Below are 111,419 nucleotides of genomic sequence, written 5' to 3' on the forward strand. Positions count from 1 at the left end.
CCCCAGAATTGCGCTCAAACACACAGAGGACCAGGCCAAGCTGGGGAAATTACCCTGCACTGTAGGTACAGCTTGGTGGGGAGAGGCAGGGAAGCCAGAGTCACCCAGGAAGACCCATTTGATTGTGTGGAGGGAAAGTTCTGGGTTCTGGGGACAAAGAGTGCTGGTTGCCATGAAAACCGACAGTATTAATTTCAGAAATGACTGGGTGGAGCCTCCGAAACACTTTATTCCTCTCCCTTCAACACTCTAGACCCTTCCCCCCACCTTTCAAAAGGGGAAGTGGCACATTGGGGCATGTGGGCAGCTGGTGGGATGGGCCTGACCCAGTGTGCCGAGCAGCTGTCCAGCTCCAGCTCAAACAGGACATGAAAAAAAAGAAGACAATCTAGGTCTTTCTTGGAAGAACTTTAAAGGCTTTCGACTTTTTAATAAGTGACTTGAGCAGAAGCGCCAACAAAGCTAAAATAAATAGCTGCTTATGACCAGTATCTACCAGTTACCAATGGGAACTACCTGAATACATACAGGCGTTCCCATTCACACTCTGGGGCTCCGGCAAGATTTCATCTGCAGCAAGGGCGGGGATAGTATCATGCTGAGCGAAATAAGCCAGTCAGAGACAGACACATAGCATACGATTTCACTCCTATGTGGCCTTTAAGAAACAAAACAAACGAGCAAACAGAGAAGAGCGATAAACCAAGGAACAGACTTCGCTACGGAGAACCAACGGATGGTCACCAGAGGAGTGGAGGGTGGGGGGTTGGGTTGACACGGGGTTTGGGGACCAAGGAGCGCCCTGGTCTGATGAGCACCCCGCGATGATGTATGGAAGTGGTGAATCACTATACTGTGCACCTGAAACGAATGGGACACTGTAGGTCAACGAGACTGGAATTCAAGTGAAAGAAAAGATTTCGTCTGCGGTCAACTGCACCCTTGAGCCCCGACGACCCCGCTCTAGTTTCTCCACCTCCCTTTAGGGATGCTCTAAGGTTTTGCCCAGTAGGTGGATAAAACAGCTTCCTCGGTCCATCTTACCCTAGTTCTCCAGGAACACGCCCCGTTCTCAGCCCCGACCCACTGGCAACACCCCCTTCCCTTTCCTGCCCGGGACCTCGGCCCCCGCCGGCAGGCGCCGCACGGTGGGCGCCGGGATGCCAGTTCTAGGTGGTGCGCGGGTGGCGCGGGCCTGCTGCCCCGCGTGTCAGGAAGAGGGCCCGGCAGAGACGTCCCCCCCTGGCGCGCAGGCGCTCACGGGGCCGCCTCGGGCGAGCCGGGCGGGGCCGGGAAGAGCGGAGGAGCCGGGCCGAGCTCCAGCCAGCGCGGGGCCCTGGCCTGGATCGGGGAGGGAGGGCGAGAGTCCCGAGCCCGGGGAGCCCGGGGCGGTGCGGTGACTCAGGCCTCCCCGGGGCAGGGCGGGACCCGACCAACTCCAGATGGACCTCCCCTCTTTCCCGCCCCACATCTGCCGCTAGAAACTCCTGCTGTTAACCTCTTTCTTGCCCACCCCGGCGGGAAGGGGCCCTTCAGTTTCATCCCGCTTTGGAGGCCAACAGCGAGAGCCACCCGAGGCCTCGACACCCTCCCTTCGAGCTGCCCACCCCACCTCCGCTTGTGGGTACTGGCCCTCCCCCAAGCGCAGGCCCGGCCTCATCCAACAACCTGGCCGCCCTTCTCTGCACCAAACCGCCAGAGTTTGGGGCACAGGAGGCAGGACGTGAGGATGAGTCACGCTTCCTGCAGTCGGAGAGAGGCTGGGTCCACCAGACCCACCCAGTCCACATGGGTGCCAGGCCTGCGGCAGCCCGCGCTCTAACCCACCCTGCAGAACCCCCCCCTTTTCCACAGCGAGGCCCCGCTCCTGGGCCTCTTCTAAGTATTCAGCTCCTGGGAAGACAGGATACCGAGGCCCCACTCTGGGGCCTCTTCTGAGTAAATCTTCAGCTCCCGGGAAGACTGGGGGTACCGGGAAGCAGGGGAAGATGACACAAGTGAAGGCCCAGGAAGGTGTGGCGCGGAGGGAGTCTGACAGGTTCGGCAAGGCCCCAGCACCCAGCGCAGGGCCCAGCCCCACCAGCAACTAGCACTTGTAGATCCTAACCAAGAGCAGCCCGGGAATGCTCGGAAGCAAGACAGGTGGCAAGTTTGGATCCGACTCAAGAGGATCTGCCAGGGAGCAAACTGGATCAAGAACCGACCCATCCTCACCCAGCTGGATTCCAGACCACAGCCCTGCTTGGCCCATTCTTCCCAGAACCCCCACTGGAGTCCAGGTCCCCAGCTAGATTACAGCGTTACCCTCTCCCAAGCTACCAGACCCTGTCTGTACCTGGAAAGATCACCTTCTTCCTCTCCCGACCTAAGCCCTTCCTTCTCCCACTAAGAAGGTGGCAGGAAAAAAACAACAAAAAAACATAAAACCATAAACTAGAAACCAAAGGTTGAGTGGCGACTGTTTCTTCGTATGCCTCAAAACACGAATCCAACTAGAGCTTTCCAGCTTCCCCTGAGCTGTTAACACACAGGGAGACCCTCAAAGCTCTTCAAAAAGAGAGTAGGAACAAGAACCTCTGAAAAGGGTGGAATAAAAATTAAGCTCAAAGGAGATAAAACAGTAACCACAGGTCTGAGCAGGGTTTTCAGATGGCAATCATGACTACTCTACATTCCAGGAAGCAGCAGGGCACATTAAGAGCACGGGCGTCAGTGACACCCACTGCGTTCAAAATCCTGTCTCCACGGGCAAGTCACTTAAATCTCCGAAGCCCACTTCCTTGTTAGAGAGTAGAAATACCCCAGGGGTGCCTGCGTGGCTCAGTCGGTTAAGCGTCCGACTTCCTTCGGCTCAGGTGGTATCTCACGGTTCATGGGTTCGAGCCCTGCGTCAGACTGTGCCGACAGCCCAGAGGCGGGGGCCTGCTTCAGATTCTGTGTCTCCTTCTCTCTCTGCCCCTCCCCGACTTGTGCGTGCACCTGCATGTGTGCAGCCTCTCGCTCTCAAAAATAAACCAAAACAAAAAAAACAAAAACAAAAACACCCCATAGATGAGCCACAGCCAGGTTAGGGCCAAGAGGGCCAGTGCCTGTTGTTGAGTACTCTGTGCCTGTATTCCCACTTGTCTGAAGAATTTAAACTATGACCCTTGGATGCCACCACCTACCTACCTTCCAGGGCATCTGTGAGAAATAACGCGAAGTTCCTTGACACTGTGCACTACTGTAGGTTAGTTCTTAGCACCATTTGCAGGCACTCTCTCCCTTCACTGGGGAAGGTCTGCAATCTGGTCCTCAAGAATTAGGTAGCTACTTGGGGCGCCTGGGTGGCTCAGTTACGAGTCCCACTTCGGCTCAGGTCATGATCCCCCAGTTTGGGAGTTCGAGCCCCAAGGTGAGGCTCTGTGATGATAGCATGGAGCCCAGAGACTGCGTCAGATTCTGTCTCCCCCTCTCTGCCCCTCCCCTGCTCACACTCTCTTAAAAATAATAATAATAATGATAATAATAATAATAATAATAATAATCAATAAGGTGGCTACAAAACTCCATGTCCCTACCCACCCTAACTATACCCAGTCTTTCCCAGCTAGGCTAGCAGTCGGTCATCATGGTAGAGGCAGGGTGAATAAAGTCAAAACTGAGCAGAGGCCTCTCTTTCTGCTCTTCCGAAGACTTCTCTCCTGCAAAGGGAGGTACCGCAGGCCCATAAAATACCCTGCTTTAACGTATACTAGTCCCCTTGGAAGAAGCCATCACTCACAAAGGAGGCAGGACAGGTAAGGGTTCAATGTTCAGTTTCCTTTAATGACCCCCATCTCCCTGAAGGGCAGGTGCAGGCAGCTAGGTGACGGCAAGAGATGTTCACTTGAAGATCTTGCCCTGATTGAAGGCTTTGCCCACGTGCTGGAAGGCCCCCTCCCAGGAAAAGTACTCTCGAACCAGCGTCTGGGCCTCCTCACTGCCAGGATCCAGTTTCCGCCACGTATAGGACTCGTAGTCCACCTGCCAATCTGGACTCAGCTGGGGAAAAAAAGGCCAGGTTGAGAAGCATGTGGTCAGGTTATCAGATACTGTCCCACACCTGTTCCAGCTCATGTGTTCCAGCTCAGACACATGTCATCAGCTCCTAAAACTCCTGTGACTGTGACGGCTCCTTCCTGTACATGTTCCTTGAACTCTCCTGAATGCCTACAAGGCACAGGAATAAAAGTGTGTCTCCCATACCCTTGCCCCACCCTCAAGAGACAGACTCCTCCCCTACAACTTTCCTCACCGGAAAGGCAAGCTCCTGGCCTCGGAAGACCCAGACTCCAGAAATGGAGCTGCTATTGTTGGTTCCAAAGAGGATGACACTGGCAAAGGCATTCTTCCTCAGCTTGTCCAACCGCTGGAACATTCCTGAAGGGGTGAGAGAGAACACGCTGCCTTTAGGATCACATCACCCACCACCTTGTCCTCCCTTCTTCCTAGACCCACCCTCTGCTCACCGGTGATGAGGTTGCAGCTCATGAAGGTCTGGGTGAGCTCTTCGGGGAAGCGGTACTCGGAGTACCACAGAGACCAGCCATCCTTATCAAAATGCTCCCAAAAGTACGGCAGCGCCACAGAGAGGGTGTCCTCGTTGGAGTATTTGCGCTTAAATTCGTCCAACACGAAGGTACTGAGTGGAGGGAAAAAGCAAGGTCGATGTGGAGGTCCTACTGAGGCAACCAAGGGCGGTCAGGCTAAAAAAGAAGCTAAGGGCAATTTTCACTTAAAATGTACTGGTTTAAAGAGGTCACTGGACTGGCAAACGGGTACAACCTTACGAGGGAAGAGAGCTAAAGGGCTCCGAACAAGGGGTCTAGGGCACTCCTTTGCTCCCTGCCTAAATCGGCTGGGCTTGAGGAGGGCGGGACCTGCTGGGGGGCGGGGCGCGCCGGAAGGAGGCAGCCCCAAGAAAGGCACAGGGAACTGCTGCCCCCTGGCGGAGACCTAGAACGAGCACTCCCTTTTCTTCCTGGCAGGCCCCTGGGGGAGGGGGGGTGCTTTCCCATTGAGTCACACTTAAAAACTGACTCACCCAACTTTCTTCCCCCACCGTTGGCCTCTTCAGGTGACACACACTACAGTGTGACAGCAATGTAAGCAGTGAACATCTTCAAAGGGACTCCACCCCAAACCTTACACCCGTGGCCTTAGTCACTGCCCAGGAACAAGTCCGGATGCTGAAACGCCCTTAGGTTCAGATTATTTTTGAAGCGATCTGGCTCAGATCCGGCACACTGAGCAGAGAAGGCTCTGCCGCTACAGAGAGGTCCCTCTTCTCACGGTAGCAGTTCCACTTCTTTTCTTTGCAGTTGTAAAACCCACGATGCCAGCAAACAAGACAACTAATATTTTTATACACTTGCCACTGGGGACTTTCCAAAGATGACGTATGTAGTTTTGTGCCTTCTACAATTTATTAATTTGATACTATATCACTCTATATCTGTATCTTTTTACAAATGTTTTAATGGCTGGAGCGCCTGGGTGGCTCAGATGGTTAAGCATCTGACTTGGTTTCGACTGAGGTCATGATCTCACAGTTCGTAGGTTCGAGCCCCGCGTTAGAGTCCCGCTATCAGCACAGAGCCTCCTTGGGCTTGTCTCCCTCTCTCTGCCCCTCTTCCCGCTCGTGCTCTATCACTATCTTTCAAAATAAATACACAAAAAAATTATTAAAAAAAAAAAGCCCTTACTAAATGTTTCATTGGTCCAATTATTCACTAACATAAATAACAGTAACAAACCCTGGAGTTAGAAACCATTAAGTGGTGCGGATCTGCCCACTGTTGCATTGCAGCAAAGTAGAGGCTGGACTTCAACCCTGGGTCCTATGTTCCTTCCCAAATACCCATCAGAGGCCTCCTCTGAGGAGCTTCCATCTCAACCACCCAAAAAAGGGACTGGGGATTTTTTTCTTCACACCTTCCCAAACTGTTGGAACTTTCTAATTTGTGACCACGTTGCATCCATTTCTCAACCAAATGACCACAGGCTCTCAACAGCTCCTGGAACAAGTTGAGCTGGAAGGCCTTAAAAGGACTAGAACTAACTCGAGACAAATAGTATTCATCTTTGAAGACATAACCTTGGTGATCTTAAAAATCCAGGGGAGGGGCACCTGGGCAGCTCAGTTAAGCGTCCAACTCTCGATTTCGGCTCAGGTCACCATCTCACTGTTTGGGAGATCGAACTCTGGGGCTCCATGGGGCTGCTTGGGATTCTCGCTCTCCCTGTCTCCACCCCTACCCCGCTCAAGCTCATGCTCACGTGTGTGTGCACACACACGCGGACATGTTCCCGTGCTCTCTCAACATTTTAAAAAAAAAAAAAAAAAAAAAAAAATCCAGGGGAAAAATCATCTAGGTAGGCAGCCCAGTAGAGCGTCATGGCAATACAACAAATTGGTATTAACCAACATTCCCCAAAAGAAGAAATGCAAAGTTTATTAAAGATTTTCAGTTTATTGATTTGTTTTCTGCCCAGAGTATACAGACCTAATATATGTGAAAATCTCTAAAAATTAACGGTGTCTATGTTACAACAGCATATGTAATTCGGGTTAGTTATCAGAGCATACTCACACACGCCCAGCCAAAAAGCCTATTCAACTCTTGACCTGCCCCTGTGCTAAGTTCAAAGTACGTCACTTCGGTTCAAAAAGAAATACATCTGTAAAGAACAGCTGCACCCGAAACCTTCCTTGGTCTTGTATGAGCTGCTAAGCCTAAGAGCTACACTCCAAGTTTCTCCCCAAACGGGGAAACAGCAGCTCCTAACGGTGACCACCCAGCACTAGGATGCTCATCATTTAGAAGTCTCCACGCTCCTATCGTACCCTCCAGCAGCGTGCACCTTCATGCTGGGTTAACCCATAAAAAACCATTACAGGGCGCCTGAGTGGCTCAGTCGCTTAAGTGTCCGACTCTTGATTTCGGCTCAGGTCATGATCTCACAATCTGTGGGTTCGAGCCCCACACTGGGCTCTGCGCTGCCAGCACGGGCTGCTTGGCATTGAGTCTCTCGCTCTCCCTCTGTCCCGTCCCTCCCCCGCTAACACTCCCTCTCTCAAAATAAGTACACATAAAAATAATAAAAGAAAGAAAAGAAAACCAGTACAAAATAAGGGAGGCTGAACCCTGTTAAACACTAACAGAACTATTGAAAGGCCAGACAGCTTCGGGAAAGGCAGAGTGAGCAGGTGAGAAAAGCAGGGAAAAACAAGAACTACATATGTGGCTACGGACAAGACCAGTATCATAACGCTTGCAATTTTTTTGAGAGTGAGAGAGAGAGAGAGAGAGAGAGAGAGAGAGAGGGAGAGAGAGAGAGAGGACGCACGAGCAGCATGCGTGCAAGGGGCAGGGAGCAGAGGGAGATAGAGAATCCCAAGCAGGCTCCGTGCTCAGCGAGGAGCCCAACATGGGGCTCGATCCCACGACCCTGGGATCATGACCTAAGATGAAATCAAGAGTCAGATGCTCAGCCAACTGAGCCACCCAGGCACCTCATAAGGCCTGCAATTCTAATGAATGACCTAGGGTAGTGACTGAGAACTTGAGTTTGGAGAAGCGGGCAAGTACTAGACGTCCCACCATTTTCACCCGAAAGTTTCCTCTGACCGCGCTTTCTTCCAAGAACCCCAACCTTTACTGAAACGGTTGGAAGTGGGTGGGGTGACGACCATCCCATCTATTTCTTTCTCCTTGAGGGGTTTAACTCCCCCCCCAAAAAATGAACCAGACAGGCACTATGGAGCCATGGTCACCCTCCTTTTTCTCAGTAAGAATTTTTACATTGTCTGTCCATCCAAACAGTAAAAATAACATCAAACGACACTGACCTGGTGTCAGGGCTTCAGAGCCAGCCCAGCAGGGCAGACGTGAGGCTCTCTGTATCCTCTCCCTGTTAGCTCTGGGGGCTCTCAAATCTGACTGAGCACGTTCAAGACCACTTTACCTCCACATCCAATGCTGTGCCCCGTCTATTTGCTAGAAAGGGAGTTCTTATCTTTTTCCCAAATGTAAGAAACGTACTTAGAATCTGCCTTCCACTTTTAAAATGGACCCAGTTCTTGGGGCACCTGGGTGGCTCAGTCAGTTAAGCGTCTGACTTTGGCTCAGGTCATGATCTCATGGTTCTTGAGTTCGGGCCCCGCGTCAGGCTCTGTGCTGACAGCTCAGTCTGGAACCTGCTTCGGATTCTGTGTCTCCCTCTCCCCTCCCCCGCTCCCTCTCTAAGATAAACGTTAAAAAAAATTTGTAAAATTCACCCAATTCTTGAGAATAAACTCAGAAGTTGCTTTACTTGCAAACAAACATCCTTCACTCCTGCACGGACACCCTAAAACTCTGGGCCCTTGCTGTGTAAGGGGAACACGCACAGGGACGCACTGGCCTTCCTGGGTCCCTAACTCTCCAGTATCCTTACCTCTTGGGCAAGTGAGCAAAGGGGTCCTTGGCCTTCGGCTCTGCAGCCAGCGCCTGCTCACATTCATCCATCTCCTCCTCGGGAGCAGGAGCAGCGGCCTTTTTCTCCTCTTTCCGCTCAGCCTGGGGCTTCTGCTTCTCTTCCCGAGAACCTTTCTCTTTCCTTGGGGTGTCCTTTTTAGGCTGGCTCTCTGCAAACTTTTTAGCTGGTACAGAGGAAGGGAGAGAATTCAATGTCCTGCCTCTTTCCATGTGCCTCTAAAGCCAGGCAGTGAGCAGGGTAACAGAGGAAAACTGCTGGGTGGGACTACGAAGGGGCCTAGGCCCTGCGCTGCCATCAGTTCCCCATACGTCCCCAAGCCAAGAACACGACCCTCGGCAACAAACGCGCACCACTGTTGCTAGACGTGAATACGAACAAGGGAGGGTACGTATGCTTATGAAACAAGTTTCCTGAAATATCGGTCACTATGTGGGATACCCTACATTCTGTGGGTCCACATAACCCAAAAGCCTGATGGAACATCAAAGGGTTGAGACTGAATGAACCAGCCCCTGCGTCAGGTCGCACGGCTCTTCCCCCTGCTCCGACCTACCGTCAAACTGGGCCATCTTCTCACAGAGTTTCACCTCCCCCAAGACAGCTCGGAACTGGGGCTGGTTGATGCAGGTGAGGAACCAGCGGTTGGTATTAGGGAAGGCCTGGCGGAAAGACGGCTCCAGGACCTGTCAGAACAGAAGGGTGGAAACCGAGTCAGTGGAGAGAAAGGTCCTGAAGAGTGTCAAGCCAGAGACCCTTGTTTCTTTCTAGATCAAAGCTCCACCTTCCTCTCAAGCCCCCAGATGGCAGCTCCCTAGAGTCCCCTCTTACCTGGGGGGCTACTTCCTGCTCACCTTCCTCTTTTTCACAGTACAGTCCAATTTAACGGGTGCTTGATCCCACCCCTCATTTACTACAAATCTACCTAGCACAAATGTTTACACGGCACATGACTCCTTTTTTTTTTTTTTTAATTAAAGCTTATTTATTTTGAGAGGGAGCAAGAGAGAGGAACTAGCAGGGGAGGGGCAGAGAAAGAGGGAGTGAGAGAAATCCCAAGCAGGCTCTGCACTCTCAGTGCAGAGCCTGATGGAGGGCTGGAACTCACAAACCAAACTCATGAACCAAGAGATCATGATCTGAGCAAAAACTAAGAGTCAAAATAATAATAATAGTAACAACAACAACAACAACAACAAAAGAAACCGAAGAGTCAGACACTTAACAAAAACTGAGCCACCCAGGCGCCCCTGGCACCTTACTTCTTTTACAAAGCCAATTCACACCAACATATTCCAATCTTCCAATTCAATAAATTTTTTTAAAAAAGGGAAAGGAAGGAAGGGAAAGAAGGGAAGGAAGGTAGGTAGGTGGAGGGGGGGAGGGGAAGATGCCTGGGTGGCTCAAATGGCTGAGCAACTGACTTTGGCTGAGGTCATGATCTTCTGGTTTGTGGGTTCAAGCCCCGCATAGTTCTTGCTGACAGCTCAGAGCCTGGAGCCTGCTTTGGATCCTGTGTCTCTGTCTCTCTGCTCCTCCCCCACTCAAGCCGTGTGTGTGTGTGTGTGTGTGTGTGTGTGTGTGTGTGTGTGTGTGTGTGTCTGTGTGTCTCTCTCTCTCTTTCTCTCTCAAAAATAAACAAACAAAAAAAAGGTGGGGCGCCTGGGTGGCTCAATCAGTTGGGAATTGAGCTTCCCAGCTTCGTCTCAGGTCATGATCTCACAGTGTGTGAGTTCGAGCCCCGCGTCGGACTCTGTGCTGACAGCTCAGAGCCTGGAGCCTGCTTCAGATCCTGTGTCTCCCTCCCTATCTCTAAGTAAAAAACATTTAAAAAATTAAAAAAAAAAAAAAAAAAAGTGCAGACACACAGAGCTATCAATTACTCATTTTGCCAAATAAATAAGATTAACAAATACCATCTATGTTAACCACACGATCCAAACTTCAGAAACTAAAGAATGTTCAATAACAAAAATAAGTAAATAAAAATTCAAAAGCAAAGAAGTATTTCAATACATCACACGGTCCCTTAAACTAAACTCAGCTTCATAAACCAACTCATTTACCATCTTGTAGCTTCCTAAGACCAGAGGGAAAGTGACCTTGGCACAGAGATAGAGCACAGCAGCCAGCAGTGTTGGTTCTGCAGTGCTGGGTTCAAATCCTTCACCATTTATCAGCTACGTGCCCTTGGACCAGGTGCGAATTTCTCCTCACCCGCACAGCAGAGCAAGACTAAGATGATGCCTGCGAGGCCCCTGGCACCGTGTCTGACACAAAGTAGGTGCTTTTTTTCTTTACAATTACCACACTACTGCTCTGGACCAGCGTCAGTCCGAGAGCTGCTGCTCGGGACCCAGCAACATGTCATTTTCTTTGACCTGATAACCTCAAGAGTAATTACTACCACCCTGGTTTTATAGCTTACAGAGAAAAAAGGACTAAATGAATTCTCAGTCGCTCTCACTCACCTCTACCTACAACTTGTAAGTAACGAAACCAAGAACTGAACCTAATTCTGCCTCCACAAGATCTTCTTGATGAAGCGACCAGCTCTGTCTTTACAACCAAGCACAGCTGGCTTTCCCAAGAAATATGAAAACAAAACGAAACATCTTAGCTGCCACAGAGAAATCAGGACAACAGAACATTACCAGACTTCTCAGAAAGGGGAAAAGCAGCATGGTACTCAAATCTGGAATTCCTAGAGTCGAGCTGTTACCTGAAATGACTCATCAGACTCATCCCTTAATTTCTAACCCCACCTACCCTCTGCCGACCCAGATTCTTTATAAACGTCACCTGTTTATAGAGCCACAACAGAGTGCAGACAACTGTGATGTCAGCCAGTGTCACACGTTCGCCCACCAGGAAAGTCCTCGTCTTCAGGTGAGCATCCAGCAGCCCCAGAATTCGCCTCACCTCCTCCTTTGCATTCTCTGTGGCCTATTGATTTCAAACGACCAAACTTAATAGTGGGTAACCCCCCTCCTTCCCTGCTCCCCTCCCCCAACGATCGAACTAAGATAACTATTTCACTTACTAAGTTCTGGCTCATCCCCAACCCTTTTGCAATGGAGTCAGACTCTAGGATCATTCCAAATGTTATCAGACATTGAAGCTCTCGATGTCAAATTTCTTCATGGTGCAGTCTGGCTTAATTTCCCACTACACTGACCACAGTCCTGTATTTTTGGATTTGAGAAGGAACCTCAGAGGTCACCCGGTTTAACCACCCTCCTGCCACTGGGTATAGCTTTTCTACAGCAGGAATCTCACTCATGACAGGCACCACCTCCACTGGGTCTATGTGACAAAACAACCCGGATACCATCAACAGCCCAGTGCTCCAAACTCACGCCCAAGAGATTAGGTCTTTTATCATCCGTATGTTCTTAGCGTCTCCTCTCCTCAATCTATTTAATTCCTTACTCCCGACACTCAGGAGCTGATGCCAGCCCTGCCCCCGGCTTCTCCCCAAGTTCCAAGGCTTACCTGCTTGTTGTGGTGCATGATGCCCAAGGTCGGGAACACCCAGGTGCTGGCTGGGGGCACTATGTCGCTATCAGCAAAGCTCACCCACTGCACCACCTGGGCTGCGGCCTCAGGAGTACTTCCCCGCAGCTCCTCATTGCTCACTGCAGAGGCAGAGCACAAAGGTCAGAACTTTGGGGTCATGCCAACACCAATCCAAGCCCATGAACGTGCCTCTCCTGTCACTCCAGCTCACCCTTATCCTCTCCTACCTCCTTCATTCCAGATCTTCCCATTCCCACTCCCACCGCAAATTACCATAGTAGGCAATGGCGTTGCTCTCGAACACACAGAATCCATCGTCACCCTCAAATGCTGGAACCTGGGATAAAACAGTCAAGGAGGAGTGGGATGAAAAAAAAAACAGTAAGTAAAGTACACAGTAATTTCTCACTAGCCAATCCCAGGCCCCAGAGTCGTTTGGGATGAAAGTTCTTTTCTAAGGCTGATGATCCTTACTAAGCAACTACTGACACGAACTACTGATATCATCGGAAACCCCGGCACCAAAAATATTTAAGTTACCTGGTATCCCTGGTATCTGAACTCACATGGAAAACCCAAAGATTTAGATATTATCAAACACTTCTGTAAAATCCCTCAATCAAATAGGCAAAAGACCAGAAACTAAATGTTGTCTCTTTTCTCCATATTCTTGAAAGCAGGGCGGTACTCCCCACACTACACGGATCTCTTCTGTTTAGTATGGTTAGTTACCCATCTCTAAAAGCCCCTCGGTCAGCTCATGGCAGATACCGGATACATTTGCACTAAAAACAGTCAAAACTCATTCTCTCTCCCACGAATAAAGAAACCTGTGAATTTTACAACAGGTCACTGAACAGGCTCTGCGTTATTCCCAACTATGTGCAAATACACACTTGTCTCAAAATGAAAAATTTTTTAAGTCAATGCAATGTGAAAAAAATAAATAAATTGTAATATGGAAAGCGCCCTTTTAAAGATGGAGGCCATCTTCAGGCCTCCTTGGGTTCTCAGGACCGGAGACCCCTCTCCACCGTCCTACTCACCTTGCCGGCAGGAAATTTACGGAGAAATTCAGGTGTGCGGTTGGTCTGGCCAAAGTGGAAGTGGGGTGGTGCGGAGAGCACGCGGACCTGAGCCCCGCTGTACTGAGCAGCAATGAGAGCCTTGAAGGCCCTCCAGTTTTCAGGATATGTGTACAGGGTCTGTGGGGGGAGGGGAAGATGGAGACTATTAACGACAGAAGGGTCTCAGTTCTAAATGTCACCTCCAGGGATAAATTCCCTGAGTTATTCCCAATCGGTTCAACTCCCTCTGGTAAACCAAATTCTCTTCTATGTGTCATGTGTAATCAGAGTCCTCTGAAATACCGGGGACAGAACTACACACCAACTGCTAAATAAAGCTTGTTGACAGGGTTGACCTTCCCTAAGGACAGCTCTAGAAGCACTCTCATCCCCTCAAATGTATCTTCAAGAAACCCAGAACCTCCAGCACCCGCAGACTCCACCTGCCGACAAACAGACACTCCTCCTTTCCCTGGTTTCATTCATTGATGGTTGGCGAGTACCTGCCTACTCCACCGCTGAGCCGCTCATCCCTTTAAAGCACCATCACTGTTTATCACACACACCGACCGTTTCCAAGTTCCCTTCAGAACAGCCAGGCGAAACCGAATGGCCTCCTCTCCTCCCAAATCAACTCGGTCTCCCCAAAAGCCCGTTCCTTCTTGTCACGCTAACGTCCCCCCCACCCCCGCCCGTCCCGTCCCGCAGTGAGTTCCCTGGCAGTAGCTTCTCCTTCTCTTAGTCCTTCTCTTAACGGTCCAGCTGGGCTGACTCCACCGTCCGGGGATTCCTCTCACTCTCCAGCCTCCCCGATGATGAACCCTTAACCGCAGACAGCCGTACCTGCCCACAAAGACCCTCGTCTTAACCCAGTCCCTGCTGGTGCCCCACAAAACGGTCACAAAAGTTGTCAACCTGCCCGGATACCATGTCTCGAAGCGGCAGTGAACCCGAACCCTTTTCTCAGGCCCCAAACGGCCAGGATCTGACATCTCTTTTCTCCACTACCCCAGACCCTTCCACCTCTTTGGCCTCCGAGAGCCCCAGCCTCAGTTCCCCTCCGGGGCCTGGAAGCCTTGCTCTCCCAACAGTACGATCTCTAGACCCCCCACCAGTTCCCCACTCGGCTCCAGAACTCCTCTGACCCCGGAGGGCCCCACTCGGGCAGAGGATGGCGTCGGATACCGTGACCTGGATCGCCAGAGCCGGCAAACTTACCCCAGCCGCCATGGTGATTCCGCAGAGAAAGGGGGTGGGGCTCTCGGCGCTGCCGCAAAGTAAGCCGTCCGGGAGAGAAGGGGGGGAAGGGGAGAGCCGTGGAGAAACAGCAGCCGCAAAGCGAGGACGGCATAGAAGGCATACGCACGACAGTTCGGTATCCCGCGGCGCCGAATTGGGAAAAGAGAGGGGTGGGGCCTGCCGGCCTGCGCGGAAAAGCCCGCGCCTGCGCAGTGGGACTCTCGACTGGCCCGCCCCTCAGGCACGGCCAATCCGAGTCCCGACGTGGAGGTAGAAGGCGCGGAGGGTAAGCTGTGAGAATGAGCCGCAATCCAGGGCCTCCTCTGGGCGGCGACGTGGCACCGCTGCCAGCTCCGCGCCGCGCGGGGTCCCAGAAGCGTTCCCCTCCAGCTCGGGAACCCGCGGTGACTTGACGGGGATCCTGCCAGCCCCCTAACATCGGGATTGTGGGACACTCACTGGAGCGGAAACAACTCCTGCGTGGATAATTCCATTTGTTCCCGCTCTGGTTTTCTAGAGGGGATGAATGTCTATCCGGAGCCCAGGTCAGAAACCCTCTGCCGAAGTGAGGTTTCCTCGCATGAAATCACCATGCGGCTCCGGGATGCAGTTACTGCAGGAACGGCTCTGGTACTGGTCCTGCAGCAGGGGAGGGCCAAGAGAGAACACAGCGGATCCCTTCCGCTCGTCACCCTTAGGGGCAGTTTACCCACGATGGGCTGCCCTTTACCCACGCTCAGGTCGGAGAATGTTTTACCCATTTTAATAAGAGCAGGATGAATTCTGTCAAGTGAGAGAACGGTTGGAGAACCCTGAACCCCAATTTCAGGCCGTCACCATATAAATCTGGGCAGCAGGTAAACGTGGAGCCAAACTCGGTTCTTCTCACAGCTACTGCCCCAGCCCCCCAGCCAGCACTCCAGCTGAGTGGGCCCCAGGTGCAGGAACACACCATCATCACGGGCACTCGCAAGTCGTGACAAATGGTATGATGGAACAGGCTGACACACGTTTTGGGGTGGCCAAAGGCACCTCTGAGAAGAGGCGGTAAGGTCTGGGGAGGGGAAGTACTGGGTGGAAATTAGAGGACACTGTAGTGCTTATTAACTAGCAGCTTTATTGCCCCTTAGGGTCCCGGTCTTCACTTGAGGAGGTTTCGAAGTGCTTGAGGGAGGAAAACCTGTAAGAAATGATGGAGGTCAGGGAACAGGCCTTGAGAATCCTGCAGTGGGGTCACAGTGAGAGTCTGGCCGGCCTGGGAGGCCGACGCCACGAAGGTCAGGAGCGGCTCAGCCGCCGGCTTCTGTGCAGCACTGCCGGGTCCTCTCAGCTCCCGGGTTACCTGAGCCTCCGTTGCCAGCCACTCTGCAGCGCCGGCACCGCCTCCGTCTCTGTCCTTGGTTTGCTGCTGCAAGCGTCGCCGGGCACGCCGCCGCCCCTGCCACACTCGGTGCCACAAGGCACAGCGCCAGCTCACTAAGGAGAGGGACATCCCCTTCCCTGCCTCACCCCGAGCCCCTTCTCCTGCTGCCTCAGGTCCTTTGGGCCCCTGCTCTGCCAGTGCCGCATGGCCTGACCGCCCCTCTTCTCCAGGGGCTAGATGCTGCCCGGTCACGTGGGGTGGCTCCCCTGGCCGCCCAGGGCTATGCACGGCCCAGTCCTGCACCGTCTCTCCAACCTCTATAACCATTTCCTCCACCCCATCTTCGCTGGGGTCTCCCGTGCATCCCTGCTGCTCCTCCCGTCCCTCCTCCCAGCTTTTTTCCTGTCCATCTCGTTTCAATCTTTTGCTGGTCCCTCCCTGGGGAGACTCCTCAGGCCCACCTCCCTCTGACCGCAGTCTCTTGGTTCCCTGTTCCATATGGCATCCCAGTGCTTCCCTGAACACCTGGGCCAGGGCAGCAGTGAGCTGGGTGAAGGGAGCAGGGGGTAAGGGGATGGGCGTTGCGGACAGCAAAGCACTGGGGGAGCTGGGCTGCAGAAGAGGGAGCAGCCCCCAGTCCCGACCCCGGGAGGAACGGCGCTGGTACTGCAGGCTTCGGCAGTAATTGGCTGCCGCTCGGGAACAGTTCTGTAGCCTCCCAGCCACCCGGCTGGTCACATTGGCTGCCACATTGTGACTCAGGTCAAAGGGGTCCTGGAGATTCATGGGGCCAAGGCGCAGACCCTCCCAGCGATTAGAGGGCAGGCCCCCTGCCACAGGCAGTGCCTGACCCTCCCGCAGGGACAGCAGTGAGCCACGAAGATCCCAACACGAGACGCAGGAGAAGAACTGGGCTAGCAGAGAACCTGGAAGAGGAGGAAGACCAGGCAGAAAGGGTTACTTAGAGGCCAGAACCGAGACAGGCCTGCACTAGAGGCATTCTCTCAGAAGGACTTTCTTTTCCCTTCCAAGTAGCTCAGAAGAGTGTCAGAAGCCGGGCTCCTCTAGTCTCCATAGACAAGAGGTCCAGCCTCTCTCCCCGTGCCCCCAGCAACATCCTTCCCCAGATGCTGCTCCCTCCCCTTGCTAGCAGTGTAACCTTGAGCAGGCCACTTCATTGCTCCAATGCATGGTTTCTTCATCTGTAAAATGGCAGTAATACTAGCTGTCCCACGAGGTGGTTGTGAGAACCGTGCCTGGCAAACAGCAACTGAGCTATGTCACATCTACGTTTGTGACTAACATCATTTATTAATCCTTTACCGGGCTCCCCAGACTCACTGAGGGGCTCCTTATTGGTGCTGGGCTCCAGTCTTGAGGCATCCCTGGGGAAACTACAGTCCCAGCCATCAACCTCCACCTGTTCGCCCTCACCTGTGAAAGTGAAAAAGGTGAGGGTCAGCCTGGAAGCAGGAAGATTTGGGGGTGGTAAGCAGAGATCTCATTCCTGGGGTAACTTTAGTGCATCTAAACGAGATAAGAGGAAAGCTGATGCTACCAACATAAAGAAGGTGGAGGCCAGGCTGCCGTACCTGCTTTCTGGGTGAGCTGGGATACAGTGGGCAACACAGGAGGGTCCCTGGTCTGAAGGAAATAGATCACGAGCAAGGTCAGGGCGTAGTTACTGAGAAGGGGGCCACTCCCTGGGTAAATAATAATTCCAGTTAGATTGGGGATGCCATCTGACACCCTCCCTGGTTTTCTCAACCCTGGTTCCTGTACCTGCCTCCCCTTCCCTCCCTTTGCCCCAACAGCAGCTTTACCCCAAGTCTGTCCTGATTCATCCTCACCTGACAGCCCTCGACCCTGAGCCCAGCAGCGGAGGGTGTACACGAGGGGCCGTACTCGCCCATCCAGCTCAGAGCAGAGACTCAGGAAACGAGAGTTATGCAGGGCCAGCCTGGAACAAAGACCAGGGTGTCAGTGCTGGGGAACCCTGCTCTCATTCCCGGCTTGCGGAACGGGGGCCAGCTGGAAGAAAGCCAAAAGAGGGTTTCCCAAGTGTCCGCTAACACACTGGTCATGCGAAAGGGTATACGAAAAGCCATCAATGTGTCTGGGGAAACACTACATCCTCTATGCCCCTCCTGGATAGGATATTCCAGAAGCGTGTAGTTACAAGACTGCTCAAAGCCTTTCATATGCAAAGAAACGAAGGGAGGGAGAAAGAGGGGCAAGGAGAAAGAGAAGGAAAGAGGAAGTGGAGGAGAGGGAGGAAAGGGAGACCTATTTGCATTTAACTTAGCATTTCCCAAACTTATTCAACCCTGGAACTCTTTTCTGAATCCCCTAAAAACAGTATTTCAAGGAACACCCTTTACATTCGTGAAAACGGATGCCAGACAGGTTACAAATGGCAGAAGGAGGGGATGGAACCCAACAAGGATAACCTCAATGCTCAGCAAGGCAGGAGCTTTCTGCACAGGGGTTCCCTCTCCACCACCCCAGAGTGCTCAGCTGCCCTTCCCCAACCACCCCACCCCCACGACAAAGGTACCGGTTACTGAGGGAGACGTCACCGTGGAGACCTGAAGGCCGATGGCAAAACTTGACCACAGGGCGTCGGGCAGAGGGCACAGTTTGGACTCGGTACACTCCAGGGACACAGCCCCGAAGAATGGATCCCACCAACTCCAGCATGGCCACCCCGTCTGTCTTCTCCCCCTCTTTCAGGGCCTCTGCTAGTTCCAGGGCCTTCCCCAGGTCCCCCTCTCCCCGGTCCTCCTGCAGTGGGGAGGCTGGAGGCAGGGACTGGGGAGAGGCAAGGGTCTCAGAGGCCAAAGCAGAGTCCGGAGTCTGGGGTGCCAGGGAAGAGGAAGGAGTTTCAAAGTCCAGGGCTTCCGAGTCTTGGGGAGAAGGAGGCTGTGAGTCTGGAGGGGAAGCTGGGGTACAGGCCAGGGCTTGAGGATCCAGTGGGGACGCAAGGGCTGAATCCAAAGATGGAGACTCTGGAGCCTTTGGGGCTGGCTGTAGATAGAAATGAGTTGAATGAATAGTCGCCTCTCTTGCTGTTCCCCATGTGGGCAACATTCCTCAAAATCTATTACTGCTTATGAGTTAGGCCCCACTCCAAGGGTTTTATATAAATTAACTCATTTAATCCTCACAATCCCTTTTCAAAATTAAAAATAACCCGGGGCGCCTGGGTGGCTCAGTCAGTTAAGCATCCGACTCTTGATTTCGGCTCAGGTCATGATCTCATGGTTCATGAGATCAAGCCCCGCATCGGGCTCGGTGCTGACAGTGCAGAGCCTGCTTGGGATTCTCTCTCTCCCTCTCTCTCTGCCCTCCTCTGCTTGTGCACTCTCTTTCTCAAAATGCATAAACTCAAAAATAAATCAATTTAATTACATTAAAAATGACTTTTAATGCCACATAATAAATGGTCTGTAGTCTACCAAAATGTCACGGTCATGAAAGACAAAAGAAGGCAGAGGAACGGTAAAGGAGACTGAGTAAACAACGCTAGCCTGCTGGTGGGCAACTGATGAAGGTAGAGGACAGGCTGTAGACTAAAGTCTCATAACATTTTACACCTGCACCAGGTTAACATGTCCCTACTTGCTAACTGTCCTGCCGCTACACACTAGGACGCCTTTGTGCTTCCCTGATACACACTGGACTATTACGGGATTCAATGTATGCAACTTGCTCTCAAGAGATTTTTATGGGGCGTCTGGGTGGCTTAGTCGTTAAACATCCGACTTTGGCTCAGGTCATAATCTCACAGTTTGTGAGTTCGAGCCCCACGTCAGGCTCTGTGCTCACAGCTCAGAGCTTGGAGCCTGCTTTGGATTCTGTCTCCTCCTCACTCTCTCTCTGCCACTCCACTGCCTATGCTCTCTCTCTAATAGACTTAAAAAAAAAAACAAACAACTAGTTTAAAATAACCCTTTTTGTAAAGTAGGAAGTATATGAAAACTCTGTACTTTCTGCTAAGTTTTCCTGTGAACCCAAAACTGCTCTAAAAAACAAAATCTTTTACAAAAATACTAACAACCTTTCCTATTCCAAACGCAGAAACTGTACATTAGAGATTAGAAAATATAGATAAGCAAAAACATAACCCCAAAATTACTTTATTGTATGTCCTTTTATATATTTTTTTCCCCAAATAGGGTATTATATACACTGTTTTGAAATCTGATTTTTTCATGTTACAAATGCCATGTATCCTATGTCAACTCCTATTCATTCTACCTAATACCCATCCACATTCACGTTTCTCCAATTACAATAACCCTTTCAGGTAGCTTCTATTATCCCCATTTCACAGATGAGGAACTAAACATGAGAGAGAGAGAACCGTCGCTGCTGACTCTTCCTAGCTACCTCCCTGGTCACTCACCTGGGAGTCTTCCAAGTCACCCAGATCCAGGAAGAGGTCAAGATCACAGCCATGGACATCAAAGCTGTTTATGGAAGACCCAAAAGGATGGACCACACAGCCTGGGTGCCGGGCAGAAAATAAAGGCGGGGCAACATTAGAGAGGAGTATGGGGTGGAAGGACACGGGGGCACAAAGAAGGAAGAGCAGCCGGATAAATGCCTCTAGCTGAGGGAGAACTGGGGGTGTGGACTTGAGGGAGGGAAGAACAGGGAGACACGGGAAGGGAGAGGACTCACCAGGGAAGAACTCTGTGAAGACCTCCTGCATCAGGGCCACGACGAGGCTCCGAAGCTGCCGCTCAGCCTCAGACAACTCCCTCAGCCCCACGAGCTTCACCATTTGTGCCCCGACGTCGGGGGCCTCGGCTAGTGCTTTGGCCAGCTGGTGACTGTCAGGGGCCGCTCCTTTGGGGGATTTGGAGGCAGGGCTCTGGAACTCTTTCTGCTCCCGTGGCCGGACCCGCAGGCGGTGTCCTCCCAGGCTGTGCTGGGGCTGTGACAAGACAGCTTCTCGGGTCCCTATGTCCCCCATCTCCACGATAGCAAAAACTCCCTGGCAAATCACAACAGGGGCAGTGATCATGGTTTTGGAACCAAGAATCCAAACGCGTGATTTGACAGTGGGTGACACTCTTTGAAACTGGGACCACCCTATAAATCAGGAATATCTGCTTAATGTTTCCGAACAGGGAATATACTCAGATAAACAATTCTCAGGGCACCTGCGTGGCCCAGTCGGTTAAGCATCCGACTTCAGCTCAGGTCATGATCTCATGGTTTCATGGGCTTGAGCCCCATGTAGGGCTCAGCACTGACAGTGCAGAGCCTGTTTGGGATTCTCTGTCTCCCTCTCTTTCTGCCCCTCCCCCACTCACGCGCGCGCGCGCGCTCTCTCTCTCTCTCTCTCTCTCTCTCAAAATAAATAAACTTCAAAAAGAAAAAAAAAGATGAAGGGAATGGAACGGACACTCCAGAAATTAAAACCATACCTCTATGGTCAACTGATTATTTTTTTAATTTTTTTTTTAACGTTTATTTATTTTTGAGAGAGACAGAGATAGAATGCGAGTGGGTTAGGGGCAGAGAGAGAGGGAGACACAGAATCAGAGCAGGCTCCAGACTCGGGGCTGTCAGCACAGAGCCCGACGCAGGGCTCAAACTCACGAGCTGTGAGATCATAACCTGAGCTGAAGTTGGATGTTCAACTGACTGAGTCACCCAGACGCCCCATAGGATCAACAGATTTTTCACAAAGTTGTCAACACCATTCAATGAGGAAAGATTAGTCTTCTCGACGTGGGGCTGGGACAACTGGATAGCCAAATGCAAAAGAATGATATTGGACCTCACACCACATACACAAATTAAAATTAATGAAGCAGCGGGACAGGGGGAGCAGCCTCACCAGCACACGGGCCTGAATCAGAGGCGAGGGGTGATGAAAACATTCTGGAAGGATGGGTGAAGAACCTTGTAAATATACTAGCAACCACTGAATTGTGTACTTCAAAAGTGTGAATTTTATCACTCATCTCACTTCTGCCCTCTGCCAAACACAGCAAAAATGTGAAACAAGGAAGAAACGCAGCCACTTGGACCGGGCCAGGCCAATCTTCCAACTCTGAGGAATCACACTACTCACCAGACTGCAGTTCAACACCAAGTTTGCGATCAAAGCCCCAGCTAGGAATTAGGTGTCTCTTTGCTTGGCCTTGTCTGCACACATATTTTTCTCAAGAACTCCACTGAAGGCATCAGGGAGGACAGGATTAGCAGATTCAGAAGGCTGTCTCCTGGCTATTTTTCTCTTCTCAATACCATCACCCCAAGCTAGTGCTACCACTTACTGAGCTTATTATACTGAGGGCTTATTACAAACCAAGCAGTTCACATGAACTATCCCTAAGTCTCACAAGGCTCCTACACAGTATACATTATTATGTCCATTTTAGAAATTAAGAAACTAAAAAGTAACTTGTGACTGCCTCCAAGTAAGGGGCTTAATCCCCCAAATCTCCAACTTCCCGGTGATGATCTCCCTCAAGGAACTGTTGTGGAAATTAAATGAGATATTGTTTGTAAACTACTTAGCACATGATTGGTGCATGATAATTATTCAATAAAAACTTTAGTCATTATTCTGGTAATAATTAAAAGCCTCAGAAACTTGAGGTTTAAGTTCAGAAAAAGGTCATTCTTTACAACTGAAGTAAATATGAACAAAAATGAAGGTACTGAGTTTTCTGAGGAAGTAGTCTGGGGCAGACACTGCCAAGTGCTCACCCAATAAATACACCTTCTCCCTTTTTTTTTTTTTTTTTTTTTGAGAGACAGAGGGTGCAAGTGAGCAAGGGGCAGAGAGAGCGCGAGAGAGAAGCAGGGCTCACCAGAAGCGGGGCTCCAGTTTCTACCCAAAGGAGGGCTGCTGTTCACCTGAAGCAGGGCTTGTGCTCACCCAATGCAGGACTCACCTGATGTGGGACTCGAACTCAGGAACTGTGAGATCATGACCTTAGCCGAAGTCAGATGCTTAACAACGGAGCCACCCAGATGCCCTCTCCATTTCTTTCTTACTAACAGAACCCTGATTCTTGTTCAAAAGGGCAAGGTGCCCAGCTAAAAAAACATTTCCCAGTCTTGCCTGTAGCTACGGGTAACCATGGGATAGAATTCAGGCCTATGAGATATACAAAGTCTAATGAAGAGGCGTGTGGAAAATTTTTCCTAGAAAATAAAGAAAATCAGAGGAGGGGAGCCTGGGTGGCTCAGTTGGTTAAGCTTCCAACTCTTGATTTCGGATCAGGTCATGATCTCACAATTTGTAAGATCATGTCAGCACGGAGCCCACTTGGGATTTTCTCTCTCCTCTCTCTCTCTCTCTCTCAAGGTAAATTTGCAAGCATTAAAAAAATAAAAGAAAAGCAGGGGAATAAAGTCAGGCTCATATGGCACTAGCCTTTTTAAACTGTCCTTCAGTCTTTCATTCATTCATTCATTCATTCATTTTGAGAGAGAGAGAGAGAGAGAGAGAGAGAGAGAGAGAGAGAATCCTAAGCAGGCCCCATGCTCAGCTCAGAGCCCAAAGCAGAATTCAATCCCCATGACCCTAGGATCATGATTTGAACCAAAACCAAGAGTCGGATGTTGAACCACCAACTGAGCCACCCAGGCACCCCAGCCTGCCCCTTTTCCTTACCTGAAGATGTGCAAGCAGCATTATCACAACTAAGAAGTGAGAGCCACTTGCCAATTAATGACAGAGCAGGAAAACAGTACAGTCCTAGACTGCCCAGGTCTGGACTTCTTGTTACAAAGAACAATTAGATGCACCTGGGTGGCTCAGTCGGTTGAGCATCTGACTTTGGCTCAGGTCATGATCTCACAGTTCAGGAGTTCGAGCCCAGCATCAGGCTGTCTGTTGTCTGCTGTTGGCACAGAGCCCGCCGTGGATCCTCTATCCCCCTCTCTCTCTGCCCCTCCCCTGCTTGCACTGTCTCTCTCAAATAAACTTGAAGAAGAAGAAGAAGAAGAAGAAGAAGAAGAAGAAGAAGAAGAAGAAGAAGAATTATTAAACCCCTTTTGTTTAAGCCACTGTGGGTCCATTGCTGAACGCAATCGCTAAGGAAAACACACCCCAGCCCGTCCTAAGAGAAGACATGGGCAGTCAAAGCCATGCCTGCATAACGAGAGCACAACCTCAGAACTATAATATGATGACACAACACAGCAGTACAATACTGAACTTTTTTCAAAGGACTAACGAGAAACTGACAAAAGGTCTGCCTGGAAGACAAAAAGGACCACAAAGAACAAGCCTGTTTGTCTAGCACTGTCCAGAGAACAGGGTACTTTGGCCAGCTAACATTAGTATCTCTCACTGGAAGTTAATAAAACTGCTAGCTGTTTTATCAACCAGTCTCTTGTGGGGTTAGGACAGATCTCCCAATGGTGTGGCCTCAAAGCACCTGCTTCGTTGTAATTACGTTATTCACAAAACTGTAAGCTCTGTGCCTGCAGAGATCAGATCTATCCTATTCATGACTGAAAATGCAGCTCTACGCATGGTGCCCAGTACAAAGTCAGCAGTTAATATTTGGCAAGTCAAATGAAGATTGACTGAATAAATAAATGACCAGTAAGTCCCCCGTGACTAACTCTGGTGAACTGATAAAACCCAAGCAGGGGCTGGGGCGGGGAAGCTCACAAAGCTAGACTGGCCCAAGTACTGTGGTATCCACGAAGGACAAGCCCACCAAGGATGAGGCACCAGCTGAAACAGGGCTGCTGGTTTCTCCCTCATTTCTTTTTGTATGTGGCACACCTGACTCGTTCTTTACACCAATAGCCATTCACTCTACCTTGTCCTTGTCCATGACGACACTAGCCACGGGTCCGAATGCCTGGAAGTACTCAGAAAGCTGCGCAGAATCCACATCCCGGGGAAAGCCACTGACAAACACACTCCGAAGACCCTGGGCCTTTCGGGCAGCTCGTAGTTCTACCAGGTGCCGGTGCTTCCGGCCTCCCAAATGGGCATCTAGGCTGGGTCCTGCAAAGATAAACATGAAACAAAAACATCCAAATCACTCTTCGGTGGACTTAAATGCATACCTAAATCCTACTAATCCTTCCAAGCCACAGGAAGTGTGATCTTTGAATAAACAAAGTCCTAGCTCTTTTCACCTTCCTGTCTTGTCCATTTGTCTATATAATGCATTCTAAGCGGTTCCCCAGAGAGCTAGCTACCACTTTTTCTTAAACCATCTCTAAGTGCTAGAGCAACACCTGCAAATTGTAAAGAAATTAACGGGAAGCTTATCCAGGTCATATACAGAGGAACTAAATAAAACAGGACCCTAGACTATTCCCTCATGAATCATCCCTAGGTATGATATAGAGATTGAAAGTGCAAGATCTGAAGTCACACTGCCCAAGTTTAATTCTCAGCTCCAGCAAGCTGTGTGAGATCTTGGGCAAGTTACTTAACCTCTCTGTGCATCTCTGTGCACACACAAAATTAAGATATTAACAGTACCACACAGGTATTATGCCTCTAAGAGTACTTGGCAGAGTCTGGTACATGTGGACCACGGGAAAAGTTTAGCTGCTATTATTATTATTATTATTATTATTATTATTTTATTAAATTTTGGGTCAGCTGCTTATTGTCACCAATGTATATGTGGGGCCAGGGAAGACTATCTTGGATTTCTGGCTTGCCCTAGGGGACAAAGAGTGGTAATGTCATTCACAAAGAAAAAGAATGGAAGATCTGTTTAAGGAAGATCATGATTCCAGTTTAGGAAAGATCGCGATTCCAGACTTCAAAAGTGGAATTTGAGGTTTCATGGAGTCCCCTGCGCTGTCATACAAGAGTCCTGTCGATTCTGCCAAATCCACTTTCTCATCACGCATGCCCTGCTACCCTGCTACCTCACCCATCTCTGCCTTTGCCTAGCTCCTCCGTAGGGCTACCCTGAGTTAAGTGCTACTTTCTCAGTGATCCTACAGCTGTCTAAACGTATCTCTAGAGCTCTGGAATTGTCTGCATCTCTAGATGGTGAGCTCCTTCACCTCTAAATCCCCTCACCCCACCCGAGAGCCCAGCCGAGTAACAGGCACAAAGGGGGCGTCCAACAGATGACGGTGATAGAGGGAATAAGATCATGACACTTTAGTTGTAGAGATTTCGGATACTAGGGATGAGGGGGCAAAGTGGTGGGGCTTTCCCCACTCTCCAATCCCTTCGTACAGGCGGAGTGAAAACCGAGGTGAGTGACCCTACCAACCGACTTGACAAAAACTAGGACCCGAAGACGAAAACTCACGACCACCCCCTCACAAGCCACCGCTTACGGTTGGCTGTAGTAACGTGGCAGAGGCAGCAGCGGAAACCCCCACGAGGCAGCGATTGGACATCCGAATCCACTGCCGCCATCGCGACTCTCCAGTACGGACAACACACAACCACTTCTGCCACCACCGGAACTCACGCCTACAAATCGCAGCGCGCTTGGAAGCAACTTCCGCCAGTCCAATAGGAAATGACGTAGCAAGGCCAATCGCGCAGGCACACTCCTCCGGAAACTGAGTCCCTAAGGCTCCGGGTTCCGTTTCCACCCGCCTTTAAGTCTTCACCCGCTTCTGGAAAAGCCGCCCATCTTTGATACTTATCTGCATGCGGTAAGCCGATTGGTGTGCTCTGAGCCACTTAGGCGTTGATTGGCCCAAGGCTTCATGAATATTCATAGAGTGGCCACAAAAACCGGCGCCGGCGGGGGTTTGAAGCCTGAGTGCTCTATCCTTGCTGGGAGCTCGGGAGTGTGCTGCTTGTACCTTCTTTCAAGAGGCGGTTAGAGACCCGCGGCGCTGCATCATCCTCTCTCCTTTTTCACCTGGCGAATAAAGGCGGAGGATGAGCCGACTTCACAAAACTCAAGGCTGCCCTGGACTCCCAAGTTCCTTAGGGCTGTTACTCTCTCCTTCTGCCCTCTGTCCTTCCCTAAAATGGGCGTTCAGGGACCACTTCCTAGCCCTGGTTGGGGAGCTCTGCCCCTGTGGGCACCCTCTAGACTCCACTCAGCCACAGCCAGATCGCTGCGGTCCCGGTGAGTCAGGCTTTCCTTCCGCAATAGTGGGCTGCGTGAAGTGTGCTCACGAGGCGCCAGAGCCACCGGCCCCCTTCAAGGCAGGCGATGGAACCTACCATGTGACAGCTGAGTGGAGACATTGGAGGGAAAAAATGCTTCTTTCCCCAGACTGGTAGAGTGGTCAGTTCCTCCCGATACTGCCGGGGTGTAAGCTCAGAATGGGGAGAGTAAAGGAGCTGGGGAGGCCCTGGGGACAGAGAACATGACATGGAGAAGACTCTCAGATGGGCTAAGCAGTTCCTGCTGCGGCTGTCAGCGCACAGCTTCGGACTGCGGAAAGCGCCCTGGACCTGAAGCAGACATCTCAAGATCCGAAACCTTAAGCAAAGTCTCAACTGCTGAGTCTGTTCCCCTATCTATCTCTAAAGTGTGGAAGGAACACGTACAACAGGCTTAACCTCTTATTCACTCTCCGAAGGTGCTCCTCCTGTTGGGCCCTGCTAAGGCTTGTTTCCCAAACCCAAAAAGGCAGGAGACAGCACTAGAGTGGAGCTCAGGCCAAGGCAGTTACTGAGGCTGGTCTTGGGAATCCTTGAAGTGGCAACTTGTGCAAATAAACCACAGAGCTGGGTGGTAAGACACTGCAGTACCCCCCCCCCCAAGGTAGGCTACATCTTGCCCTGGCTTCCAGCAACTCCCAGAATTTCCTGAGAGCTAAGGGTTGGGAAATAGAAGAAAAAGCACCTTCACGCCTCCCTTCCTGTGGAAGCCACCAACCAGAGTCAGCTGATTCTGTTTTGAGTGAATCTGTACCAAGATGGAGCTCGAGTTCCAGCACCACAGGGAGCTGGGGAGCAGTTTGGGTCCCCCAAGAAAGCTAGCAGGAACAGTCTGCCTGTCCATGCTGCCTATCTCAGAAAGCTGCCCCCAGGGCAAGCACCATCTGTATCTTCTTTCTTATCCCTTTGTCCTTTATTCCAACTGAAGACACCACCCTCCCCCCCCCCACCCCCCCCCCCCCCATGGCAGAGAACAGCTGAGCCGGGAGAAGCTGAAGAAAACAGCTTTTTATTTGTTACTATAAGAACCAATTACAGAATCCGAGGTTAAAAAAACGGACAAAAGATCTTTATTTCTGAGAATTGGCGTACAAAAGGCAGAGGGGACAAGGCGAGGGAAGGAAAAGAGAGAGCATGGGCTGGGGCTGATGCCAGCTTAGGGGCCTCAAACTCCAATTAGGAAAGTCCGGACACCGGACAGGAAGAGAAACCCCCATTAGAAAAAAAAAAAGATATAGTCATGGCAGTGCACGCCCCCCTCCCCCAACCAGGTACCACCACCTCCTATCAATTTACTCTTCCCCTCCCCCATCCCCTTTCAAAAAGGGAGGCAAAATTTTTAAAAAATTAAAAAACCCTCCCCCCCCAAAACTGTCCAAGACAACTGTGGGTCCTACCCCCCAAAACAGGCTAGGTTCCCACAATGGACCAAGTTCCTGCAGTGTGTCCTCCACCACCAGGCATGGAGAAGCATGGGAAGGGGACGAGCCTCGCAAGTGGTAACACCAGAGGGCGCCCGACCCCTCCAAGGACACACACTTGCTCCCTCCCTCCCTCACTCCTCATTCCCTTTGATACTAGAGGGAAGGGAGGGTGGGTGCCCTGGGCACCCACCCTCTAGCTTTCAGCCCACCTCCCTCCCTCCCCGCAGACGCTCAATCCTCCAGGACAATAGGCTCATTGGTGCTGGCAGGATGTGACGGTGCAGACAGTGGGACCGGGGGCCGCACTGCAATCAGTGGTGGCTTCACCTTCAGGGGCAAATTGGGCCGGCGAGCAGCTCGCCGCATTTCCAGATGGGTCAGAGCCTTCCGCAGGGCCCTGGCCAGGAAAAGAAGAGTGGAATGAAGGCCAGGACCCTCAAGGTAAACCCCCTTCCCCATTCCATGCCATAGTGTGCCTTCTGGCCCATTCTTTCCTGGCACCCCCACCCCGTACCCAGTCTTCTAGAGCTGGTCTTGTTCAGAATTCCTATTATCCTTACCCACCAACCTGGGTTATCAACCTCTCAGCCCCTCCTACGGTGGGTGGGCTCCCTACCTGGTATCCTTTGTGGCCACAAACACCACAGGATTGGGAGCATCAGCCGGGTTTAGTTTCTGACGCTTGGCTGCTGGCTGTGAGCTTGAACGAATCCCTGAGGCCAGAGGCCTTCCATTGGCAGAGAAGGGGACCCCGGCTCCTGACATCTGGAGAGGAGGGGTGGGTGCAGGCAGCACAATGAGAGAGGGCTCACAGATCCCCATCAGAAATAAAAGCCCGCCCAATCGGCCTGGCCCACTCCAGCTGTCAACTCACAGTCTCATAGGCCCGTTTCACCATAATGCCCCCCAGACCCCGGTTCTGGGTCAGCTGGTTTCTGTTGATCGGTGTCTTGGTACCCCGAGGTGTTTTTGGTTTCAGAGGTGCCTGGGCCACTGCCAAGAAAAAAACAGGAAAAAACTTGGAGAAATTTCATGTTTTCTCTTCTGTATGTAGTTTCCCTGGGCATCCCCAAAAGCAGTCTGGCAACTACCACAGGAATGTGGCCTTAGCTCACTATGGTAATATTGGACAGTCTATGAAAATCATTATTAACCTACAGGAGTACAGTTTGTTAAACTAAATCTCTTTGGACTATGGTAGTAAAAGGATGACGGAGACCCTGAAACCATCTAACTGGTTCCCCATCCCATACCCACAGTCTGGTTTCCCCATCCCATACCCAAATCTTTGACAATAGTTGCCAGGGGCAGCCGCACCAGAGGGTGAATCTTCAGTGGAGTTTTCGCAGCCTTAGGAAGTCGAATGGAGCCTGGAGAGCAAAGATGACAGCTTTTGAAGGGGCTTCGCTACTCAGGCCTCTCCTACGGCCAGGAGCCACATCTAACCTCCTATCAAACCGCTGTGGCCTGCTGTCCCTGTGGTCATTAAACCTCCAGAGAAACACTGGTCTCTGCTCTGCTTTCTGGCCAGAGCACCCAGGCCTGCCACTAGCCCCACCGCTCCTGCCCTTACACTCTGCCTTGATGGCATTGGCATTGATAGGGGCATAGGGTCGTCGGGCAGCCCTCCTCGGCTGTAACAGGTCCCTGCACATGCGTCTGGCAAGACGGGTCAGCTTTGTGGTCTGAAGCAGGAATGTTTGCCTGTTCTTAGCCAGTAGCTTGGCCCGGTTGGCGCTGGTCGTATAGGGGGAGAGACTCTGGGCTTCAGGTCGAGACAAATGACCCCTCGAGTGTGGCTCCTGGAAGAAAGACATAGGAAAAAGAGAGAACACGGATGGGCACTGAGGCTCCCTTGTTTCCTTCATTCTCTGCAAAAAGCAGTTTATTCCCACCTGATCTTTTTACTACCATCCCACCCACCCGTCTCCCCAACCACCACTAAGCACCACCTCCCCAACCCCACACACATCAAACCACCTTTTAAGGTTCTGGCCTTCACCTGAAGCTCACATCACTATGCTTACTGCTCTCCCCTGCCTATTCCCCATCAGTCCTTACTGTTGTGCCCCGGGCAGCCCCCTCAAGCTGGGTCGGGGTCTTCAGTCCCCCATACTTCTTCCAGTAGATCCAGCAGGAAGCACAGAGGCGGCACTGCATGTTGGGTGGGCCCCAGGCGTACCACTGGGCAGACTGTGTGGCTGTAGGAACACGGAGAAAAGGGGGAGTTTGGGACAAATATGCCACCTGAGCCCCTTAGGTCCTTGGCCCAGAGAAGACCTCACCCCCCTCAACATCCCTGCCCCTCCCTGAAACTCACTGTGGCAGCTCTCGCAAGTCAGGCCCTTCTGGAATCCAGCCCCATTCATGCCAGGTTTCGAGCCCACAGAGATGATCTGGTTAGGATTTGGCTTAGTACTGACAGGAACAGTGTGGGGAGAAACCAGGAACCGGTCAAGAAAGAGAATCCACGTCCACCTCCTCCCGATCATTTGACCCTCTGACCCTGACTCCTGCCGTGGTCACCACCAATCACTGAGAAAAGCATTGCTGGGGGGGGGGGGGGTGCGGGGGCAGGGAGGGTGGGGAGGGAGAAAAAGAAAACATGCCAGCCTCCCCCACCTACCACACTTACTAGGTGGGGATATAGACTTGTTTCAGTTTGCTGTCTGCTTCAGCAGCTTTCAATCTTTTCTGCAAGAAGGGGAAAAAAGGAAGAAAGAGAAAGATCAGAGCACCTCCACAGGACGATGTCATCAACTTCGAAGGCAGGGGTGAGCAGGAGGCCCCTGGTCCAGCCTTCCCAGCCCAGCCCATACCTGCTGAATATAGCGGTCTGTGGTTTTCCACATGTAATAAAACTGGACTATGCTGGCGAGTGACTTCCAAGGCAGCTAAGGAGGCAGAGGGAAGGAAGCTGAGCTGGCATCTGGCTCCGGGTCCCCGTTCCCTCACCTGTCGTCTCTTCCACCTCTCCTGCCAGCCCCGTCCACTTACAAAATCCTGGCGAATATCATTGAAATCCTTGCCGTACTTCTCCAGGGCCTCCTCAAACAGCATGGCCTCCGAGGCCGACCACTCCTCCATCTCGTCCCGACACAGCACTGGGCCTCCCTGGGGCACCAGGGTCGACATGGCCTTAGCCAAGTCGTAGCCGTTCCTCTGCAACGTATCCATGGCATGAAACTACCGGGAAGGTGGGAAACAATGCGGATGCCCTGAGACCCTCCACACCGGGCTTCTCAGAGACCCTTCCTCTGTCCCCAGGCTCTGCAGGTCCCCACAGAGCCCAGCCTGCCCGACTTCCCAGCAACCTCTGCTCACCAGCGTGATATCTCGGGAGGCAGCAGCTGCACTCATGTGCAGGCTTGGCTGCCGAATGGAGCTGCTGCAATCTAGGGCTCTTGCGAAGGTCCCCACGGCCCTAAGGGAGATATTAAGAAGTCAAGAGAGAGAGAAGAAAGCATGAGTGAGCTGAGGAATTAAGCCAGATAAGGAAAACCACGCAGGCCAAAACAACCAGTCTAGTCCAGCTCTGAGAATTCGATGCAGAGCGTCCACACCGCCCCCAGCCCGTCTTGCCCGTCCACCCACCCCTCACCGGGCCACCACGAGAAACTGATCAATCTGCCGGTCTGTGAGAGGGTTGTCCGGGTCCCAGACCTTCATCTCCATCTTCTGTTGGTTCCGATTATCAGATTCTCCTGGGGAACAGGGCAATGGCAACATCAGGGAGAGGGAAAGGAGAACAACAGGTGCCTTGACACAATAGCACCTCGCTCCCCCCGTGCCTCTGGCGTGGATTCTATCAGCCACCTCAACTCTCGGACTTTTCTTCCCGACTGTGCCCACTGGCGCCTTGCAGGTTCCCAAGGTCCCAGCTTGTCAGGGCGATGGCACAGAGCCGTGAAGGCCGTGGAGCCTATGACTCCGCAGCACGCCATTCACAGCGACTACGACGTTACATGACTCAGGGGCCGCACGCTCCGTCCTGTTGCTTACCCTCTGCCAGGCGATCTGGGATCTCAGCTTGGTATTTGCAACCAACTCGGATCTCCCCCTGATCGGCTAAAAGCGTCTTCTGCACGGGGTCGAACACCAGTGAGTAAAAAAAGCAGTCCTGGAGCCAGGAAGAAAAAGTAAGCGGGCGGTGGGGAGCATCCAGCGTTCCCATGACAGGCAGTCTGTGGACCTGAACCTTATTCCAGTCCTACTCTCCTCTTGCCTTCTGGGCACACCCATTCCCCTCCTTCTTTCCCCCCACACCTCTTTCTCACCTCCTTTTCCAAGTATTGGCTCAAGATGTCGGTCTCATTCAAGAGGGTCACGCTGCATTTCCCCCTACAGAAGAGAGGTCCGAAAACCCTAGGTGAGCTCCTCATTCCTTCTCCACAGCACTTCCATTATGCCACCACGCCCCTCCTCTCCATCTTCTAAAGAAGTGCACACCGGCCACAGCGCCCCCCCCCCCCCCCCACCGATTGTCCTATACCTTATGTGGGTGGCTGGTAACGATTCAAATTGCCGAGAAAGAAAAAGCTCCCGGTGCTTCAGTTGATGTCGCTGCTGCTCTGACACCCCTGGCTGCTTTGATTCCTCCTCAAACTCCCCTGGGAGATTAAGGAGGAAGAAGTCAAGTCAGAAACTAATTCAGAAAGAAGCCACCTTGGAAACTTTGACCCCGGGAAAACACTTCCTATCCCAGCTGGCTTTTTTTTCACATTCCCCAGGCATCTGCCGTTTATACGTACAGCCACCAGCTTTCCCACTGAGCCCTCTCCCCCTAGCCCTCTCCGCTGTTCCGGGCCTCCCAGCTCCCCATCACCAGTGCCTTGGGAACAGCTGCTGAGAGTACAAAGAATGCCACAGAAACCCATCCCAAACCCAGGTACCAACGCTCAGATGCCACTCATAAAGCACAAGTCTGCCCACACTAGGCCCAGCAGGAACATCACACTCGTCTCTCCTGCGAAACCAGCCTGAGGTTCAGAAACCCAATATGGTGAACAACTGTCACATAAGGTTGTGTTTACTAGTTTTTCTTTTCAGAGTTCAGGAGACTCTTTGCTCTTAAACATCAGGCAACCGTAACAATCCTTCGCTGTCCACTTGACTACTAAGTTTGTGGGGCTTCCAAGGACAGTATTTCCCAAGCCAGTGCCAACACCTTCCTTCCCAGGAGCTGCGACTTGCCCTGAAACCCTGGTGAGAAGGGTTAACTTGGCTGAGTGCCACCCAAAGTGGGAGGGGGCAGGAGAGCCACAGGCCCAGGCTCATTGGTGCATTGTTCCCAACCTCAGGGAGAAGGGGGGTGGGGGTGCAGCGGGCTCCACCCCTCGCCTGTGTGCTCCGGAAACCCTGTGTGAAACCCTGTGCTAAGGCAAGGGGGGACCACACCCCCCACCCCTTCTGATTGGACAAGGCCAAGGTCAGCCCCTGCCAGATGGGGCTGGAAACCCCAGAGGGCCAGGGAACTTGGTAGGCCTAGCTCCTTGTTAACCCCTTCGTGCTCAAAGCAGCCTGAAATAAGGCAAATAATTTAAGAAGGAGGAACAAGAGAAAGAGGAAAGAAAGCCAAAGCAGGAAAGGGAAAATCAACTAAGGAAAACAGGACGTAATTTTTTTTAAAAAAGATAAAATCATAAAGAGAAGGAAGAGAAGGCAAAAGGCAAAGATATAAAATGGATTGGAGAAGGACGGAAGAGGTGGGAAAGAGCAAAAAGGGCAAAGATAACTTTCCGAGCTTCCTATTCTGCCCTTTCAATGTATTCTCGCTACCTCAAAATTAGGCTGCTTCCCTGTCCTGCAAGCTTCTCAGTACAACCTCTTCCTCTTCACCTTGACCTTTACAATCACCACCCATTGTCCCAATGTACCCAAAACTGTCCCTCAAGGGTCCTGCTTCTCTACAGCTCTTCTTCCTCCCCTATTTAAATACTATCATCTCTTTTCCACCTATCGTTCAGATACACACACTCCCACACAAGTCATATTCTGGCTTTCCTTATCATCGTCTCTCCACCCTGCTTCCAACCCCAACGTGTAAAAACAGGCCTCCCTCTGGAGACCAGGCATTTCCCACCCCCAAACTCACACCCGGGCTTTGGGCATGCTACCAGGGGAAACACCTGCAGGGACATGCCCAGACCTCAGATCATGGGAAGGGGGAGGCAGGGAGGGTGCGGGTGGGGTGGGGGTACGAAGACACTCACTGGCATTGCTATCAGCCAGGCTGTTGAGGCTACTAGAAATGTCCCTTCGCCGGAAAAGGCACACAACCTTTGCCTCCACGTTTCCATTTGCTGTCTAAGGGGGAGGAGGAAAACTGCAGTTAAAATGGGTTGTTTTAAAGTGGAAACACATGAAGAAGAAACTAAGCATGAAGTAGTTTCCAAGGGGTGTAAATAGAAAAACCCAAGAAACTATGAGGGTTTTGTTGTTGTTGTTTTTTTATAATTTTCTTTTTTTAAGAGACAGAGAGCATGAGCTGGGGAGAGGGGAGGTGGGGAGAGAGAGAGAGAGAGAGAGAGAGAGAGAGAGAGAGAGAGAGAATGAGAATCTCAAGCAGACTCCACGCTCAGCATGGAGCCCAACTCAAGTCTCCATCCCACAACCCTGGAATCGTGACCTGAGCCAAAGCTGAGTCGGACCCTCAACCCACTGAGCCACCCAGACACCCAAAGAAATTACAAATAAAGAGACTCGCATTTAAGGACAACTTCCAAACTTTTTTCCCCTAGACTTTCCCTTTCCTTAGCCCCCAAGAGAAGGAATAGGAAAGCTCCCACCTCCCACCTAGCTCTCAAAAGCCTTTCCTGAATACACTGAATGAATAAATGAATGAATGAATGAATATGAATGGGCACTTAGGATTAGGGCTGGTTTTTCTCTGGATCTCTCTCTCTTCCACCTGAAGTTAGTGACCTCAGAAAAAAAAAGACCCCCTGGAGGGAGGGAGGTACCCGAAGGGGCAGGGGTGGGACTCTGCTCCACTCACCTTGTTGAGCTCCTCAATCCGTCTAACCAGGTAAGGATTGCTGGAAGAGTTCTCAAAATAGACGTAATCTGTAGGAGGGGGTGGGGAAGCACCGGGAAGATCAGAGGAGGAGATGGGAAAGCCAGAGCACCAGGGTCTGAGAGAAAAGAGGCCTGAGGGGACCAAAAGAATAAGGGTCCAGGTAGAGAGAACGCTGAAATGTGGAAGTAGAGAGACTACGAGAAAATGAGGGATTTCCCCCCCCGCCACCACCACCACCCCTGACCACCGAGTTCTAATATCAGATCTTTCTCTCAAAAGTGAGCCTCAACGAAGAGACAAGAAGCAGGGGGTCCCCCTGCAGTCCCCACAATTCAGCGATGGAGTTGCACCCCGGCGTCGGCAATTGTTCGCTCCAGTGCCCTCGCCTTTTCGAACCCAGGCGCACAATAACGCCCCGGGGGAGAGGAAACCTCCCGGCGGTCCCGCTCAGGCGGCAGAGCGGACGCCTCGGCCCTTGGTGCCCCCTGCCTGCCCTGTCAGCTCCTTCCGCACCACTTTCCCAGGCCCCACTCCCGACCCGGGGCCCCAGACGCAGCCCCGAGAGTGCCGTCGGGGCAGCCCGCAGGCTCTCCGGGGGGCCTCGGCGCCCGGCCGCGTCGCCGTCCCCGCACCCTCGCTCCCCGTGCTCCCGGTTCCGGTTCCGGTCCGCGCTCGGGACCACGCCGCCCCGGACGCGGCTCCCCGCGCTGCCGGGTGCCGAGCCTCTCCAGCCCCGGTCCCCGACTTCTCCCGCCCCGGGCCCCGCAGCCCCTTCCCCGGTACTCACCCCCCACCCGGTACATGTTGGCCGCCATGGCCGTTCCCGCCGCCGCCTCCGGCCGCACAAAGGGGTCCGGGAGGCTCGCGGGGGCAGGGCTCGGCTCGAGGCGAAGCCCCGAGCGCGGGGCTGGCGCTTCGCGGAAGTCTCGGTCGGGCCCGCGTAGCCGGCACCTCCGCTGCCTCAGCCGTCGCGGTTCATCCCGGCCCGCGCTGTCGCCGCCGCAGCTACCGCCTCACGCCCGGGACGCCGAGGCCAGCGCCGGTCCGCTCGGCCTCTTCCGGAACAAGCTCGGCTCCCGCCGGACCGGAGCCAGGTTCTGACTCTCCCCGCCCTCGCCGAGCCCCACCAGACGTTGGGATCTGCCGGCCGCCGGGAAGGCTTGCCCTGCCCGCCTCGGGTTTCGCCTCCTTCCGGAACACCTTCGGCCGATCCGGAGAACAAGGCCCGGCGCTCGGCTCAGGTCGGAGAGCGAGACCCCAGAGATCGGCTACTTCCGGAAAAGGTTCGGCTCCCTCCGGCCAACCGCGGCCCGGCGCTCGGTTATTTCCGTTGCAGCTCGGCCCCTCCTCCGAGGGCGGGAGAGGTGTTGGGCTTAACTCTCTCCTCGCCGGAGCCCCTCAACTCCGCCTGCGGCCGCGAAAAGACTCGCGCGCCTTTGCGCTCCGCCGGGTTATTTGCAAGCGGCTTTGCCTGTTATTTGCATGAGTGGCCTACGCTCCCCTACTCCTTCCAAACTCCTCTTTTCCTTCATCGCCACCCCCACAGGGCCCCGGAGGCGCCCAGCCGCGCCCCACAAAAGGACTGGGAGGCGACTTTGCTTTTGGTTTATTGCCCCTCAGCAGGCGGCAGGAGTCAGGGCCCAGGCTGGGGCTGCCCGGCTCAGCCAGCGGGTCTCTACAGTGTGTGCGGGGGTGCCGTTCGCCCCCTCCAGGGAAACGCGCGATCGGGAATGTCTCGAAGTCGAGGAAAAGTCGGCCCCTGGTCCTGGGGGTTTCGGGTGGGCGGGGCCGCGCCGCAGGGCCGGTGGTTCCCCTCCGGCAGCGGTCAGACATCGAGAGAGGAGGCGGGGGACAGGGAGGGGGTTCGAGAGGGCGTGGCGGGCGCCGGCCCCGCGCCCCCAGCGCCCAGCACTCGCCACTGGAAGATGCTGGCGTCCTTGCCGCCCAGCGAGATGAGGTGCGAGTCGTCGTGCGTGAACCGGACGCTGGTCACGTGGCTGCCGTGGCCGCCGTACACGAGGCTCGGAGCCTGGGCGGGAAAGAAGACCGAGCTGCGGCGGCCGGGGAGCCCTGGACCCGGCGGCCCCCGCCCGCCCGGCCCCAGAGGCCCCTGGAGGCCTCACCTTGGCGCGCGCGCACGGGTACTGGAACAGGTGCACTTTGCAGAAGTCGTCGGCCACGGCCACCACTCGCTCGTTGTGGGAGCGGCACAGGGAGTTGATGTCGGTGCCATCCGAGCCGTCTGGCCACACGCCTAGCACAGCAGCCGGCCTCAGTATGGCCTCCTCCCCGCGGCCACCCACGGCCCAGGCTCCGCACCGTTTCCGGCGGTCAGGCAGCCGAGGCCGCCCACCGGCCGCGTTCCAGGCAATCCTTCCCGGTCCCGGCAGCCACCGAGGGCCAGAGGGGCCTCCTGGGCTGGATCTGCCGGTTTCTTGACACCCACCCCTCTGACACATGCCCAGCATTCCGAGCGCAGTGCGGGCTCCACCTTACCCCGCACACCCCACCCCACCCCACCCCGCAAGGTTCGGAGGCCCTGCTCACCATAGACATGGAAGCCCAGCACGCAGGTGTAGGTGGCCCACTCCCGGTCTCGGCTCTCATAGCGATTCCTCAGCAGCTTGCAGCCTCCAGCCACGTCCCCTGGGGGGTAGGGAGCCCACCCAACTCAGCTCTCCCCCTGCCCTCGGTTGGCAAGACACCCACCCACCGACCCACCCACCGGGAAGGGTAGGTTGGAAAGACTAGCTTGAGGTAATGGCATGTGATCTGGTCACCTTGGTAGCCCTCAGCCCAGGGCAAAACCCAGCCCCATGCAATTCCTGATTCCTGAAGTTCTGAAGTTCCCCTAACAGCTTCTCATCAGTTCTTCCTCCCTGGCTAAGTCAATTCCTCCACACCTGCTGAGAAACTTGTCCTAAACAATCTTTTCCTAGTACGTTCCTCAACTCCCTCAAGTCCTCGTGGGGAAAGGCATGGTGTAAAACCGTGTAGGGCTTTTCAATTCACAATATTTCTCCTACCTGAACAATTCCAACTCCACTTCAGCCCCATCTCTACCTGGAGCTGCCTACATACTCTTCGTCCCCTCCCAACCAGGAGCCTCCCACCCCGAAACAAAACCCAGCCGATTACCCATTCCCCATGCTCTCCCCTACCGCCACTCACAGTAAAGGATCTCATAGTCCCCAGAATTGGACATGATGAAATTCCCATCTTTGGACCAGTCAAGGTGAGTGATGAAGCTGGAGTGACCCTGGGAGCAAGGGTCAAGAGACTAAAAATGTAGCTACCATTTCCCATCCCCAGGTCCCCCTTAGTGCATGAGAGCCCTTCCAGTTTACCTGCTATGGCAATGCCCCACCCTCCACCCCGGCTTCCTCACCACACAGCGGCCAAAGCGGCTGGACTTGGCACCCTCACTGGAAACGCTATAGATGTAGATCATGTTGTCATGGGAACCGATGGCCAGGTACAACCCATCTATAAAGACAGTCACTCAGAGAGGGAAGGGCCAGGGACAGGTCTGGGTCCAGGGTGGGGGTGGCTCCCACCTGGGCTGTACCGGACCACTGAGAGCTGCTCATTGCCATCAGTGACATCAGACACGATCTCTCTGGTCTCTGTGTCCAAAACCAGCCACCTGGAAGGGAGGGGGTGGAAAGCAGGTGTGAGGTTACCCATCCTGGGCAACGTAGGGGTTGGCAAGTTGGAGAGCGTCAGAGACGCCAACAGAAAGGCTGTGATGTAGACAGGTTGCCGCTGCATTCTTATGCCAGGAAATCGGAAGACGCTAAGGAGAGAGAAAGAGTGAGGGGCTTCTGATGCCTCTAAGAAAAGAATACAGGAACCTTATGGAGTCTGTAAGCCTGTCACTTCCCTGTGTCAGTCTCTCCCATGTCCCTCCTATCCCCCACAGCTTTTCTATCCTAAGCTGCCACTCCCAGGCTCAGAGGGGAGAGTGGTTGGGTGTGATGACAGTTGCCACAAGCAGAGCAGGGGAGGCCCGGGCTGCAGAGAAAAGCACTGAGGAACGAGAAGGTGCGGTTGGGGCTCCTGAGCCACACTCCTCCCCTGCCACCCCATTACCAGGGGCCCTTCCCAAAGCTCCTGCTTTCCCCTCCCAGGAATCCTGGCTCCTCTCACCTCCCTGTGTTCAGTCCTACGGCCACAACTGCCCCGCTGGGGTGGAAGTCAGCACAGAGACCAGTCTCCTGGGAGAGGGGAGAAGGTGAATTCAAGAAGATGCCTTTCTAGTGAAGGTTCCCGGACAGACACCTCGTCATGTTGGTAACACCAAAGCCTTCTCCTCCCAAGGATGAGACAGGGAGGAGAGGGACAGTAGACCTGGGGTGGAGGCAGGGTGTCACTGGAGCCTAAACTAGGCGATACTCAACATATTTAACAACCAGAACTGAGCTAGGAGGCTGTGCCAGAGATTAACCATTTGTTGCTGGATCAAAGGGAGGTCTGGGGGTTTGGGGGTAAGGGGGAGGGGACAGTGCCTAGGGGACACTGGAGGCATCTGCACAGAAGAATGCAGATTTTGGTAGCCAACACAGCCATACCAGTACAAAGTGGCTGCCCCTGGGAGAAGGAAGAGGGATGCTGGGGAAGGAGTGGTGTCCACAGAAGCCATGGTGGGTGTGGCACTGGGGATCCAGGGACACGGGGCTCTACCTTGAGGTCAATGCTCCAGGCCAGCGCATGGCCCTCCCCATCCCACAGGCAGAGTTGTCGGTCATGGCCACAGGTGAGAAAACGGTTCTGGAAGGGATGTGTGCAGAGCCCCCAGAGCTCATCCGTGTGACCCTGCAGCAGATCACGGGCTGTTACCTCTGCCCCTCCTCAGTAGCACTTCCCACCCTCCTCCCTGGAGCCCTTGGCCCTCCAACCTGGATTACAGGGGAGAAGCCCTGCGCCAGATCTCCCCTCAGCAATGCATTCTTCGTGGTTCCCACCAGCAGCTCGGAGCCCAGCCCCTCAGCAATGGCCCGCACAGCCCCAAAGTGTTCAGGAATCTGCAGAACGGTGGCATCAAGTCAGGGGCCCCCTGGCCATTCCTCTCCCCACTCCCTCCTTCGACCCCAGGCTAGCCCTCACCTCAGCCTCCTGGAGAGCCACCAATCCCGGCCCCCACTGGACCAGCCGGCGGTCCCGTCCGCCACCACTCAGTACAGTCCCATCCCGCCGGAGACACAGGGCAAAGATGGAACCTTCGTGAGCATGGGCCTGGGCCACAATCCCGTAGGTCTCTGTTGGCAAAGTCACGAGTGGGTCATGCTGTGGGGGTACAGGGAAGTGGGGAACAGAGGCAGCCTTGGCCGTCACAACACAGTAATAACTCCTAGCCGCTGAGCACCTACTGAATGTGATCTCTGATCCTCAGCTATTATTTTACCCACTTTACAGACTGAACAACCGAGGCTCAAAGAAGTGAGGTAACTTCCTAAAGGCCACGCAACTAGTGGCAAAACTGGAATCTGAACCCAGGATCTGGCAGACTCCAAAGCCCCAGCCGTGTCGCCCCTACCCTTCCAGCCGGCCTTTCTAGAGGGTCCACAGAGATCTATCAATTCTCATGGTTAAAAAAAAAAAAAAAAAAAAAAAAGGAAAATCCTCTGTTTCCCACAGACACCCTCTGGGGTACTAGACTTCCCAGGTGCCACCCCCAACCACATACCTTTGGCCCCACCCCTGCCTGGGGTCCTGGCATCTGAGAGGCTCCGTCCCCAGGTGAGAATGTTCCCCTCTGAGTCCCCAGTAAGAATGTCCCCATCCGGGAGGAACACAAAGCAAGGGACAAACTTGGGTTTCTTGTATTTCTAGGGGAGAGAGCAGAGATCAAAGGGAAGGCCAAAGACTGAAAGTCACAGACCCTTGCCAGCTGGGTGGTATCAGGGTCTAAGGTATTCAGACCAATGCTTCCATCCCCACTCTGTCCTCCCCCCACCCCACCCCACACCCATCCACGCCTCACCCCAAAGACACCCTGTTTCCGGGTGAGAGTCCCGTTCCCAGGAACCCCTGCTCCTCCACTCCAGTTCCAGAAGTGGACATGCGATTTCCCACTGGTGACAATGCAGCTGCTGTCGCGAGGGCTGAAGCCAACGGCCAAGACTGAGTCATTTGTACTCTGAGGGGAAGATACCAGATTCAGCCACCCCAAGCCCTGAGCACCTTCACTTGACTTGACTCTTCAGTTTGCAGCCTGACAGCCGGTCTGCTGATATCCTGAAACCCGAGGACAAGCCTTCCTTCTGGACCCAGACCCTGGTCCCCTCAGGGCACCCCTCCCTGTCACTCACGATGCCAGAACCACCCTAATGCCTAAGACATTATCCCTCGGGAAGCCAGAACTTCTGAAATCCCCATTTACAGCCTCAGAGAGGCTAGGGGGCTTCCTCCAGGTGACCCAGCCAGAAAGGAAGTCAACGTATGGGTAAGTCTGCAGCTCTCTATACTTCACTGCCCCCAGGCCCCTAACCACGGTGCCCCGCCAGGCCGCCTGGACTCCTCACCTTGATCTCAGCCAGCTTTGTGCCCCGGCTGCAGTCCCACACGGACAGCATGTGCTCATTGGAATCATCCACCACACAAAGAAAAGCACCCTGATCCTGAGAATGGGGGACACATCGGAGGGGCCGAGTGAGGGCTAGAAGTCTGTGGGTTCATGGTCATTAGGCAAGGGCTGCCATCACAAGTTGAGCGGGCAGGAGAAGGGGACACCTGCTCCTTTCTCAGGAGAACCGGCGGAGTCAGGTTCAGGAAGGCCAGAACTTCTGAGGCTTCCCGGTGAAGTGCAAGAATGAGGTTCCTGGGCAAGGAAGATGGGGGTCTAGAGGCTTTGGGGTCAGCTCACCGCAACTGAAAAGGCCAGGGCTCCCACGCCCCGCTCGAAGGCCCCCAGTCCAATCTCCTGCAGCTTCAGCAGTGTCTCTGAGTCCCAGACGTGAACCACAGGCTGCAGGGGCTGGGAGAGGAGAAGGGGTCAGGGGTATGAAGGAAAGCCAGGCTGGAATTTCATCCTGTCTGCCTGGTGTTGGGCTTTGGTCTTACCTTTCCATCTTTATCCACTCCAGCTGTCTGTCCTGAGGCTACACGAACACCATCGGGGTGGACGGCCAGACTAAGTGGGGGGAGGAGACACTCTAGGGAAGGGGGTCGGTCTCTCAAGACCCTTCAGGACACCTTCTCCATGCTTGCAGAGCAGCAAGGCGACTCTACTCTCCTGCTCCTCCACACCGACCCAGACCCTGCTCCTGCCAAGCCCACCATCCCCACGCCTAGAGCCGCCCACCCACTCCCAGGTCCCAGGCCCCTCACCATCGAACACAGTCCGTGTGGCCCCGGTAATGTCGCTGGCCGCCACCTCCAGGACCCCCTGGGCCTCCCTCGGGCCGGTACAGCACCACCACACAGGCGATAAAGTAGACCACCTCCCCAGAGCGCAGCACAAACAGATTAGAGCGGGAGTCACGACCCCTGTACCCGTAACTGGAGTGGGGATCACAGTCAAGGAAAGGGTCAGATCAAGGGCAGAGTGAGGAAGAGGGGGCAACGGAAGCCCTTCTGGCTGGCAGCACCATCGGCAGAGGGTGGTAGGGGAGGATTCAGAGGGCTCCCTGATCCCGCAGGTCCAGGGGGAAACCATAAAGAAGGGGGGGTTCCCAAGATGGTTAAGGTGGCTCCTGGGGGATTGGAGGGGGCAGGATACACCCAGTCAAGGCTGAGGGTCTCCGGGGGTGGGCCGCTGGGCAGCTCCTCAAGGCTGCGGATGCCAGACGGGATGTACATGGTAATGGGGCGGCCGCGAAGGAACATCTTCACTGAGATGCCTTCTACAGAGAAAAGGGGGGTGTCAACCACCACCCTGCAGCCTCCCTTCCAGGAAAGCCAGAGCAGAACTCTACCCACCACACCTCACAGGTCCCCCAAAATAGCTCTCAGGGCTGTCGCCCAAACCCTAACACTGTCATCCAAGTTATTCACTCCTCTGTACGTACCCAAATTGTAGTTGCTTCTCCGAGACCCAGGACCCCCGGGGCTGGAGAGGGGGTCTTTCCCCCCACGGCTGTTGGGAAGAGAGAAAAGCATAGGGATGGGGTCAGGGCCCAAGACCTAAGTGGGGAAGGGCAGGACACAAGAAAGGAGGTTACTCCAGAGACCTACAGAGTCATCTCTGCAGGCTTTTAGTTTGCATTCGGAGCCCCAGAGTAGATGGGGACTCTCAGCTCCATGTAAGAGATGAGAAGATTCAGGCCATAAAGCTTGTAAGAGCCAGTGCGGCCGCATGACAGGGGGGAGCCCTTTCCTCTAGACGACCAGGCTTCTGGTTGACCTTTTCATTTCTCCATCGGTAAAATGGGACCAAAGTGAATCCAGAATGTACACCAGCCCTGCCTTTCAGGGATCTGGGAGGTCAGCAAGAAAGTCTTTATCTCTCAAGGGGAAAGTAACAGGTGAATTCCACAGATAGCTGTCATTAGATCAAAAACGTAGTGACTTCTCTTCTGAGAATACAGGGGAAACCGAGGACATGGCTAGAATGAACACTCAGGTGTCCTGGGGCCTGTACAGACTCTGAGACAACTGTGTTCAGCCACTAGAATTTCCCCCTTGCTCTGTAGAAATAAAGCGTGGTTGGGGGTGGGGGGGGGCGGTGAGGGGCAGTGGGGGGAAAACTCCAAAAACGGTCATCCAGGAAAATCGCGAGAGCTTTTTGGGACCTCTCGGAATCCTGGAAGTTATGTGGTGATATGATGGAACTGAAGTCAGGGAGAGGAGGGTTCAGATCCTAGTTCTGGCTGTGTGACCCGAGACAAATGACTTACCCTCTCTGAGCCTGCTTCCTCGCCTGGACAATGAACACCATGAGACCACCTACCCCCCCAAGGATGTCGTGGGAACTGAATGAGATGGGAGGAGGTCGAGGGTTTAGCACAGTGCCGGGTACACAGCAGGCGCCCCTGGGGGGCTTGTTCCTTCCTTCGTGTTGGGCGATGAGGTCCCCCCACCCCACCCAGGGAAGTGAGGTGAGGGATGTGGAAAGTCAAGAGCCTGAGCGTGGGGTGGGGCGGGTTGGGGGTGGCGGGAGCCTCGCCCACCTCTCTGTGCTCCCTGACCGCAATAACAGGTTGGCCGAGGAAGCTGCCTTCCGGGAGAGTTTCTGCCGAGGCCGCTCTGAGGGGGATGAGGAGGAGGAAGAATTTCTCCGTGGCCTGGTAGGAGCATAGTGAGCTGGTAAAGATCGTTCCCTCTCCTCGCGCTTCCCAGTCCCTCCGCCGGCCCTCCTGGCCCCTGCCACGGGACACTTACGTGTCAACGCGCTGTGGGGGCTGCACAAGCCTGAGGATCCCTGGGGGGCCAGGGGAACCACTGCTGCTGCTGCCCCCTCCTTCAGACTGGGTCCCACTAGGCTCTTCACTGCCCCCCTGTGGGGCTGGGGGCCCATTGCTCAGGCCGGGGGGTCCAGGGGACGGCTGCATCTCAACCTCTGTCTCCGTCTGGGTGCCCCGGCTCACCAAGGAGGGGCTGCACGTGGGTGGCAGTCCTGGGGGGGCTGCAGGGCTGCCGGGGAGACAGTGAGTCAACCTGATGCCCCCAGAGGCCCTCGGAAGAAGAGGGCGTGACAGCCTGCCTACCTGTCCCTTGTAGGAGCTGGGGCGCCAGGGTCCTGCAGGGAGTTCGGGGGCGCCTGCAGCCGCAGCAGGCGGAGGGCTTCTGCCAGGGCCGCCTTAACCAGCTCCATCTCCTTCTCCTGCACCTGAAGCCGCCGGCTCAAGGACTGCAGGGCCTCCTGAGCAGGGCCCTCACCTGGGAAAAGGGCAAGAAGCACTCAGAATGTACCCACCACCTGAAGAAAAGGGTTGAGGGGATTCTGACTTCCCTCCGACCTTGCATTCGTCCGATAGGACTACCCCCTTCAAGCAGCCCCGGGCTTGGAGGCTGGCCCGGAGGGGAGGAGGCGGGTGGTAGAGAATCAAGGGCCTCCTTCTGGCAGGGCAGGCGAGGAGCCTGGCAAGGCTCCCTTCCTGCTGCTGTCTCAACCTCCGCAAAGACAGGGAGTACCATGGAGTACCAGGGGGAAAATATGGAGTACTGCCCAGGAACGTGGGAACCACAGAGGGAGGCGCAGCGCCGGCGCGGGATGACGGCCCACCCCAGAGCAAAGCTCAGGTCTCCAAGGCAGGCAGAGAAACTGAGAAGGGGGCGCGAGAAGCAGAGGGCGCCCCGAAGAGTACAGTCATCTGAGGGCTCACAGGACCAGGAGGAGAGATCGAGAATGACAGGAGAGGGTATCGGTGGAGACGGAGTCACAGTGAAGGTCCCAGGGTAACGGGTCAGAAGTAAAACGACCCGAAATACCATGAGAAGAGGCCCGGAATAACATAGGGGGCAGAGAAACATCGAGGGGCCCAGAATAACATGGGGAATAGGATGACGTTGAGGAAGTTCGAAATGACAGTAGGAGATCCAAATAACTAGGGAGAGCGACCTGAGGAACAGTGGAGGATGCTCAGAACCCCTGAGGCCGAGGAGCACGCGGGGACGCCGCCAGACAGCCGTCGGGCACAGGCAGCGGCCGACCGGCCGGCGCTCCGGGAAGGGGCACGCCGCCCGCCCCGCCCCGTACTCACCGGGCCCCCCGGCCCCGTCCATCCGGCCCCCGGCTTGCTCCGAGCGGCGGCGGCGGAGGAGGCTTCTAAGCCGCCGGGGCCATGGCCAGGGAGAGGGGAAGGGGAAGCACCCCGGGGCGCGCGCGCAAGGGTGCCGTGCCACCCCCCGGGGGCGCTGTCGGGCGCGGGGAAAGGGCCTGGAGGGGGCGCTGTGGAGCGGGGGCGGCAGGCTCCAGGACCCGCCGGGGCCTCGGACTCTCCCGGGGCCGCTCTCGGCTCCCGGGGGTGGGGTGGCGGGGCCGTCCGGGGCCCCAGCGCCGCGGCACAAACAGGCGCCGGACGCGGAGCCGCCAGGAAGCGCGGGAGGGGGGGCGGGACGAGGGGGGGGCCGGGCCGCCTGGTAACCCCTCCCTGTCCGGGCCTCGCGGCTCAGTCCCCGGGCAGGGCTAACCCGCTGACCCCCGGGCCCCCTCTGGGCCTCCGCCCTCCAGGGATCCCCGCCCCCTGAATCCCTGGGGTCCTCTCTGGTCCCGGAGTCCCTGCCCCTAGCCCCTAGGGGCAGAGCCGACCGGCCCCTCCCCACTTCCGCGAGGGGGCAGGGGCGGGGTCATGAAATGGGCCCTTAGCCCGGGGGCGGGGCTTTTCCTAAGGGGCAAGGCCAAGGCATCTCGAATTGGGGCTGGCAGGGGCCAGGGCAGCGGGTTATTAAGGATGGGGGTGGGAGGATTCCCAGGGTATTGGGGTCAGGATGGCATTAGCCCAGCTCAAGCCGGGCTGGGCTGACTCAGCACCCTGCGCCGGCCAACCCTAGTCCCTGAGAGCTCCGCTTTCCCTTGGGCAGAGATGGGAGATGGCGCCGGTGTTGCCCCTGGTGCTGCCCCTCCAGCCCCGCATCCGTCTGGCACAGGGGCTCTGGCTCCTCTCCTGGCTGCTGGCGCTGGCCGGTGGCCTCACCCTCCTCTATAGCGGGCACCTCCAGGTCCAGCTGTGGCACCTCAGCACCTTCTTGGCTCCCTCCTGCCCATTTGCTGTCCTGCCCCGGGTTGCCCTGGCAGCTGGTGCGGTGGCTTTGGGCACAGGACTGGTGGGTGCAGGGACCAGCAGGGCCAGTCTGGACGCAGCTCAATACCCTCCCTGGCGGAAGGTCCTAGGCCCGCTGCTGGTGGTTGGCACTGCTGGGGGCGGGGGTCTTCTGGTCCTGGCCCTGGGACTGGCCCTGGCTTTACCTGGGAGTCTGGACACAGGGCTGGAGGAGGGCCTGGGGACTGCCTTGGTTCACTACAAAGACACAGAGGTGCCCGGACACTGTCATGCCAAACGGCTGTTGGATGAGCTGCAGCTGAGGCACCACTGCTGCGGGCGCCACGGGTACAAGGATTGGTTTGGGGTCCAGTGGGTCAGCAGCCGTTACTTGGATCCCAATGACCAGGACGTGGTGGAGTGAGTGTCTTATTCCCCCGCCCCCCTCCTCCTGGCCTCCTTCCCCTCCTTTTCCTCCTCCCCATCCCTTGAAACCCACCTTACCCAGATAGGAAGTAAATAGAGCCTAGTGATCGAGAGACTGGGTTACAGATCTGCTATCTATCAGGTGTGTGACCCAGGGCATGTTACCAAACAGCTCTGGGCCCATTTCCTCATTTGTAGAATGGAGCTAATGGGACCGATCTTACAGACTTATTGTGAGGATAAATGAATTATGCACGCCTGGCACACAGCAAACCAGTCAGTGAAGGTCTTTTTCCTGTTTCCCTTCTCCATTCCTGTGCCCGGCAGCCTTTCCTCCAGGCCTCGACTTCCAGACGCCCTAACTCCCCTGCCCCCTCCCTTTGCAGCCGCATCCAGAGCAACGTGGAGGGCCTGTATCTGATCGACGGTGTCCCTTTCTCCTGCTGCAACCCCCACTCACCCAGACCTTGCCTGCAAAACCGGCTCTCAGACCCCCATGCCCACCCGCTCTTTGATCCGCGTCAGCCCAACCTAAACCTCTGGGCGCAAGGATGCCACGGGGTGCTGCTGGGGCACCTGCAGGGTTTGGCGAGCACGCTGGGCAGCATGCTGGCTGTCACCTTCCTGCTGCAGGTGAGTCAGCAAAGTGTCTGAGGGCTGCCTCCACCTGGGCCTCCTCGCTGCCTCCAGCTCTGGCCCCTGGGGCGGTGGACCCTCACTGACCTCTTTCCCTTTGCTTTTCCCCCACAGACTCTGGTGCTCCTGGGCCTGCGGTACCTGCAGACAGCACTGGAGGGGCTCGGAGGAGTCATCGATGGGGAGGGAGAGACCCAGGGCTACCTCTTTCCCAGCGGGCTGAAGGACATGTTGCAAACAGCGTGGCGACAGGGAGGGGTTGCTCACAGGCCGGCACCTGAGGAGACCCCACCGGAAGAGGCACCTCCTAAGGAGGGTCCACCTGAGGCCTAGTGGCCTGATGGGGAATGGGAGGGGGGAAGGGGAGGGATGGACAAACACTGAAAACCTCACAACTCCATACCAAGGCTCCAGGTGGGGGAGGGGGGGGGGTCCCTGGGATTAGAGGGGTTAAGGATAGTCACCGAGCTGGACTGGGGGCGGCAGGAAAACTAGGTGGCCGGGGCTCAGCCCCTGCGGCTGGAACCAGTGGGGAACAGAGAAAACACAGGGTGATGGGAAAGCGACACGGGAAGGGCTGGCGACTGCTCCTGGCACAGAGACTCAATAAAGCTTTTTGCACTGAAGCCACCGATCTTCCTTTCAAGGGCGTTGGGGGGCCCTGGGAGAATTGATTTCTGTCTGATAGAGAAGCCAGGACTCCTGGGTTTCGACTCTGGGAAAGATCTTAAATGCAAGAGCCAGAATGTGTGGAATGAAGGAAACCACAGGCCCCTCCAGCTTGAGATCTTTTATTCTGGAGGTAGGAGAGGGGGTCAGCATGCTCAGGTGGGGAGGGTCCAGCCCAGCTCCTCCAGCCCCCCCCAGGGCATGCCCAGCCCCAGTGAGTTGCCCGGTTGCTCAGCAGCCCTCCCTCCTGAGTGCCTGTCCTTCTGCTCCGCCCCAGACAGGGCTGACCTGGCTCAATACAAGGGCTGCTTGTCCCCAGCCTGTGGGCAGTGCCACATGGCAGGCTGGGGGAGGGGCGAAGCAGCTGGGCCATGCCCTGGGGCTGAGGGGGCAGAGGGGCCACCGCCCCGGCTCTGAGGGGTCAGGACTAGGAAAACCGGATCCTGGGCAGGCCAGGGGCCCAGTCCGCCAGGTCTGTGCCTGAGGAGGTGGTAGTCAGGGTGGGGCCTGCCATCACACCTCGACAGCTGGGTCTGAGCCTCGGCCCTGCCGCTGCAACTGCTCCTCCTGCTTCATCTTGGGCTTCTCCGTCCGCGTATGCCACACCAGAACCTGTCCCAGGAGGCTTTCGGTTAGAACTGGGCCCTCTGTGTAGAGTGGACCCACTCACCCCCTCTACACACACAGCGTTGGCTCCAAAGCGTGAATGGCAGGAGGCTTTAGTGCCTCTAAAATAGAGGCCCCTCACCGGCTCTGTGCTACATGGGTGCCCAGGGGACCACTTTCCTTCCCTGGCTCCCAGCTTCCCCTGCAGTAGTGCCGTCGGCAAGGTTGAGTCCGGGCCCTGGAAGGTCCCTCGTGGTTCAGACACCCACCCTGTGATCCTCCTCCCCAAGGCCTTACTCCACTTTCCCCCCATCACCTTGCCGTATCCCAAAGCCAGAGTTCTGCCCGCCTTCACCCCTTACCCGAGTGCAGTTAGCAGCTCGCGGCTCCAGGTCCTTGGGATCCACGAGGTGGCTCAGGAGACTGCTCTCCAGGTGGCCCCGGGGAGCAGTAGCATCAAACTGGGCGTTGGGCTTTGCCAACAGCAAGGGCAGGGCAACAGCGAATCCTGCCATATCCACTGGAAAGGGCCTGTTGGGCTCCCATGCCGTGTGGAAGCCCACAACCCGGCCATCCTGTACCCGAGGGCCCTCAAATCGCAGGCCGCCTACCAGCCCCACAGGCCACACTGAGACACCACGGGTCCAGCGCATCTATGAGAGGTCAGAAGAGACGAAACAGACACGGGGTGGCCCAGGGACAAGGGAGCAGCAGGAAGGACCGCTGGGGTCACTCCGGCCCACTGCTCCCCCTCCTCACACAGCAGCCTAGAGCAACACTGGTAACCAGGGCAACAGGCAAAGCTGGCCCCGCCTGGCCTCCCTCCCTGGCCTCCCTCCCGATCCTCCCCCACCTCCGGTGCTCACCTCTTCAAAGAGCTCCCGGCTGTAGGTGTTGTCATCATCAGCAAAGTATACGACTCCCCGGGTGCCGGCTGGGGGGGGGTCCTTCTCTCCCCCGACGGCGCCCCCTCCTCTCCGGAGCCAGTCCAGGGCCCTGTTCCGTTGTTCTACACCACGGGGCCGAACCCAGCCTGGCTCACCCTCCCTGAGCCGCTGGGCCTTGGGGGTGAGGACTGCCAGGTGTGTGAAGAGGAGGCCGGAGGCCGCCAGCAGCCCAGAGACCAATGGGGTGGGGCCTTCAGCATCCTCCACCAGCAGCCAGTGCAGCCGGGGCACCAGGCTCAGCGTCTGGGACAGCCGCACCAGCTCTGCTTTTTGCACCAGCCTGCAGGGGGAGAGATGAAGAGGAGGGCGAGGGGTGGGCACCGTTTACTCACTCCAGCCAGTATACATAGCTCCTCCTGAGCCCCTTCTAGTATCCCCCGTGGTCTTTCCCCAGCCAATATCCAAACTCCTTTTCTCGCTTGTCAATTTCACACTGCATTCATTCACCTCCCCTGTTCGTACAGCCCGTGTCTGTCACTCGCCTCAACCCAAGGGCTCTGGCTGTGGGAGACTACACGTTAAGGGGCACAGGCTTTGGAATCAGACAGCTCTGGGTTTGAATGCCAGTTCTGTTACTTATTAGGTAAGACACTGGGGGGAAATGGGTCAGATCTCCCCAAACCTGTTTCCTCTGTTATCAAATGGGATGAACAGTACTTTACAACAATGTCATCTTGAAGATTAAATTATAATGACTTTCTAAAATACCCTTAGGACCAGGTCCTCTTCCTCCTGTGCTTGGGTTTCCAGATAGAGGTATTTAGAGGAGTCCTTTGCCTCCTTCCTCTCCAGGGAATTTTCCAGAGTTTAGACAAGAAACTGGGAAGGTGTGGCCCAGGTTATTCTTCTAGGCTTCTTGATCCTTCAGAACAGTCTGTCCGTCCCAGGGTTGGTGTTGCATGTGTGTAAGGGGACGGGGTTGACAGCTGGCTGTGCCTAGACGGGTCAGCCATCTGATTCCAGGGAGGAGTTAGTAGGCTCTTTAGCGACAGACCCAAAACCATGTTCCCCAGTTGGTTTGTATCAATAATAAAGCTATATTTAATTTAAAAAAAATTTAAAAAGTAGGAGTGCCTGGGTGGCTCAGTCGGTTGAGCGACTGACTTCGGCTCAGGTCATGATCTCACGGTTTGTGAGTTCGAGCCCCGCGTTGGGCTCTGCGCTCACAGCTCAGAGCCTGGAGCCTGCTTCGGATTCTGTGTCTCCCTCTCTCTCTCTCTGCCCTTCCCCCACTCATGCTCTGGCTCTCTCTGTCTCAGAAATAAATAAACATTAAAAATAAAAAAAAAAAGAAAGGAGAGCCCTTAGCACAGTGCCTGGTAGAGAGTAAACACACTGTAAATCACAGCTGGCGTAACTGGCATGACATAAGGCCAAGGCCTTTTCTATTTCAATTGAGTCAGGGGTGCTCAAGCTTTCTCCCCAAAGGATCCCTGAGAGAGAGTGAACTCGGGCAAGCTGAACGTTTCTTTGAAACTATATGGCTCTATCTCAAACTTTGGCAGGAGCTGTGTATTCTATTTCCCAGTGTACCCCTGTCCATTTCAATGGAAAAACAACCATTTTCCCACACATCTTTGAGGAAAGATGTGGCTCATTTATCCTGTCACTTGGCGTGCCCTAGTTTGAGAAACACCCCCTGGCCCGGTGACTCCCCAGACTCCTCCCCAACCCCCACCTCCTGGCCAGTGCCAGGCCTCCTGGGCGTACCAGAGCCCGTACCTGGCGTAGGTGGGGGTAACAACATAGATAGTAGGCAGGGCCTCAGGTTCAGGGGGCTGGGCAGGGGCAGGGGGTGGGCGACGGAGATCAGCCTGCAGCTGGGAAATCCTCAGATCCTTCTGCCGAAGCTGTTCTGCTGCTGCCCGCAGGGGAGGGAGGCAGTCACATGGCTGGCCTGGTCCCAGGAAGCAGGGATGGGGGCAGAGAACCACACACAGCACGTTGAGCATCCCAGAGGGGCATAACCTTCTCGTTCAACTCCTAGCCAGTGCAGTCATCTCCTGACAACTTCCCCAACAGCCTCTTCTACATCCCTGGTGGTCTCAATCAGCAGCCCTCTCCAACTTCAATACATTCCATCTGTTGCAGCTTTCATTCCGATATCGAGCTGATCATCTGCCTCCATCCCTTCTACCTGCTGGTCCTTAATGTTGCCTTCTGGAGCCATAAGGAAGTCAATCTCCTGAAACAGGGCGGTCTTTTAAATACCTGAGGATCAAGCCTGGTCCCTAAATCTCCGAGTAAGAGGCAACATTCAATCTGTTCCCTTGGCTCTATAAGCAAAGACTCATAAAATTCATTGATTCCGTTATTGGATAAATATTTATTGAATGCTCCTCGTAGAAGGCACAGCCTTAGGTGCTGGGCATACAGCAGGGAGTAAAACAGACATGGTCCCTGCCTTCACGGAGCTTTCAGTTTAGTGGAGGAGGCAGACACTGAGCAAAGAAACACATTAGTAAAATCATTACAAATTGTGATAAGGGCCACGAAGGAAACATTTAAGATAGAGAATAAAAGAGAATCCAGAAAAAGAAGAGTTAATCTAGCTAAGGTGGTCAGGGAAGGCCTCTCTGAGGCGGTGACATTTGAGCTGAGACCTGAAGGATGAGAAAGAGGCGGCCAGGAAAGAGCTGGGAGAAAAGCACTGCAGCCAGAAGGAACAGGTTAAGAGCTTGAGACAGCAATGAGCGTGGGCTTTTCGAGAAACTGTCATGCAGCTTGTGTGGCCGGAGCAGAGCGAGCGAGTGGGGAAGGAAATGGGGTTGGAAAGGAGGACGGCAACAGATCATGCGGGGCCTTGCGGACTCTGGGAAGGAGTCTGCATCTCATCCGAGGTGCGGTGGGAAGCCGCGGTGCGTTCTAGAGAGGGGAGTGCGCCCGGCGGCCGCAGAGGGCTGTCGGAGGGCCGAGCCGGCTGAATGGTGTCTGCGCGGGGGCTCATCCCCAGGGCGGGATGCAAGGCGGCTGGCGCCCTCGGACGGGCCCGCCGCACCCCCGCCCCGCCCCGCTCACCGAGCTGCACCAGCGCGTAGAGGAGGCCGGCGATCGACACCAGGAAGTAGGCGAGAAACACGTTCTTCAGCTTCAGCTTCATGGCCGTGCCGCCGCCGGCGCCCGGGCAGGCGGGGTCCCGGGGACACGAGGGGTCCCCGCCCCCCACCCGCCAGCCTGCAGACCCCGCCCCTGCAGCGGCCCCGCCCCGCGTCCCGCCTTCCTCACGCGCCTCTCCACCGGCTCCCGGGAGCTGGGGCCGACAGCGCCCGCCCGTGCCCACTTCCGGTCAGTCTGCACACCGCCCCCCGGGTTAATTTCCGGTCCCACAGCCTAGTTCTGGGAACCACGGGAGTGGGTGACGTCATATCCGGCGTGTCGCGCTCGCGTGGCGGGCAGTCAGAAGCCTGGTGGGAGCGACGTTGAAACCTTCCCCTTGAACGCCAGTCCCTGTGTCTAGATTTTCTTATTTTCATTCATTCATTTATCAGTCACAGCACCCAGTAACAGTTCAACAAACACTCGTCACACGAATGAATGAAATCTGGGACTTCTCACGTGCCAGGCCTGGGCTCTGGGTGTCTGTCATGCATTCCTCACTAGAATCCTGACATAGGTGGTATTGTCCCCATTTTACAGACAAGTAACCAAAGTTGACAAAAACTGCGAAATCGCCATGATGCAGTTTGCTGCCCCTTCTAGATCTGCACTGTTTCCTCTGACCATTTCTTAAACAGGTGACAATAGGGGGCAGGGTAGGGGGGAGTAGGGAGTGGGGTGCAAGGCAGTGGGCCACCTCCCAAAAAATTGGAAATAGTTCTTGATGGTTAAGCGTCCAACTTTGCCTCAAGTCGTGATCTCACAGTTGGTGGTTTGAGCCCTGCCATGGGCTCTGGGCTGACAGTGTGGCCTGCTTGGGATTCTCTCCCTCTCTCTGCCCCTGTCCCACTTGCGCTCTCTCTCAAAATAAATAAAAATATATGTATTTCTTGAGCTGAGCGTTCCAAGGACACATACCCTAACTATTGATAGGCACAAGCCTTCCTGAGGAGTCATTTTCCCTGGGGGGAAAAAAAAAAAAAACAACAAAACCCTCTAGTTTCTTATAAAATAATCTGAGACTGATCGTCTGTCTACAAAATGGAGAGAACTATTTCCCATCACTGAAACAATGGGGAATTCGTGAGAGCATCAGACTAAATAGCTGTTTCTATTCAAGAGGGACCCCATCAGCTCTGGTCACCACTATTTTTTTTTTTTTTAATTTATTATTTATTTTTGAGAGAGTGCGAGCAAGGGAGGGGCAGAGAGAGAGGAAGATCTCAAAGAGGCTCTGTAGTGCCAGAGCTGAGCCCGACGCGGGGCTCGAATTCACAAACCAGATAATGACCTGAGCCAAAATCAAGTCGGACCCTCAACCGAGCCACCCAGACGCCATTAAAAAAATATTTTTAATGTTTATTTTGAGTGAAAGAGTGCGAGTGGGGGAGGGGCAGAGAGAGGGAGACAGACCCTGAAGCGGGCTCCAGTCTGAGCTGTCAGCACAAGAGCCTGACACGGGGCTCAAACCCATGAACCGCAAGATCACGACCTGAGAGGAAGTCAGATGCTTAACCGAAGAAGCCACCCAGGCGCCTCTCTGGTCACCACGATTAACTAGGCCCACTAAAATCTGATGACCTTGCCGGACTCCTCTGTGAAAACACTGGCCTCTGGCAAGTTGAAGACCACTTGCACTTGTTCATTTTGCTGAACCGATGAGGCTTATGCTGAAGCTAGATGAAAATCTCAGCCCCTCGGGCTTCTTCTAAGGGTCTGTGGCTCAGGCCAGAACTAGAATCCAGACACCAACAGTTATTTATGGTTTATCTCTTTATTGTTTCTCCTTTTATCAAAACCTGTCACAGCTGGGGGCCAAGAGGAAGTAAAAAAAATTGCCACAAATATTCCCCCTTGTCCCCAGTTAGTCCTGTCCCACCCCCCGCCCAGCGCTTCGGGCCAACCCTGGGCACACATGATCATCTCCCCCCACCCTCAGCCTTCTCGGAACAATAAATACAGGTGACCGTGATTCAATGAAACCACAACTGATTTCTCCATCTTGAATGCCCCTCAAGGGGACAAAAAGGGGGCCAAAGAAGTTTAATGCCCATCCCCTCTTAAAGGAGAGTGGACACTTCTTCCCCCTAAGGGACAGGGGAGACAGAACTGCCCCTGTCAGAACTGCAGCAGCTCTAGAAGCAATCAGGGAGAGGAAAGGTTGGGGTGACAGGGAAGAGGATGTTCTCCAGCAACCTCACTCCTTTGATCCATTCATCCCTTATCAGGTAAGGGGTGGTCCCAGTGTATCAGTGGGGCATAAAAAGGGGAGCGCTGACAGAGAAGAATCAGGAGGAAGAAATAAAAGGAGGGAGAGCAGTTTGGTGGGGAGAGGAGGGGGAGGAGAAAAGGAGCCCTAAAGCTCACTGCCCTCATCTTCTTCCAAGAAACGGCATCAACACACAAGAGGTATGAATGAAGAGGGTCTGGAGGGGATTCAGGGCCCCCAAAAGAAAGGAAAAAAAGAGAAAGCAAGGGCCTCGTGGTCCCCAGGTCTTCACAGGTGAATGTGCTCCAGTTAGAGCAACAGAGTGCTGGGGGAGTGGAGGGAGACGGTGTCAGTGGGGTGGGAGAGGTCGGGAGATCACAAGAGGAAGTTAGAGCCCAGGGACAGCTTCTCCTCCTGCCCAGATGTTGGCAGAATCTGGGTCTTCAGATAAGAAAGGTGAAGTGTGGGGAGGGTCACACTCCAAGGCAGAAGGAAGAGGAACTCTTATCACCGCCGCACCCCTCCCACCCCCCGGCATCCCTTGGGTTATCGCAGGTGAATACTCCAGTCAGATGCCACGCTGATGCCAGGCTTGCGCAGGATCAACACAGAGGTCTCAGGGTCGTGCTGGAAGGACAGGCGGCTTTCGGGAGATCCTGGTGGAAAAAAAAGAAAGTTCCACACCTATAGCAACAGGTTATGGCACAGCAACTACTTTCCTATGGGCAAGGTGTCCCCGGCCCCGCCCCTACATCCCCTCTGTCCCCACCCCAGGGGCCAGCCTTGCTCTTCACCTTTTGTCTGGAGTACCACGGCTGCTGGCTTTCCGGCCCCTATTATCACCACCCGCTCAATCCAGATGGGTGTCTCAAAGTGGCCTCTGGGGTCTGCTGAGCTAGAGGGGGCAAAAGCAAATGCCCATCAGGGAGAAAGATGTCAGAGCCGAAGGAAGGACGAGACCTTAAACAAGGTCATACGCAAGGTCATAACACAAGAGAAGAGCACAATGTGCGGTGAGCATCCCCGAGGCTACCAAGGAAGAATGGGCACTTCGTTACCTGGAGACCAGGGTGTTGCCAGAGAATGAGAACCGACGTAGCAGGAACTCATGGCGAGTCTGATAGTTGAACGTGTGCCCATCATCTAGAAACAGCTCTCCTTGGGCGGTACCCTGAGCAGGAGGTAGGATGGATGAGAGCCTGGGCCCAAGAGGGAGTGAGGGGCACTCCGCGGGGGACTGAAGCCCAGTAAGGGAGCAGAGGGCTGAGGGGGCTCCCTGTCCATGTGCTCACCTGGGGACTGAGAGCAACGAAAAGAGTGATGGGGTCATCCTTCATGCAGTCGGAAGAGCGCCGCACCCGCATCCATCGGGGGATAATGGTCCCTCCACGCTGGAACACGGGGATCTAGGGCGAGAGCAGCGCTGGGATAAAGTTGCCCCACTGTCCCATCTTGGGCCCTGCAGTGTCTCTTGCTCTTCCCCATCTGTGCCCACTTAAGTCCTGGACCCTGAAGCACACACTCTCTCCTTCTGGAAACTTACAGACAGATGGAGCTGGCAGTTGGGCTGGGCATACTCACACTGCTTAGAGTGACAGGCAGGTACAGGGTCTGGGGACCATAGTGCTTCTGGTAGCTCTGAGTGTCATACCACACCTGTGGGTGGCAGGAGAGATACTTGGTCACTCACCACACAGGGCCCCCATCCCATTTACCCTCTTTGGCCTCTACCACCTTTCCCCACCGCACCCTTTCTTCCTTAACTCACCTCCCCTTGGCCAGGCAGATAGACCTGCACGCCATGAGCCCCGGAGTCTGATACGGGGTGAACCAGTAACGCATCCCCTAAGACACACCAGAATCAACTGTGAACTGAGGGGGTCGGTTCCCAGACAGGGAGCACCAGAACGCCTGCCCAGCCTCACTCACTCCTCCCTCCCTGGGCGTCTACAGCCACCCCCGCCCCCCCAAACCACCACAGGTGCTCACTGCTCAGCCCTATCCCAACCCACCATCATCTGCCCTCCCCGTTTCTTACCAAGCAGGAACTGATCATCTATACTGAAGGTGGTCACATCCTGAGGATAATGCACCCACAGGGGCCTAGGGAGGAAGCAAGACAAGAAAGGAAGGCACCTGCTGTCTTGGCAGATGTCAAAGATGCTGCCCCAGGAACTGGAGGAAAGAACAGCACGACCCAGGAGCTTGCAACCAGACAGCCCAACTGACCTGAAGGCCTCAGCTATGCACCCTACCCTGGGGCTAGTCACTGAACTTGCTAACCCATCTCCTTGCCTCCTCCTCCCCTGTCCCATCTTGAAACATTCTCCCCGCAACTCTCCAGTGGCCATTTTGTCGTCCTGGGTCAGGTGAAATTTTCCTCTCCCACATCATCTTCTACCTCTCTCTCCGGTTCCTTACCCTGAGACACACAAGGCTTTCTATTCCTGGAACACAACAAACTCATTGCCACTTGTACAATTTCTGCACTTGCAGCCTCCTCTGTGGGAACACTCTTCCTTGAGGTCACAGGCCATCTTCTTCATTAGTCAGGCCACCTCTCACATGCCCTTCTTCTTAAGAAGGCCATTTGTAGAAATTAATTCCATATCCCTGTTCTATTTTTTCAAAGAGCACTGTTGGCAATTTTCTTATTTGTATATTTGCATACGTCCGTCTGTCTTGCTCCCAAGGACAGAAGGACTCGTCTGCCTTGGTTCAGCCTCTGGGGATAGCGATGAACAACGCCTGGCAGTAATGTTTACTGCTACTCATCCCCTTTATTATTTTCTTACTCTTGACCTTGAAACCAGAGTCTCCCTCTTTTATAAGGCCCTGGTGGGTGACAAGAGAGGCCCAGAGATGGAACCCAGTCCCCACTGTCCCTCAGCCACCTCGACCCACTCTACACAGACCCAGCTGAATGCCTTACCTCATGACAGGAATGCCTTCACGATGAGCCTGATAGAAGAGAGTGTACCAGAAGGGCAGCAAGGAATACCGCTGGCCCAAGGCATCTCGGATTATGTCATGGTACTGAGTAGGTAAGAGCCAGGGCTCTCGCCGCCCAGTGTCCAAGTGTGCGTGTGCCCGGAAGAATGGCTGGTAGGCACCCATCTGGTACCAGCGCACAAGGAGCTCTGGCTCTGGATTTTTGAAGAAACCGCCCACATCCGCTAAGAAAGGGGAGGGAGGAAGCAGGTTGGAAAAGTGGGTGAAGGAGGGCTGCTGCCTAAGGAGCTCCCCCAGGCCCCACCCTGGACCCTCAGCTTGCTCTGTTCACGCCTGGGTCCCGCGCCCTCTACTTGCTCCTCTCCCACCAGACCAAGACCCCCAATTCCTCCCCCTCTCACCTCCGCAGAAGGAAAGTCCCACCAGCCCCAAGCTGAGACACATAGGGATAGATATCTTCAAATGGTCCCATTCAGCAGTGTTGTCCCCTGTCCACACAGCTCCTAAGGAAGACAGGGAGATGGAGTTTGCAGACAGTGAAGGGCTCCGCTTTTCATACAGCTGACTCCTCCGACCTGCCACGTCCACTCTAGGGCCCCCAGGGTCCTGTTGACGAAGGCACGGCAAAATGCACAAAAGCACTTGAAAGGGGACAGGACCCCCGATCCCTGGTTCCCTTTGAGTACCAGGGACAGCGGGGTGGGGGATGCGGTGCGCTGTTCTCAGAGGACAGCTGTGTGGACGGACTGCTCGGAGAAGCAGGCCTTGGCGCGTCACTCTTCCAATCTGGCCTTCACACCCTCTGCCACAGCTCTGTTCTCCAAGTCTTACCGAAACGCTGGGAGCCGGCGAAGAAAGCCCTGCTCAGGACAAAGGGGCGCTCTAGGCCCCCAGAGCGCAGCACAAGCCCCTCCGCAGTCGCCATGTGCTGGGTGGAGACAGAAGAGGACGGGTGGTGAGGAGCAAAAAGCCTGCCGTCATCTGGTGCGAGTTCCCCGACCCTCAGGCCCTCCTCACTCAGCCTCTTACCACATAGAAGCCATAGATGTTATGCACGTCTCGGTGCTCCCAGCCCCCATAATGTTGCGCATCCTTGAGCATGGTAACCTCAGGACCATTGAACACAGATGGTTCGTTCATATCATTCCAGACATAGAGGTTGGGAGCTGAGCCCTAAGTACACAAGGCAGAAATAGGATCAGAAAGACAAAGGAGAGAAAGATGACAAACTATGAAAGAACTCCTAGGAATGCAAAAAGAAGCCCTTCTCAGGTCCTCCCAGGATCAAGCCTCGGGATAGATACAGGCAGCCAACCACAGCAGGGCTGGCCAGCGGAGAATGACAAGACTCACGGAGGCAGGGTGGGAAGGACAGACGCGGGGAGGGGAGGGGCTGGCGTACCTCATAATTGTCAAAGCTGAACATGTTAGCCCACCAGGCCCTCATCGTGGGATTGGTAAAGTCAGGGTACCCAGCTGCGCCTAGGACAAGTTAAGGGTGGCTGTCAACCTCCAAGGGGCCAAAGGGCTACCATCCTAACTCCTGGTTTCACGACAGCCTCTCCCTCAACTCTAGGCCCACCTACCTGGCCAGCACCAGCCCTCGTAGTCAGAGCCATCCCGGGTTTTGACATACAGACCCCGGTTCTGCAACTCCTCGTGTACGCGGTAGCCGGAGTCCACCTTGATGTGGGGGTCCACGATGGTCACCAGCTGCGGGCAAGGAACATGGGCGCTCAGAGCTCTCCAGGGCTGCTGTGCCTGAGAAGACTAAGCATGGCCACAGTCCTCTCACCTTCCGCCTCTTGGAGGCCAAGTGTTCGAGCATGGTAAGGGGCTGGGGGAAACGGCTGGGATCCCAGGTGAAGTACCGCTTGCCATCAGCATGCTCGATGTCCAGCCAAATGACATCACAGGGCAGGTTGTGATCATCGAAGCCCTGATCGACTTCCAGCACATCGGCCTCATCCCGATAGTTCCAGCGGCTCTGGTGGTAGCCGAGGGAGAAGAGCGGGGGCAATGCCTGGGTCCCTGCAGGCACGGGGGTCACAGTGGGGTCAGGCCCAACCCGGGGCCAATGGGAACACCCAGAAATCGAGGGAAGTTTGTCAACTAGACAGAAAGCGAAGGGTGTGGAGCCAGGAAGTAGGCTGAGGCACAGGATTTTTGAAAATGCAGTCATCCCTTTCAAGAAGACAAGGGCCAGCAAAGGAGGCTGCTGGCTGGCAGAGAGGGGACGCGCGTACCTGTGAGGCTGGCATACTGCCGGAACACATCAGACACGGAGGGCCCAAGCAGCAGGAAGACATCAACGATGCCACTCTCTGACATCCAGCGGACATCTGTCTGCGGGGTCTCCCCAGAGCCCTGCAGGTAGTCTAGCATCTTCCCAAACAGGGTCTACAGAGGGAACCACAGACACAGGTCTAACACCTACCCTCTTCTTCCCTGACCCGGCGACAAAGCCAGTGTTCTCAGAATCCTCACACAGCTGGCTCCTAACAAGTCACTCTGGGCTGAGGAGGTGAAGGGTCACCTCCTCAGTAAGGCTTTCCCGAACCACACCATAAAAGCAGCACTGTCCCCATCCCCAGCACGTGACCACTGCATTTCTTTCCCAGCACTTACCACCACTGAACTCCCCTGCCTTGTTACATGTCTAACGTCTGTCTTCCACCCTGACAGCGAGGATCTTTCCTACCTCAATGAGCAATACATTCCCAGCACCTAGAAAAGTATCTAGTACGTGATGTGGAGTCAATAAGAAATGTACCAACAATAAGTGCAGAAAGGGCAATACCTTCCCCATTAGTATGTGTTTTCTGGAAATTACTGGGGAATTCACATGCTGCTCCCAAGGCCAAGGGCCTCTTCTCCGTTGCAGTCCCCAAACAGGTACCCCTGTGGGCCTCCCGCCAGCCTCTTTAAAGCAAATGCCCTAGCACATTCGTTTGTCTCAGGCCTGATGATGCACTCATTGCTCCCCGCCTGCACACTCACCTTCCCTGCAGTGTTAGAAGATATGTCAACCCAGGTCTCTGCGGCATTGAGCCAGAAGATGCCCAAGTCTCGGTGAGGGCTGTGTGCCAGGAGCACAGGCACAGACCCATACAAGGCCATGGGGTTGTAGAGCTCATACTGGAATACATCCAAATTGTAGAGGCGATACGGCTCCCCACCCCTGAAGGCAGACAGACAGACTGGCCTTAGGCTGTGGCACTCACAACCTCCACCCCACAGATATAGGTGAGTAATAAGAACTCGTTCCTCTACCCTTACTTGAAGAATTTTCTGATCACCAAGGAGATCTGGCCTCAGGAAGTGGTTCAGGCTTGTCTGGAGTATCCAAACTGCATGGACACCACCCCACAGCCTCAACTCCCGACCTCTCTCTCCCCTCCCCTCCATGTCCTGGTGTCACCATGGGACTCACTCAGTGACCTTCAGCCGCAGGTTTTCAGCATGCTCAGGGATCCCATACACGTGCTCCATGCCTGGCAGAGAGAAGTCCAAACCCACAGACGTGGGGCCTGGAAGGAAAGCAAAAACTGGGCTCCAGAACTCCCGTTTGACAAGGAGTCCCTGCATCCCTGTCCAAGGCTCTTGCGGTCCCTCACCATATGGCTTGCTGTCAGAGTGGGTTTTGAATGTCTCCTCCCAGGCTCCTGGCTCATCTTTCTCTGCCTTCCCCTGGGTCTCCTCTGGCTGTGAGGAGGAAAGCAGACCACCTCCAATCACACATAGCTCTCTCTTCCCCCACCCTTTTCTAAATTCCGTCTCCGATGAGGAGAACTGAGCTCAAATTTCCTGTGGGCCTTTCCCCTCCAGCCTCCCGGCCAGCCCTGTGCCCCAACCACCTGGCCCACCGACTTGCCTTGTCACCGTCCCCAGGCGTTTCCTCGGGCTGGTCCCCACCACCCTCAGCTGGGTCTTTTGATCCTTGCCTGGAAGGTAGGAGAGCTGTCTGCTCCAATCCAGAGGGGGCAGGGACGAGGGGCTAGTGGAAGGAGGGGTAAGGGAATAGAGAGCCAAGGGTCCAAAGGAACGAAGGCATTGGAGGAAGGGACTGAATGTTAAAGCTTGGTGAGGGACCCCAGCGAGCAGATAAATGTGCCAAGGACGGGGAGAGAAATGAGGAAGGGAGATGAGTAAATGCCACCAGGAGGGGCCTTCCACACACAGGACCAAATCCCCAGCCTCTGCCCGCTTCCAGAAGAGACAGGCAGGATGGCTCCAGTGCCTGCATTGGGAATGCCAGTGCTGGCTATGCTGCCTCCGAGACTCTGGCCCCAACTACTGTCACCGGGCCTCTTGGCCTGACACCAGGGTTTTACAAAGGCAAGTGGGTCATACCATGGTCAAGCCTCTACGGATATATGCAGGGACTCAAACAAGAGGTTCTGCCAAAGAATGCTTTCAAGGGCAGCTGGCAAGCAGCTCTACCTAGAGCCTCAGTGCGCCCCAGCTGAGAGCTAGAAACCCCAGCAACAGGCAGTATCTCTCCACCCCTTGGCAAAGCAAGAAGCTGCCTACATTCCTCAAGGACTTCCAGCATTTCATCTTCCTTCTCCCAGGGGGCTCCCAGCCAAGGGAACAGGGAAGAGTGACCAGATACCCACATACCTGGGGAAAGAAGGGTGAGGGCAGGGTGGGGCATGGGAAGGTCTGGGGCACCTTCCCTTGGGGGCCAGAGTAAAGGGCAGGTAAGGGCAGAGGAACAGATACAGTACCAGCGGCCATGGATTTACCTAGAGAAAAGGTTCTTGATCTTATCCCAAATGCTACCGAGCGTGACACTAACTTTATCCGAGAAACTGGGGCAGGAGGAGATGGGTAGGGAAGGGGGAAAGGAGGCACAAAACCAACACAAAAACAGAAACATAAAAGTGAGTTTCAGTCGACAAACTTCCAGAGATGGGGGGGTGGGGGGAAAAGAAACAAAACAAAACAAAACAAAACAAAACAAAACAAAACAAAACAAAAAAAACAAAAACAAAAAAAACAAAAAAAAGGAAGAAAATAAATCTGGGAAATGTGATGGTGTGAGAGGGGAAGGAGGAAAAGGCAGACCCAGGCAGGCCTCCCAGAGGAGGTGCCCAGGGTACAGCTCAGGGACAAAACTGACTTGCCTCCTGGTCTGTACAGGAAACGGAGAAAACTGTGACCCGGGTCTGCTTCCTACCCTCCCTGAGAGTCAGCTTCTCCCAGCCCCCGCCCCCTACCTGGTGGTCCTGCCACCCTGTCCCCTCCCAGGGAACCAGTGCCAAACCCACCACACCCCTAGGCTCTTTTACACCAGGTCCCTTCCGGTCCCAGGCCCCGTACTCACGGGACCCTGGGGGCCCTCTGGTGCTCAAAATCCAAGAGTCCTCGGGCATTGACACTGAGCAGAAGGCTGCGGTCCTCTAGCAGGTCAAGGCGGAACGGCCGCGCCGTCAAGATGATTTTATAGGGTCCCTCAGCCACAGTAAGCTCCACGCTGTTGTCGTCACGGCCAGAGACAGAAAGCCTGGGAAAGAGATCAGAAGGGATACAAGGAAGTGCAAAGGATCAAAAGTAGTCACGACACTTCAGAAGAGAGGGGACCTGCGAAGGGCTATAGGCGTGTGGGGACAGTGCCAAGGATGGACAAATCAAAGGAATCAGGTAAGCGCTGGGCAACGGACCCAAGCATACGTAGAAGTTCCAAATGTAACAGAGGTAGCATGGCAGTTCGGTGAGGAAAGGACTATCCGATAGTGAAGGAGGAAAAACATTTTGGGAATAGGAAGAAAATGGTACTATCTATATTCCTACCTCATACTAGATACTAATATCAACTCCAGACAGGTTATGATTCTTTAACTTTTTTTTTAAAGTAATCCCTACACCCAACGTGGGGCTTGATCTCATGACTCTGAGATCAAGAGTCACATGCTCTACTGACTGAGCTCGCCAGGCACCCCTGAGGTAAGATTTTTAGAAGATGTAAACTTGAAAAAAAAATTTTTTTTTCTGACTTTGAAATAGAGAATTATTTAAACATACCTTAGGGGCACCTGGGTGGCTCAGTTGGTTAAGCATCTAACCTTGGCTCAGGTCATGATCTCACAGTTCATGAGCGTGAGCACCTCACTAGGTGAGCTTGAGCCCCGCTTCAGGTGAGGTCGAGCCCTGCATTGGGCAAGCTCAAGCCCCGCTTTGGGTGAGCCCCACTTCCCTCTCCCTCCTTCTCTCTCTGCCCCTCACTCGAGCCCTCTCTCGCTCAAAAAAATAAACAAATAAAAAATAAACACAACTTAGAGGGCACCTGGGTGGCTCAATCAGTTATGCGTCCGACTTCGGCTCAGGTCATGATCTCACAGAGCCCACTTCAGATCCTCTGTCCCCCTCTCTCTCTGCCCCTCCCCTGCTTGCACACGCTCTCTCTCAAAAATAAACATTAAAACACAGAAAACACAACTTAGAAAGTGCTAACACCAGAAAGTAAAGATTGATATTCATGACAACATTTCAAATCCAGAATTCCTGCTTATCAAATCCAAATTTTCTCATTCAGATGTCATCAAACCAAGAAAAGTTTGAAAAACTGTCCCAGTCTAGAGAAGCCTAAGGAGACTTGACAACTAAATACGTTATCCTAGGGGGGGATCCTGGAAAAAGGATAAAAACTATTAGATAAACTTTTATTAGATAAAAACTAGGGAAACCTGAATAAAACATGGACTTTAGTTAGTAACAATGATATCAAGCCATCAGGGATGACAAATGTACTGCATTAATACTAACAACAGGGAAAGAGGAGTGCAGGGTATACAAGAACTCTCGTAAGATCCTTGCACTACAGATCTAAAACTATTCTAAAATAAAAAATTTTTTTCAAGACACCTTTAGGAGAGTAAAAAGATAAGCTACAAACTGGAAAAGGATAGAGCTACAATACAGGTAAGTGAGAAAGGATCAAGACTAATGAATGGGGCGCCTGGGTGACTTAGTCAGCTAAGCATCCAATTCTTGATTTCGGCTCAGGGGATGATCTCATGGCTCATGGGATCGAGCCCCGCATCAAGCTCTATGCTGACATCGTAGAGCCTGCTTAAGATTGTCCCTCTCCCTCTCTCTGTTCTCCTTCCCCACTTCCGTGCGCATACACACACACTCTCTCTCTCTCTCAAAATAAATAAATAAGCATAAAAAGAAAAAAAAAAACGACTAATGAATTTCTGGGGCACCCGGCTGGCTCAGTCGGTGGAGGATGCGACTCTTGATCTTGGGGTTATGAGTTTGAGCCCACCTTGGGTGCAGAGATTACTTTAAAAAAAAAAAAAAGAAAAAAAAACCAAACTAATGAATTTCTACAAATCAGTGAGGATGAACAACAGGAGAATGAGCAGAACTATGAACTAGCGTTTCACAGAATTATAAACCAGAACAGACAGACATGTGCAGCGGTGCTGTCTCACTAAAAAACTGGGAAAGACAACGAAGCCAAGAAAACCACACAGCATCATTCTACAGCCATTCTATCAACCAAAATTCAGTCCAATAGTATTAAGGGTTGCAGAAGATGTGGGTCAAAGAGGCCTTTTCTATACTGCTCGTGGAAGTGTAAATTGTCAGTTGCTCCGGCTCTACCTTGGAAAACAGTGTTTCCATATTCTACAACTCTGTGGCTCCTTTCCTAGCCCTGCCCCAAAGAGAAACTCGTGCACACGGACACAGGAGACATGGACAAGAGTGCTCACGCCAACACTCTGAATAGCAGAAATACTGGGAACCACCCAAGTGCCCCTGAATGTAGAAAGGGATCAATGGGGGGGGATATATTCATACGTTAATAGTCTACAGCAGTAAACGTGAATTTCTAAAGCTACATGCAACAGAGCTATATAAAGTTACGCAAAAAATGGAAATTCCAGGGGCAGCTGGGTGGATCAGTCAGTTGAGCACCCGACTCTTGATTTTGGCTCAGGTCGTGATCTCACAGTTTGTAAGATCAAGCCCCAAGCCAGGCTCCGTACTGGCAGCACGGAGCCTGCTTGGGATTCTCTCTCTCCCTTTCTTTCTGCCCCTTCTCCTGCACATGTGCGCTTGCTCCCTCTCTCCCCCAAAATAAATAAATAGATGTTAAAAAAAAAAAAAAAAAAAAAAGGAAATTCTAGAAGCCCACATTCACTAAGTTACTTGCCCTGTAACACTCAAAACCAAACACAACTACATAATTTATGGCTTAGGCACGTAAATACAAATATGTTTGTGTACATATGTTCTTACACATACACGATACAACTGTAAGAACAAAAAAACAAGGGAATGATAAACTTGAGAATAACAATCACCTGTGGGGGTGATCAGGGGCACAGGACAGGGAGAAGTATATGGTTGGGTTGGGTAAAGGGTATACAACGTGGAGGGTTCATCATATCGAATTGTAAATTAAGTACTTAATAGAAAGCCATGCACGGGGTGCCTGGCTGGCTCCGTCAGAAAAGCGCGGGACTCTTGATCTTGGGGTCATGGTTTTGAGCCCCACATTGGGCACAGAGATTACTGAAAAAAATAAATAAGCAAACTTAAAAAAAAAAGAGAGAGCCATACACGGAATACTCATAATGACAGCGTGGCATGACTCAAGAATTTGAGTAATCCTATCCCGAGTATCTGAGGAGAAAGAAAGAAAAAAAGAAAAGTAATCGGAAGGAGAGGTAAGGGAGGAACCAACCACACAGACATAATGCTGGAGGGCAAGACCTGGGGCCTTGTTTATTTCCTCTCCCATCGTCAGCACCTAGCCCGGGCCTGGCACAGAAACGGAGGCAACAGCTGTTTGCAGAATGAAAGAAGACAAAAAGCGAAAGAGAAAATACATAAAGCAGAGGGAGAAATGGAGCAAGGTTGAGGAGAGTGGCAAGATGCTAGTGAGCTGTTACCCAAAAGCAGAAAAGAAAGTCAGTCAAATAAAGTTGCATCAAGAAGGAGAAAGAGGCTGCGGAAATGGATAGGTTTCTCAGGAAAAATTTACCGAGCTGTAGGGGGATCAGCCACCAACACATCTGACACCCGGTATCGGGGCCGCCGGGGCTCCAGTTCATCAATCCTGATCCGAGTCATGTTCTTTTGAAGCCCTTGGAGCTCCAGCACCAGCAACACCTGTGGGGGCAGAGGTCTGGATGTGGCGAAGGGAGAGGGCTACACCACAGAATGCCCTCTGAACTCACTCCCTCCTGAGGGGTCTCCTCCTTATTCCTCCTAAAATCCCCAGATAGTTGGGAAAGGATGTTGGCTGGCTACAGGTTCACCTTTCCCGAATTACCCCTTAGCCATTTCTTCACCCCCACCAGACTCCTCCTTTTCTCCCCTGACCTTGGTGACCTCGTTGATCAGATGGACTGTGAGGGCATCAGGACCAAGTTGCAGAGAATCCAGCAAGGCTCGGTACGGAGAGAGGCCTGGCCGTATGCTCCGTTGCCTCCTGCCAAGCGAAATGGGAAGGTGGCAGGGTTCCCCGATGTTCCTAGGTCCCTCTACCACCTCAAGTGTCCCCAGGCTACCCAATCTGCCACAGCACCTCCCACGTTACCCCAGTTTCCATCCCACTCTCCAAGAAATATCATACTTGCAGAAGGAGCTCTCTTCACAGGTCTTAAAGTTGCTTCTATCCACAGCAAGGGTAACTCCCAGACAGACACCTAAACAAGTGAGTACCAAACCTGTCCAAGACCTGAGGAGAAAGAAGACAAAGAGGGAACGATCAGCACAGAGGTCAGAAAGGGCTCCACCTCCTGAGGTAAAGGCCCCTTCCCACCACAACCCTAAAAGGGGAGAAAGACAGAGTCTGGTTAAATAGAAAAGAAGGCAGAGTGGACATGGGGTGAAGCGTCAGGCGTGACAAGCTGGCTCGCTCACACCTTCCCTTCAAAAGGCACAGGAAGTGGACAAAGGATCTTTGGCCTTCACAGGCCCTGGTGTTGACTCTGGTTACATCAGCCTCTCAGAGGAAAGGAGCAGTAACAGCCAGTCCCGGGGGAAGTGGTGGTACCGTGTGAGGAAAAGAGAAACAAAGCGAGCCAGGCCTTCCCACGGGCAAGGCCTCAGGGGGAGCTAGGGTGAAAATGTTAAGGATGTACCCTCAGCTAGCCTGCTATCACAATAGAGTCCTAACATCCCCAGCACCCTAGGCATACTGGTCCTCTGATGTCTACTCCTGTATCTTCAAAATAAGTCACCACTACCACTACCTAAGCCTGAAAAACAAAAAATAACCGCTACATGTACGGAGCCCTAAGGTTCCTCCAGGGGCCTGGCTAACTGCCTATATCCCTAGTTTTCAATTTTCCCTGCAGTTTTTAAAAGTGCCAACACCTGGGTCTCGCTCCCAGCGATTCTGACCGAAGTGGCACGAAGCCGGGCGTCAGTTTTTTTAAATTTCCCAAAACAACTCTAATGGGCAACCACCATTCAAAACCACTTCTTTATACACACTACCTCTTTTTCATTTTTTTCGTTATTGTCTTTGTGAATGTAGGGTTGGGGTTTTTCCCAGATGGGAAAATTGAGGCATAATAGGTTGGATGATCCATCCAAAACTGAAAAGCTAATAAGGGGTGACATTGAGACTGAACTCAGCTCTGCCTGACTCCGGGGCCCACATACTTCACGATACACAATACAGCACACAACTTATGAAAAGTGCCTGCGTCATTAAGGACCATTACCCCAAGGTTACCACAAATTGTCACTTCCCCAATGTGCTCTCAAATGACAGAAAAGGGACTAATAGGCTTATTTGAACAAGTTAGTTTGAAAGATATGTTCGCGCATTCTGAGTAAACCCTAAACAGAGGTTCTCAAACTTTATTGTCTGTTAAGAATTACCTGCAGGACTTATTAAGTGCGTATCCCGGGAGTTCGGGAATCTGCATTTTAAACATCCTTTCCAGTGACTGATGCAGGTGTTCCAAATAGGGGAGAAAACACAACACATGATTCCTTTCTTCTCAGCCTTAAAAGTTTGCAACCTACTAGCTAACAAGGTAGCTAAAGGGTAGGGCTTACTATATACATTGTATCCAGCATTAGCCTCAATAGTGGCTTGAAACCTAAACTAAGGAAAATCACCAGAAAGGAAATCACCCAACACAGTAAGCCCTCCAGTTCCAGAAGAATATGCAAAGGAAGTCAGGCCACACAGAAAAGTGAGGAAAACACCAGGCACTGTGGTTTGATAGGCCAACCAGGAATAATCAGTAGCAAAACCAGCAGAAGAAATGCTACCAGAAAATTCAATAGCAAGGTTTGGGGCCCAACTCTTGAGGAGTGACTGCAGCAGGCACACTACACCACTGACCCCAGGTCTACCTGCCCAGAGCAGCAGTAATCAGACTTAAATACCCTCTGGAGTACTATCTGCACAATCTATAAAATGGGCTTGGAGAAATGCCAATGAGGATAGGATTTCTAAAAGATCTTTCAAATGTGACCTGTTGGAAGGCTCTATGTACTCAGGGATGCCTTGAACGCCCCAGAGCAAGAGGCGGTCACAAGCCAAAGTCAGGAATGAGCCACAGGGTAAGATGCACCCGTTTATTGTTTCAGATCACAGGCTTCCAGAGAGTTGAGTTTACAGTCCAATCTTTTTTTCACTGCTGGTTGACAGTACATGCCTCTCCCACCCCGGTATATCCGTTAGGTCCGGGTAAACGCTTTGTGGCGCTGGTGATTGTTTTGAACCGTTTTTGGTTTTTGCTTTTTTTGTAATATAAACTCGAGAGCGCAGACCAAACCATTCGACTGCATGTTGTGTTTGAGCACCATCATCCAGGCAGGCCGTGAAGTTAACGTGCCCAGAGACCGTGAATACCGAACAAGCCAGGGTTGGTGTCCACGTGAAGACAAGGGCAGGGCAGGGTCCGGGACTCTGGGGGGGTAGGGCAAGAAAGGTAGTGCAAGCCGGACAGCAAGCCGCGGTGCTTCCCGGCTGAGGGGCCCGCGGGGCAGCAGGCTGCGTTCCCGGAGGCCGGGCCGCGTCTCGTCCCCCGCCCCGATGGCCCCGCGCACTGCAGGAAGGAGGCGGCAGCGTTAACCGCCGCGAGCCGCCAAGCGAGGGGGGACGGCTGCGAGCGGCCAAAGCCAAGAAGAGCAAACGGCTGCAGCCCTCTTGAGCCGCCGGGCTGGAGCGGGAAGCCCCAGAAGCAAGGGCCCCCAACGCCGCGCGGATCTACCGCGAGGAAACTGGGGGCGCCTGAGGCCGCCTCCAGAGAGACAAAGGGTGCTCACGAGGCCGTGAGTGACAGAGTTTTAGGAGGACATACAGGAAAGAGAGATATGGGGCTTGGGGGGCCTGGGGGCGTCCCGGGCGTGCCCCGGGATTCCGGGCTCCTCACCGCCTCCTACGCGCCGCCACTGCCGCTACCGCCGCCATCTTGTGCCGGGTTTGCTCCTTGACCCCGAGCCTCCCCTCCCCCCGCGCGCGTTGAGCCACGTATCTTAGCGCCCGCCCCTTCCGGCCTCCTGATTGGCCCGGCCAGACAACGGCCGGGCGGCTACCCCATTGGCAGACCGCACACAATAAATGCCCGCGGAAGGCGGGGCCGGGGGCGTGGCCTGGTGGCGGGGGCGGGATTGTTCAGAGCCAGGCGCTGTCCGACTTTGCCAGCTCTTAAGCATCAGACAGAGGCACTGGACTCTGCTTTTCTCAACTCGGTAAATTTTATTTAGAAAAAAAGGCGGGGGAGGAAAAAAGTGACACCGCTCTTGAGGCCAAGGTTTAGAAGAGAAGCCTCCACCTTTCTGCAGCACCTTAGTCCCCTCTCTCTCTCACTGCTTAACGTCCCTTGGTTTCCGAATCATGAAAAAGGCTATGTCCCCTGCCGAAGGAGAGTGGACGGTGAAGGTGCCTGGAAACGGCCAGAGAAAAGCCCCAAGCGGTCAATGTTGCGGTGGAGGACACTGTGCAGAACCGCGAGATGGGGTCCACCCTCACCCCCACCCTCCCTGGAGAAGTCCCGGATGAAGCGACCACGCTCTGACTGGAAGATGAATTTCTGGGGCAATGGCCCATGCTCCCGGAGAAAGCCCCAGACACTAAGCAGCAGCAGACGCACTTCGAAAGGTGCCAGTTGGCTAAATACCTCGTGCATATTCCCCAGGGCTGGTGGCAGGAGGCTTCCCTCAGCCATGACTGCTACCAGGGTGCAGGATGCCTCCAGGTGCCAAGGGGAGTGAGCTGTATCAGGGTGGCGAGAGGCTTCCCAATGACCCAAGAGGGCGGCCAGTAGCCCCCGCAGGAGCACGGAGCAGTAGCACAGGGCTGGGGGAGCAGCTGCTACCAGCTTTAACAGCTCAAAGAGCAGAGGCTGTTCCCGGAAGCGCCGGCCAATGCGGAGATCCCGCTCCACGGTGGCCCGGGCATGCTCCTCAGGGGGCCAGGCTAGCTCAGCACCAGCTGCATCAGGACACACACTCTCCACTAACGTCACTGCCACTGCTTTGGCTGCCTCCGGGCTCAGGGTGGGAGTCCCCCAGCAGCCCCCACATTCAGTCCCCCCGGGGGCACTGCAGCAGTGCACCAGGAGGCTGAGGAGGCTCTGGGTGTTATAGATCACTTCCTGCTGATCTCGCGACTGCACAAACTTGGGTGGCTTTAGGCCACGGCCGATGACTCCAGCGTGGAAAACTGACCAAATCCCTCCAGGACCTGGCACCGCTGCAGTGTGCCGCCGGTTTGTGTCCAACAGGGAGGCAGAAGCCAAAGGAGCGGAGACAACTGAAAGAGTCTCGTTGTCCCTATCCACTTCCCCTCCAAACAGTTCTGTGTTGCCCCGATGTAAGGCTCCCTCGACTAGCAGCTGCAAGACAGCCTTGAGCCCAGCTGGAGAGGTCTGAGAGAGACGGGTAAGAAGCTGAGAGGCCGAAGCCACACCTGGGGGGCCATGCAGCCTCAGAGAGGCAAAGAAGCGATGCACTCCAGCTCTCACCAGTCCCAGGAGTTGGGAGGGGGACAGGGCTTCTTGAGGAAAGGGACAAATGGCCAGGAGGGAGGCAGCAGCTTCAGCTACTTCCTCCTCAGGATGTAGCAGGAGAGGAGCCAGGTCAGACAAATGGGCTGACGCAGACTCCCCAAACCGGGCCCCTAGGGCTGCAGGGCCCTCACCACCCTGCTGTTCCCACCCGACTAGCAGTGCCAAGTTGCGCAGGAACCGGGCAGTGAAGGGAGGCTGCAAAGTCCCTGCATGCACCCGAGCCAGGCAGCTTCGGAAAGCCAGAGGCAGGAGGCCAGACAGACTGACCACCAGCCCCGCATATAATTGGGTGGCCAGACTCAATTCTTCAGGGCTTCGGGCCCGGCTCAGGAGATGGCCTAAGGCCTCAGGTCCACAGCTAGGCCGAGTATAGACAGAGAGCAGGCCCAGGAGCTGGTGTTGCCAGAGGAAGCGCTTCCGTTCCAATCGTAATGTCTCTCCACACAGCTCTCCAACGTGGTTTCTTAGCGCATCTAGAAAGGGCACAGGGCGGGGGGGTGGGGGCGGACCCAGCACCCCTTCCCCAGGAGACCCTCCCCGGTGATGAACGAGTTTTTGCAAGTGCAGAAGCAGCAGCTGGATCAGCCGGTCACAGGCCTCACGCACAGTGTCTGGCACAGCCAGGCCTTGGGTGGTAATGACTGAGGCAGGCATGGCTGTGTCCACCAGGAACTGCAACAGGCGGTAGGCACCTGCCCCAGAGGCCTGGCTCACCAGGTGCACGGCCAGGTTCAGCATGTTGTCCAGCTCCTCCCGGGGGAATCCCTGCAGGTGCTGCTGCAGCTGGCTCAGCACGGCTGGGGGCTTAAGGCAGTCCACCAGCTCTCCAGAGACTGTGCCCAGCAAAGCTGGTGACATGACCGCCAGCTGCAGTAGGAAGGGAACTGTGGCCTGAAGGGAGGGGTCCCCACTCCGGCCCCCAGTGCCCCCTGCCAGGCTATCATGGAACATTCGCAGAAGCTCCCGTCGGATGCTGTCTCCGTGGCGGGAGGCCAGGTGCCCTAGGATGCCTACAACTGAGGCAATCTTGGGCACCCGTTTCTCCCCAGGGATAGCAGGAGATCCAGGAAAGGGGTCTATAGAGGGGGTTTGAGAAGAGCTTCCACCACTGCCACCAGCTCCACCTCCAGCCCCACCGTGAACACAGAAATCCTTAAGGCCACAGGAGAGAACTCGGGAGATGATGGTGCCAGGAAAAGAGGAGCCAATATGGGCCACAACCCAGTCGAAGTGTGGGGAATGCTGGACAGAGGTATCCAGCAAGGCATCCACGCAGGCGTCTGGGCAACTACCAATGAGAGCTGAGAGACACTGAACATAGATGTCCATTAATGTGCGGGTGGCCCGGCAGCCCATCCACAGCTGCAGCAATTCGTTGAGGGAGCCAGTGGCATGGGGCACACGCTGGTGCTGGCCCGAGTATGTGCTGCTCAGCTGCCCCATGAGGTCAATGGACCACGCGCTAATCACAGGTGCCCAGGCCTTCGGGTTGGCCCGGATAAACTCAGACAGCACCTGCTGCACTTCCTGCACCACATCTTCTAGACCAGGTCCCCCAGCAGGGACGTGGGAGGGTGGGGGTGGACGGAGGTGAGGGGGGCCAGCCACAGGGCTTTCGTCCAAGGCAGCCAGGTGGGCCCGGACGCTCTCATCAAAGACGCCTCGCAAGTGGTCAAGCACGGCGGCCCGAGCCGGTGGCAAAGAGCGGAGCAGGAGAAGGCCACAGCGAGCATGTTCCCGGGCCGAGAGTTGGTGGCCCAGGATAGGGTCCACACCAGTCAGAAAAGCCTTGATTTCCTGGGACAGCTCTTGAGCACTGAAAAGAAAGCAAGAGAAGCAGACTTAGAGTGTTGGGAGATGGTGGGCACATTACATTCCGGGTTTTTTCCACATAAAACAGGGATAACTGTGCTTCAAAAGATAATGTAAGTGAAGCACTGATGCACCATATCAAGTTTCCACTAATCAATCACCCAATAAATGCTACCTATTTTTCTTTCAATAATAACAATAACGGCTATGTTAGATAACTCATCTCAGGTACTCTTGAAGTACTTTATATGTATTATTTCAATCCAGACAACAGCCCGATAAGGTAGGTACTATTATGTTCCCATTTTACAGATAAAGACACCAAGGTTAAGTAATCAGACTATAAGCTCCAAGAGGGCAGTAAACATTTCTGTGCTCTTCAACACCGAATACCCTTCTACTGAGGTGCCTGGTATATGGAAAGCACTCCATTAAGTATTCGTTGAATCGAGTAAGTATACCTTGTGTGGCTACAACATCTGCTTTAAAAACACCTTTCCAACTTTACTGCCCTTCCCCCAAAACACAAGCACCCTCGTTAAGGCCTCCTAGTACCTGTTTCCTCCCATATTCTGCAAGCATCCTAGGCACACACCACTTGGACCCCACATCAACAACCACCACCTTCCCAGCATTCTCAGTGTGCCTTGGAACCACGGTATCCCCAGGGTTCATACAAGGTAATAATGTCTGCCTTTCAGCCCCTTCCCCTCCTAAAACGTATGGCTTCAGTCGTAGAGGTTCGGAAGCCAGTGTTACGGGAGGAGGCAAAGTCCCCTTCCTCTTACTGCCTTTTCTGCCAAAGACCGCATCCTCTAGGGCTCCGACTGTGCCTTGATTTCTTAAATAAATAAATAAACCACCCTAAGGTAAGGGGGAGTATCTTAGTTGCAGGACAAGGGAAAGGCTAGAGGGAAGCATTTTGTGGGCCTGGGTTCTCAGGGAGACTCCATGAAGCCAGGGGACCCTGGGTTCTCTCGGCTCTAAAAGGGGCAGGACAGCTGGGTTCCCAAGAGTTCTGATATCCCCAACTCCTGTGAGAACAAGGCCGGGATCTGGGGTAACGGGGCGCTGCGGGTTAGGGGGAGGCACGACCGAGATCTTAGAAGGGCGGGCACTGGAGCCCAGAGTTTTGGCGCGGCAGCCCCTTGAGTTCTGGGAAGACCCGACCAGGAATCTCTGAGAACCCTGACGCGAGTTCTCGAGGTAGGATCCGGGTTTCTGCCGAGAAGGCTGGGGATCGGCGCAGGGCCGCGCGGTGGGGGAAGATGCCAGGGGCTCTGACTACCTGAGCGGCGCGGGACCGTGGGTGGCCGGGGCAGGCCCGGGAGGCCCTGGGGCCCCGGGAGGGTCGCACAACGCGGACATCCCGGAGCCCTAGCCCGAGCCCGAGGCGGGAGCGGCGAAGCGCAGGTAGCGCATGCGCGCTGACGGGAACCCTGAAAGGAACCAGCGACTAGGCTTCGCAGGAAAACCAGTCCGGCGACGTCCGCGACCCTCGTATGTTGGTTCCGGACCGGAGTCGGGCTCCCCGGAGCAGGACTGCGACTGTGACAGCAAGAAGCCGACCCGCCCGCAACAAAACCATTTCCCACCCAAAGGGCCTTTGACACACAAACTAAAGCAGGCTGCGGCTATTCACACTGGATTTAATTATTTTTGTCTAAAGCCAAAAATACAAAATATTCAACTCGCGAGGTTTTTAAAAAAGGAAGCACTGGGGCGCCTGGGTGGCTCAAGTCGGTTGAGCGTCAGACTTCAGCCCAGGTCACGATCTCGCGGTCCGTGAGTTCGAGCCCCATGTCGGGCTCTGGGCTGATGGCTCGGAGCCTGGAGCCTGCTTCCGATTCTGTGTCTCCCTCTCTCTCTGCCCCTCCCCCGTTCATGCTCTGTCTCTCTCTGTCTCAAAAATAAATAAACGTAAAAAAAAAAATTAAAAAAAAAAAAAAAAAGGAAGCACTGGGAAATATTTTAATCAACAAACAGTGACAATATTAAACGAATAAACAAGTAGATAAGTAAATAGACCGTGACAATGGAGAAAGCAGTTAAAGGAGAGAAGGGAAGGGAAAAGCGAGGCGGGGGGGTGGGGGTGGAGAACGAAAGATGGGAGAGAAAATTCCCGAGAGGAAAAGGAAAGAGAGGGAGGAAGAGGAAGTCCGAAATAAATTGGGTTGTAGGTGTTCTTCCAGTCACAGGCTGGCTCTACAGTCACGTTAGTCTCCGTTCTTTAGGCTTTGCTCTCTCTCCCCAACCTGCCAACTCAGGGCCCTTCCTCTCCCTTGCGGAGAGGGAGCCTGGAAACTGTATGACGAACTCCTATGCATTCATCAATAGCCCCCAAAATGGCCAGTCTGTCTAGCTTAAGCTTCACCTCTTCCACTTACTGGCTGTGTACTCTTCTTATCCTCCCTATGCCTGCTTCCTCCTCGGGAAATGAGAATGGTAACAGTACAACTACCTCCTAGGGTGTTGCGAAAATTGAAACCAGGGAATACGTTCACTGATCCTAAATGTTGGGATTCACGAGTGAACAGTCAAGAAAGAATTCTTGAGACGTCTTCGGTGCTAAAAAGGCAACAGGACCTGTGGGCAAAAAGAGCTACTATTGGTTTGTAAGGAGGCGCTGATTATAAACTTTCAGGTTGGGGAGGGGGTTAGGGAGAGCATTAGGTCTCTAAGGAATTTGGAAGAGAGGTTTCTAGGATCTTGAGGGGCTAGCTGTTGTTAGAAAAAGATCATTTACTACAACCTAGTAAACTCTTAGTGTGAGCCCCCTTAAATGTGTATCAGTGGGTCATATGTTTAGGCGATGATTGCTAACATGTATCTTGGGCAGGTAGAGATAAAGGAAGTTTCCGAAGGAATTTATTACAGGATCCTGGAGGTCCCACTAATGTCACGCTAAGGTTGTCTTTTGCCTCTTGCAACATATTAACATTGAGGCAGCTAAGCTTCCAGAGGAAGGCCACTCTGCTTGTCTCAAGTACTTGTCAATAGGCTATAAGTTGTAAGGAAGTTTATTTTTTTTCCTTTTGCCTTTGTTCTCCCCATCATATACTACCTACTAGCAAGATCTGTTCTAGAACAATAAATATTTCTGCTCCTAACACTGTCTCCAACTGGGACCCAATACTTACCATCTGAGAGCCTCAACTTATGATCTGTAAAAGGAGATTTTTGGGGTGCCTGGGTGGCTCAGTCCATTGAGCGTCCAACATCGGCTCAGGTCATGATCTCACGCTTTGTGGGTTCAAGCCCTGCCTTGGGCTCTGTGCTGGCAGCTTGCTCAGAGCCTAGAGCCTGCTTCGGATTCTGTGTCTCCTTCTCTCTCTGCCCCACCCCTGCTCGCACCCTGTCTCACTGTCTCTCAAAAATAAATAAATGTAAAAAAAAAATTTTTAAGGAGACTTTTGAAACATGTAAGTTCTCCAGGAATAAGACTATTATGTGGTCCTTGCTCTTAAGGATTTCATAATCCACAGGTGCCTGTTTTGGTGTTGGACAGATCTAGATTCATGTCTGCAATTTATCAGCAGTGTAACCCTGAGCAATTGACCCAACTGTTTGAAGCCCATTTCCTTATCTGTAAAATGCGTATGTCTCCTATCTGACAGATTTTTGCAAACATCACTTAAGATCACTTATTAAAGGGCGCCTGGGTGGCTCAGCCAGTTAAGTGTCTGACTTCAGCTCAGGTCACGATCTCACAGCTCCTGAGTTAGAGACCTGCTTCCAGCTCTGTGCTGACAGTTCAGAGCCTGGAGCCTGCTTCAGATTCCGTGTCTCCCTCTCTCTCTGCCCCTCCCCTGCTCATACTCTGACTCTCTCTGTCAAAAATAAAAAAAGATTTAAAATAATTTTTTTTAATTAAAAAAAGAAGATGGGGCACCTGGGTGGCTCAGTCAGTTAAGCGTCCGACTTCAGCTCAGGTCATGATCTTGTGGTTCACGAGTTTGAGCCCCACGTGAAGCTCTGTCAGCTCAGAGCCTGGAGTCTGCTTCAGATTCTGTGTCTCCCTCCCTCTCTGCCCTTCCCCCACTCATGCTCTGTCTCCCTCTCTCTCTCTGTGTGTCTCAAAATATTAAAAATGTCTTTCCTGAGGCACCTGGCTGGCTCAGTCAGTAGAGTGTGTAACACTTAGTCTCAGGGTCATGAGTTCAAGCCCCATATCGGATGTAGAGCCTACTTCAAAAAAACGTAAATTAAAAAACAAATGTCTTTCCTTCTCCTTCCTATTGCCTCCCCTCCTCTCTTTACTGCATCTGAATACATTTTCAAACAACCGCTTTTCTTTTCTGTGTTCAAAACTGGACATAATTCTGTTTCCCTGGAAAATTGGCTGATCCCAGTCTTAGGCCAGGGGAAGTAGCAGGTGAAATTGGAGCAGATCATCATGTCAGAAAACAAGGAAGTGCTCAAATACGGATGGTGTTGTGTCAAAAGGACACAGAGACCACCTTGAAAAGGCTCCTGTTGGCCAAATGTTGGCCATGACTTCAAGCCTGTAAAAGCAATAGTCCTGGATTATGACACACTGAGAAACAATCAGAATCCATAGTGATATTTTTACAGAGGAAGGGGTTTTCTTTACGGAATATATCACATGAATAATATCAGTGAATGAAGGATAAAATTAGAAAATCACCATTTTGTGCAGTAACTTACTAGGTAAAGATTATCATGGGTGCTACAATCACGGGGTGAAAGGATTTGGGGGAATAGGGTATTCATACAATCTCAGAGTAGCAGCCCCAAAGGTTACTTATGAATTACAAAGGGAAATTATACTTTAACAATGGAGAAATCTGACAGACACCCACTTAACCAAGTTTCTACACTTAGAAGCACTAATCGTGAGACAAATTGATGTAAGCAATGGGAAATGGATTGTTCCTAAATAAATAAATAAAATTACACTGGGCTCTTCAAAAATGTCAAGTTACCTAAAATAGGTAGAAATGCTGTGGAATGAGGGGCACCCGGGTGGCTCAATTGGTTGAGCGACCAAGTTCTGCTCAGGTCACGATCTTGTGGTTCATGAGTTCAAGCCCCACATCGGGCTTGCTACTGTCAGTGAAGAGCCTACTTCTGATCCTCTGTCCCCTTCTCTATGCCCCACCCCCACTTGCGCTCTCTCAAAAATAAACATTTAAAAAAGAAGCACTGTTGAAGGAGACAAAAGAGACAGGACAATTAAATGAAGTTACATGATCCTTGATTAACTCCTGGATTGAGGGGGAAAACAGCTATAAAAAATATTATTGGAGGGGCTCCTAGTTGGCTCAGTAGGCTGAGGTCCCACTCTTCATTTCCACTCAGGTTGTAGTCACAGGGTTGTGGGATGGGGCTGTGTTGGGCCTCACTGAGTGTGGCGCCCTAGATTCTCTCTCTCTCCCTCTGCCCCTCTCCCCTGCTCACGCTCTCTCTCTCAACAACAACAACAAAAGGATATTATTGGAACAATTAAGGAAATTCAAATATGAAAAAGTCAGTATTAGCTAATGTTAAATGTCTTAGGTGTGATAAGAGTATTTTGGCTATATAAAATAATGTTCTGGGCCACCTGCGTGGCTCAGTCAGTTAAGCGGCCAATTCTTCATTTTGATTTCCTCTCAGGTCACCATCTCACAGTTGGTGAGTTTGAGTCCCAAGTGGGACTCCTTACTGACAGTGCAACGCCTGCTTGGGATTCACTCTCTCCTCTCTGCTTCTTCCCCTGCTGGCTCTCTCTCAAAAAAAAACCACAAAACACAACACTAACACAACACAACAAAAAAACCTTAAAAAAAAAAAAGAAGGAATGTTCTCTGGGGTAAAAATCTCATCTGCAATTGACTTTCCAATGAGTCAACAAAGACACATGCGTACATATTTGCAAGTGCATACAGATAGAACAACTGTTGGAAAATGCTAAAAATTGGCAAATTTAAGTAGAGTGCATTTATAAAGGTTCATTGTACAGATTCTTTACTGAATTTGAAATTCAAAATATGTAGTTGGCAGAGGGGTGAGGTGGGATGGGCTGTGGCAGGGAGAAAGGAGGTGCAACGCTGGACCCAAACCCTCCCTCTTCCAAAGAAGCTTACACAGATTAAACAGGGCAGAGAGATGTTTTTTCCCCCCTGTTGAACACACCTCCACACAGGCAGCTTTTCACTTTAATTAAACACCCCCAGTCCTGTCATCCAACAGAAGTTCTGAATGTTAAATGGGAAAAATAATGCTCGGTCTTCACTTTATTAAAAATATAATCCTCGGCGACTGGCTGGCTGAGTCGGTAGATCGTCCGAGTCTTGATCTCAAGGTCATGAGTTCAAGCCCTACGTAGAACTTACTTTAAAACAAGAATTTATTTTTTATTTACTTCAAGCAAATTTTTTTTAATGTTAATTTATTTTTGAGAGGGAGAGAGAGAGGGAGAGACAGAGAGAGAGAGAGAGAACAGGGGAGGGGCCAAGAGAGGTAGACACGGAATCTGAAGCAGGCTCCGGGCTCCGAGATGTCCGCACAGAGCCCACGGGGCTTGAACTCACAAACTGTGAGTCAGATGCTTAACCGACTGAGCCACCCAAGTGTCCCCCCCAAAATTTTTTTAAATAACAGTGGATTTTTTTTTTTAAGTTTACTTATTTATTTTGAAAGAGAAAGCACAAGTGATGGAGACAGAGAGAGGGAGAGAGAATTCCAAGCAGGCTCCACACTGTCAGTACAAAGCCCGATGTGGGGCTCAAACTCATAAAGGTGACATCGTGAGCTGGGCTGAAGTCAGATGCTTAACCAACTGAGCTACCTAGGTGCCTCTGACTTTTTTTTTTTTTTTTTAAGTAATCTCTACACCCAATTGGGATTCGTACTCACAACCTGAGATCTAGAGTCGCATGTTCTACTGACTGAGCCAGCCAGGCACAGAGGCTGGCTTCTCGTTGCCTTTGGGTCCTATTTCCTGTCTCGTTTCCCCACTCACAAACCCCGCCCGTTCCTACATTTAATCACACACATCTCAGTGAGAAGTCTAGGGCTTTATTACAAATTGAGCTGACTGTTAAGGACCCCCGTCTCCCATCTTCCTTCTCCACGCTCTTCCTCTCAACGCATTCCTACAGGGCGGCTCCCTAGGCCATTAAGGAAAAGGAATCTGAGAAGAGCAAAAAGGGGCAATGCCTTCTCCAAAGTCCTCCGAAATAACCAGAGTCCTCCTGGCTCCAGCTGAGAATCTTCCGGTGGGAGGCGTGGGGATTTAGCTCTTATCTTCGAGGTCCTCCATGTCTACATCTTGGGGGGCTTTCGTCTTCTTTTGCCGTTTGGGCTGCAGTTCACTAGTCCTGGCTTGCCTCGTGGGGGCTTCCACTGAGCAAAAGGAAAGAGGAAGCATGAAGGACCCCCAGTGAATCCAGGCTGCCCCCTCACCTCACCTCTTTGCCCCAGCCTCACCTTCCATGGCTGCTTTCTCTTTCTGGGCCAGCCGGATCTGCTGGAGGAGTTTTCTGCGCTTCTTCCCAGAGAGAGTAATGTTGGCACGTGCACTGGACCTGAAGGGTTGGTAAGAGCAAAGATGTCCAGGTTAACCGGAACCACCGCAGGCTGGTTCTGGCTATTGAAAACGCCTTTGGGGCGCCTGGGTGGCTCAGTAGGGTAAGGATCTGACTTCGGCTCGGGTCATGATCTCACAGTTTGTGAGTTCAAGCCCCACGTTGGGATCTGTGCTGACAGCTCAGAGCCTGGAGCCTGCTTCCGATTCTGTGTCTCCCTCTCTCTCTGCCCCTCCCCTGCTCTCTCTGTAAAATAAATAAAACATGAAAAACTAAAAAAAAGAAAAGAAAATGTCTTTGGACTCAAGTAGAAAGACCCTGAAAATCTAGGCTCTGAGTTAAATCTTTCCAACATTTAGCCATTAACATGCTTAACACTACGCCCGTACATATATAGAGAGTACTTAACATTAAGTGTTAACACTTGGTATATGGCAAGAATTTGTAAGGGAAAACTGTTTTTCCTTCTATCTTCAATACTTTTTAATTTAATTTAATTTAATTTAATTTAATTTTAAGTAGTCTCCACGCGCAATGTGGGGCTTGAACTCATGAACTGCAAGGATCAAGAATGGCCCACCCTACCAAGTGAGCCAGCCAGGCGCCCCTATTTTCAATATTTCTGACACCCAGTTGGTTGAGTGTCTGACTCTTGGTTTTGACTCAGGTCACCATACCAGGATCGTGGGATGGAGCCCCGTGTGGAGCTCTGCGCTGAGCTTGGAGCCTGTTTGGGATTCCCTTTCCCTCTGCCCCTCTCCTCCACTCACATTCTCTCTCTCAGAAATAAAAATATTTAGGGGCAGCTGGGTGGCTCAGTTGGTTAAGCTTCCTACTTGGGCTCAGGTCATGATCTCACAGTTCGTGGGTCTGAGCCCCGCATCGGGCTATGTGCTGACAGCTCAGAGCCTGGAGCCTGCTTCGGATTCTGTGTGTGTGTCTCTCTCTCTGCCCCTTCCCTGCTCATGCTGTCTCTCAAAAATAAATTTAAAATGTTAAAAAAAATTTTTAATAAAAAAGTTTAAGTTTACTTATAAAAATTTATGTGAAGGTACAATGTTATCTGGGGAGGTGGGTGAGTCGACAGTTCTTAGATTCTTAGTCGGGTCCAAGACCCAAAGAGGTTGTGAGCTACCAGTGTTGTCCGCACGCTAGCAGGGTGTAGGCACAAACACAGCTGACAAACGTGCCTTGTATAAAGTCAGTGCACAAGAAAAGCGGAGGTGATACCTGCTGTGGAGATCGACACGGAGGAGAAAGGGGACTCGAGGCGGGAGGGGGCGGGGCAAAGGGAAGAGAGTCTGGCACTCACGCCCGCTTCTTGAGGTGGTGCCGCGTGATCAGGCCTTCGTCTATTACAGCTCCCACCACCCGGTGCTTCAGTCGCCTCTCCCGGTTCAACACCCGCCGTCTCTTGAACAGCTTCTTCTTCAGCTCCTGAGGGGGAGGAAGATGCTAATCAGACGGAAGCCGCGCACCGCGACCCAGGACCCCGCACCCGGCGACTCCGGCCCATAGATCTCATCTCTGGCGAGATTAGAGGGCTCCAAGACGCGTGGGGAAACGAAGTCGGGGCTCCCACACAATCACCGTTCGGGGCCGGTTGATCTTTCCCCCGGGAGCCCCCATGGCTGCGCAACGACTGTGGTTCGCGGCCGGCGTTTTGGCTCTGCGCAGCGTCCGCGTAGGCCCCGCCCCTCGGCCTCCGCGAGCCAATCGCAGCTCAGGGGCGGGTACTGAGGGTATATAAAGCAGCTCGGCGGCGTTCTAGTTCTCTCCCGGGACGGCGAAAAAGTAGGTGCGTAGGTAGGTTTCGGATACGAGGCCCGGCAGGGGTTCTGGGCGGGGCCTGCTCACCCTCCTTTTCTTGGCGGGGGCCGGGTGTACGGTCCCGGCCCCCGTAATGTACGGAGGCAGAGGGAAAGGGCTCTGGCCCCTCGGCGTCATGTCTTCGGTGCCCGCGGCTTCCGGTCCGCGGGTTCTATCCTCAACCGCCGGGACACCGGCTCCAAGGAGCCCAGCGGAACCGAGGTTCTGCAGGCTCCTCCTTGGGGTGCTCACGACTTCTCCTTTTATTTCAGGTTTGGGGAGCCGCCCCTGGAACCGGAGCTGTCGTGTCCCCCTCCTCTTTTAATTTACCGTTGCCAACAATAAAGGCCTTTCCTGCCGTAGTAAGTGTGTGTCCGCGTTTTTTCCATGGTTGTCATTAGGCTGTTCGCGTTATCCCACAAAGCGGAATTTGCAACCTTTCTCTTGGACCTCAGGCTCCTTCGGGAGTGCGGGCGACATTTCGCAGAAGGTTCTCTGGCCGACCTTGCCGGGATCTCCAGATGGCCGCGCTGCGAGCAACTCTCCACGTGGCGACCCTGGCGGCTGGGGCGCGCCGAGCTTTGTTGGGTAGGGAAGGTAGGCAGAGTGGGAGGGCAAGGCGGGTTCTTAGTGACCCTAATCCCTGAAATTGTGATTCTTCAAACCCCAGGGTATATTGCACCGGTGTTTTTTTGTGTTTTTTTGGTTTTTTTTTTTTGGTTTTTTTTTTTTTTTTGCAGCAATCTGATGAAACTTGGGCCCTGGGTGACACATGTGCCCCACTCGTGTCCACAGGCTCCCTGGCTGGTAACTGCCTGGCCCACCGTTGCCTCTGGGATAAGCTCCACAGCGGTCCCCGAGTCGGCAGCGTCCCCACGTTCGACTGGTTCTTTGGGTATGAGGAAGCCCAGGGGTTCCTACTGCCGCTGCTGCAGGAGGCACCGGCTGCCTATCCACTGCGGGTGTTGGACGTGGGCTGTGGGACCTCCAGCCTATGTACAGGTCTCTACACCAAGTGTCCAATTCCCGTGGATGTGCTGGGGGTGGACTTCTCTCCTGTGGCCGTGGCCCACATGAACAGCCTCCTGGAAGGTGGCCAAGACCAAATACCCCTGTACCCTGGGCACCCTGCCTCTCGACTACAGTTCATACAGGCTGATGCCCAGAACCTGGAGCCCGTGGCTCCCTCAGGCTCCTTCCAGCTAGTGCTGGATAAGGGCACCTGGGATGCTGTTGCCCGGGGCGGTCTGCCTGGGGCTTACCAGCTTCTGTCAGAATGCCTAAGGGTCCTAAGCCCCCGGGGGACCCTGATTCAGTTCTCCGATGAGGACCCTGATGTGCGGCTACCCTGCCTGGAGCAAGGGTCCCAAGGCTGGACTGTGACTGTGCAGGAGCTAGGCCCTTTCAGGGGCATCCCCTACTTTGCTTACTTGGTTCAAGTCTCTCATTAAAGACTTTAGTTCTAACTCTATATAATTTTTCTGTTGGGTGAGGAAAGAGGTGAAGAGAATTTTTTGCATCTTTGTATGACGGCTGGGAAGCAAGGATCTTAGGGCTGGCCTCCATATTTTCTAGCCACGTGCACATATTTTTGAATGTCTCCATGCCCCAGTTTACACCTCGGCAAGGTAGGAATAATAATAGGTGGAGTTGGGATTACATACAATGTCAGGTGAAACATTTAGCACTTAGCAATGCCAGGCACAAGATGAGTGCTAACTAGAGAAGGCTTCTAACCCCTACTAACTGGAATACCTATGGGCACAGATAGAGTTTCTGGGGGTTTTTTGTTTAAAGAGAGGAGTTCTTAATCCAAATCCCAGCACTGACTGACTGATGTGAGCCAGTGGCCCAACCTCCAAGCCTCAGTGTCCTCAACCTGTGAAAAGGGGAAGATTGATAGGACAGCCAGAAGGGCCTCCTAACAAACTTCACTGAAATGTTGAGAGAGAGAGAACAGATACTTACCCTCAAAGCTCCTGGGAGGCAGGAGGTGTGAATATTCCACAAAGCTTCTACACACGTGGGAGCCTGTTGCTGGGTTCCAGAGAGGACAGGGGTTGGAGGCTTCCTGATACTCTGTGTCCTCGGGAATCCAGGAGACATCTTGTTCTACCTGTACCTGCCCCCAGCTGAGTTCTGGGTTAAAGGTTCTTAACGGAGATCTGGGGTCCAGTGGGCTCCAAGTCCAGCCTGGGGGAGAGGAGAGTTGAAGAGCCCGTTAAAAGTGAAAAGTATTCCTGCGGGCGTTTGGGTGGCTTAGTCGGTTAAGTGTCCTACTTCGCCTCAGGTCATGATATCAGGTCCTTGAGTTTGACCCTCACTTCAGCTCTGTGCTGACAGCTCAGAGCCCGGATCCTGCTTCAGATTGTGTCTCCCTCTCTGCCCCTCCCATGCTCACACTCTGTCTCTCTCTCTAAAAAATAAACGTTAAATAAAAAAAAGTGAAAAGTATTCCTGATACATTACTGACTTTTTGAAAGATGAAGCAAATTAGTTTGATGTTTTTTTCTTTTGCTTATAAAAAAGTAATACAGCAGTTGTAATTAAGAGCCTAATTTCATGGCCTCAGTTTTCTCATGAGGATAAAAGGGTCTCCCCCACTGAGTTCTGAAAATCATGAGATAAAAGTGTTTAGCACAGTGCCTGGCACACTGTAAGTCCTAATAAATAAGCTTTTTTTTTTTTTTTAACGTTTATTTATTTTTCAGACAGAGACAGAGCGTGAACGGGGGAGGGTCAGAGAGAGAGGGAGACACAGAATCTGAAACAGGCTCCAGGCTCTGCGCTGTCAGCACAGAGCCTGACGCGGGGCTCGAACTCACGGACCGCGAGATCATGACCTGAGCTGAAGTTGGACGCCCAACCGACTGAGCCACCCAGGCGCCCCTAAGCTTTTATAACAGTATCAGACATGGGGGAAATTCTGGAAGAAAAGGCATCCAAAATGTAACTTCTCTCTGGGTAGTCGATTTGGGATAATTTTATTACATTCCCCCCACACACACAACAAATGATGTAAATATTTTAAAACATTTAAAACATTGTTTTAGAATATTTTAAAAACAATGTATTTTAAAATATTAAGTATATTTTAAAAATAATTAAAAGGCATCACCCATCTGACATTACAACTTCCCTCTAATGTTCAACTTTGCCAGACACTTTGACTTTTCTCTCCACCTCTATGTTATTCTTCACTGCATGAACTAAGCACCTACTGTGTGCCTGGTACTGCTTAATGCAGAGGACACAACTGAGTTTTCCATCTGGGCCCTGCCCTGAAGAATATCCAGGTCGCAACGGCCCCACTGAAGCAGCCGCCTCCCTCACCTGCCTCTTCACTTTGGTCCTGGAAGAAGACCTCGGCCTCCTCTTCCTCATCAGTGAGCAGCAGCAGCTCCTCTTGTGGCCAACCCAGCTCCCCGCTCTCTTCACTCCCCTCAGAAGCTTCCACCACAATGGAGGGCAGGCGAGTCTTTTGAGAGACCACCTGAATCAGGATAAGCAAGGTGCTTGGACCAAACTGGAAGATGAGTCAGCAGCAAGACACAGGGTAGGGGAGTACTAACCTGAACATCCTGGTGACCTTCAACCCTGCCAATTTCTCCTCTGTCCATCCACAGGGGGCTGGTCAGCCTAGGACTTTCTGGGTGCTGGGAGGAGCCTGGGCTATCTCTAGGCCAAGGCCCATCCTCGCTGCTCCCTGGCACAAGGGCCATGGGTTCTAATTCTTAGAGGGCAGAGTGGTTGAACTCAAAGTGGAGTACCCCTACTCAGACACTCCACAGACTGCTCCTTTAATCCTTGGAGCCTGGCCCCTAATCACTTCTGAGAAGAGAATGACAAGCTAGGAGATTATGGGCCTTCCAGGGGAGGGGAAAATCCCAAGAGATGGGATAGGAGCTTTAGGTCTCACTCCCCGGTGTCACTGGGAAAGGCAGGAGGGTAGGAGTCAACAAGGGCATCTGGATTAAAGCCCTGGGAGTGAAGAGCTTTGCTAACAAACTTGGAATTTCCTGATTCCTTTGCTCACTGGGTCTCCCAATTTGACATGTTTCTTTGTGTCTTACTTAATGAATATTTATAGGGTGTTTACTATTTACCAGTAACTGTTTTTAAATGCTTTATATATCAACTCATTTAATTATCCTAAAACTATGAGAAAGATACTGTCATTAGCCCTATTTTCTGATGCAGAAGCCGAGGCACAAAGAACTTAAATGATTTGCCCAGAGTCACACAACTAAAAGGTGCTTTCTTCTCCAAACTAGAACTCGGTATGTTACTCCAAACCCAGAGTTTTCATGCCAGGGGTGGGGTGGGGGAGCCAAGGGTTTCCCATGATCAAAACAAAACAAAACAAAACAAATTTACTTTCAATACGTTAATTTAACAAGTAAAATAAAGAAAAATAATAACATATGTATACCTTTCCCCCCACCCAGTACATTTGGCTTTGAGTTTTTGTTCAGAAGTTGAGATTTGGAGTGGACCAATAGACTGATGTAAGTATCTGGATGTCCGGTATGTGCTGTACTGAAAAACCACAAGTTATTGTAGGAAACTACAGAGCACAGCCCTAGCCCTGTATCGACCAGGAAATTTCGGAACTGGGCAGCCGTAAAACCCACAGCGACCATGAAGACACGCACTCCGACACGCACGCTCCCTTTAGCAATCCCACTCTGGACTTCATGGCAATGGGTCCGGTGCTCGGCCCTCAAGTCCAACGCTTTTGGACGCGCTCAAGCTTCCCAGTTAAAACCAGTCTTTTAAGACCCAGGTGCTCTAGATTCGAAGGTTTCGCTGATCAGGCCCTCTAGCCCGGCCCCATCTCTATGGTCTTCTCCGTGGGCCGCTCTAGCCAGCGCGGGGAGCGGTGAGACGTCGTGGCTCGCCTTCTAGGCTGCGGGAGGCGCCGGAGAGCGCCTCGCTGGTCGCGCGGTCGGCCATGGAGACCTTGCGCAAAGCGCTGATCGTGGGTGCCCTTCTGGGCGCCGGGGCTGGCGTGGGCTCCGCGCTCTTTGTCCTCGTGGCTCCGGGAGAGCAGCGGAAGCAGGCGATGCTGAAGGTGGGGGCGACTGGAAGTCCGAGGTGGGGTGGGCGGGCGGAGAGCCCCCGGGCTGGGGGTCAGGACTGCGAACCTCCCTTCCCGCCCGCAGGAGATGCCCGAGCAAGACCCGCGGCGCAGGGAGGAGGCGGTCAGGACCAAAGAGTTAGTGCTAGCCACTCTGCAGGAGGCAGCGGCCACGCAAGAGAACGTGGCCTGGAGGAAGAACTGGATGGGCGGCGGCGGCGGGAAGTCAACGTGAGCTGGGACTTCCATCGTGGGCACTGGGACCTTGCTCCCGCGCAAGAGTCGGAGGCGGCCTTTCTCCTCCGTACGCCCAGCGGGGAGACCCGATCGAGGATGCCGCGCCCAGGCCTCCCTGAGGCCCTGGGAGCCGCTGCAGGGTGAGCACGTCCCCTATCAAAAGATGCACTGACTGCACTTTAACATCCTACGTCGCGGGCGGGGGCGTCGGATATGGTGAACCCGAAGGAACCAATAAATCACGTTCCGCCATCCAGTCTGTGAGCCCTGCAGTCTGGCGCCTCTAAACGTCTAGAGTGTTCTGGGGGGCCCGTGCTGGGGAAGCAGATGACTGTGGCTCCCATGTGCCCCGCAGCGACCAAAACACAATGTCATGTGGTTGTTCAAGCGTACTTTTGATAACCAAGTGACATTCTTGAAATCAGAACTAATGCTGGAAAATCCTGTAGCAATTGGTGCCCGTGGAGGACACTTTGGGTTTCCTGTCCTGTGAGGTTGGAGAGGGGCTTCTAGCATTTAACATACACTATGATGCTTTCTGGGGCTATTGAACCTTTGGAGGTCAATTTGCTAGGAGTGAAAGGAGCATGCGTTCAGTAAGACAGGTCTTGATGAAAGTCCTGCATGTTACAAAACCTCTTGGAGCCTCAGTCCTGTTACATAAAAGGTGGTAATTATCTTGAGGGTTGTTGGGAAAAAATTAACTTAGAAACGTAAAGTGCAGTGCTTGGCACAGAGCAGCCTTTGATAATAGGTAGTGGGGTTTTTCCCCTTCCAGGTTTTCACTGTAGTAGTCTGTAATCCCCGAATCCAGTCATGGGATCTCTTGGGAATCTCTGAAGGAGCGAGATAATTTCCCTGTGGTCTGCCTCACATCCGGTGGTTCCAAAGAAGATAGCAATTGAAGGGGAGGGGGGAAAGCTTGCTTTTATTTATTATTTATGAGAGTGTATTATTTATTTTTGAGAGAGAAAGATACGGAGTGCAAGCGGGGGAAGGGCAGAGAGAGAGGGAGACACAGAATCCAAAGCAGGCTCCAGGCTCCGAGCTGACGGCACAGAGCCCAATGCAGGGGTCAAACCCACGAACTGTGAGATCATGACCTGAGCCGAAGTCAGACACTTAACCGAGTCACCCAGGCTTCCTCAAGAGAGAGAGAATCGTAAGCAGCTTCCACGCTCAGCATGAAGCCCCACACAGGTTTCAAGCCCAAGAACCTGGGATCATGACCTGAGCTGAAATCAAGAGTGGGATGCTCAATGGACTGAGCCACCCAGGTACCCCTGCTTTTATTTAAATAAAGCCAGGACAATAAATAAAGCTTGGTTAACACTGAGGTGTAAACCCAGATGGTGCACTGGTGCTGTTTTCACCCGATGGATGAAGTCCTAAGCCAAATGCACTTGTTATGTGTGATCTTTGGTTTAACCGTGGCCTCTTTCTAGCAGGGGAATGAGAGGGAAAAGGTCAGCAGCTGTTTGAGGGACTACGAGGATGAGAGCAGCAGTGAGAGGCTGTGATGAAGGAACTTGGGAGGTTCAGAGCCTGAGCCCTAGAGTCAAGCTCCTCAGGTGGGTTGGTTTCCGTAAGTCACATTCTTTCGTGTCCCAGTCTCTAAAATGGGATAATTGGGGGCACCTGGCAGGCTTGGTAGGCAGAAAGAGACCACGACATTCAGTCTCAGGGTTGTGAGTTCAAGCCTCACACTGGGTGTAGAGATTAAATAAAAACTGTTATACAAATAAAGGTGGCATAACTGTACCAACCCCAGATAATTGCCTTCGTATCTCTGTTAACACATATATTTATTTTGAGAGAGCGAGCAAGCACGAGTTGAGGAGATGCAGAGAGGGAGAGAGGATCCCAAGCAGGTTCCATGCTGTCTGCACAGAGCCTGATGTGGGGCCTGAACCCATGAACTGTGAGATCATGACCTGAGCTGAAGTCAGACGCTTAACTGACTGAGCCACCCAGGTGCCCCCCAAATTACTCTTTAATAGCTAATACTTACTGGGAACTTATTAAGTGCCAGGGAACTACACTAAAGCACCTGTATCAGCGTTATGTAATACCCATAACAATGAATTAACAGGTACCATCATCCTTATTTTACAGGAAGCAACTAGGCTGGCTTCAAGAAGTCAAGGCGGGGGGGGGGGTGCCCCCCCCCCAAAAAAAAGAGGCAGGCACACAAGTAAGGATCTCAGGCTTATGCACTACCTTACCCATAGGAGCAAACTGTGCTGCTCGTCGTACTCTACCCCCAACACTTCTCTTAACTTCCCAAAAAGAAAGATCCAGAGATTGTAATCAAGTTTCTGTATGGAAACTGAAGATGAAAAATAAGGTCTGCTTTAAATGCCTTCCCTGTAACTTCTCCCTCTGCCTCAGTTTTGTCCCTCCCAGCCACTCAGGAAGGAGTCAGGCACATACAGAACTCAGAGGGTCTATTTATTAGGAAGGAGATGTCAGTGCTCTATCAAACATGAAGATGTCAGAGAGGGATGGTGGGATAAAGGCCTCTCAGCTGGGACATTTCTTGGCCACAATGAGGACAGCAGAAGGCACAAGTCCTGAAGATGGGAGAAAACAGCTTTGACCTCAAAGATCCTTGCTCTTTGCCCCCCAAAATTTCTGGCTTCATACCATCCCCCCAAAGTCTCTTCCCCTGGCATTCCTTCCTTTCTCAGGCATCCCCTCCCCTCCCCCAAGTCCTGTTTCTGATCGCACGTGTCATACCCAGCTCCTGCAGAGGCCGTTCCATGTCAGCCTCTGAGAAGGCCCGCCGGGGGAAGCCACTGAGCAACTGCACGGGGTCCTGGTCCCCTCCAGGCTCTTCTCCACGGTGGAGCTCCACATAGAGCCTCACAGCTGCCAGCTGTTCCCGTGCCCGGAACGTCTGGGTCAGTGAGGTCCCATCTGGCAGCCTGACCTAGAGGGCAAGCGTGAAACACAGTATTGTGAGCGTCAGAACTGAGTGAGGTGCTCAAGTAAGGAAAAGAAGAGTTGCAAAGTTGGCTCCTGCTTCCCGTTAGACTGGACCGGCGTAACTACTCTTCAAAGCACCTCATGAACAACCACTTATGCTGTGGTTTACTAAGCACTGAAGAGAGGCTCCCAGCTTCCTCACATTTTAACAAAGACGAGATCACCCAAAAACCTCTAGATAAACACCACGTCGTGCAAGTTGCTGTGTAATAAACGAAATGAAAACATGATCAACTAAAAAGGTAATTGCTGAGTAAGAGGGAAGTATGGATTTAAATAAGACTAGAGCAAGTGAAATGCGATATCTTTCCTAAGAGTAGAGGAGGTAGGATTTCAAAAGTCACTTACAAAGAAGGGAGAGGTTTGGCAGAGGGAACATAACTGAAAAAAGCTCTGAGCCAGGTAGACAAAGGGGTCCCAGAAGCAAGACAGGAATTAGAATCAGTACCTGTATGCGACACTGGTCATATTCCCGCTTGGTGGGAGGCTCCTGGCTGGGAGAGGAGGGAACAGGGCCTGGCTCTGTTGGTGGTGACGGCCGAGAACCCACGCTACCACCATACTGGAGGACAAAGGAAAACACTGATCAGCCTCACCCACTCTTAAAAGAAACACACTACGCCCATCCTTTTCCTCTGAAGCTAGAAAAGGGTTTCTACTAGCCTACCTACTTCATGACCCCAGTGTCTTCCCAATCACCTACCTTCTTGGCTCTCTCTGCTTTGTCTCTTTCAATCTTTTCTCGGACTCTTTGTCTGGAATGCAGACAAGAAGAAAGTAGGTCGGACATTGACAAAGCAAATCTAGATTCCTTTCTCCTCTCGTATCCAATATCCCCATCACCCAGACCTGGCTGCTAACTCTTCAGCCTTTTCCCTCCTCCGCTCTTCAGCAGCTCGGCGCATCTCATCTTCCTGTAGCCGCTGTCGGGCAGCTGATAACTCTTGCCCTTGTTTCCTGCGCTGCCGTTCCCGTTCTAATGCCTCTCGCTCCTCTCTTTCTTCCCGCTCCCGCTGCTTCTGGGCCACCAGCTCCAACATCCTGTGTGGCAGAAAGGAAAGAGCTCAAGAAAAATGGACACAGATTGGGAAGGCGAGTTCATAACGGATTCAAAATGAAATCAGGGAACACGCGTCCCAAAAGAGGTGAGAGAAACAAAGAGGAAGCCGCCAAGGAAGGACGGAGGGAACACGGAAAGTTCCAGGTTCTTTGATCAGACTTGTGCATCATGGAAAAGTGGAAGGTGACCCTCAGAAATGTGACATTGTTCGTGACTATACCTTTTAGTCTGTTCCTGTCTCTCCTCTTCAGTCAAAACGGGTTTGCCTTCTCCGGCGTTAGAGCTGGTTCCTACAAACAAGCAATCAGTGTTACTGGCCGTTCATGCTCCTCGAGCTCTCGTGAATGATCACACTGTGTCCCTCAGTCAGGACCTTCAGGGCCGCCTGGCTCCGAGGAGGTGGGTTCCCGTCCCAGGACGTGTCCAAGGGGGGTAGGTAGAGGCTCGTCTACATCGGGGTCGTCTTCGTGCTCCATCAACCTGGCAGGGGAAGTCGGGAGGGACGTTAACAATGAGGCTGCCCCTTCCAGCAGTCCCCACTCCCCTGCCACCCGGTCTGAGCGCTCACCAGTCCATTGCAGCCTCGATGCCCTGGTTCCCCGTGAGGGCCAGAGCCTTCTCCCTGGGGGCAGAAACACCGTGAATAGCGCCCGCGAGCCATGGTGCGGGTCAGGCTGGGGCGTGGAGCCTGAGACCAGGCTGGGGGAAAGGCGCAGACAGGTCCGCGATCCCCGCGGGCCAGGGTTAGGGGGCTCCCTTACGCGCGTCCCCTAGGGAAGCCCATCTCGATGAGACTCTCCAGAGCCGTCAGCTCCGCCATGGCGCCACCACCGCCGCTTCCGCGGGGACCTGGAGGAGGGCGAGAAGGAGGGCGCAGGGAGGTCAGCGCTGGGGCGCCCCCGAGCCGCCGCACGGTGCCGCCCCCCGACGTCCCAGCCGGGCGTTCTCTTACTTACCCGGCTCTAGACCCGCCGCGGACACTGACGAGAAGAAAGCCGAGGGGAAGCGGAAGTGCCCGGATCTGTTTGGGTCACGTGGGGGCGGACGTGGACGGGTGCCGCCGAGAGCCAGAAAACACAGGCCCGGCTCGGCTCGGCTGCCCGGGCCCCGTGAGGGCGGGGAAGGGCGGTGCATCCGAGGACGCTGACGGGGGAGGCGATACCCCCTCCCCCCCCAGACTGGGACGCCGGCAGCGGTGGGGAAGAAGGGTGGTGCGGCTTTGAAACCCAAGGGCGGAATGAGGCAAGCTCTGAGCGCAACCAATTGGAAAGTTACTTGGCTTGTTGATCGGGAGCCATAGACATGTTCCTACTCTTTGACCCACTCATCCTCTCCGGGGAATTGAGCCATCCTCCGCTCGCCTGCCAGAGGGATCTTTTGCAAAAACATAACTCTGTGATCCTGTCATCACCTCCCTGCTTAAATATTCTCCATGACACTCCAGTCACTTAGAACGAAACAAGTGCTTAGTAGTCTGGCTTCCTCCGCTTTTTTTTGTTCTTGTTGTTGTTTGTTTAGAGGCCTCTGTAAAGTGAGAATAACAACAATAAGCCCTTCCCTTAGGCACCTGGCAGGAGTGCGCTGTGTACATGTTGGTAGTGCGCAGCGTCATCTCCCACCACTTGCTGGTAATTTGTGCAGATTGCAAAACAGGCCGTCTTGCTTTTCCAGGCGCCTGCACCTACGAGTCCCTCCGCCTGGGATGTCCTGCCTCTTTGGTGGGACTGGTTAATTCCCAATTTCAGACTGGACCCCAGGTTTGCTTTCTAAGGGAATCCTGCTTTGAGCAACCCCCATCCACCTCCCAGCTCCAGTATTTACCCCCTTAAGCATTTATTCCCCTGTGTAGTCCTCGTTGATTACTTAGCCCTACACGCTAAGGACTGTTAGATCCCTTAAGGTAAACTCACTTTGAATGTTTATAAGGAGGCAGAGTCATACTAAGTTACTAACATTGATAGTATATGCCCTGGACTTTTATAGAATTAATGTATATTTAATCATCACAACAATCTATATGATTATACTACTGCTAGTCACAGGAAACACACACAGAAAAATGTCACAAAGCTGGTCAATAGCTAAGCTAGGATCCAAACCCATGCAGTATGCATTCACTACACCACTATGCTATGTTGCCTCTCCATAGTGGAGGGAACATCAGCTTTGGAGCTGGGCATCCTAACTCCTTACTTGTAGCCTCAAACCGTTTAGAACCTCAAATTTCTCATCTCCTCAAAGGGGACACCGTCTTTTGTAATAATGCGGTGAAGAGTAAGTAAGAATGCTTGCAAAGCACGTCTTGAGTAAGGAGAGAGTGGGTCCTCGTTATTTGTAAATGAATAAATGCTGAGGAAATACAGGAAGCAAATTAAAAAAGGGACAAAGTATTCACTACAGTGTGGCAAGTGCATTATAGATAACAAATGTATTCTAAATTTATCCTAGAGGTCCAGTAATTTTTTTTAAATCCATAATTATATAGGACTGTGTTCTTTCATCTACTTCCAGGTCAGTACCCTATAGAAATGCAAACATGTGAGGATACACAGAGACATCACAACAAACACTGAAGACAAATGTTCCATTAAAGGGTGACAACTTCTGTCAGTTAAGGAGCATCGTCCTATGCAAAGTTATGCAGCCTTTGACATAACTAAGGAGGTTACAATTTGCCACAAATCATGGAACATTGTGGAACATTATCCGTCATTCCTTTAGTGAATAAAGAAAACATTTGCACTGAACAAAGCACTGCTCTGCTAGGGGGTGATTACCTCCCGAGAAAAAGGGGAACTTTCCTTTATATTCTTCAGTAGTGCTTGAAACTCGTAGAAATGTTATTTCAATAATTAAAAGTTATAAGACCAGCAAAAACGAGGATTGTACTCTGTAGCCATCCCAGACTTTTCTACATCCAGTTAAGTGAAAGAGAAATTCGAAAATACACACTACTCTGGGGGGGAAAAGGACACACGACGCTGAAAAATAGGTGTGTGGAGGAAAATGAAAAGGATCATGAAAAATGCAAATGTCTTCCTTTAACATATCCTTTAATGTTGGTACAGTGGATGTGCAATAAACACAAATTGAGGGGAAGTGGGGGACATCCCTTGGAGTTGGGGGTCCCAGACAACAGCTCAGGCAGGTCCCTCTTTCCATCCCGTGTCAGCCATTCATTTTCACCCACTTCAGACACAGGTGAATTCTGACCCCGGTGTGCCCATCTTTGATATCTAAACAAAAGGCAACAGCGGGAATAGCCTTGCCCCAAACTCCCATCCTGCAGCAGCTTGTTCTCAAAATCCCATTGAGGCCACCAATGCGCCAGAGCCCTTTTGAGGGTGTATGACAGGGGTTGCGATTGGCTAACTACAGCCAACAGGTCTAATGTGGCCGGGGCCTGATTCCTCAGACCCATGAGCTAAGAATGGTTTCTCTGTTTTTACACTGTCGCATGGCTAAGGAAGTACCTATGCAATACCTTTGCTTTTGTCCTCTGGACCTGCAAAGGCTAAATCATTTACTATCTGGTCCTTTAAGTAAAAAGTTCCCAATGCCTTCTGCTCTGTTCCAAACCTTGGCCTGGAGCAGGACAGAAAGTCTGGGACCTGAACAAGCTCTCAGGTTGAGCACTGAGACTCAGCTGGGGCCCGAGTGCCTGGCCATCGACTCTGCTGTCCAGGCTGCTCAGGGCAGCAGTGGGAACTGCCTCCTCCCAGGGAGTCCAGGCCGAGCTCTGCTCCCTAAGCCTAGGCTCCGCTGGGCCTGAGAGGCCCCCAGGCTGCTTCAGAGCCCTGCTGAGGGTCGGGAGGCCACCCGGCGGCGGGGGCAGCCCCAGCGCTCTCGCAGGCAGAAATGCCAGACCAGAGCAGAGCAGCTCAGCAGGGCCAGCACTGTGCCCACCCCGATAGCCACGTGGACCAGGGTAAGCGGTCTGGGGGGCACGGCCAGCCTCCTGCAGGGCCCGAAGGGAGGGCCACCCACCTCCTCGAGGCCCTCCCCACCTGCCTGCGGCACGCTGCTTTCTCCAGCCCCATTTGCAGCCACCACGCAAACGACGTAAGCGCCCCCGGACTTCAGGCCCTTCAGTTCTGCTCTGCGGACAGTAGAGTTGAGGGGGGGACCCTTCTGGGGAGCCCCGTTGCCCTCCCATAGCAGCAGCCAGTATTGGTGGACCGGAGAGAAGGGGGCGCACCAGTGCACCACTGCGCTGGCATCGTCGGCCACCACGTGCACCTCTCCCAGGCGCGGAGGGTCGGGCGGCTGCGTGGGGCTGGAGAGCCCAGGGCACAGGCAGGCCCTGGGTCCAGCCCTCTGCAGCTCCTTGCACGGCACCTGCAGGTGACGGCAATGGTCATAGTCACAGGGGACGGCCCGCAAAGGAGGCCGTGGCCGGGGTGTCTCATCTTTGTCCTCTTCCTTAAGGTCTTGAGGGGCCAAGGACTGCGTTCTGGGAACCAAGGAGAAGGTGACAGCCAGGAGCCACAGAAGACAGGGAGAGCCCAGCATGGGGCCTGCAAGGGAAGGAGGTGGATAGGTCAAGACTGCCCAGACGCCATGCCTTCTAGGGCCCTTCCCTCAACAAAATCTCCGGGGACGGGGAACACAGCTGGGGGCCAGGAGGAGACCAAGAGAGAGGAGGAAAGGAGACTGACACTCTTAATTTGTCCACCAACTTCTGAACAGGCGATATGTACTTGGTTTTGGGCAAAAAAAAAACAAGCAAACAAAAAAACCCCCAAATATAGTCTGACACATGGGTGTGTGACCAGCCATGTGTGAAGTACCAGAAACAGTTAATGAATAAGCAAAGTGCTGGAGGGGAAAAGAAGAGGAAATGATTTATTCAGCCTGGGGAAGAAAGGTGGAATATTTCCCAGCTGCCACCCAGAGAAAAGATCTAAGTAAAACAATCATCGGTGGGAGACAGACACAAAAGCCCAAAAGGAGACCGAAATGAGAGAGGAGAGGGAACAGAAGGGGAAACTAAGGACCTTGGAACCCTCTCCACCTGTCAAGGGAGTTCCAGTCCCTGCCTGCTCCCCCCCCCCCCCACCTCCCACCACTCTTCCCTGGCCCCCAGCAGCCTCTCACCGGTGGGTGGGTCTTGCGGCAGCTCAAATCTTCAAGCAGATGTCTTTGGGTCTGAGGCTGAGCCCCCAGGCGCACAGGCTGCGCAGTCAGGTTTTGTCAGTGTCTTCTCTTCAATTTCAATTCTCTTTTGGCTCGAAGCTTTTATACCCTTCAACTATGATGTCACCACGTAGCCCCCCTCCCCCGGCCCCCCCTCTATCCCCGTGAATGCCAAGAAGCGGGCTGGTCCCTTCAGAGGGCCTGAGTCACGGGGCCAGGGAAGGGGGTGGGGGGGAGCCACATGCAGCTGTTTCATCTGGAGGCCGGGATGCCTGGGTTCTGAAAGGGGATTGGAATGTGGAAAGCAGCCAGGAGCTGAGAATCAAAAGGCTGAAGTTATGTGGAGGGGTGAGGAGGGGAGCATGAAACAGAGGGCCACCTGGCTGGAATCAGAGAAGAAAACAGCTGTGGGCAGCATGGGGCCTGGGCTACAAAATGCTGTTTCGGTAAAAATCATACCACATCCATGGCAGTCATTTCCTGTCTTCTGCCTCCCAATGGACGGAGAAAGGGAGGGGTGCACAGGCCAGAATGATGTAGCCCAGCTCTCCAGACCCGCCCTACATGATCCCCCTCCCCAGAGGGAGATGAAAGAATCACGTGGATGGAGTGGGCAGGATAGGTTTTCTCTCCTTGGACTTCCTAGGTTTGTGAACGGGAACAGCTGTACCCAAAACAGTCCAGGGTCTGGAGGCCTTCCCCACCGGCAGCCCCCAACAAGACAACCTCCTCCAATTCGGGGTGGCAAGGAGGATGCCTGGGGAACACAGGATTTCCAATGGCCTTGAATCCATTTCAAGGAGTCAGGGAAGCAGCTGGCATGAAAATAGTTTATTGGGGGAAGCCACAGGAAAGGGAAGGGAGGCAGGTGGGAAAGGGCTGGAATGTGGGGACTCTGCCTTGTTCTCTTCAGGAACTAGAGCAGGTGGGCCGCTGTCGGAGATTGCCCACAGAGGGTTCAGAGCTGCCCAGAGTCTCCGGGGCAGGGGCAGAGGCAGAGGCAGAGGCAGAGGCAGAGGCAGAGGCAGAGGCAGGGGCAGGAAGGTTGGCCTCCGTCAGCAAAGCTGCATCTACCCAAGAGCCTGAACCTGGGCCAGGGGAGGGAGAAACAAAGTTAAATCGGAAATTAACCAACCAGGGGCCCTTCTCCCCCAACCAATATAATGTCCCCCCTACCCACATGCCACCCCACTCCGCCTGGGCCCCTGTGCCGAGTGCCCCTCACCATCACTGGCCTCTGGCTCCAGCTCCTCCTCTCCAGTCAAGGGCTGCTGATCGGGTTTCTCCTCCTCCGAGAGCTGACCCTCTGCAGCCACAAGGGGAACGCAGAGGTCAGACTGGAAGAGGCTGAAGGGGACACCTGAGGAGGTGTTAGGAAGGAGGATGGGAGAGCTGCGGCACCACCATACCTGCCCCTGGCGGGTCTTCAGGGCTCTCACCGCAGTCCTCTGTGATGTCTGACAGCTGCGTTGACTCCTCCTGGCCTTGGGGCCCTGTGCCTCCAGAGCGGGGAGAGGGCAGGGGAGGGCTAGGGTGGCTGCACCCAGGCGACGCCTCCTCCAGCCTGTCCTCTGACCCTCAGCCCAGCTGTGGGGGGCCTAAAGCTTCACCCTGGATAACACGGGAGTCCCCTCTCACCCAGCTCCCCAACCGTCATGCCCACCTGGAGGGTGGGCAGAGATTCTTCGCCGCACTGCCTTCCGGGAACTGTCTCTTTTCCGGACGTTTACCTGTGGAGGAGAAATTAGTGAGCAGCAAGGGTGTGCTTCCCGCGCAGTGATCTGGGCCCTAACGCCCGAGCCCCATGACACGCCCCAGCCCGCCCCTCAGTTAAAGAAGGATCATGAAGTTGGGGGGCGGGGCAGGGGGAGAGAGGAGGTCCTTCCTGACCTGCAGAGACAAGCGGTGGCGGGGCCAGATGCCCCCCCACACCCACTGCATGTAGCTGAAGAGCACGATGACGCTGAGGAACGTGAAGTTGCTGGCGATGCCGATGAAGGCACAGGTCATCGGGAAGTTGTACAGCAAGTACCTGAGGCAGGAAGTGGGCAGCGGTTACTGGAAAGCACCAGCCTCCCCGCTTCCCAGAAATCATTTCTGGGGAAGTTCAAGGCAGTTTCCCTCCAAGACAGCCCCCAGGGGAGCTGCGGAGGCCCCCACTCGAGCGGCTCCTCACCTGAGCCCGGTGAAGTGGGCGTGGATGCGGAGGTAGGCTCCGTACATCTGGACGCGCTTGCTGTGGATCTCGATGATCGCGCCGGTGGTCGGCACATACTGCGGAGGGCGGGGCAGCGAGCGTCAGGCCGGGGTCCCGCTGCTGTCACTCTTCCCAGCCCAATCTGAGCCCCACTTGCGGCGTCTGTGGCCGCCCCTGCTGACCGAGCCCAGAGGCTCCTCAGGTAGAACTCTGAGCTCCTGGGGAGAGCAGTCTCTAGTCTTCCTTCGCCCCCCTTACCGAGTTCTCTCTGTATTCCGGGTAGAGCTCCACCTCCAGGAGCTGCTTCTGCTCTGCAAAGCCAAACAGCAGGAGGCTAGAGAAGACCAGTGTGTCAAGCATCTGGAGCAGGTCTGAGCGGTAATGCAACATCACCTGCGAGGAGGGGAGAGGTTGGGGATGGGTACCCCCAGACTGCCGCCGCCCTACCAACCCCTCAACCTTCCTCGGGTCCCCTGCTCCCTCATTTTCACTTCCTACCATGCCCCCACCCCCCCCCCCAAACAAGCCTTGGCCCAATCATTCCAACTGCTTGAGTAACATCCCTCCTCTCCTCAATCCACGTCTCCATTCCAGCGCAACAAGGGTCCCTCTTCTAAGAACTTCATGGGTTAAGCCCAACACTGTCTCTGATCTTTCCCCCACGCAGTTCTACGATCCAGAATAGACCCTAAGTTCCAGTGCTCCAGCTGAAGCATTTTTCCCCGTGTAGACATTCAGAGATACGCTTCATCACGTGGCTCTGTTGACAGTTCATGTTAAGAATGGAGTCTTGGGGCCTGGGTGGCTCAGTCGGTTAAGCAGCCGACTTCAGCTCAGGTCATGATATCACGGTTCGTGAGTTCGAGCCCCGTGTCGGGCTTTGTGCTGACAGCTCAGAGCCTGGAGCTACTTCGGAGTCTGTGTCTCCCTTTCTCTCTGCCCCTCCCCTGCTTGCTCTCTCTCTCTCAAAACTAAACATTAAAAAAAAAAAAAAAAAAAAAAAAGGATGGAGTCTAATATTTATTGCACGCCCACCATGTGCTAAACCCTAACTGGTCTCGCTATGGGACCATTACTTTCATACCCAGTTAATATGGCTTTGTAACCAAGGAGTTAAAGAAGTAGTCTCTCAGCTAGTAGGTTTCTGAGACAGAATGCCAGCAGACATCCGCCGGGCTCTAAAGAAGCCCATTTTGGCTCCCCTCTTCAGGCTTTGCCCCAAAGCTGGACGTGCTCATCAGATACCTGGGGTGTCTGTCTGGCTTGGTAAACGGACTCCTCTTCCCGATCCTGATGTGTCTGTGACCTCCAGAGCTAGGATGTCTTCTCCTGGAACCCTACCCAGATATTCTGCCATCCGCTGTCATCGCCACACCCTCCCAGATAGGCCACGGACACTTACGGAGCGTGAAGAAGTGGAGATGATTCGGCCACCTCTGGTGTAGCATGAAATGGTGACTAAGAACATGCCCAAGTCTTGATTCACAGGGGACTCTGGCAGCTCAAGCTCTAAGGTGACGCGGTACGGCTGTCCATACATCAGCACCTGCCCAAGGTAGCCCCCATCTCTCTTCAAAAAATTTTGTTTTTAATTGTACGGTCTCTGTTCCACCTCCCCCCATCCCTCCGAATAGGGCCACAATCTCCCTGGTTAGCGGAGCAGGCCTCTCAGGGCTCTCATCCCAGGAGGGTGCTGCCCCCTTGTGGTGGCCAGGTCCCTCCTACTTCGGAGAGCTTCGGCATCCTATGCTTTGGCTAAACCGCTCTCTGCTCTGTTCTGAGAAAGGCTGCGTCACACATTTCTTTTCCAAAAGTGAACCATCCTGTTGCCAACTGGGCCATCTGTGACTCAGGCCTCTGTCCCCGTGAGGCCATCCCCCTGGGCCCAGCCCGCCTTCACTTATATTATTAATTAACCAAGCACCAACTCCCGAGCCACCTCTCAGGCTCTGTCACTCCAGATCATCTTTGTGGCACTCTGGGTCCTTACCTGGCTTCTTTTGGTAGAACCCTGAGACTCACAGTGGGAAGGCGTCTTCGTTGGGATTAACCTCAGAAAGCTAAAGATTTGCCACCAAACATACCCTAGTTTTTCCTGACCATTCCTGTACTCTTCTAACCCTTTATTCAGCTCTCAGCTGTAGCACGACCTCAGGGTGCATATACAAGAATCACAGGGGCAAGAGTAAAGTTTCTGTATTTAAGGGAACGGATTTTTTTTTTTTTTTTTGAGAGAGAGAGAGAGAGCACGGGGGAGGGGCAGAAAGAGAGACAGAGGATCTGAAGCAGGCTCTGTGCTGACAGCAGACAGCCTGATGTGGGGCTTGAACTCACAAACCGTGAGACCATGACCTGAGCCGAAGTGGCACACTTAACCGACTGAGCCATCCAGGGACCCCCAAGGGGAATGAATTTTAAAAAAGCAAACCCAAAACCCAACCCATAGTGAATCGCCTCCAAAATCCAGATATGATTGAGGGTGTGTTGAGCACTATCACTAAGGTAAAACGTGGAAAACTACTTCTCAAAGTCCTTTTTTATACAGATTCTGCTTTTCAGAATGAAGTACTATCTGTTGGAAAAAAAAAAAAAATGGATTCCATGACATTCCTAGCCCCCAGAAGAGGGCTGATGAAACCAGCTGCTTCACTGAATTCTTTGCAACATTATAGTACGTAGTTCTCAGGGTGGGTTGGAGGGAAATAGAGTGACTCCAAGCTTATGGGTAGGAGTTTCTTTTTGGGGTGATTCAAATGCTCTAAAATTGTGCTGGTTGCTTAAAGTCTGCATACACTAGAAACGACAGAACTATAGATTTTAAATGGGTGAATTGTATAGTATGTGAGTTATAGCTCAATAAAGCTGTTTCATATATGTTTTTATTTTTTATTATTTTTTTAAAGCTTATTTATTTTTGAGAGAAAGAGACACACAGAGTGTGAGTGGGGGAGGGTCAGAGAGAGAGGGAGACATAGAACCCGAAGCAGGCTCCAGGCTCTGAGCTGTCAGCACAGAGCCCGACGTGGGGCCGGAACTCACAAACGGTGAGATCAGACCCGAGCTGAAGTCAGACGCCTAACCGACTGAGCCACCCAGGAGTCCCATATAGATGTTTTTAAACTAGTAATTCCGTCTAAATAAACATCATCTCCTCCAATGGGATCGATCCACGGAATTGAATGTCAGAATCTTGAGAATGACTCCACACCTTTGTTCACACCTGTCTGCCTGATGGGCAGATTCCCCTCCTGTTCCTCCTTTCCCACCCAACAATCACCCTTCCTTAAAAGGTCTACTTTGAGCCTCTCCCTCCAATCCTTCACAACTTCTTCTGAAATGCAGAATCTGTATCTTACACTCTGCTACTTTATATAATGAACGAAATGATCAACCCGCTTTAATTACCAGGGACTACCCTGATTGGAGTCCCTGATATTGACATCCCCTCACCCTTCATCTTTCCCTTCCTTCCTCATCCAGCAGCCTCACACACAATTGTTTTAGGCTCTCTGAGCCACCATGCGGATCTCCACAATGGACAGCCGCACGACTGTATGCACCATTTCAGGTGCAGATGTTCTGTGGCTTTGTTTCTAATTCCTTCTCAATGTATTCCATTTATTATTATTTTGAGCCACAAAAGCACACTGAATCAATGCCTTCACAGACGACTCTGTCATGATCTCCAAACTCCTTTCCCGGCAGGATTAAAATGAGAAATCTCTGCCTTGCAACATCCAACATTCTACCTCACTACTTTGAAATCTTCCATTTGGGACCCACTCACCTGGGACCCAAGGTAAGTGTTCTTGATAGCGTATGGCTACCTGGTGGTTGACTGGAAGGAGGGAAAGGATACGCAATCTCCCAGGTTATTGTATTGTCAAACAAGTCCAGGCTAAACACCAATCCCAGGGGACCCCAGATGCTAATGCTTACACTCCTCCCTTCAGAGTGACCATTTATTTCTATCCTGTGTAAGTCAGTGTCCTCTCAAGAACCACTTTTAAAAGACACTTTCCGGGGTGCCTGGGTGGCTCAGTCGGTTAAGCGGCCGACTTCGGCTCAGGTCCTGATCTCGCGGTCCATGGGTTCGAGCCCCGCGTCGGGCTCTGTGCTGACAGCTCAGAGCCTGGAGCCTGTTTAGATTCTGTGTCTCCCTCTCTCTGACCCTCCCCTGTTCATGCTCTGTCTCTCCCTCTCTCAAAAATAAATAAAACGTTAAAAAAATTAAAAAAAAAAAAAAGACACTTTCCAGGGGCACCTGGGTGGCTCAGTCAATTAGGCACGCAGTTGATTCTTGATTTTGGCTCAGGTCATGATTTCACGGTTCATGAGATTGAGCCCTGGGTTGGGCTCTGTGCTGAGCGTGGAGCCTGCTTGGGATTCATATTCATTCATTCTCTCTCTCTCTCTCTCTCCGGATTCATATTCTCTCCTCCTCCTCCCTCCCTCCCTCCCTTTCTGTCCCTCCCTGGCTTGCTCTCTCAAAATAAATAAACATTAAATAAAGTTCTTAGTAAGTTTGACCACTGATTATTACTAATTATGTTGCTAACGACTCAAAACACTCTGGTCATCAAAAACAATGTTGATGCTCCAAAGGTCCTTTTGAAGTGTTCAGGGAGCCTACCCTTTTCAGAGCCTCCACCAGCTTGCCTAATATAAATAGATGCACCCCAATTCTGCATTTCCCAGGGATTCTGGGTTTGTTGAAGTCATACCGGCACGTGGCCCATCTCCTGGCACAGTACCCTTTGTAACGGCAGGTTACACATATTTGTCAACAGTTTCATAATCTTACATACAGGCTTTCAAAACGCCTGGGTGGTTTCCATCCCAGTCCAGTGACATAGCTGATTGGTTGATTCACATTCACTGAGGTCTAAAACACATCTAATAGCTATAGCTTGTCTGAAATAATCTGAGAGAGCATCGCTAACATCTGCAGCAGGAACATCCACACGCTTCAGATTTTACTTTTCCTTTAACCTCCTTTTCCTTGAGAGCCTTCCTCTTAGTCTCCATTGCTCAATCCCTGCTCACCAGGTCTTTTTCAAGCCCTCCGATTTCAAGTCTTCAGAGCTCTAATGAAACCTCTCTTCAGCTCCCATACTCACCCGATCACGTCCACCCTTAGCCAGCGAGACATTGGCAACAGGGAAGGAGCAGAGTAAGGAGGTGGAGGAATCACAGTCAGTCCTAGATGAGAATGGGGATGATACTCTGCTAAGTTAAGAGGGTCTGCCTTACCTGTCTGTACACTTCCTTGGGCCCCTAGGGCTCCCTCTTGTCCCCCATCCCTTCTTCCAGAACAGGCACCCTTCTCTCTGTCAGAGAGAGATGGAGAAGAAATGCAGCCAGGAGATTCAAGACACCTGAATGATTCTTTCTCTTCCTGCCACCTCAGCTCCTCTCCTCTCATTAGAGTGGAAATTCTTAAGCAGGACTCCATGGACACTTCGTTGAACGGTTTCAGACTCAAATGTTTCTAAAGACCCACTTGGAGAGCTTCATAAAAATGCGGATTCCTGGGTCCTAGCCCCAGAGTCTGATTTAGTAGTTCTGGTCTGGGGCCTAGTTTGAGGAAAGTCCTCCCAAGGAATCCACAGATGGTCTTAAAGAGGCTGACACACCCCTCCAACTTGTAAGCAAAATTATACATGGGTGTGCGTATGTATACATATATATACACACATACATATACATATATGTGTATGCATATATATATATATATATGTACAGATGTCTGTATAAGCTTTAAGTAAGTTCTACACCCAACATGAGGCTTGAATTCATGACCCTGAGATCAAGGGTCACATGCCCTCCCGACTGAGCCAGACAGATACTCCCTTGCATACATGTTTTTATAGCAGAAAGGGCCATAGCTTTCATGAGATCCATGCCTCCTAAAAGTTCAAGCAGCTCTGACTTAGAAATTACAGTTCATGATCAGGGACTCAAGACGGGGGAGGGGGAAAATGACTTTGGACCATTGATAACAATGTCCTTGTCAGTATCTCTAGATTAGTCCTATGGCCCATGTTAAGAGAAGGGGAGAGAATTTGGTTAAGGCCCGTAAAATCAGAAGGAACTAGGCAAGTCCCAGGCAAGAAGCAGGACTCTGGGACTTTAGGTACCTAGTCACTTTGTGCTTGCATAATCTCTATTGTGCAGGATTATCAGGAGTGGGAGGAAGGCAACTTGTTGCTTTCCTAATACGTTCTTTACTGAAGGCTAGCTTAGTTCTGAGATGACTCGAGGGATGTGGTTGGCTAAGAGGTCTAGAGCGGCCCTGAGAGAGGTCTGATCCAACCCAAACAGAACAGACCCACACAGTGACAGCCTAAAAGAGGGATTTTTTTTTCCTTATTTTTAATCAAAGATTTCAGTAACCAGAGGTAGAGCTAGGACCTCAGAGCACTACCAACCCAGAGCTCCCTCAGCCTTGGGCTGTGGAAGGTAAGAAATCATATAAACACACTGGGCTCCATGTTCTCCTCTGTAAATGAGGGGGTTGAACTGAATAAGCTCTAAGGGCCCTAACAGCAATTCTCTCAAAGGATGACTCCACTTCAGGAGAAGACCCCTCTCACCTGTAGTAGAAATGCACAGGGCTGAGGTGGCTGACTGTCGGCATGTAGGAATAGTAGAAAGAGCCGTAGAGGAAGACAGACACCCAGAGCAGGAGAAGGACGGTACAGAAGAGCACCCCAAACTGCAGCAGCAGCTTGCGGGCACGACCCGCCAAGACGTGGCCCACCTCCTGGGCCCACAGCAAGGCGGGTACTGGTGGGTCATTGACCATGGCAGGGAGTGCGGAGTGTCTGGCCCCAGGTTCAGGCTTTGAGTTCTTAGCTGCTCGGTCACTTGGACGCCACCCCTGGCCATGGGATGAAGAAGCTGGTGGTTCCTGGAAAAAGACGGAGAGGGGGGAAAAATGGCTCTTTCCCCAGGGATGGTGGAGACAACAAGGACAAGTTTACTGGACTGGCTTGGAGGAACCAGAGATAGCTGGACAGACACAGCATAGACTTTGTTTCATATGGCTTTTCTCCAAATGGCTACGCTTCCCAACCAATTATCCCTTCCCTTTCTTTCACTGTGCTTTCTTCACCCCCAGTGACAGAACAACTTCGCTGAATTTGTCCTCTGGACACCTGATTCTGGGACAGGCTACCTTGACACTCATCCATAGCAATATATAATATACATAAAACGAGCACCTTAAAAGGCTTTTACACACGTGATGACACGGAGTCCACACTGCGAGCTGGCTGCACGGAGGCTGCGCGACTTGCCTAAGGTCGTACAGCCGCACTGAGAGCCAGCTGCCTAAGTGCCGTCAGAACTGTCTCCCGAGTTTCTCCTCTCCCGAGCGCACAACTGCGCTCGCTCCCGGACAGGGCCGCCCTCCACGCCGGGCCGGGAGTCCTGCAGCCAACGGCCGCTCCCCGCCACCACCCCTTCCGGCTGGCGGTGGGCGCGGCGCCCGGAGCCCCCACCGAACCGCGCCCCCAGGGAACCCAGCCCGCCCGCCGCCGCAGCTCTGCAGACTCACCAGCTCGCGGGCTGCCGCGGCAACGGCGACAAGAGACTTCCGCCTCCCGTGGAAGCCCCGCCCCCTCCCGCCGGCCGCCTTTGCGGCCCCGGGAGGCGGGACCTCACTCAGGGGAGGAGCCCGGCGCAAGGGGCGGGGTCTGCCGGGCGGCGGGTTTCCCACCTCGCGCTCGGCGCAGAGTCTCTCCCTGCGGTGGGTTACCCAAACCAAAGAGGACAAGCGCCTTCCTTCAGGCCTCAAGATTTGCCCCCACGGCATGCTATGAGTCAGCAGCATCCCCCCTCAGACCGGCCCTCCGCCCACCTTCACCACCGGCCATTTAAATCCCGCAAAGGGGGAAAGAGGCGGTTATCCAGCTGGCGCTGATTTTTGTCGCCCACAGCTCCTTGCACCTGTAGGCGTCCTAGGCGGAGGGCACTGCCGGCCGGCCGGCTGGCCCCTATTCACAGCTGTGATAGTATTTCAGCTCCGTGTTTTGTCTCCAGCATTTGGGATCGACCTCCTCTGACCCTAACTAGACTCCCTCAGAGTCCCCACAGCGCACCAATCTAGACTAGATCTTGGCAGACGGTACCTTCTATTTTGTACATGACTCTTCACCCCGAATAACATCCCTCAGAGGGTAAGGTCAGTGTACGTCTTTGCATTCCACACAGCACCAAGCACAGCTCTGCAGGTCTGGGAAGTATTCTATCAAACCAATTCCCCCCACCCCAAACCCACCCAGGAAGCCCATCTGTTTCAATAAACACCCAATGACTCTCCCCACAATTCCCCCTACCTCTTCTTTGTCCGATTCTTTGATCTGGTATCTGCACACCTCTTTCCCCCCAGCTTCTTGTTCTTTAGGCATCTTCCTGACGTCCCTTGTCGCCCCTGGATCTTCCATTCGAATCACTTGTGGCTAGAATATGAACTGGTTGGTGATCTAGAAGCTGGTTACCTGTAGCTCATCACATTTTCCTGGGTATAGGGAATGGAGGGTCCCTGGGAAAGACAAGAAGATTCAGGTACTACATGCTATGTCAGAGCGGAGGGAGGAGGGAGGAGGGGAGGGCGACTGCCCAGCTGATGTCAGATTTTCAAATGAGCAGGGTCCCCCGCAGCCAGTACTGACTCCACTGCAGGGGATGTCACAGGTCCAGACCACCCCATATAAAGGGGGAGGGGGGGGGGAGGAGAGTCGGCCTGGGCCTCAGCTCCTTCCAGCTCCTTCGTAGCCCAGACTCAGAATGCCTGCAATGGGGGAAGGGCAGCTAAGAGAGACCGGTAACAGTGGGGGTGTGCGTAGGGGCTGCAGTCAGCAGCCAGGCTCCCCCATTGGCCGGGCAGTTGGTATGCTCCAGTATCCGAGCAGCTCCTTCTAGCATCCTTCATCCTTCAGGTACCAGCGTCTGGGCAGTGCTGGAGCTTCAGGAACTGGGTCCAGCCCTCGACGGACCTCTGCCCTGACCCTCCCCAGTGGCCTTCTTTGTGTCAGCTGCTTCGGCTGCTGCAGCAGATACTTTCAGCGGCAACTCCCTGCAAGGTGGGGCACCCATCTCAGGCAGGTTTTGTGCACCCCACTGACTACTCCCCAGGGCTGCCACACTGCCTGTGGCTTCAGGTGAGTAGGGAGCATCCTGCTTTTCTCCCGTTGGGGCTCAAGGGGGCAGGTGGGGGTTATGTGCCCTCCTCAACAGGGCGGGGCTCTTGCTGGTTGAGGCTTCCAGAGCTGGGAACACATGGCTGGAAGAGCCAAAAAGCCTTAAATCGTTTGTATGTTTAATGATCTGTGGCCCAGGTCGTGTGGGAATTTGGGGGGGGGGGGGTATCTCATCCCACCTTCTCCATTTCCTTAGCCTGGGAAGACAGGGATGGGAAAGGCCCCTGGAGGATGGAGATTCGAGAAACAAAATACTGGGCCACATGACCCCAGCCTTGTAAAGGCAGATGAAAAATGAACATGGGAGGGGGGGGGGGGTCTTCAGAGAAGATTAGGCAGCACCCACCCACCTCCATTATGCTCCGAGCTATCCCTCTCTTTTCTCCAGGATGAAAGGGGAGACCCCTGTGAACAGCACTATGAGTATTGGGCAAGCCCGCAAGATGGTGGAACAGCTTAAGATTGAAGCCAGCTTGTGCCGGATAAAGGTGGGTGGACCCTGGATCCTATTAGTTGGCCCACTTGTGCTGTAGGTCCCCAAACCTCAGGTTAAGAGAGGTTTTCTTTCCTTGACTCCCTGCCATCAGGGGAGGAGTCTCCGGTTCTGTAAGGGCAGCCGTCCCCTGGCCACTGTCGGGAATGAGGGAAGAGAATACTGTCTTAAGGAGCCCTAGAGATGGCAAAGATAACCCATTTGGGGAGGGAGGCTGCAGCCCCTCTCAGGGGATCTGGCTAACCATCCCCCTCCTGGCTGTGTCCCAGGTGTCCAAGGCAGCAGCAGACTTGATGACTTACTGTGATGCCCACGCCTGCGAGGATCCCCTCATCACCCCTGTGCCCACTTCGGAGAACCCCTTCCGGGAGAAGAAGTTCTTCTGTGCCCTCCTCTGAGTCGCCCCGTCCCTCCCCACAAGCTCTTCACCTTTCCTTCTCCTAGGCCCTTCCTTAGGTCAGTAACTGTCGTGAGCCCCTGAGGGTCCCTGCATCCCATCCCTAGCCCTTGTCCAACCCTGTGAGGTTATCTGAAGCACAAGGCTCTCCGTCACCTATCTGTCGACCCCATTTCCTCGCCCACTTCGGCCGACCCCAAGTACCCCCTGACTAGGGGAGCCCCCTTAGCTCCGTCCCCAGAAGGGCCGTCCGACTGCCAGCGTCCTGCCGGCTTCTCTCTGTGACCCGCTCAGACAATGGAGAGAGGGGTGGGCCGGGTGCTTGCTCTCAGTCTCACCTGGAGCTATCAGAAGGGTAAAGCCATTTGAAGAATAAAGTCATCCAGAGTCTCAGAGGACAGCTCCTGTGTTAGCGTTCTTGGGGAGAGGATCATCAATCTGTAGATCTGGGACTGTGTACGGCAGGTGAAAGGCTTGCCATACCCAAGGAATAGGGCTAGTCAAATCAGTTTAGACACCGTCTAGGATCGGAGACCGCCTGGATTGGGGGGATGCCGGGCGCAAGACAGCGTCTCGCGTGGAAGAATTTAGTTACAACAGACACTCAGGGGGCCACGGAAAGCACTCACACCCCCGCGCGCGCGCGAAAGCACTGAACGCAAATGAAAATGAAAACAGACCGAACAGGGCGGCTCTTAGGAAGGGATCTTGAGGGCAGTCGCAGACAGCAGGAACTCAGTAACGGAGGGGAGGAGCTCGGCCCCAGTTCCTGCGAAGGGGCAGGTTTTGCTTCTAAGATGGCCGCGCCCACAGTGGGCCCCTTTCCAAGATGGCCACCGCCATGGGATCCGCGCCAATATGGCGGCCCCACGTCACTGGGTTTCACCGTACAGGGCTTCCGAGCTATCCCCATACTTAAAATGGCGGCCCCAGGCATCTGGAGTTCTCAATATGGTCCCTTCTGTGTTCATCTGGTCTCAAAATGGCTGCCCCTGCCCTCGTCAACTCGATGCCCATTCCTACCCACCCCGGAGTCTCGAAGTCGACGTCCCCCCAATCCAG

At 53.2% G+C, this 111,419-nt stretch overlaps 16 protein-coding genes and 1 non-coding gene across 35 annotated transcripts; 5 read left to right on the top strand and 12 right to left on the bottom strand.

Moving 5' to 3' along the window:
• Positions 1-3,786: 3,786 nt before the first annotated feature.
• EEF1G (eukaryotic translation elongation factor 1 gamma) lies at positions 3,787-14,410 on the bottom strand. The gene is made up of 10 exons (XM_007091976.3): positions 14,304-14,410; positions 13,065-13,223; positions 12,292-12,355; positions 11,995-12,137; positions 11,302-11,445; positions 9,056-9,185; positions 8,461-8,665; positions 4,491-4,663; positions 4,277-4,401; positions 3,787-4,023 (listed from the first exon to the last, which is right to left on the bottom strand). Exons 1-10 carry the CDS (start codon positions 14,313-14,315, stop codon positions 3,865-3,867), a joined length of 1,314 nt encoding a protein of 437 aa, XP_007092038.1. The 5' UTR covers positions 14,316-14,410; the 3' UTR covers positions 3,787-3,864.
• Positions 14,411-15,421: 1,011 nt separating this feature from the next.
• TUT1 (terminal uridylyl transferase 1, U6 snRNA-specific) lies at positions 15,422-26,749 on the bottom strand. Of its 2 annotated transcripts, XM_042958096.1 has the most exons (10): positions 25,993-26,749; positions 24,495-24,685; positions 20,374-20,689; positions 20,096-20,196; positions 18,245-18,714; positions 17,538-17,647; positions 17,280-17,390; positions 17,029-17,121; positions 15,667-16,613; positions 15,422-15,504 (listed from the first exon to the last, which is right to left on the bottom strand). In XM_042958096.1, exons 1-10 carry the CDS (start codon positions 26,072-26,074, stop codon positions 15,466-15,468), a joined length of 2,460 nt encoding a protein of 819 aa, XP_042814030.1. In that variant the 5' UTR covers positions 26,075-26,749; the 3' UTR covers positions 15,422-15,465. The 2 variants fall into 2 exon arrangements, with proteins under 2 accessions (XP_042814030.1, XP_007092037.2); XM_007091975.3 differs by having other exon boundaries at positions 15,422-16,613; positions 25,993-26,748.
• Positions 26,750-27,778: 1,029 nt separating this feature from the next.
• On the bottom strand, positions 27,779-36,463 carry MTA2 (metastasis associated 1 family member 2). Its single transcript, XM_042957675.1, has 18 exons — positions 36,015-36,463; positions 35,207-35,274; positions 34,422-34,515; positions 32,702-32,819; positions 32,487-32,550; positions 32,212-32,329; positions 31,811-31,913; positions 31,534-31,633; positions 31,207-31,395; positions 31,029-31,103; positions 30,845-30,903; positions 30,530-30,627; positions 30,271-30,410; positions 29,783-30,011; positions 29,490-29,579; positions 29,084-29,202; positions 28,826-28,974; positions 27,779-28,606 (listed from the first exon to the last, which is right to left on the bottom strand). Exons 1-18 carry the CDS (start codon positions 36,040-36,042, stop codon positions 28,441-28,443), a joined length of 2,007 nt encoding a protein of 668 aa, XP_042813609.1. The 5' UTR covers positions 36,043-36,463; the 3' UTR covers positions 27,779-28,440.
• Positions 36,464-36,818: 355 nt separating this feature from the next.
• Positions 36,819-46,135, bottom strand: EML3 (EMAP like 3). 5 transcript variants are annotated; one of them, XM_042957674.1, is made up of 22 exons: positions 45,871-46,135; positions 44,875-45,046; positions 44,549-44,800; positions 44,338-44,451; positions 43,237-43,304; positions 42,948-43,071; positions 42,557-42,727; positions 42,290-42,359; positions 42,093-42,203; positions 41,752-41,847; positions 41,211-41,366; positions 40,914-41,055; positions 40,334-40,485; positions 40,126-40,251; positions 39,911-40,042; positions 39,377-39,444; positions 38,785-38,873; positions 38,616-38,713; positions 38,399-38,486; positions 37,775-37,873; positions 37,351-37,371; positions 36,819-37,256 (listed from the first exon to the last, which is right to left on the bottom strand). In XM_042957674.1, exons 1-22 carry the CDS (start codon positions 45,890-45,892, stop codon positions 36,844-36,846), a joined length of 2,784 nt encoding a protein of 927 aa, XP_042813608.1. In that variant the 5' UTR covers positions 45,893-46,135; the 3' UTR covers positions 36,819-36,843. The 5 variants fall into 5 exon arrangements, 4 of the variants coding, with proteins under 4 accessions (XP_042813608.1, XP_042813606.1, XP_042813605.1 ...); XM_042957672.1 differs by having other exon boundaries at positions 36,963-37,256; positions 37,351-37,481; XM_042957671.1 differs by having other exon boundaries at positions 36,963-37,256; positions 37,351-37,481; positions 44,549-44,803.
• Positions 46,136-46,227: 92 nt separating this feature from the next.
• Positions 46,228-48,557, top strand: ROM1 (retinal outer segment membrane protein 1). Its single transcript, XM_042957676.1, has 3 exons — positions 46,228-47,289; positions 47,682-47,928; positions 48,046-48,557. The coding sequence occupies exons 1-3, from the start codon at positions 46,700-46,702 to the stop codon at positions 48,262-48,264; spliced, it is 1,056 nt and encodes a 351-aa protein (XP_042813610.1). The 5' UTR covers positions 46,228-46,699; the 3' UTR covers positions 48,265-48,557.
• Positions 48,558-48,706: 149 nt separating this feature from the next.
• On the bottom strand, positions 48,707-53,427 carry B3GAT3 (beta-1,3-glucuronyltransferase 3). The gene is made up of 5 exons (XM_042957677.1): positions 53,172-53,427; positions 51,876-52,050; positions 50,073-50,433; positions 49,569-49,859; positions 48,707-49,212 (listed from the first exon to the last, which is right to left on the bottom strand). The coding sequence occupies exons 1-5, from the start codon at positions 53,251-53,253 to the stop codon at positions 49,114-49,116; spliced, it is 1,008 nt and encodes a 335-aa protein (XP_042813611.1). The 5' UTR covers positions 53,254-53,427; the 3' UTR covers positions 48,707-49,113.
• Positions 53,428-55,422: 1,995 nt separating this feature from the next.
• Positions 55,423-70,870, bottom strand: GANAB (glucosidase II alpha subunit). 2 transcript variants are annotated; one of them, XM_007091970.3, is made up of 25 exons: positions 70,773-70,870; positions 68,006-68,110; positions 67,753-67,861; positions 67,412-67,539; positions 63,740-63,919; positions 63,159-63,224; positions 62,285-62,354; positions 62,028-62,115; positions 61,844-61,940; positions 61,411-61,591; positions 60,657-60,810; positions 60,206-60,441; positions 59,997-60,123; positions 59,813-59,892; positions 59,440-59,583; positions 59,242-59,338; positions 58,812-58,913; positions 58,391-58,634; positions 57,497-57,561; positions 57,227-57,303; positions 57,040-57,114; positions 56,751-56,864; positions 56,517-56,629; positions 56,253-56,353; positions 55,423-56,114 (listed from the first exon to the last, which is right to left on the bottom strand). In XM_007091970.3, the coding sequence occupies exons 1-25, from the start codon at positions 70,808-70,810 to the stop codon at positions 56,005-56,007; spliced, it is 2,901 nt and encodes a 966-aa protein (XP_007092032.2). In that variant the 5' UTR covers positions 70,811-70,870; the 3' UTR covers positions 55,423-56,004. The 2 variants fall into 2 exon arrangements, with proteins under 2 accessions (XP_007092032.2, XP_007092033.2); XM_007091971.3 differs by lacking the exon at positions 63,159-63,224.
• Positions 70,871-71,064: 194 nt separating this feature from the next.
• On the bottom strand, positions 71,065-75,702 carry INTS5 (integrator complex subunit 5). The gene is made up of 2 exons (XM_007091972.2): positions 75,511-75,702; positions 71,065-74,226 (listed from the first exon to the last, which is right to left on the bottom strand). Exons 1-2 carry the CDS (start codon positions 75,588-75,590, stop codon positions 71,247-71,249), a joined length of 3,060 nt encoding a protein of 1,019 aa, XP_007092034.2. The 5' UTR covers positions 75,591-75,702; the 3' UTR covers positions 71,065-71,246.
• Positions 75,703-81,225: 5,523 nt separating this feature from the next.
• CD1H11orf98 (chromosome D1 C11orf98 homolog) lies at positions 81,226-83,479 on the bottom strand. The gene is made up of 4 exons (XM_015542030.2): positions 83,345-83,479; positions 83,067-83,191; positions 81,657-81,754; positions 81,226-81,572 (listed from the first exon to the last, which is right to left on the bottom strand). Exons 1-4 carry the CDS (start codon positions 83,381-83,383, stop codon positions 81,463-81,465), a joined length of 372 nt encoding a protein of 123 aa, XP_015397516.2. The 5' UTR covers positions 83,384-83,479; the 3' UTR covers positions 81,226-81,462.
• On the top strand, positions 83,480-86,236 carry CSKMT (citrate synthase lysine methyltransferase). Of its 4 annotated transcripts, none has more exons than XM_042958836.1 (3): positions 83,480-83,552; positions 83,836-84,160; positions 84,359-86,236. In XM_042958836.1, exons 2-3 carry the CDS (start codon positions 84,085-84,087, stop codon positions 85,012-85,014), a joined length of 732 nt encoding a protein of 243 aa, XP_042814770.1. In that variant the 5' UTR covers positions 83,480-83,552; positions 83,836-84,084; the 3' UTR covers positions 85,015-86,236. The 4 variants fall into 4 exon arrangements, with proteins under 4 accessions (XP_042814770.1, XP_042814769.1, XP_042814771.1 ...); XM_042958835.1 differs by having other exon boundaries at positions 83,489-83,560; XM_042958837.1 differs by lacking the exon at positions 83,480-83,552 and having other exon boundaries at positions 83,754-83,925; positions 84,019-84,160.
• LOC122231600 lies at positions 83,612-83,759 on the top strand. The gene has a single exon (XR_006208857.1). It is a non-coding gene; the product is annotated as a small nucleolar RNA SNORA57 (small nucleolar RNA).
• On the bottom strand, positions 85,438-87,940 carry LBHD1 (LBH domain containing 1). Its single transcript, XM_042959633.1, has 4 exons — positions 87,136-87,940; positions 86,897-87,056; positions 85,532-85,756; positions 85,438-85,442 (listed from the first exon to the last, which is right to left on the bottom strand). The coding sequence occupies exons 1-4, from the start codon at positions 87,283-87,285 to the stop codon at positions 85,438-85,440; spliced, it is 540 nt and encodes a 179-aa protein (XP_042815567.1). The 5' UTR covers positions 87,286-87,940.
• Positions 87,941-88,346: 406 nt separating this feature from the next.
• LOC102970639 (ubiquinol-cytochrome-c reductase complex assembly factor 3) lies at positions 88,347-89,856 on the top strand. The gene is made up of 2 exons (XM_007091962.3): positions 88,347-88,637; positions 88,729-89,856. The coding sequence occupies exons 1-2, from the start codon at positions 88,518-88,520 to the stop codon at positions 88,876-88,878; spliced, it is 270 nt and encodes an 89-aa protein (XP_007092024.1). The 5' UTR covers positions 88,347-88,517; the 3' UTR covers positions 88,879-89,856.
• A 1,454-nt stretch (positions 89,857-91,310) lies between these two features.
• UBXN1 (UBX domain protein 1) lies at positions 91,311-93,968 on the bottom strand. The gene is made up of 10 exons (XM_042958091.1): positions 93,885-93,968; positions 93,690-93,777; positions 93,497-93,550; positions 93,302-93,408; positions 93,149-93,218; positions 92,718-92,909; positions 92,572-92,623; positions 92,317-92,430; positions 91,620-91,812; positions 91,311-91,453 (listed from the first exon to the last, which is right to left on the bottom strand). Exons 2-10 carry the CDS (start codon positions 93,746-93,748, stop codon positions 91,404-91,406), a joined length of 891 nt encoding a protein of 296 aa, XP_042814025.1. The 5' UTR covers positions 93,749-93,777; positions 93,885-93,968; the 3' UTR covers positions 91,311-91,403.
• A 1,992-nt stretch (positions 93,969-95,960) lies between these two features.
• LRRN4CL (LRRN4 C-terminal like) lies at positions 95,961-98,808 on the bottom strand. The gene is made up of 2 exons (XM_042957922.1): positions 98,026-98,808; positions 95,961-97,445 (listed from the first exon to the last, which is right to left on the bottom strand). Exon 2 carries the CDS (start codon positions 97,438-97,440, stop codon positions 96,718-96,720), a length of 723 nt encoding a protein of 240 aa, XP_042813856.1. The 5' UTR covers positions 97,441-97,445; positions 98,026-98,808; the 3' UTR covers positions 95,961-96,717.
• Positions 98,809-98,880: 72 nt separating this feature from the next.
• Positions 98,881-111,180, bottom strand: BSCL2 (BSCL2 lipid droplet biogenesis associated, seipin). Of its 9 annotated transcripts, none has more exons than XM_007091948.2 (12): positions 111,038-111,180; positions 108,604-108,809; positions 106,858-107,174; positions 105,382-105,463; positions 101,664-101,807; positions 100,520-100,654; positions 100,241-100,338; positions 99,955-100,096; positions 99,728-99,794; positions 99,474-99,563; positions 99,290-99,370; positions 98,881-99,152 (listed from the first exon to the last, which is right to left on the bottom strand). In XM_007091948.2, exons 2-12 carry the CDS (start codon positions 108,709-108,711, stop codon positions 98,974-98,976), a joined length of 1,443 nt encoding a protein of 480 aa, XP_007092010.2. In that variant the 5' UTR covers positions 108,712-108,809; positions 111,038-111,180; the 3' UTR covers positions 98,881-98,973. The 9 variants fall into 9 exon arrangements, with proteins under 9 accessions (XP_007092010.2, XP_007092007.2, XP_015397503.2 ...); XM_007091945.2 differs by having other exon boundaries at positions 99,474-99,566; XM_015542017.2 differs by having other exon boundaries at positions 99,474-99,557; positions 111,038-111,179.
• Positions 108,416-110,516, top strand: GNG3 (G protein subunit gamma 3). 2 transcript variants are annotated; one of them, XM_042957923.1, is made up of 4 exons: positions 108,416-108,444; positions 109,207-109,428; positions 109,856-109,955; positions 110,230-110,516. In XM_042957923.1, the coding sequence occupies exons 3-4, from the start codon at positions 109,857-109,859 to the stop codon at positions 110,356-110,358; spliced, it is 228 nt and encodes a 75-aa protein (XP_042813857.1). In that variant the 5' UTR covers positions 108,416-108,444; positions 109,207-109,428; position 109,856; the 3' UTR covers positions 110,359-110,516. The 2 variants fall into 2 exon arrangements, with proteins under 2 accessions (XP_042813857.1, XP_007092014.1); XM_007091952.3 differs by lacking the exon at positions 108,416-108,444 and adding an exon at positions 108,751-108,832.
• Positions 111,181-111,419: the final 239 nt, after the last annotated feature.

Source organism: Panthera tigris, chromosome D1 (assembly GCF_018350195.1).
Source record: "Panthera tigris isolate Pti1 chromosome D1, P.tigris_Pti1_mat1.1, whole genome shotgun sequence".
NCBI classification, from domain to species: domain Eukaryota; kingdom Metazoa; phylum Chordata; class Mammalia; order Carnivora; family Felidae; genus Panthera; species Panthera tigris.

Coding starts and splice junctions, on each gene's coding strand:
- LBHD1 (XM_042959633.1), bottom strand. CDS start 87,285: ATGGCCCTTGTGCCAGGGAGCAGCGAGGATGGGCCTTGGCCTAGAGAT. Junction 87,057..87,135: donor AAGGTCACCAGGATGTTCAG/GTTAGTACTCCC, acceptor ATCCTGATTCAG/GTGGTCTCTCAAAAGACTCG. Junction 85,757..86,896: donor GGACCAAAGTGAAGAGGCAG/GTGAGGGAGGCG, acceptor CCTCTCCCCCAG/GCTGGACTTGGAGCCCACTG.
- UBXN1 (XM_042958091.1), bottom strand. CDS start 93,748: ATGGCGGAGCTGACGGCTCTGGAGAGTCTCATCGAGATGGGCTTCCCT. Junction 93,409..93,496: donor ATCGAGGCTGCAATGGACTG/GTGAGCGCTCAG, acceptor TTCCCCTGCCAG/GTTGATGGAGCACGAAGACG. Junction 93,219..93,301: donor GGAGCCAGGCGGCCCTGAAG/GTCCTGACTGAG, acceptor GCTTGTTTGTAG/GAACCAGCTCTAACGCCGGA.
- CSKMT (XM_042958836.1), top strand. CDS start 84,085: ATGGCCGCGCTGCGAGCAACTCTCCACGTGGCGACCCTGGCGGCTGGG. Junction 84,161..84,358: donor AGCTTTGTTGGGTAGGGAAG/GTAGGCAGAGTG, acceptor TCGTGTCCACAG/GCTCCCTGGCTGGTAACTGC.
- BSCL2 (XM_007091945.2), bottom strand. CDS start 108,711: ATGGAAGATCCAGGGGCGACAAGGGACGTCAGGAAGATGCCTAAAGAA. Junction 107,175..108,603: donor AAGAATCGGACAAAGAAGAG/GTAGGGGGAATT, acceptor GTCTTTTTCCAG/GAACCACCAGCTTCTTCATC. Junction 99,795..99,954: donor GCCACCGCTTGTCTCTGCAG/GTCAGGAAGGAC, acceptor TCTCCTCCACAG/GTAAACGTCCGGAAAAGAGA.
- INTS5 (XM_007091972.2), bottom strand. CDS start 75,590: ATGTCCGCGTTGTGCGACCCTCCCGGGGCCCCAGGGCCTCCCGGGCCT. Junction 74,227..75,510: donor CACGGTCCCGCGCCGCTCAG/GTAGTCAGAGCC, acceptor CTTTCTTTTCAG/TGCTCAAGAGCTGTCCCAGG.
- B3GAT3 (XM_042957677.1), bottom strand. CDS start 53,253: ATGAAGCTGAAGCTGAAGAACGTGTTTCTCGCCTACTTCCTGGTGTCG. Junction 50,434..51,875: donor GTTACCCCCACCTACGCCAG/GTACGGGCTCTG, acceptor CTCCCCCTGCAG/GCTGGTGCAAAAAGCAGAGC. Junction 49,213..49,568: donor GAGCTGCTAACTGCACTCGG/GTAAGGGGTGAA, acceptor CTCCTGGGACAG/GTTCTGGTGTGGCATACGCG.
- CD1H11orf98 (XM_015542030.2), bottom strand. CDS start 83,383: ATGGGGGCTCCCGGGGGAAAGATCAACCGGCCCCGAACG. Junction 83,192..83,344: donor AGATCAACCGGCCCCGAACG/GTGATTGTGTGG, acceptor CCTCCCCCTCAG/GAGCTGAAGAAGAAGCTGTT. Junction 81,573..81,656: donor AGAGAAAGCAGCCATGGAAG/GTGAGGCTGGGG, acceptor CCTTTTGCTCAG/TGGAAGCCCCCACGAGGCAA.
- GANAB (XM_007091970.3), bottom strand. CDS start 70,810: ATGGCGGCGGTAGCGGCAGTGGCGGCGCGTAGGAGGCG. Junction 67,862..68,005: donor GAAGAGAGCTCCTTCTGCAA/GTATGATATTTC, acceptor TTCGCTTGGCAG/GAGGCAACGGAGCATACGGC. Junction 60,811..61,410: donor CTTCTAACACTGCAGGGAAG/GTGAGTGTGCAG, acceptor TTCCCTCTGTAG/ACCCTGTTTGGGAAGATGCT.
- MTA2 (XM_042957675.1), bottom strand. CDS start 36,042: ATGGCGGCCAACATGTACCGGGTGGGGG. Junction 31,634..31,810: donor CAGTTTCTCGTGGTGGCCCG/GTGAGGGGTGGG, acceptor TATCTCCCTTAG/GGCCGTGGGGACCTTCGCAA. Junction 29,203..29,489: donor AACTATTGTCAAAGATTTGG/GTATGGGATGGG, acceptor TTTTCTTGGCAG/TGGCCCAGGCACCTCTGAAA.
- ROM1 (XM_042957676.1), top strand. CDS start 46,700: ATGGCGCCGGTGTTGCCCCTGGTGCTGCCCCTCCAGCCCCGCATCCGT. Junction 47,290..47,681: donor AATGACCAGGACGTGGTGGA/GTGAGTGTCTTA, acceptor CTCCCTTTGCAG/CCGCATCCAGAGCAACGTGG. Junction 47,929..48,045: donor CTGTCACCTTCCTGCTGCAG/GTGAGTCAGCAA, acceptor TTTCCCCCACAG/ACTCTGGTGCTCCTGGGCCT.
- EEF1G (XM_007091976.3), bottom strand. Junction 12,138..12,291: donor CAACGCCATTGCCTACTATG/GTAATTTGCGGT, acceptor CTGCCTCTGCAG/TGAGCAATGAGGAGCTGCGG. Junction 9,186..11,301: donor TGTTGTGGCTCTATAAACAG/GTGACGTTTATA, acceptor CTGTTCTGACAG/GTCCTGGAGCCGTCTTTCCG.
- TUT1 (XM_007091975.3), bottom strand. CDS start 26,074: ATGGCGGCAGTGGATTCGGATGTCCAATCGCTGCCTCGTGGGGGTTTC. Junction 20,197..20,373: donor CTTCACAGAGTTCTTCCCTG/GTGAGTCCTCTC, acceptor CCCGGCACCCAG/GCTGTGTGGTCCATCCTTTT. Junction 16,614..17,028: donor CACCAATAAGGAGCCCCTCA/GTGAGTCTGGGG, acceptor CTCCTCTTCCAG/GTTCTCTGCTAGCCCAGTTC.
- GNG3 (XM_042957923.1), top strand. CDS start 109,857: ATGAAAGGGGAGACCCCTGTGAACAGCACTATGAGTATTGGGCAAGCC. Junction 109,956..110,229: donor CCAGCTTGTGCCGGATAAAG/GTGGGTGGACCC, acceptor GCTGTGTCCCAG/GTGTCCAAGGCAGCAGCAGA.
- EML3 (XM_042957674.1), bottom strand. CDS start 45,892: ATGGACGGGGCCGGGGGGCCCG. Junction 40,486..40,913: donor AGGCAGGGGTGGGGCCAAAG/GTATGTGGTTGG, acceptor CTTTGCCAACAG/AGACCTACGGGATTGTGGCC. Junction 37,257..37,350: donor ACCCGTGCGCGCGCGCCAAG/GTGAGGCCTCCA, acceptor TTTCCCGCCCAG/GCTCCGAGCCTCGTGTACGG.
- LOC102970639 (XM_007091962.3), top strand. CDS start 88,518: ATGGAGACCTTGCGCAAAGCGCTGATCGTGGGTGCCCTTCTGGGCGCC. Junction 88,638..88,728: donor GGAAGCAGGCGATGCTGAAG/GTGGGGGCGACT, acceptor TCCCGCCCGCAG/GAGATGCCCGAGCAAGACCC.
- LRRN4CL (XM_042957922.1), bottom strand. CDS start 97,440: ATGCTGGGCTCTCCCTGTCTTCTGTGGCTCCTGGCTGTCACCTTCTCC.